Source organism: Furipterus horrens, unplaced genomic scaffold, assembly GCF_987537825.1.
Source record: "Furipterus horrens unplaced genomic scaffold, mFurHor1.1.pri manual_scaffold_2, whole genome shotgun sequence".
Classification (NCBI taxonomy): Eukaryota; Metazoa; Chordata; class Mammalia; order Chiroptera; family Furipteridae; genus Furipterus; species Furipterus horrens.
The window spans coordinates 90628088-90772266 of NW_028327172.1; the positions used below are offsets into that span (position 1 = coordinate 90628088).

A 144179-nucleotide genomic window follows, 5' to 3' on the forward strand; every position below is an offset into this window, starting at 1 on the left:
TTGTTTATCATTGCTTGAAATATTTTTGACCATTCCCTTCTGGCTTGTAATGTTTCTGTTGAGAAATTGGTTGATAGGCTTATTGGAGCTCCCTTGTAAGTTATTTGCTGTTTTTCTCTTGCTGCTTTTAGCATTCTCTCTTTGTCTTGGAATGTTGCCATTTTAACTATGATGTGCCTTGGAGTGGGTTTTGGGGGGTTCCTTTTTATTGGAACTTTCAGTGCTTCTTGGACTTGCATAACTTTTTCTCTCATCAGGTTCGGAAAATTTTCTGTCACTATTTCTCCTATCAGTTTTTCAATTCCATGGTCCTTTTCTTCTCCCTCTTGTATTCCGATGATCCTTAAATTATTTTTGCTAATGCTATCCTGTAATTCCCTTACATCTTGTTCATATTTTTTCAATCTTTTTTCATTTTGCTGTATCATTTGAGAATTATTACCTACATTATCCTCTAACTCACTAATCCGATCCTCTGCTTCATTTAGTCTGCTTTTGACTGATTCTACTGTGTTTTTCAGTTCAGAGATTGCATTCTTCATTTCTTCCTGGTCTTGTTGATAGTTTCTATGTTTCTTTTTATGCTGGTGTAGTTCTCTGCAAGTTCCCTGTAATTTTCTTGGAGCTGTTGGTAACTTCCTTGGAGGTTGTCATAGTTGTTTTTGAGGTTTTCGAGCATATTGAGCTTCTTCACCACCATAGTTTTGAATTCCATGTCTGACATTTGGGCTATGTCTATTCCATCGACCTCTCTTTCTGGGGATTCCTCTTTTCTTTTCATTGAGAGGTTGTTTCTGTGTCTTACCATGTTGGATTCTTCTTGTTTGTTTTTGTTATTTGGATTTGTCTGTTTTGCCTTCCCACCTTTGTGGTATGAGATTTTTTATGGTAGATCTGGGGGATTCAGTGGTGCAGTCTCTTTGATCTCCTGAGCCTGATGTTCTTGGGGTACCTTTTATATCGTTTGTTTATGCTGTCTGGTTATATTTCAGATTTTTTTTTTTTTTTTTTTTTTTTGGTTAGGATATTCCTTCTGGCTTGTTGATTGGGAGTCACTCTATCCACTTTATCTCGAATTCTTTTGTGGAGATGTCAGTTCAGCCTTCTTGTGTCGTCTTCTTTTTCTGCGTCCACAGCTGGTCTAATGTGATGGGTCAGAGATTCCTATTCCTTGCAGCAGTGGTGTGCGTGAGGTGGCCAGCAAGGCGCAATGCAAGGCAGCCAAGAGCCCACCTCAGGTCTGCCACGCTGTACTCCAGGAAAGCAGGCCACGCCGCACTTTGGGGAAGCTGGCAAGGTGTTTTTTTTTTTTTTTTCCAGTCAAGCATCAGTGCGAGCCCAAGGTGTCTGGGGAACTAAGCTCAGGCCTGCCGCCGCGCTCCCAGAAGGCAGGCCTCGCCAAGCTCCAGGAAAGCCCTCCCGGTGTTTTTTTGGCTCGAGCACCAGTGTGCGCCCAAGGTGTCTGGGGAACTAAGCTCCGGCCTGCCTCGCTGTGTTCTGGGCGTTGGTCTCTCGCCTCTTAGGTCAGGGCTGCAGACACTTGTGCTCAGTAGAAGTGAGTGTCTGTGAGTCCTGCTGCCCACCCTTCCTGCACCTCCTGAGTGGGCACGCGAAGAGCCTGGGCAAGTGCTCTGCACTCCGGATTCTGGCCTGGTACTTCGGCCTGGCGCCCACTGGGCTGGCCAGGGGCGACTGCGCACAGTCTTCTGCGTGTCCACTGGGCCCTCCCTGTGCCCATTGGGTCACTAATTTTATGTCTGTTGGCGTGTGTCCGAGGGGCACCTGGACGCACAGCCCTGCGCACCTGGGCCAGTGAATGAGGGCACTTCCCTATGCACGCCCCCGCGACCCAAGGGGAGGGTTGGGGAGTGGATGAGCGCACCACTGCGCCTGCGATCCTCAAGAATGGCCTACCACCCCCAAACTTTCCTCCCCTCTCCACCATCCACTAGAGAAAAATATAAAGGAGAATTATGTTCTCACTTGCCCGGCAGCACACTGTCTCCTGTCCTTCAGTGCAATGCCACTTGGTCGAGTCCCGTCTCTGTCAGCGGGCAGAGATCCGCTCTCCTCCCAACTCCTCTCCCGGGGCAGCCTGTGGTCCCCAAAAATCCTTTGTGTCCTTCCAGCCGCAGCTCCGGCAGCCGCCCCAGTCAGGAATTCCGTTTCGTCTCCTTTTTCTCTGCTATCCTCACTAAACAGGTTGTTCCCAGATGGATTTTCTCTAATCCAGCAGTGCCTTGGCTCGACTCCTGCCAGTGTCCAGCTGCTCACTGAGATGTTCTGTCTGCAGTTAGCCCAAACTTCAGAAGGGTCTCGGGAGCCTGAAACCTCAGCCTCTCCTCACTCCTCCGCCATCTTCCCTCTCCCCCACGGTTGCTTTGTAGTATTGTTTGATGTCTGGTATCGTGATTCCTCCTGCTGTGTTCTTCTGTTTCAAGATTGCTTTTGCTATTCGGGGTCTTTTTCGGTTCCATATGAATTTTTGGAGGATTTGTTCTAGGTCAGTGAAATATGTCATTGGTATTTTAATAGGGATTGCATTGAATTTGTAAATTGCTTTGGGTAGTATGGCCATTTTGATGATGTTGATTTTTCCCATCCAAGAACATGGTATTTGCTTCCATTTATTTGTATCTTCCTTAATTTCTTTCTTCAATGCTGCATAATTTTCAGTGTACAGGTCTTTTATCTCTTTGGTTAAGTTTATTCCTAGGTACTTTTTTTCTCTTGTTGTTATAGCAAATGGTATTTGCTTTTTTGTCTCTGTCTCTGATAATTTATTGTTGGTGTACGGAAATGCCTTAGATTTCTGTATATTTATTTTGTACCCTGCTATTTTGACAAATTCACTTATTATATAGAGTAGTCTTTTAGTGGATTTTATAGGGTTTTCTAGGTATACTATCATGTCGTCTGCAAATAGTGATAGTTTTACTCCTTCTTCCCCAATTTGGATGCCTTTTATTTCTTTGTCTTCTCTGATTGCTGTGGCTAGGACTTCCAACACTATGTTGAATAGAAGTGGGGAGAGTGGACAGCCTTGTCTAGTTCCTGATTTCAGGGGGAATGCTTTCAGTTTTTGTCCATTGAGTATGATGTTTGCTTCAGGCTTCTCATATATAGCCTTAATGATGTTAAGGTATGCTCCCTCTATTCCCATTTTGCTGAGTGTTTTCAACATAAATGGGTGTTGTACTTTATCAAATGCTTTTTCTGCATCTATTGATATGATCATGTAATTTTTGCCTTTCATTTTGTTTAAGTGGTGTATTATAGTTACTGATTTGCAAATATTAAACCATCCTTGCATCCCTGGGATGAATCCCACTTGATCGTGGTGTATGATCTTTTTGATGTATTGCTGGGTCCTGTTTGCCAATATGTTGTTGAGGATTTTAGCATCTATGTCATCAGTGTTATTGGCCTGTAGTTTTCTTTCTTTGTTGTGTCTTGACCTGGTTTTGGAATTAGGGTAATACTGGCTTCATGGAAAGAGTTTGGGATTTTTCCCTCTTCTTGGATGTTTTGGAATAGTTTGTGGAGGATAAGAGTTTGTTCTTCCCTAAATGTTTTGTAAAATTCGCATGTGAAGCCATCTGGTCCAGGGCTTTTGTGTGCAGGGAGATTTTGGATTACTGTTTCAATTTCCTTCTTTGTTATTTGTCTGTTGAGACTTTCTACTTCTTCTTGATTCAGTTTTGGAAGGTTATATGTTTTTAAAAATTTGTCCATTTCTTCTAGGTTGTCAATTTTCTTGCCATATAGTTGTTTGTAGTAATTGCTTACAATTGTTTGTATTTCTGTGGTATCAGTCATGATTTCTTCTTTTTCTTTTCGGATTTTGTTTATTTGGGTCTTCTCTCTTTTCTCTTGATGAGCCTGGCTAGAGGCTTGTCGGTTTCGTTTATTTTTTTCAGAGAACCAACTCCTAGTTTTGTTGATCTTTTGAATTGTTTGTTTGGTCTCTATGTCATTTAATTCTGCTCTGATCTTGATGATTTCCTTTCTTCTTCCTGCCCTAGGTTTGGTTTGTTGTTGTTGTTCTAGTTCTTGTAGCTTTAGGGTTAGATTTTTTATTTGAGATTCTTCTATTCTTTTCAGATATGCCTGTATTGCTGTGAACTTCCCTCTTAGAACTGCTATTGCTGTGTCCCATAGGTTTGGGGCTGTTGTGTGTTCATTATCATTAGTTTCCAGAAATTTCTTGATTTCTTCTTTGATGTCATTGTTAACCCATTCATTATTTAATAGCATGTTATTCATTCTCCATGAGTTTGGGTGTCTTTGATTTTTTTCTCTGAGGTGATTTTTAGTTTCAAGTCATTGTGGTCTGAAAAGATGCTTGATAGGATTTCAATTTTCTTGAATTTGTTGAGGCTTGCTTTGTGTCCTATCATGTGGTTTATCTTTGAAAATGTCCCATGTGCACTTGAAAAGAATGTATATTTTGCTTCTTTGGGGTGAAAAGTTCTATATATATCAGTTAAGTCCATGTGGTTTATTGTGTTGTTCAATGCCTGTATATCGTTGTTGTTTCTTTGCTTTGATGATCTGTCTATTGTTGATAATGGAGTGTTGAAGTCCCCTACTATGAGTGTGTTGGGGTAGTCCTCTTTATAGGGAGGAGTGACAACTTGCCTAGATCTGTAGGAGCCTGGCTGTCTGGGAAGCATTCCTGGACAGCAGGGGTTAAAAATGGAGCACAGGAAGAGCCCCATTTTGAAAAGGTATTTATATTTTCATTTGTTCAGATGAAGGACTGAGCTTTAGAGAGGTCGAGCACCTTTCAGAGGTCCTGCAGTTAAGAAGAGCCATAAGATTCATGAGTGTAGCTGAACTGGAGGCATAGAGGACCAGTGGTCTCAACAGGATTCTTTCCCTCAAGCCAGTGTGTCTTATAAGTTCAATTCCACAGTTACTTGTGACACAGTTTTTCTTGAGCCAAGCCTGCCCCCCTGGGCCTCTGTGTGGCTGGGTAGGGGGGTACTTATGACCAGGCTGGGGCCAGAGGGAGAGGGAAGCAGCCTAGCTTAAAGCTTGAATATGGGTCAGCCAGAGATTTCCAGCCCCCAAGTGCAGCTTGACAACTGGGCACAGAGCTAGGGTCTCCACTTGCCCCAGTGGCAGCCTCACCCAGTGTTAGCTAGGCACTGGGAATCCATATGGCCCATTTTCCCTCCCATTACCATTCTAGCACCTAGCACAGTGCTGGGCTAGAAAGGGAAGAGGACCCAGAACACTTGGACTTGGTGTAGAGTTGGCAGGACTTGACTAAATGTTCTAGGCTAGGCTTCCCTTCCCTGGCTCTTGGGTGCCACCGCCCCTGCCAGCCTCTTCACTGGGAGCTGGGAGAAATGCAAACATGTCTCCAAGCCAGAGGAATGGAGGTCATTGGTCTGTCCTTTGTTCCCATACCCACCTCAAACTACACTTTATAAACCAAATAAAAATAAATTTCTATATTACCTGCTGTTTTAGCTCTCCTGTTCCACATTGAGCTCCAAACTAGCTCTGGAGGAGAGAGGAGGAACAAGAGCCAAAGGCTAGCCCAGAGGCAGGGGCTGGGACTGAGTCTGGGCTCCCACTCACCCTCCCTAGGACCCTGAAAACTCGTTTCACAACAGATCAATTTGCAATCATAGCTGCTTTCAGCCCTAGCACCAACATCCGTGTTAACTCCAGGGATGGTGTAGAGATGGCTGCTACCTGCTTTTCTGCCTGTCTTTCACTACCACCAGAGCAGAAGGTGGGAAGAGGTGGAGTTGGGTGCAGATGTGGGGCTGGGACTCTCTGGTCAAATACCCTCTATTCAGGGCCTTCTCAGGGACAGGAGGCCAGTCTGGAGGTAGAGGGAACCTCAAGGGTTGGGGGCTGCCAGGAAACAAACAAAGGGCTCTTATAAAGAGTACCTGAAAGGCACAGTTAAATACCAGGGTTCTACATGGCAGGGACCCTGGAAGCCATTAAGCCTGGAGGTTCTCAACCACTGCAGTGCACAAAGGATACTCCTCACACAGCCACTTCTTTCCACCTCAGACCTGCCTTCTCTAAAACTGGAAACACAGTAGGACAACAGAGTGGTGCTACATTGGTACATAGAGCTTCAGCTCAACCCTCCACCCCCCAACACTACCACCAAGGCCACCCAGAGAGCATTGAGGCTTGGGTTTAAACACACGCAGTCTGGCTCAAGTGTTCACACTGGTCTTCCAGTAATAGATGTCCAATAAATATTTGTTAAATGAAAACCTGGGTGCTTTTAAAAATGCTGGTGCCTGGGCCCCACTCCAGATCTGCTGAATCAGAACTGTAGGAGTGGGGCTCTAGCACTTGAAGTGATTACAAAACTCTGGGTGGTTATCATGAGGGGCCCAGATAAGGAAATCAGAAGTAGAAGTATGATGCAATAAGGGCAGTGTGGCTTCAAAGATGGTTGAAGATCTCTTGAAAGTGATCCACATTCTGGAAGGCCAGGAACAAGCAGAACACCTGAGAATGTTGAAAGTGCACAGGCTGCAGTCAACAAAGATCGGCGACTGACGGTGCAAGAACTAGAAGCTGATCTAGGGATTCCAAAAAACTACTTTGCCTGAGATTTTGATGCAGAATCTGGCATGAAACGTGACATGGCAAAATTTGTTCCGTGGCTTCTGCTACCATAGCAGAAGGAACATTGTGCTGCAGTTGCTAATGACTTGATTCAAACCTCTACCAATGAGCCAGATTTCCTCAAGAAGGTCATAACCAAAGATGAATTGTGGGTCTATGGCTATGATCTGGAAACAAAGGCCCAGTTTCCCTATGAAACTCTCCTGGTTCTCCATGCCCAAAGTTTCAATGAGATCAAGACCATGTTAACTGTGTTTTTTGATTGGGAAGGTGTTGTTCATTATAAGTACACCCTACCTGGCCAAACAATTAAGGAGTATTATCTCAATGTTCTTCATTCGTTGAGAGATTCAATATGATGAAAACAGTTGCAGCTATGGGCAACCAGTGATCGACAGCTTCATCATGACAACATGCCTGCTCATGCATCACGTCTTCTGCAGAGTTTTTTGGTAAAACATCAAATTATCCAGGGGACTCAGCCCCCCTACAGCCAGATTTGATACCCTGTGACTTCTGGCTTTTTCCAAAACTAAAATCATCTTTGAAAGGGAAGAGATTACAGACTGTCAATAAGATTCAGTAAAACACCGCGGGGCAGCTGATGTGATTCCAACAAAGGATTTTACAGTGTTTTGAACAGTGGAAGAGATGCTGGGAGAACTGTGTGAGGTCCCAAGGTGCCTACTTTGAAGGGGAATGAGGTGTCATTGTCCTATGTACAATGTTTTTTGTATCTTGTATCTCCTTCAATAAATGTCTCTTTTTCATAATACATGGCTGGATACTTTCTGAATGGACCCATGTTTCATTCATGTCTGGAGAGGAACTGAACCCGTGGAGAGAGAGATGCCCCAGTCCTTGGATGGTGTGCTAGAGAGGAGCAACGAGGCCAAGGGAAGCTGCTACCCTATGGCAAGTCCAGGAAGATTTTCTTAAAGAGGAGAATGTGTTTCAGGGGCTTGTTTAATTGAGAGCATTATGTCAAGAAGTGGGCAGAGGCAAGGCATCAGGCCAGCCTGGGGAGAAGCCATGTGGGCTTGGGTTTGACACAAGAGCATCAGGAGTCAGCAGACTCAGGGTGGACTCAGTTCTGCCATCTCCAGTCACTTAACCTAAACACCATGCTTTAGCTTCCCCATTTATAAAATGGGATAAAAAACCACTTGTCTTTCAGAGTGAGTATGAAGAGAAAAGGATTAAGGGTCTGTGAAACTGCTTTTAAACTGAAAGTTGTCATGCAAATATAAGGAGCTTGGGTATGGAGTTCCACAGATGAGAGTTTGAATCTCCACTCTGCTACTTCCTAGCTGTGCAACGCAGAGACAAGTTACTTAAGTATCATCATCTGTAAAATGAGGAAAATGAACCTCTACATCACAAGATCACATTGCTGTCAGCCCTGGCACACATAATGTCACTGCTTTTTTGCTGGGTGAGTGGTGTGGCTTGGTGGAAAAGTGACATTCATATCTGGCTTTCCCTCTGCTCAGCATCTGACCTTAACTTACTTCTCCAAGCCTCAGTTTCTGTATATAGATAGGAAAGTGGGATGCTAATGCAAACCCCATTGGATTGCCATGAGAATGAAAACCTGGGTAGAGGACTAGCATATGGAAGGTATACTGTAAGACTGCTATCATCCAGAATGACCAGATAAAAAACGTCTATGAATCAATGGGCCACAGGGCAATGAGAAGAGAGTTCTGAGGAACAGGAGGCAGGAAGAAGAGTGAGTCATTCACGATTAAAAATAGCAACAACGCTGGCCCCCATCAAACTGCCGAGTACATCCCTGACCCCAGAGGCTGATCCTACCCTGCCATTACTCACTCCTGGAGAGCAGCTCCAGCACGCCCTGGTCTGGACCCAGCGCAAAGGCCAGTCTCCAGCCAGCTCTAACTGGGAGTGATGGATACTCAGGAGGCAACTTCAAGGGCCACAGCTAGGATCAACACTCTAATCCAGTGGTCCCCAACCTTTTTGACACCAGGGAAAGGTTTCATGGAAGACAATTTTTCCATGGACCGGGGACTGGGATGAGGAGATAGGAGGCAGAGCTCAGGCAGTAATGCGAGTGAAGCTTGGTTTGTTTGCCCGCTGTTCACCTCCTGCTGTGGTTCCTAACAGGCTACCGACTGGACCAGTACCAGTCCAAGACCTGGGGCTTGGGGAGTCCTGCTCTAATCAACACCACATGGAACCGACCACCCCAAACTTGGCAGGGTGGGAGGGTTGGGAGTTGCTGAGAGGACAGAGATTAACTCCAACACTGAGAACTTCCCTTGATGAGTAATTGAATCAGTGGGAGAGGAGGAGAAATGGGCAGGGGAGACTACATAACCAGGGATGTGGAGGAGACTTTCCAGCTGTGGGTGGGGCCTGCTGGGCTACCCAGGGCAAAGGAAGAGATCTGGGACAAGGGTGCGGGCTCAGATGGGCAATGTCATTGTCATTTCCTGCTTTGCAGATCTTCTGATATAACAGCTCATTATTGTTACCCTTTCCACTCCTTCTTCCTAGTCTCACCCTGACCCTAGAATCTTGGCTGCCACATGGACTCCAGAGCTGCCTTCCTTCCACATATCCCTGGAGTGTGAGGTCACATGGACATGCCCAGGCTGTGGCTGGGGTTTCTGTCTGAGTTCCTTTCTGTGTGGGACCCCAGTTCTTTCTCTAATTCAGTGGCTGGAGCTTTTTTGTTGTCTGGGAGCCAGCACTCTATTCCTTGCTCTGAGTGAGGTATCTGTCTGATTGCTGGTTCACCTGCAGTAATCAATGGCTTTTGTCCACCTGCTGGCCTGCTTAATAGGTGCCAACCCTTGCTCTCCTGAGTGGCCAGAATGGTGCTGAGTGCTTGGGGATAGGTTGAGGCCTTTGCTGCCCCTGGTACCCTGCCTTACTGCCTCTTTGGAGCCAGCCTCTATTGCCAACCTAGGGCCTGTGTACCTACCATACTCCAGGAAGAGGGTCTGGGCATCTCTCACCTGCCCTCAGTGTTGAGAGCCCTGAAGGCTCAGCATCTGAGCCCATGGGAGGTACACAGGGAAGAGAACTGGTCCTAGTTATGGCTCTGCATGGCCTTGGGTGAGTCAGTTTATCTTACTGAGTCCCACTCTTCTCAGCTTCATAAGGCAGGGTGATTATTTCTGCCTTCCTGGTCCCATGAGGTTTTTGAGGGAAGAAAAGATAATAATGCTTCCTAAAGGCCCAGGAAGCCTCAGTCAGGAAGTGGAAAGTAGGCTTGAGCCCAGGCTGCTGATTTCAGACCTTGTTATAATAACCTACCAAACTTCTCAGAGTGGAAAGAACACAGGAATGGAAAGACTAGATACATGTGGGGATCCTTTGAAAGAAGTCAGGGAATCAAGGGTACCCTTGGACTGGACACCACCATACCTCACCTTTTGTCATTTCCCAGTAGTTTTTGGGCACCAGTCCCAGGTGTCCATGGAGGTCTGTACTTGCGCTCAGGATTAGGGGTCAGGGAGAAGAGAAGTGTGACCACAAAGCCTGGCTGAACCAGGCTGTATTCATGGCCCTCCCTCAGCAGTAAAGACTATCCCTGACCATCCCCCTTTATTTCTCTCCCTAGACCACCTAGTATGTCACAGCTAGGAGAGATCTTAGATTCTAGGTAATATCACCTGACTTTTCTCCAGGACCACCGCTCCTTCCATCAAGACTGGTCGCTGTCACACTGGGTTCCCATGAAGCCCTGTGGATGCCCTGTGGAATCCCTGTGCTATGATGACCCATTATAGGTAATGGAGGGTCAAGTGATCAGGGTTTTTCCCCTCTTCCCCATCTCCATTTTAGTTAGAAACATTTCCTCCTCTTTGATCTGTATTTCAGTTATCAGGAAAATCTATGAAAAACAGGATTCTGCTGGGAAAAAAAAAAAGCCAACAATGTGAAAACTGTTGCTTGGCACTCTACTACATTCCTTCAGCTGTGTCCCAGCACCTGTCTCCTGACTATGCCCACTTGGCCCCTCCCCCGCCGCTGTTCTTACCTGTCCCTGGATGGTCCCGAGCTCTTCTTTTAGACCCACCTCTGTAGGCCTGCCCATCTTAGTTATTCAACACTCTATAAATAACCAACCCTAATGACTAATCTCTGCTAAAGAGATAATTGGGACAGCCTTCTCAGTTATTAACATGTATTTTAACGGGGCCCATCTACAAATGGTACCTTAAGTGGCTTTAAAGTTCTCAGAAGGGAAACCAGCTGGGGAAATGTTTCTATACAAGAGGTCTTTGAGGGCTTCTTCCCCCCTACATTGTGAGCTTAAATGCCTGCCCTGCTCCTTGGAGTGAGAAGAGTGCTGTGCCCTCTCTCTGGCATTGCACTGAGTCCTGAAACTGTGAAGAGGGAGAGTAAGAGGAAAGGGCAGTCAGTGGGTGGGATAGTGGGAACAGCAATGGCTTTGGAGCCCTTAAGACCTGGCTGTGCCCTGACTTCAAGAAAATGCTGTGCTTCAGTCCCCTGCTCTGAAATGGGACTGCTGATCAGAGCACTGCTTCCTAGGGTGAGCATGAAGTCATTCCTGGTAAGCTGTAGAGAGAGCTGGCACTGGCACCCTTAGCCAGCATTGGCTGTTATATATAAGGTGGGCACAGACAGGTATAACCACCCTACAGAAGAGTCTTACCTCCAAAGCCCTTAAATACCTACACTTCATTTCATGTAATCGCGATGAGCACCCTGCAAGTATGAACTTGCATCATCTCCATTTTACAGATGGAGAGACAGAGGCTCAGGGCATCTCTGTAAAACTTCCTCAGGACCCACATTGTTCAGGGGCTCTCAGCCCCTCCCACTTCCCTGAGCTGTCCCTGAGCCTGGTCTGTGTGTTGGATTCACACCCCGGGTTCCCTGCAGGGAGAGCCTACTGCCTCCCTGTTGCCCTCTCTCCCTTGTCTTCTATGTCCTCTTCACCTAGGATTTGTTTCATTGAACCACCACACCCTTCCATCTTCTCTGTTCATCCTCACTTTGACTGGGGGGCCTGACCTAGTTTAGGGGTAGCTGGTTAGGGAAGACTCTACATGTGTGTGCATGTGTGAACTGGTATGCATTTCCAGGGATGTGTGAAAGAGGTGTAGCATGTAGTAGGGTATAGAGAATGCCAGACTAGTGACCAAGTCGGCAAACTTCATTGGGGCTGTGCAGATGACTGACCATGTGTTCTCAAATGAGCACAGTAAATGCCCAAGAATGTGGCGCACATGTTCCTAGTGCAGACTCCAGAGAATTGTATCTAAAGGAGGGCCAGGGTGGGCTTTTCTCCTCCCAGTGCAAGGTGTTCTTGTTGACCTGGCTGTCTGGCAGGGGCTGCCTTCTGTGGACTGCATGTGTGGCAAGGGACTTCAAGCTTCTCTGGCCAATGTCCATTAATAGACCCTACCCTGGCAGTAGAAGCCCCATCCCCATGCCTCTGAACCTTCTGTGGGAGCCACAGTAGAAAAAGCTCAGGCCTTGGGCTGGTACAGGCCTGGGACGAGTCCTGCCCTGATCTGCAGTCATTAGTGTTGAAGGAGCTTGGGCAAGTTGCCTGATCTCTCTGAGCCCCACCTTCCCCTTCAGTGAAAGGAGAGTCGTCCTTTCTGACATGAGGGTTAAGAGGGTGCAATGAGATTATATGGGCTTTCACAAGTGGGGACTGTTCTCTCCTCTGTAAAATAGGGATATTTGCCTCTAAGTTGTAGGGCCGCTGTGCAGCTGCTACGAGATGGTGCATGTGATGCTCAGGGCACAGTGCATGGCACACCATAGGAGCTTGACAAGAGAGCAACTACTTCTGGTAATTAAGTGACCAGCTCTTCACATGCATGTGTCAACCATCTGCTGCACTGCTGGACTTGGCATGGTACTCTGCAGTCCATTAGCCAAGCTCAGGGGCTCTATAGGTATTCCATTGACCAGAGTCCCTTTGTCTAAGGCAAAAAAGTCACTGATGAACTTCCCTCAGGAGTGATGTTAGCCTTGCTCTGAGACAAAGTGGTCCCCAGGAGTATGTCTGGGGGTCCTGGTAGGGCTATGTGCCTGAGCATGGAGAAGGGTTATGTGACATTTGGATTTGGGGGAATTTAAAGTGAGCCCTGCTTTCCACTTGCCCAGGAGGCTTGTTGGGGAGCCTGAGCCCCAGTTGGCTGCTGGTCTGGAAAGCAGGGGAAGCTGGGAGAGTGGCAGCTTGAACTGAGTCAGGTACTGAAGCCTGGTGTAGGGTAGCGCTATGAGTAAGGACACCCAAATTCTGTCCCTGACCTGCATGAAGTCAGTTGGGGCATAATTTTCCTACCTGTGAACTGGGGTGACCCCCAGCACTCACAGGATCGTCAAAGGGCTGACAAGACATTGAAGACAGCAGACCCGTTTCTAAACAGTGACCTTGCTTGTCCTCTGGACAAGCTTCCAGCCTCTTGCCCAGATACCCTTTTGCCTGTGATGCCTGCTACCCTCTCTCCTTTGTCCTGTCCTGACAAAGGGAAAGACCAAGAGGACCAGGCCGGCCTGAGCCACCAGATCACTGCAAGTGGCAGGTAGCTGAGACCCTCCCAGTGTCACCATGGGCTGCCTGGTGCAGGCATCACTGGAGAGCACATGTTTGCTCCATTGGGCCAGCCTGTGAACTGTGTGTGAAAGTTCCTGATGAGCGCCAAAGCCCCTGCTGTGTAAAACATGCAGAAAACGAAACACATGTGTTCCAACTAGGTCTGGTAAAGGCTGTTATATTCTGTATTATCAGTCATCAGCATACGGAGCTGAAATGGAGCAAGATTCTGGGCCCCATTGCCATTCTTGGAGAAACAACCTGGCTGTGGCAAGTTGAAATACAGTTGCAGTTTTGTTCAGGTTGGATATTAATAGCTTCAGATATAGGCTAAGAAAGAAAGAGGACAGGGGAAGCTAAAGGAAAAGAGGGGACTCTAAACACTATTAGCATCCAATTTCCTCAGAGAACCAGGAATTGTCTGAGGCTCTGGTCTCTGGAGCTGGGGAGGAAGGGTAGGGAATGAGGTACTATTGCCAGAGGCTACTGAAGCAGCTCCAGCTGATGGGGTGGGTGGGGCTGAGGACAGGGCCCAGACACTCACTGGGCACTACTCTGGACTAGAGGCCTGGCACTGTGGGGCACACAGTTTCAGGCCTGGCATCTCACTGGGCCTGTGTCTCCAGCTGAGGCAATGTTTCCCCTTCTCCATGCAATTGTGGGCACTGCTTTTTGGTCAGCCACAAATACTCCCAGCTGCTGTCTCTCTCTCTTCCTGTAGGACAAGACCATGGCCACACCTGTGTAGATGCTACGGTGCCTTGCCCGTTTCCAGCTGCATGAGTGTGGGCTGCTGACCACTTACAGCTGCCCCTGTTTCAGAGAACTTCCCTCTGCCCCAGTGGGTTACCTACAGCCACTCCCCTGGGCAGCCATCAGCCAACCAATGACAGGCCAACACAAGGTACAAAGAGCTGAGTCCCTTGACAGAAGTGGGGGCAGCTTTCTTGGCTGATCCCTTGCTTAGGCCAAGGGTGGACTTGTTCCAAGGCCTCACCCTTCCTCATGCACTTCCCATTGCTGCTTCCCTCCCTCCTCTATGTGTTTTGCCTAAAGAGTACTCTCTCAAGAAATCAAGAACTCTAAATCTGCTTCTAAGGAACCCAGACCCAAGAGAAGCTGTGTGGCCTGGGGAAAGTCATTTAACTTTCTGAGCCTCAGTGCCCTCATCCATGAAAGTGAAATGACATCTGCTCATGGAAGCACTGAGACACCAATAGCGGCATTGTAGGTGAACTTTTTGCCCTTTGTTAGGTACTTGGATTAGTGTCCTCTTGCTGGTGTCACAAATTGCCACAAATTTAGTGGCGTAAAACAATATATCTTATAGTTCTGGAGGTCAGAAGTTGAACATGGGTCTCACTGGGCTAAAATCAAGGCAGCAGTGCTGCATTCTTTCTGGAGGCCCAGGAGAGGATTTACTTTATTACCTTTTCCAGCGTGTGGAGGCTGACGTATTCCTTGGCTTTGTAGCTTCTTCTCCCTGTCTTCAAAGTAAGTGATGGCCAGTGAAGTCTTCTTCATGTTACACCACTCAGAGTCTGACCCTCCTGCTTCCCTATTTTATTTACCAGGACCTTTGTGATTACAATGGGCCCCCTGGGTAATCCAGGATCACCTCCTCATTTTAAGATCCTTAACATAATCACATTTGCAAAGTCCCTTTTGCCGTGTAAGGGAACACGCTCATGGGTTCTGGGGATGAAGACATGGATGCGTGGGGGGCACTGTTCTGTCTCCTGAAGTACCAGTGGCGCTCACTCATATGCAAATATATTTGTTTTGTTACTTTAAGCATGTTCTCTCACCCCTTTGAGATTCTTCCTACCTTTTTAAATTTAAAGATTCTTGTGAAGATATAATCATATCATGGGTGTGAGGGGGATTTGCTGTGTAAGCCTCTTAATCTCTAGATATGGTATCCCCTCCAGGTGCAGCATCTGCTATGTTTTCCTCTTCTGAAGTCCTTTTCCCTGTATTCCTGTATGCAAAGCTTTCCGGAAATGTCTCTGTAGAAGAAAAACCTTGACCTGATCTTGGAAATGGGGTAAAGAGGTCAGGGTTCCTAAGCCTATTGTGGAGAGGGGTGAGGGGTCTAGACCAATTTCTTAAGCCACTGTTTGCCCCCTGCATGTCTGCCTGGCATGAATTTTCAGGAAGGAATGGGCAGCAAGTGGCAGAAGAAGGAATGGTTGCAAATGAATTGGATTACGTGGGACAAGATGGCATGTGTGATTGAGTTGCTGGTCATTTCAGTGTCAGAAATTTGTTCTGTGGCAGCCAGATTTCTGGTTTTTTTTGTTTGTTTGTTTGTTTGTTTGTTTTTTAATCCTCCTTAACTTTCAGTGAAGTTGGAAAAGGCAGCCTGTGTTAACTGCTGAGGAGGAAAAAAAAATAGTGTTTGGGTTTGGGGAATATTTGGACTAGGGTGGTGGTGGCAAGAGAAAGGATGAAGACACTGAGACAGCATAAGTGAAAGTGGGGGCCTTCAAGGGGGAGGCAAAGCAAGGCATGGGTATCACCTTATTGAAGAAGTCATCCCCAATCTGGGTTGAGCACCCCCTATTTGTCTTATTACTCCATCTCGATGACCTGGTTAGGAGTCCCTACACCCGCTCCTGGAGGACAGTGCTGTCCTATTACTGTGTCTCAGCATCTAGCATGGTGCCTGGCACACAGGTACTCAGTCACCATTCACTGAGAGAAGCCAAGGAGGGAGCCAGTGGCTACCCACATCCCCATCACATTTACCCCATTGGCGAGTCTGTGCTGATGAAGCTGAGTCAAGACTAGTGCCAAATCTTCTTAACTCTTTGGGGACAAATCCCAGTCTTCCCTATGGCTAATTATGTACAAAAAATAAAAGCTCTTTGAAACTTGCCACTTGGCTTGAAAACCATGGTGTTAGCTCTGGCCAGGGAAACAGGAGATTTGAGATCAAGACCCCATCCTGTCAGAATTTTCTGACAGAACTTGGACACGTCACTCACCCTTTCTGGACATTCTTTTCTTTTTTCTCCCTCTCCCCAGCTTTATTGAGGTAGAACTGATAAGTGAAATTGTAAGATGTTTAAAATGTACATAGTGAAAATTTGATATCCATATACATTGTGAAAGGATTCCCCCATTTAGTTATCTCATCCATCACTTCACATAGCTGTGTTTTTATGTGTGTATGAGAACATTAAATTTCAATTATACAATACAGTGTTATCAATTATAGTGACTAAGTTTACAGTAAATCCTCAGGATTTGTATCATCTTATACTTAAAGTTTGTACTCTTTTACCAAGCTCTCCCCATTTCCTCACTCCCAGCCCCTGACAACCAATTTTCTACTCTCTGTTTCTATCAGCTCATTAAAAGAAAAAAGAACTTATTGGGGTATATTGGTTAATAAAATTATATAGATTGAAGGTGTACAATTCTATAATACATCATCTGTATTGTGTCTTCACCACCCCTAATCAAGTCTCCTTCTATCACCATTTATCCCCTCATACCCTCTCCCACCAACTTCCTCTCCAACAGTCACCACGCTGTTGTCTGTGTCTATTAGGCTTTTTAAATTAATCCCTTCACATTTTTCACCCACAACTTCCTCCCCTCTTACAGGTGACAGTCTGTTCTCATTCTATTAATCTGTTTCTATTTTGTCTGTTAGTCCACTTCGTTCATTAGATTCCACGTATGAGTGAAATCATATGGTATTTGTCTTTCTCTGACTGGCTTATTCACTTAACATATGCTCTCCAGGTCCATTTATGTTCTTGCAAAAGGTAAGATTTCTGGTTTTTATTTTATTTTATTTTATTTACTGCATAGAGGTATTCCATTAGGTAAATGTACAACAGTTTTTTAAATTGTTCTATGCATTTATTAGCAAATATTAATGCTGCAGAGGGAACAGAGGCTCACAAACACTCTACACAGTTTCACGAGACACAGTGCAGGCAAAGGGTGACTAAGGACCAACAGCATCCCAAGGTCTTGGTGGATGCATTCCTGGGGGATGTGGACCTCTGATTCCTGGTGAAGGGGGTCTCATCCCTGGAGGAGGCATGCCTATCGGGGTCCCCTGAGTAGGGGGAAGCCCAATTTGTGGGCCCATGGGTGTTCTCATACCAGGGAGAGGAGCCATAATGCCTGGAGGGGGGTTTGCCCAGCCCACAGGTGTGATTGGAGTTCCCCGACCTGGTGGGTACAGAGTAGGGGCTCCAGCAATGCTGGCAATGGCTGCCACAGTGGCATCTGTGAGAGTACCTCATCCGTGTGGAGTCATTACCTGCTGGGAGGGTTCCCCTACCCCTCAGATTAGACCTGCTAGTCCCCCAGGAGCGTATGGAATTGGAACACCAGCTGGGACTCCTCTGCCTGTGGTCCTGCCACCCCAGGGCCTCCTTCGGTTCTTGCCAGTGGTATGCAAGCAATGCCAGTAACTTTGGGGGGAGGTCCCTCCACCGTCATGGAAACCAAGTTCTCCCCATGCAGCAGCACCAGACCAAAGACCTGCTTCTCTTCACAATCTGGCTGTTTTGCTTTCTTTGGCTTGATCTTCCTGAAGTCATCACAATTTCAGAGGATCAAGTTCATATGCTTGTCAAAAGCCTTAAAGGTGTTGATGGAGATACAGCCATCTTGCAGGATGCACCTCATCCTGTAATCTAAATGTTGCAGCATCTTGCTGCTCTTTCCCACAGTCATGATTGCTGTTCCACCAAATCCAGTGTCCACAGTACAATTTTAGGATCCTTAAGACCTAAGGGAAGACTATACAGATACAGGTATGACGCAGGTTCTGCTACAAACAATGCAAGCTGGGGCAGAAGCTTCAAACAGTAGGTAGAGTCTGTTTTCTTGCTTGCAATCAGCTACCTGGGACTGGGATGTCTCAAGACTGCTTTAACCACCCATGGGTGTCTCAGTTAGGAAAGTGTGCCTCAGTTCCACCTGGAAGTTCACCACAGGTGCTTGCTGCTGCTGCTGGGATCACCTTGGGTACAGCTGGCACTCTCGGTTGCTCAGGGAGGCTGTCCTCCTGCATTTGACCCTCACTTCCACCTTGGATGCGTGATGTTTGATGGTCCTTCTCAAGTGTAAGCGGTCCCAGGGATGGAGGTTGCTTCAGTCACACAGCCGGGCTGATCCTGGCATGGCCTCCACGTGCACATACTTGAGGCACCCCATGTAAAGTCCAGGCTTGCTGCCTCCTGTAACCCTCTGAGGCCCACAGTGACGAAGGAGCTGCATGTCATTTCTTGGGACCAACAAGCCCCTTCGCCTTCCTCCCACAATTACAACAGCTTTTTTTATCTACTCATCTATTGATGCAGGGGTCCAGAACCCTTGGGCTGTGGACTGATACCCATCCAAGGCTAACTAGGAACCAGGCCTCAAAGCAGAAATTGAGTGGCTGGAGAGGGAGCCAACCCTTAGTTTGAATTACTGTCTGAGCTCTGCCTCCTGTGCCCCACCCTCCACAACCCTCTGTCTGTGGAAAAATTGTCTTCCATGAAACCGGTCCCTGGTGTCAAAAAGGTTGGGGGGCACTGTATTGATGGACATTTGGGCTGCTTCCAAATCTTGGCTATTATAAATAACACTGCTATGAACATAGGGGTGCATATATTCTTTTGAATCAGTGTTTTCGATATCTTTGGATATATTCCCAGAAGTGGAATTGCTGGTACATAAGTCAGTTCCATATTTAACTGTTAGAGGTAACTCCATGCTGTTTTCCACAGTGGCTGTACCAGTCTGCATTCCCACCAACAGTGTTCTTTTCTCCACATCCTCGCCAGCACTTGTTATTTGTTGATTTGTTAATGATGGTCATTCTGACCACTGTGAGTGGTATCTCCTTGTGGTTTTAATTTGTATCTCTCTGATGGCTAGCGATGTTGACTGAGCGTTCTTTCATATGCCTATGGGCCCTCTGTATGTCCACCTTGGAGAATTGTTTGTTCAGATCCTTTGCCCATTTTTAAATTGGATTGTTTGTCTTCCTGGAGTTGAGTCATATGTATTCTTTATATATTCTGGAGATCACACTGTGGTCTGAGGTAACATTAGCAAATATGTTTTCCCATATGGTTGGTTCCATTTTTATTTTGTTGATGTTTTCTTTAGACGAGCAGAAGTGTTTTAGTTTGATGTAGTCTCATTTGTTTATTCTTTTCTTTATTTCCCCGGCCCTAGAGAATATATTGGTGAAAATATTGCTGCATGGTTTATCTAAAATTTTACTGCCTATGTTTTACTTTAAGACTTTTATGGTGTCACAGCATACATTTCGATCTTTTATCCATCTTAAGTTTATTCTGGTGTGTGGTGTAAGTTGGTGGTCTAGTTTCATGTTTTTCATGTACCTGTCCAGATTTCCCAACACCATTTGTGGAAGAGGCTATTTTTACTCAATTTATTGCTCCTGCCCCCTTTGTCAAGTATTAATTGACCACAGAGACCTGGGTTTATTTCTGGGTTTTCTATTCTGTTCCATTGATCTATATGTCTGTTCTTATGCTAGTACCAGAATGTTTTGATTACAGTGGCCTTGTAGTATACTTTGATATCGGGTATTGCAATCCCTCCTACTTTGTTCTTTTTTCTCGAGATTGCTGAGGGTATTTGAGGTTATTATTGATTCCATATAAATTTTTGAAATGTTTTTTCTAATTCTGTGAAATATGTCATTGGTATTTTAATAGGGATTGCATTGAATCTATAAATCGCTTTGGGTAGTATGGACATTTTAATGATGTTGATTCTTCCCATCCATGAACACAGTGTATGCTTCCATTTATTTCTATCTTCCTTAATATCTTTCTTCAGTATTCTGTAGTTTTCTGAGTACAGTTCTTTTACCTAGTACTTTATTTTTATTGTTGCTTTAGTAAGTGGTGCTTTTTTCATAATTTCTGTTTCGATGTGTCATTGTTGATGTACAGATTAATTCAGTTTCTGAGTATTAACTTTGTATTTAGCTATTTTGCCTAATTAACTTATTAAGTAAAGTAGCTTTTTGGTAGAGTCTATAGGGTTTTCTGTGTACACTATCATGTCATCTGCAAAAAATGACTTTTATTTCCTTCCTTCAAATTTGTATGCCTTTTATTTCTTTTTCTTCTCTAATCATTGTGGCTAGAATACCCAATACTATGTTGAATAAAAGTGGTGAAAGTGGACACCCTGTCTTATTCCTGAACTTACAGGGAAAGCTTTTAGTTTTGTCTGTTGAGTATGATGTTGGCTGTAGGTTTCTTGTATATGACCTTTAGTATGTTGAGGTATGTTTTCTTTACTCCCACTTTGCTTAATGTTTGATCATAAATGGGTTCTGTACTTTATCAAATGCTTTTTTCTACATCTATTGATATGATCCTGTGATTTTTGTCTTTCATTTTGTTTATATGGTGTATTACGTTTATTCGTCGGCAGCCGTCCGTCTCGAGAGACGATGGCGTAGCTTCTTGAGAGTCTATCTGCACCGCCGAGAATGGCTGTGCAGTCCGATTCGGGAGTGACAATCCCTGCCGCACTTGGTACAGGTGAAGGCAGATGGCTGTTGTTGCTGCTGCTGACGCTGCTTCCGCCTCGATCTTTTCTGGACCGCCTCCTCGCTGCGCGCAGCCTCCGCGCGTGACGTACCTTGCCTGACCGCGAGCCTCCAGGCTAGGCGGTCGTCTGCTTGAACTTCCCATGTGTTGAGATTGATGGAGCATTGTGTCATGTCCTTTTTGCAGATGTCTTTGAACTGCAGTTTTGGGCGCCCTGTCATCCTCTTGCCTTCTGCTAGCTCGCCGTAGAGGAGGTCTTTGGGGATACGGCCTGCATCCATTCTTTTGACATGGCCGAGCCACCTGAGGCGTCTCTCGCTAAGAACTGCATGCAAACTGCTCATATTGGCTCGCTTCAGCACCTCGGTGTTGGGGACCTTATCCTGCCAGGCGACATGCAGGACGCGTCGCAGGCACCTCATGTGGAAGCTGTTGAGTTTCCTTTCGTGCCTTGCGTAGGTGGTCCACGTCTCGCTGCCATAGAGGAGAGTGCTGAGTACGCAGGCTTGGTAGATGCGCAGTCTGGTTTTCTCAGTGAGGCTGGGATTGTTCCACGCTCGCCGGTTCAGTCTGGCCATAACTGTGGCTGCCCTGGCGATTCTCCGGTTGACCTCCAAGTCGACTGACAGAGAGCTCGAGATGGTGGACCCGAGGTAAGTGAAGTCGTTGACAACCTCCAGGGTGTATCCGTCGATGGTGATGCATGGGGGAGTCCCCGTGCCTTGAGCCATAACATTCGTCTTCGTCAGGCTGATGGCTAGTCCGAACTCCTTGCATGCGTGGGAAAGGCAAGTGACTAGCTGCTGGAGTCCCTCTTCGCAGTGTGATGTCAAAGCTGTGTCGTCGGCGAAGAGCATCTCACGGATGAGCACCTCTTTGACTTTGGTCTTGGCTCGTAGACGGGCCAGGTTGTAGAGCTTGCCATCGGATCTGGTGTGAATGAAGACACCCTCGCTGCAGTCCTTAAAGGCATATTGGAGAAGCATGGAGAAGAAGATTCCGAACAGCGTAGGCGCGAGGACGCAGCCCTGCTTTACTCCGCTGCTGACTGGGAAGGCCTCAGAGGTTGCGCCGTTGTAGGACACCGTGCTGTGCATGTTGTCGTGAAAGGACATGACCACAGCAAGCAGATGTGGTGGACAGCCAATCTTCCGTAGCAAGCTGAAGAGTCCGCTTCGACTGACCAGATCAAACGCCTTCGTGAGGTCAATAAAGGCGAGGTAGAGTGGTTTATGCTGCTTGTGACACTTCTCCTGCAGCTGGCGTAGGGAGAAGATCATGTCCACTGTTGATCGGCCAGCTCTGAAGCCACACTGGGACTCTGGGTAGACGCGGGAAGCAAGGGTCTGCAGGCGGGCAAGAGCGACCCGGGCGAATACTTTGCCGACGACGCTGAGGAGAGAGATGCCCCAGTAGTTGTTGCAGTCGCTGCGGTCTCCTTTGTTCTTGTACATGGTGATAATGTTGGCGTCTCTCATATCCTGGGGGATGTAACCCTCCTTCCAGCAGAGACAGAGTAGATGGTGGAGCGGCTGTAGCAGGACTGGTTTCCCGCTCTTTAGGATTTCTGGAGGGATTCCGTCGCTTCCTGGTGCTTTCCCGCAAGTGAGGCGGTCGATGGCTTTGCCAAGCTCTGCCGCAGTAGGTGGGGTGTCTAGCTCCTCCATGACTGGTAGGTCTGGGATGGTGTTAAGAGCAGTGTCTGTTACGGTGTTCTTCGTTGCGTACAGCTCGAGGTAGTGCTCGGTCCACCGCCGCATTTGCTGTTCCTGGTCAGTGATGACCTCACCTGTCTTGGACTTAAGGGGGGCGATCTTGGAGGGGATTGGGCCTGTTGCCTTCTTGATACCCTCATACATTCCTCGTGCGTTGCCTATATCGGCGGCTTCCTGAATGCTTCTGCACAGGTTTAGCCAATAGGTGTTGGCACAGTGGCGGGCGGTCTTCTGGACTTTGTTCCTGGCAGCCCGTAGAGCTTGAAGTGTACTGGGAGTGGGCGTGACCTTGTAAGCCAGTAGGGCCTTCCTCTTAGCCTCGATCACGGGTTCCATTTCTTCCCAGTGAGCCTCGTACCAGTCAGCGTTCTTCCGCTCTTTCTTCCCGTAAGCAATAATGGCGGAGTTGTATATGGCGTCGCGGAGACGTGGCCAATTGGATTCGATAATGTCATCTGCCGCCACTCCCTCGCCGAGTGCATCTTCCATCTTGTTGATGAATTGCTGGGTCTTAACTGGGTTGCTGGCACAACTGGTGTTGATGCGTGGGCGACCCTTCATCTTGGAGTGGTGCAACCTCTTCGGCATTATGCGCACCTTACTTACCACGAGGGCATGGTCCGTGTCGCAGTCTGCACTGTGGTAGCTGCGGGTGAGGAGGGTGCTGCCAATATCCGTTCTTCTGGTGATGACGAGGTCAAGCTGGTGCCAATGGCGGGAGCGGGGGTGCCTCCATGACACCTGGTGGATCTCTTTGCACTTGAAGAATGTGTTTGTCACGCACAGGCCGTGGTGCTCAAGCAGTCGCTGACCATTCTCATTGATCTTTCCTCTCCCAAAGTTTCCAAGGCAGGTGGGCCAGGCCATGTGGTCGGCTCCTACTCTTGCGTTGAAGTCTCCAAGGAGATAGAGAGCGTTACTTCTGGGAATCTTGGATAACGCTTCGTCCAGTGCATGGTAGAACTGTTCTTTCTCTTCGGTGGTGGCGCAGAGGGTTGGGGCATACGCGCTAAGAATGCTGACTGGGCCGAAAGTTGTTGACAATCGGAGGGTAAGTAATCTCTCTGTGCCTCCTGTGGGTGGCTCTATGGAGTTAACAAGCGTGTTCTTCACAGCGAACCCAACACCGTGCTGTCTTGGTTGGTCCGGAGACTTCCCTTGCCAGTAGAAGGTGTAGTTGGTTTCTCTGATAGTTCCGTTGTCGGCCAACCGGGTCTCCTGTAGAGCCGCAATGTCGATGTTTAGTCGTGCCAGTTCCCTATCGATGACAGCGGTTTTCCTGGCACCCTTGATCCACGGAAGGTCTGCAGTAAGTCCGGGGCACATGGTCCTGATGTTCCAGCTAGCGAGGCGAAGAGCCGGAGGCTTCTTTCTTGTTGTTTGCTTGGAATTAACTGGTGCGGGTGTTTTGTGGCCCACTTTTCGAGAGGCGCCTCTCTGATCCCCACGCACCCAGTGGGGCAGGCGAGCCATGGCGAGACGGTAGCTGTCCAGTGAGGTGCGATGACCTCTCCCACCGTCAGAGGAGACCCCTGGCGCTCGTTTCCTTCGCCAATCGAATGAGCTTATAACCGGTATCTGTCTCCTCCCATGTTGAGTCGACATCTTGCGATGACGCTGGAGTGTCCTCTCAAGTGAAACTGAAGCTACAGAGCCTGGGCAGGGTGATATGGAGGGTCTGCTGTTGCCCATGCAGCAGACCCCCCCTCTCTTCGCAGCTGAAGGGTCCAAGGGAAAGACAAAGTCAATACAGCTTGGCTTCAGGTGCGCCGCAGGAGTTGCCGGTGTTGACTACAATGTCAAACCGCCTTAGGGACTCCGGCTCCGGATTTTCTGTCAGGGTTTACTCCCTTAGCCTTTCCCCTGAAGAGGTATGCCGCAAGGCAGCGGAGGTTTTTTGGGGTCAGAGTTTTCCTTCTCTGATTTTAGAGATGTCCTTCCTCTTTCCTCCTTTACAGTCTTGAGGGCAGCATTTACAGGCTAAAATAGAAAACTGGCAGTGTAACCTTCTAAGCAGATACTACCAATACCCTGCTTGGCTATACTCACCCAACAATAAACATCTCTTAAATGTCCTCCAAGTGCCATGCCTCGAATTAGTAAATGGCAGTGCAATGGCAGCCAAACATTTGGATCAGTTTCACTAAGTAAACCACCAACACAAGTAGGTTTTTAAAACAATAGAATAGTGTCTCATTTTATTAAAAATAATAACTATTTTTAAGCAACTTACCAGCAACACTGAATAAAAACCTGGCTGTGTTTCCCACTGTTTCAACTGCTCCTCAGCTGGCTTTAACACAGCAGTATCCTGACTGGTGGCCTGAGTTAAGACTTGAAGAACAACAGTGCTGGCACTATTGAGATCCATGGAAACCAATTGGCTCAGTCCGAATAGCCCGGCTCTCCAGCTTCCACTGTCCAACACGAAGTGGCGTCGGTTGGTCCCGCGCCCCACGCTTGCAAGTCCACGCGCCGCCGCCCACTGATGCCGAAAGCGGCTTCTAGGAACGCGCCATGTTCTGAGTCGCAGCTCTAAACGATGCGGACGCTAGAATATTCTACCATTATAATATTATAATATTATCAAAACAATAAACCCAACTCACCCCCTCTCCCGCAATCACATCCCTCCCCGTTGTCCATGTCCATGAGTCATTTATACGGGTTCCTTGACTAAACCCTTCCCTTACTTATAACCCTTCTCTCCCTCTCCTCTCCCCCCTATTGACTGCTATTCTGTTCTTTGTTCCATTTAGTTCCTTTGTTTGTGTTGTTCTTTAGTTTCCTATATTAGGTGATATCATATGGTATTTTTCTTTCTTGGCCTGGCTTATTTCACTAAGCATAATTCTCTCTAGTTCCATTCATGTTGTTGCAAATGGCAGGAGTTCCTTCTTTCTCTCTGCTGCATATTATTCCATTGTGTAAATGTACCACAGTTTTTTGATCCACTCACCTACAGATGGGCACTTAGGTTGTTTCCAGCACTTAACTATTGTAAACAGTGCTGCTATGAACATAGGGGTGCATAAGTTCTCTTGAATTGGTGTTTCAAGATTCTTTGGGTATAATCCTAGTAGTGGAGTCGCTGGTTCAAAAGGCAGTTCCATTTTTCATCTTTTGAGGTAATTCCATACTGTTCTCCATAGTGGCTGCACCAGTCTGCATTCCCTCCAACAGTGCAGTAGGGTTCCCGTTTCTCCACATCCTCGCCAGCACTTGTTGCTTGTTGATTTGTTGATGATGGCCATTCTGACTGGTGTAAAATGGTATCTCATTGTGGTTTTTATTTGCATCTCCCTGATGGCTAATGATGTTGAGCATTTTTTCATGTGTCTATGGACCTTCTGTATGTCCTCTTCAGAGAAGTGTTTGTTCAGGTCCTTTGCCCATTTTTTAATTGGGTTGTTTGTTTTCTTGATGTTGAGTCGTATAAGCTCTTTATATATTTTGGAAATCAGTCCCCTGTCTGTGATGTCATTGGCAAATATGTTTTCCCATATGGTTGGTTTCCTTTTCATCTTGCTGCTGTTTTCTTTTGCTGAGCAGAAACTCTTTATTTGATATAATCCCATTTATTTATTTTTTTCTTTATTTCTCTTGCTTTAGGAGATGTATCCGTGAAGAAATTGTTACATGAGATATCTGATATTTTCTTGCCTATGTTTTCCTCTAGAAACTTTATGGTGTCACGGCTTACATTTAAGTCTTTCACCCATCTTGAGTTTATTCTCGTGTGTGGTGTAAGTTGGTGGTCTAGTTTCATTTTTTTGCAGGTCCCTATCCAGTTCACCCAGCACCATTTGTTAAAGAGGCTCTTATCAGTCCATTTTATGTTCCTTCCTCCTTTATCAAATATTAGCTGGCCATAGAGGCCTGGGTTTATTTCTGGACACTCTATTCTGTTCCACTGATCTATATGTCTGTTCTTATGCCAGTACCAAATTGTTCTGATTACAGTGGCTTTGTAGGATTGTTTGATATCTGGTGTTGTGATTCCTCCTACTGTGTTCTTCTGTCTCAAGATTGCTTTTGCTATTCGGGGTCTTTTTTGGTTCCATATGAATTTATGGAGTATTTGTTCTAGGTCTGTGAAATATGTAATTGGTATTTTAATAGGGATTGCATTGAATCTGTAAATTGCTTTGGGTAGTATGGCTATTTTGATGATGTTGATTCTTCCCATCCAAGAACATGGTATTTGCTTCCATTTATTTGTATCTTCCTTAATTTCTTTCTTCAATGTTATGTAATTTTCAGAGTACAGGTCTTTTATCTCTTTGGTTAAGTTTACTCCTAGGTACTTTATTTTTCTTGTTGCTATAGTAAATGGTATTTTCTTTTTTGTCTCTGTCTCTGATATTTTATTCTTGGTGTACAGAAATGTCTTAGATTTCTGTATATTTATTTTGTACCCTGCGATTTTGCCAAATTCACTTATTATATCGAGTAGTCTTTTAGTGGAGTTTATAGGATTTTCTAGGTATACTATCATGTCATCTGCCTATAATGAAAGTTTTACTTCCTCTTTCACAATTTGGATGCCTTTTATTTGTTTTTCTTGTCTGATTGCTGTGGCTAGGACTTCCAACACTATGTTGAAAAGGAGTGGACAGAGTGGACAACCTTGTCTAGTTCCTGAGTTCAGGGGGAATGCTTTCAGTTTTTGTCCATTGGGTATGATGTTGGCTTCAAGCTTCTCATATATAGCCTTAATTATGTTAAGGTATGCTCCCTCTATTCCCATTTTGCTGAGTGTTTTCATCATAAATGGATGTTGTACTTTATCAAATGCTTTTTCTGCATCTATAGATATGATCATGTGATTTTTGTCTTTCATTCTGTTTAGGTGATGTATTATATTCATTGATTTGCGAATATTAAACCATCCTTGCATCCCTGGAATGAAGCCCACTTGATCATGATGTATGATCTTTTTGACTTATTGCTGGATCTTGTTTGCCAATATTTTATTGAGGATTTGAGCATCTATGTTCATCAGTGATATTGGCCTGTAGTTTTCTTTCTTTGTTGTGTCTTGACCTGGTTTGGGGATTAGGATAATACTGGCTTCATAAAAAGAGTTTGGGATCTTCCCCTCTTCTTGGATTTTTTGGAACAGTTTGAGGAGTATAGGAGTTAGTTCTTCCCTGAATGTTTCTAGAATTCGCCTGTGAAGCCATCCGGTCCGGGGCTTTTGTGTGCAGGGAGATTTTTGATTACTGTTTCAATTTCCTTCTTTGTTATTGGTCTGTTGAGACTTTCTACTTCTTCTTGATTCAGTTTTGGAAGGTTGTATGTTTCTAGAAATTTGTTCATTTCTTCTAGATTGTCAAATTTCTTGTCATAAAGTTGTCTGTAGTAATTTCTAACTATCATTTGTATTTCTGAGGTATCAGTCGTGATTTCTCCTCTTTCATTTCTGATTTTGTTTATTTGGCTCTTCTCTCTTTTTTTCTTGATTAGACTGGCTAGAGGCTTGTCGATTTTGTTTATTTTTTCGAAGAACCAGCTCCTAGTTTTGTTGATCTTTTGGATTGTTTGTTTAGTCTCTATGTCATTTAGTTCTACTCTGATCTTGATGATTTTGTTCCTTCTTCTTGCCCTAGGCTTTGTTTGTTGTTGTTGTTCTAGTTCTTGTAGCTTTATGGTTAGGTTTTTTATTTGATATTCTTTTATCCTTTTCAGATATGCCTGTATTGCTATGAACTTCCCTCTCAGGACTGCTTTTGCTGTGTCCCACAGGTTTTGGGCTGTTTTGTGCTCATTATCATTAGTTTCTAGAAATTTCTTGATTTCTTCTTTGATGTCATTGTTAACCCATTTGTTATTTAATAGCTTGTTATATAATCTCCATGAGTTTGGGTGTCTCTCATTTTTTCTCTGAGGTTGATTTCTAGTTTCAAAGCATTGTGACCTGAAAAGATACTTGATATGATTTCAATTTTTTGAATTTGTTGAGGCTTGTTTTGTGACCTATCATGTGGTCTATCTTTGAAAATGTCCCATGTGCCTTTGAAAAGAATGTATATTTTGCTTCTTTGGGGTGAAAAGTTCTATATATATCAGTTAGATCCATGTGGTTTAGTGTGTTGTTCAATGCCTGTATATCCTTGGTGTTTCTTTGCTTTGATGATCTGTCTATTGTTGATAATGGAGTGTTGAAGTCCCCTACTATGAGTGTGTTGTTGTTGATATCCTTTTAGTGGTCTTCTAGTATTTGCTTTAGGCATTTGGGTGCTCCTATGTTGGGTGCATATATGTTTATCAAAGTCATATCTTCTTGATGGATTGTTCCTTTAAGTATTATGAAATGTCCTTCTTTGTCTCTTTTTATTGCCCTTGCTTTGAAATCCATTTTGTCTGATATGAGGACTGCTACCCCGGCTTTTTTTTCCTGTCCATTTGCTTGGAATATTTTTTATATCCCTTTACTTTCAGTCTATGTAAATCTTTTGTTTTCAGGTGTGTTTCTTGTAGACAGCAAATATGTGGGTCCTGTTTTCTTATCCATTCCGTTACCCTATGTCTTTTAATGGGAGCATTTAATCCATTTACATTTAAGGTTATTATTGATGTGTATTTATTCATTGCCCTTTGTACCTCTGTTCCTCTCTTCTCTTGTTCTTTTCTTCTTTTTTCTTAGAACACTCCCTTTAGCACCTCTTGCAATGCTGGTTTGGTGGAGATGTATTCTTTCAGTCTTCCTTTGTCTGAGAAACTCCTTATTTCACCTTCTATTTTGAATGAGAGCCTTGCTGGGTAGAGTATTTTTGGTTGTAGGCCTTTGTTTTTCATTGCTTGAAATATTTTTGACCATTCCCTTCTGACTTGTAATGTTTCTGTTGAGAAATCAGTTGATAGCCTTATCGGAGCTCCCTTGTATGTTATTTGCTGTTTTTCTCTTCCTGCTTTTAGGATTCTCTTTGTCTTGGAATGTTGCCATTTTAACTATGATGTACCTTGGAGTGGGTTTTGGGGGGTTCCTCTTCATTGGAACTCTCTGTGCTTCCTGAACTTGTATAACTTTTTCTCTCATCAGGTTCGGAAATTTTTCTGTCACTATTTCTCCTATCAGTTTTTCAATTTCATGGTCCTTTTCTTCTCCCTCTCTAATTCCTATGATCCTGATATTATTTCTTATCATGCTATCCTGTAATTCCCTTACATCTTGTTCATATTTTTTCAATCTTTTTTCATTTTGCTCTATTATCTGGGAGTTTTTCTCTACATTGTCTTCTAACTCACTAATCCGATCCTCTTCTTCGTTTAGTCTGCTTTTGACTGATTCTACTGTGTTTTTCAGTTCAGAGATTGCATTCTTAAGTTCTTCCTGGTTCTTGTTAACAGTTTCTATGTCTTTTTTTATGCTGTTGTAGTTCTCTGCAAGTTCCCTGTAATTTTCTTGGAGCTGTTGGTAACTTCCTTGGAGGTTGTCATAGTTGATTTTAAGGATGTCGAGTATACTGAGCTTATTTACCACCATTGTTTTGAATTCCATGTCTGACATTTGGGCTATGTCTATTTCATCTATCTCTCTTTCTGACGATTCCTCTTTTCTCTTCATTGAGGAGTTATTTTTGCATCTTACCATGTTGGATTCTTTTTGTTTTTATTTATTTATTTATTTATTTGTTTGTTTTTTTGTGGGGGTAGTCTGCTTTGACTTCCCTTCTTTGTGGTGTGAGATTCTTTATCAGAGATCTGGAGGTTTCAGTGGTGCAGTCTCTTTGATATCCTGAGCCTGATGTTCTTGAGTTATCCTTTATGTCGTTTGTTTATGCTGTTTGGTTATATTTCAGATGTTCTTTGGTAGGATCTTCCTTCTGGCTAGTTGGTTGAGAGTCACTCTATCCGCTTTGTCTTGAGTTCTTTTGTGGATATGCTGTTAAAAACATAAACACACAGCCCAGGCAGGAGATCCACATCCTCAAAAAGTATCCCCCACTCTCTATCCCGTTATCGTCAGCCAACGAGCCCGTATTAATATAAATGTAAAGAAATTAGAGCTTTTATACTATAAGAAGAATAGACAAGAGTTGTTTTGGGGGAGGAAAAATATAATTTTTGATAGAGGGGGTGATAGATTAATAATAGTTGAGACTGTGCAAGCCAGTAGGGAATATTTACATTGTATGTTAATAAAAATAGAAGAAAAGAATGGAAAGATGCATAATATAGTAAGAAAGTGGGATTGTATTGTATTGGGTTTATATAGTAATTATATTTTATTATTTAGAGTTATAGGGGGGCTAAACTAGACAAACGAACAAACAACGATTAAAGAGAAAGGATGAGAAGGAGAGCTTATATGCAACACGTTAGAGATAAAGTTTGTTATTCTTTTTGGAAGGGGAGAAAAAAGAAACACCCCCCAAAAATAACCCAAAAAAAGAGAAGAAAGAAAAGAAGAAAGAAAGAAAGGAAGAAAATAAAGAATATAGAAGAAAGAAACAAAGAAGAAAGAGAGAAAAAAATTGAAAAAAATATCCCCCAACCCCCCAAAAAACCCAAGGAAAGAGAAGAAAGAAAACAATAGAGAAAGAAAGAAAGAAAAGAAAGAATAAAGAATAAAGAAAGAAAGAAGAGAGAAAAAAATTTAAAAAAAAAAGGGATGTTTTTACTCAGTTTAGCCTTGGTCTGTCGCCTTCTTTTTCTGCGTCCGCAGCTGGTCTAGTGTGGCGGTTCAGAGGTTCTTGTTTCTTGAAGCACTGGTGTGCGCCCGCGGTTGCCGCAATGGTGCGCACCCGCCGTTGCTGGCACGGCGCGCTCCCTTGCTGCCCGCTGGAGCCAGTTGAGGTGTCCTTGCGCTTGAGCCCCTGCACGGGCAGGGCGGCCCCAGAGCTTGCCCTGCGATTGGCACCTATTGTTGCAGGGCTGGGGTGTTTTCGCGTTCGTGCTGAGGTGTCCCTGCATGCATCCCTGCACGCGCGGGTGGCCCGAGAGCTTCCCCGCGATTGGCGCCTATTGTTGCCGGGCAGAGGTGTTTTTGCGCGCGCCGGTGCCCTTAGTCCCGCTGAGCCGAGCTCCAGGAGTTGGTCTCTCACCTCTTAGGGCGGGGCCCCTGGACACTTGTGCACAGTGGAAGTGAGCATCTGTGAGTCGCTGCCGCCCGCTGTTCCCGTGCTGCAGCCGCCCGCTTTCCCTCACCCGTCTGGGCGGGCATGAACAGAGCTTGTGCTAGTGGTCTGCGTTCCGGTCTGGGGTCTGGCGCCCACAGGAGCTGTCTAGGGGTGTCTGCGCATGGTCCTCTGCATGTTCAGTGGGCCCTCCCTGTGCCCGTTGGGGCACTGATCTTATGTCTGTTGGGGAGTGTCCGAGGGACACCTGGACTCACGGCCCTGCCCACCTGAGCCAGTGAGTGAGAACACTTCCCTATGCGTGCCCCCGCGACCCAAGGGTAGGGTTGTGGGTGGATGAGCGCGCCTCTGCGCCTGCGCTCCTCAAGAATGGCCTACCACCCCCAAACTTTCCTCCCCTCTCCACCATCCACTAGAGAAAAATATAAAGGAGAATTATGTTCTCACTTGCCCAGCAGCATGCTGTCTCCTGTCCTTTGGCACCAATGCCACTTGGCCGAGTCCCGTCTCTGCCAGCGGGCAGAGATCCGCTCTCCTCCCGACTCCTCTCCGGGGCAGCCTGTGGTTGCCAAAAAGCCTTTGTGTGCTTCCCGCCGCAGCTCGGGCAGCCACCCCAGTCAGGAATCCCGTTTCATCCCCTTTTCCTCCACTATCCTCACTAAACAGGTTGTTCCCAGGTGGATTTTCTCCAATCTAGCAGTGCCTTGGCTCAACTCCTGCCAGTGTCCAGCTGCTCACTGAGATGTTCTGTCTGCAATTAGCCCAAACTGCAGACGGGTCTTGGGAGCCTGAAACCGCAGCCTCTCCTCACTCCTCCGCCATCTTACTTCAAGCCCTTTTCTTAAAGTTTTTGGAATAGTTTGAGAAGGATAGGAGTTAGCTCTTCCTTAAATATTTTTTAAAATTTGCCTGTGAAGCTGTCCAGTCCAGGGCTTTTGTGTGCTTGGAGTGTTTTGATTACTGCTTCAATTTCACTAGTTGTTATCAATCTATTCAGGCTTTCTGCTTCTTGATGCAGTTTGGGAGAGTATATGTTTCCAGAAATTTTTCCATTTCCCCCAGGTTGTCAAATTCTTTGGCATACAGTTGTTCATAGTAATTTCTTACAATCCTTTTTATTTCTATGGTATTGGTTGTAACTTCTCCTCTTCTGTTTCTTATATTACTTATTTGGGTCCTCTATCATTTTTTCTTGATGAGTCTGGTTAAATGCTTGTTGGTTTTGTTAATATTTTCAAAGAACCAACTCCTGGATTTATTGATCCTTTGAATTGTTCTTTTAGTCTCTATGTCATTTAGTTCTGCTCTGATCTTGATTATTTCCTTCCTTGTACTTGCTTGGGCTTTGTTTGTTGTTGTTACTGTAGCTCTTGTAGATGTAGGATTAGGTTGTTTGTTTGAAAATTTTCTATCTTTCTTAGGTAGATCTGTATTGCTATGATCTTCCTTCTCAGTACTGCCTCCGCTTTGTTCCAAAGATTTTGGAGTGTGTTGTGTTCATTTTTGTTGTTGTTGTTTGTTATCAGGCACTTTTTGATCTTACTTCATCTCATTCTTAACCCATTCATTAGGCAAAATAGCTAAATACGAAGTTAATACTCAGAAATTGAATTAATGTGAATGTTTTTGAGTGTTTTCCTTGATGTTGATTTCTAGTTTAAGCTAGATCTAAGAAGATGCTTGATATAATTTCCATTTTCTTGAATTTATTAAGGCTTGTTTTGTGTCCTACCATGTGGTCTCTTTGAAAATATTCCATATGCATTTGAAATAAATGTATATTTTACCTCTCTGGGATGAAAGGGTTTGTATATATCAATGAAGTCCATTTGATCTAGAGTGTTGTTCAATGCCACACTATTCTTGTTGTTTCTTTGCTTTGATGTCTATCCATTGTTGACAATGGGGTGTTAAAATCCCCTATTATAAGTGAGTTAATGTGAATGTCTTTCTTGAGTCCTCTAAGATTTTTCTTGTATATTTGGGTGCTCCTATTTTGGGTACATATATGTTTACAAGGGTTATATCTTCTGAGTGGTTGATCCCTTAAATATTATGAATTGTCCTTCTCTGTCTCTTTATGGCCTTTGTTTTAAAATCTATTTTGTCTGATATAAGTATTAGTACTTTGGCTTTTTTAATGTCATTTTTCTTGTAATAATTTTTTCCTCCTTCCACTTTCAGTCTATGTAGATCTTTTGTTCTGAGGTGGGTCCCTTGTAGACAGCCCATCTGTAGGTCATGTTTTCTTATCCATACAACTACTCTGTGTCCTTTGATTGGAGCATTTAATCCATTTACATTTAAGGTTATTACTGATAGGTGCTTGTTCATTGCCATTTTCCCCTTTGTACCTATGTTCCTCTCTGTCCTGCTCTGTTTCTTCATCCTCTTACTGCAGTCCCTTCAGCATTTCTTGCAATGCTGGTTTGGTGGAGATGTATTATTTTAGCCTTATTTTATCTAAGAGACTCCTTATTTTACCTTTCATTTTAAATGAGAGCTTTGCTGGGTAGAGTAGTCTTGATTTCAGTCCTTTGCTTTTCATTACTTGGAATATTTCTTGCCATTCCCTTCTGGCTGGTAATGTTTCTGTTTAATAATCAGCTGATAGCCTTATTGGAGCTCCATTTTATATTGTTTGCTTTTTCTCTCTTGCTGCCTTTAAAATTCTCTCTTTGTCTTTTCATTTTGTCATTTTAATTGTGATGTGTCTTGTCGGGGTCTCTTAGGGTTCATCTTAATTGGGTCTTTTGTTCTTCCTAGACTTGCGTGACTTTTCTCTTATCAAGTTAGGGAATTTTTCTTTCATTACTTTTTCAAAAAGGCTTTCTATCTTTGCTCCTATCCTTCTTCCTTTGGCATTCCTATGATATTGATATTATTGCAGTTCATGTTGTTCTGCAGCTCCCTTAAAATCTCTTTGTTCTTTTTGGGTATTTTTTTGTTTTGTTGCTCAGTCTGGTAATTTTTTTTCTGCCTTGTCCTCCAGCTCCCTGATACGATCCTCTGCTTCATCAAGTTTGCCTTTAATTTCCTCTACTGTGTTCTTCATTTCAGTAATTGTATTCTTCATTTTCTCCTAGCCCTTGTTGATATTTTTCCATTACCTTTTAATGCTGTTGTAGTTTTCAGTAAGTTCTTGTAGCTTCCCTGGAGTTTTTTTTAGTTTTACTGAGTTCATTGAGCTTCCCTTATGACCATTATTTTGACTCAATCTCTGATAGTTCACTTACCTCTTTTTCATTTTGCACTCTTTCTGGGGATTCTTCCTTTCCTTTTGATTGAGGGTTGTTTCTTTGTCTCCCCATTTTAGGCGACTGTTATTGTTTGTTTCTGCTTCTTAGATTGATCTGCTTTGACTCCCTGTCTTCGTGGTGTGACCTTCTGTGTTAAGAGATCTGTGGGACTCAGTGATGCAGTCTCCTTGATCTCCTAAGCTGGATGCTCTTGGGATGCCCTTTATGCCATTTATGTGGGTTCTCTGGTTGTAACTGGGTTTTGTTTTGTTTTTGTTGGGTCATTCTTTGGTGGGTCCTTCCCTCTGGACAGCTGACTGAAAGTCACTCGACCCACCACATCTTATATGCTGTTTACAGGTGCTGCCAAAACAAAGAAACACACACACCCCAAAATAATCCCCACCCACAATCACAGTTTCAACAGCAAATAACCAGTATTAAACAGGTATAAATAGATTAAGACTATTATAAGAAAAGAAAAATTAATATGTAATGAGTAACTGAAAGAAAAATAATTTTTGAAAGTGTAGTAGGAGGAGCAAAAATAAGAGTAGGGAATGACAGAAAGAAAGCAAAATTTACATTATAAATGAAAAATGGAGGGAAGAAGGCAGAATGAAGTAAGAGAAGGTAAGCATATAGTATTAGGTTAAATAGAAATTAAATATATATATATATATATATATTGTGAGATAGAGAACAAAAAAATAAAGAAAAAGAAAAAAGAAAGAAGAAACAGGAACCAAATTGGAGAAAAAAATTTACCACAACACTATCGACAACCAACGAGCAAAGATTAATATAGATAGGCTGGGAATGAGAAGGTAAAAAGAAAGAAAAAAGGGGCTTAAGAAATGTCTAGAGGAAAAGGAAGTGATTTTGAGATGATAGAGAAGGAATGCTAAGAGTGAGGAATGAAAACCAGGTTAACACAAGGAAGAAGCAAAATTTAAAACAAAAAAAGAGAAAGGACAGGAAGAAGTCACTGTGGAGTAGGAGAAGAGAATGGTAAAATTTGAGATTTGAATACAAAAATAGTGAAAATCTGGAATAGAATTGAAGAAATGCAGCAACAGCCACCATATCCACAGCCAATAAACAAAGATTGATCAAGATGGAAATAGTATAAAGGTATTTTCATAATGGAAATAGGAATGTGAGATAACTGATTACAAGAAAAATGGTTTTGAGCAGCTGGAGAGGGGAGAAATATTAAAGAGTGTGGAATGGAAACTGGTCAGAGCAAGAAAGAAAGAATTTAAAACAAAAATAAGAAGAGAAAATAGGAAGGTAAAATGGGGTTAGAGAAGAGAAGAGTGAAATATAAGGTTTGAAATAAACTGTAATATAAAAACTAGTGATTTAATATGCACAAACTTGGACAAGTAATGAATGTTATAAGATATGCAGGAGAGAAAATAACACAGATCATGAAGATTGAGGTGGAATTCGTCTCAGTACTATTTAGTGTTTACCACTTTCTTCTTTTTCTGGATCTGTCCATGGTGATGTCAGATCATGTCTGAGTCTGGCTGTAGGCAGGCAGCCTGTTTGAGACTACCCATGATCCACAGTCTGCAGCTGCCTCTTTCAGTTTTTAATCTAGTCAGTCTGTAATCAGCAGTCAGGCTTGAGAACCACAGTGTGTGGCAGAGTAATTCCTGTGGGTGGGGCTATTGCTTCCCTTCAAGCTGATGCCACTTGGAGGCAAGTGGTCTGCCCAAGCAATATGGCTTCTGCAGTATGGGGAATGACTCAGCATGAGGATCCCATTGGCTGCTTCCTCAGTTCTCTCCACACAGTCACCTTCCCCCAAACTTCCAAGTGTGTCTAGTCCACTCTTCCCCCTTTAGCTGGAGCCCAGGGTAAGTGGGTGTGAATTAAATTTTATGCATTGACCTTTTAAGAAGCTGTCTGTGACTCTAGCCATCTCTCCCTGGCAGGCAGATACCCTGCAGGTTTTTGCTGCTGAATGCTATCTGGGCTCCCCTCTGGGTCTGATGCTGTAGGCTGGGGATCCCAGCTTGGGGTTTAGACCCCACACTTCTCAGGGAGAACCCCTTGGCCACTGAAATTTCTCTCTAGCACTTCAGCTGCCACCCTGGGGGCCCAGTCATCCCTCTTGTGTCTCCTCCACACTCTGTACCAATCTCACTGAGATGAAGTTGCTTCTTCTGTTCAACTGTGGTTATAAGATGTCTCTTCAGCTATTGTTCAGTTAGTTATTATGGATTACTTCTCCACAATTTAGTTGTAACTACAGAGTGGTCCCAGGAGGAGGTCAGTGCAGCTACCACTAACTCCTCTGCCATCTTGTATCTCCTAAAGTTATGGTTTTATTTCTGGGCTCTCTGTTCTGGTTTACTGATTTATATGTCTGTTTTTATGCCACTACAATGACCTTGTAGTATACTTTGATATCAGGTAGCATGATTCCTCCAACTTTGTTCTTCTTTCTTAAGATTGCTGTGACTATTTGAGGTCTTTAGTGGTTTCATAGAATTTTTTGGAATATTTATTCTAGTTCTGTGAAATATGCCATTGGTATCTTGATAGGAATTGTATTGAATCTATAGATGGCTTTAGGTAGCATGTACATTTTAATGATGTTAACTCTTACAGTCCATGAACACAATATATGCTTCCATTTATTTGTGTTTTCTTCAGTTTCTTTCTTTATTGTCTTATAATTTTACATCCTTGGTTAAATTTATTCCTAGATATTTTATTTTATTTTTATGGAGCAATTGTGAATGGTATTATTTTCTTGGTCTCCCTTTCTCATTGTTCATTACTTGTGTGTAAAAATGTAACTGACTTCTGGATATTTAATTTGTTTCCTGCTACTTTCCTGAATTTATTTATCAGTTCTAGTAGTTTTTTGGTGCAATATTTAGGGTTCTCTATCTACAATATCATTTCATTGGCAAATAATGGCAGTTTTACATCTTCCTTTCTAATCTGGATGCCTTTTGTTTTTTCTTCTTGTTTGATTGCTGTGACTAGGATTTCCAGTACTACATTGACTAAGACTGGTAAATGCGAATATCCCTGTCTTATTCCTGATATTAAGGGAAACACTTGTAGTTTTTGCCCAATGAGTATGTTTGCTGTGAGTTTGCCATGTATGACCTTTATTATGTTGAAATATGTTACCTCTATTCCCACTTTGCTGATAGTTGGTTTTTTTTTTTTTTTTTTGCTGGATTTTATCAAATGCTTTTTCTGCATCTATCATATGACCATGTGGCTTTTATCTTTATTTTGTTTATGTGGTGTATCACGTTTGTTGATTTGTGGATATTGCACCAAACTTCCCCCCCCCCAGGATAAATACCACTTGATCATGGAACTTAATATATTGCTGGATCCAGTTTGCTAATATTTTCTTGAGGAATTTTGCATCTATGTCCATTAGGGATATTGGCTTATAATTTTCTTCCTTTGTAGTGTCTTTAACTCATTTGTAATTAAGATAATTTTAGCCTCATAAAATGAGCTAGGAAGTCTTCTCTCCTCTTGAAATTTTGATGTTAGTTCTTCTTCAAATGTTTGGTAAAATTTACCTGTGAAGCCATCCTGTCCAGAACTTTTGTTTGTTGGAAGCTTGTTTTATTACTTCTTCAATTTTACCAGTTGTAACCTGTTTACAGTAGTCCCTCTCTATATTGCAGTTTACTTATCATGGCCTCACTGTATCATGGGATTTTAAAAAATTATTATATTTAATTATTTATTGTGGATTTTTTGCTATATCGTGGGATTTTGCAGTAATGTATACATATGTTGTTAAAGTTACGTATGTTGTTATAAAGTTATGTAGGTTTAAGAGTGTAGAATATGTTTAAGAACATAACCAGTGTTTATAAAAGTGTGGAAAAGGTTAATAAGGGAGTGGAAAAGGTTAATAAGGGACTGGGAATAGTTTATAAGTGTGTGGGAAGGATTAATAAAGCCTTAAAATATATATAAATACTAAAATAAATTTAAAATCCTACTTCATGGATTTTCACCGATCACAGGGCAGTCTAGAAGGTAATACCCACGATAAGTGAGGGAATACTGTATTCAGATTTTCTGATTTTTCCTGATTCAGTTTTGAAAGGTTGTATGTCTCTAGAAATTTATTTATTTCATCCAGACTCTCTAATATGTTGGCAAATAGTTGTTTGTAATATTTTTTTACAATCCTTTGTATTTGGTGTCAGCTGTTACTTCTTCTCTTTTATTTCTGATTTTATTTATTTGGGTTCTTTTTCTTTCTTGATGAGTCTAGTTAAAAGTTTGTCACTTTTGTTTACCTTTTCAAAGACCAGTACTTGGTTTCGCTGGTTTTTGTAATTTGTTTAGTCTCTACTTTGTTGCATTCTGCTTTGCAACTTATTTTATTCTATTCACTTTATCCTTTGTTTATTGTTTTTCAAGTTCCTTGTATTGTAAAGTTAGATTTTTTTATTTGAGTTTTTCTTGTTTTTTTGAGATAGGCTTGTAATGTTATGAATTTCCCTCTTAGAACTGCTTTCACTATGTCCCATAGATTTGGGGTCATTGTATTCTCATTTTCATTTGTTTCAAGATATCTTTATATTTATTCCTTGATCTCATTATTAACCCATTCATTGTTTAGTAACAGGTTTAGCTTTCATGTCTTTGTGTGTTTTTCAGTTTTTTTCTTGTGACTGATTTCTAGTTTCGTATTATTATGGTCAGAAAAAATTCTTGATATTTAAATTCAGCTGATTTAGTGTGTCATTTAAGGCTGCTGTTTCCTTGTAGATTTTCTCTCTGGAAGATCTATCCATTGATGTCAATGGCATGTTAAAATCTACTACCACTGTATTACTCTTCCTTTATGTCCATAAAGATTTGCTTTATATTCTTAGATGCTCCTATGTTGGGTATGTAAATGTTTACCAGAGTAATATTCTCTTGTTGGATTCCTTCTTTTATCATTATGTAATTTTCTTCTTTGTCTCTTATATAGCCTTTATTTAAAGTCGATTTTGTCAAATATAAGTATTGGTACCCCTGGTTTTTTATTTTTTTATTTTCATGTGCATAAAATATCTTTTCCCATCCCTTTACTTTTATTCTGTGTATATCTTTCACTCTGAGGTGGATCTTAAGATAATATCTATATGGGTTTTTAAAAATTATTTATTCTGCTGCCCTTTTTTGTTGTTTTGTTGGGGCAATATAAGCCATTTACATTTAGAGTGATTATGATAGGTACGTATTTGCTGCTATTTTATTCTTTTAACTATGATCCTCCTCCTCTTCCTCCTTCTCCCTCTTGTTGTTGTTTGTTGGTGTTGCTCTTCATCCTCTCCTCCTCCTCCTCCTCCTTCTTGTTCTTGTTCTTGTTCTTGTTCTTCAAGCAGGTCCTTTAATACTTCTCTTGATACTGCTTTGCTGGTAACAAACTCACTTAACTTTTTCTTGTCTGTGAAGCTCTTTTTTGTTCTTCAATTCTAAATGATAGCTTGGTTGGGTAGAGTAATCTTAGTTGTAGGTCCTTGATTTTCATCACTTTGGATATTTCTTGCCAGTTCCTTCTGGCCTGCAAATTTTCTGTTGAGAAATAAGCTGACACTCTTATGGGAGCACCTTTGTATTTAACTAACGTTTTTCTCTTGCTGCTTTTAAAATTCTCTACTTGTCTTTAATCTTTGCCTTTGAAATTTTAATGTATCTTAGTGTGGGCCTGTTTGGGTTCATCTTGTTTGGGACTCTCTGTGCTACCTGGACTTGTGTGTCTTCTTCATTCACCATATTAGGGTAATTTTCACTCACTATTTCTTCAATTAAGTTTTTAATCCCTTGCTCTCTCTTCTCTTTCTGGTACCTCTATGATGCAGATGTACCTCTATGCTTCATGTTCTCCCAAAGATCCCTTAAATTATCCTCATTTTCTCACAATTATTTTTTCTTTTTGCTACTCTGATTGGGTGTTTTATTCTACTTTGTCTTCCAGATTGCTGATTCAGTCCTCTGCTTCATCTAACCTACTGTTTATTCCTTATAACCTACTGTGTATTCTCCACTTCAGATATTGTGTTCTTCATTTATGAATGGTTGTTTTCTGTGGTTTCAATTCCATTTTACATGCTGTTGTAGTTCTCGTAAGTTCCCTGAACATTTTTATAACCATTTTTCTTAAGGCTTTATCTGATAAGTTGGTTGCCTCCATTTCATTTATCTTATTTATTTATTTATTTATTTATTTATTTTCTTGAGGTTCTTTCTATCTTTTAATTTGGGGCATTTTTTGACTCCCCATTTTGTATTTGTCTCCTTCTTTGTGTTTTTTTCTATGTATTTGGTAGATCTGCTACACTTCCCAGTCTTGGTAGGGGACCTTATGTAATAAGTGTCCTCTGGATCCAGTGGTACACTCTCCTTGACCACCTGAGCTGGGTTCTCCAGGAATATCCCTTGTGTGGGTTATGTGGGCCCTCCTGTTATAACTGAGTCTTGGTTGCTATTGGCCCATTTATTAATGGGATTGACCCTCAGGCTGGCTGACTGAGGCTCAACCCTGATCATGGCACATGAGCTACTCTGCAGGTGCTGACCACGTGATGCAAAATTTGCCTCAGCAGGGTGACTGCCAAGATCTTCTTTTGAATATGCTGCTTGTGAACCTCATTGGATTTTTCTCTGATGTCTGAATCTGGCCAGTGAGTGTCTTTGTTCTGTGCCTCTGTTAGGGACTCTGGTGCAGAACAGTGTCATATTCTGTCTGTACCTTGCCATTGGCAAGCTGTTTGGAGCTACAAAGTGATCTACGGCTACTTCCATTGGCTACTTCTGCTAGGCCTGGGTATGTGTGTGGGAAGAATATGAGTTTCACTTTTATTTTTATTTTTTATATTCCACATATAAATGATACTATGTAGTATTTTTCTTTCTCTTTCTGGCTATTTTGCTTAACATATGTCCTCAAGATCTATGCATGTTGTCACAAATGATAGAGTTTCCTTTTCTCTCATGGCTGAATGATATTTCATTGTGTATATATATCTCACATCTTCTTTATCCACTCATCAGATGATAGGCACTTAAGTTGTGTCCATATCTTGGCTATTGTGGATAATGCTGTAGTGAACATGGAATGCAGTTGTCTCTTTGATATCCTTTCTTCATTTCTTTCAGATAAACAGCCAGAAGTGAGATTGCTGGATCATATGGTATGTTCATTTTTAACTTCTTGAGACACTTCCATACTTTCTTCATAGTGGTTGCACTATTTACATTCCTGCCAACAGTGCAGAAGAGTTCCCGTTTCTCTGTATCCTCAACAGCACTTGTTATTACTTGTCTTTTTGATGATAGCCATTCTGACAGGAATCAGGTGATATTGCTTTTTTTTAAATTGCATTTCCTCAATGATTAGTAATGTTGAGCACATTTTTAATGTATTTGTTGGCTATTTGCATGTGTTCTTTGGAAAAAATGTCTATTCAATTTCTTTTCCAATTTTTAAATCAGATTTTTGTTTTTATTGAGTTGTATGAGTTCTTCATATATTTGGGATATTAACTCTTATCAGGTATATGACTTGAAAATATTTTTGCCATTTCTTAGGTTGTACTTTTATTTTACTCTGTTTTCTTCTGTGCAGAACTTTTTATTTTTCTAATTTTAATTTTCATTCACTTTAATGTTTCTATAAAGTATATTTTATTATGTTGTTACAGTAGTTCCAATTTTTTACCCCTTTGCTCCACTCTGTCTAGTAACTCCCACCCCCTCTTTGTTCATGTCCATGGGTTGTGCCTATAACATCTTTGGCTTCACGCTTTCCTATATTATTCTTAACTTCCCCCTGTCTATTTTGTACCAACTGATTATGCCTCTTAATCCCTGCACCATTTCCCCGTTTCTCCCTCTTCCCCCTCCCAGCTGATAACCCTCCAAATGATCCCCATACCTATGATTCTGTTCCTATTCTGGTTTGCCTAGTTGGATTTTGTTTTTATTTTTTAGATTCAGTTGTTGACAGTTGTGTTTGTTGTCATTTTAGCACTCATAGTTTTGATCTTCTTTTTCTTAAGTAAGTCCCTTTGACATTTTATATAAAAATGGCTTGGTGATGATGAACTCCTATAGCTTTAATTTGTCTGGGAAGCATTTCATCTACCCTGCTGGATAGAGTAATCTTGGTTGTAGGTCCTTGCTTTTCATCACATTGAATACTGCTTGCCAATCCCTTCTTGCCTGCAAAGTGTCTTTTGAGAAATCAGCTGAGAGTCTTATAGGCATCCCTTTGAAGCCAACTCTCTGCTTCTTGTTGCTTTTAGGATTCTCTCTTTATCTTTTACCTTTGTCATTTTAATCATGATGTGTCTTGGTGTGGTCCCCTCTGGGTCCAGCTCGCCCGGGACTCTCCATGCTTCCTGGACTTGTATGTCTATTTCCTTCACCAAATTTGGGAAGTTTTCTTCAATTATGTTTTCACATAAGCTTTCAATTTCTTACTCTTACTCTTCTCCTTCCGGCACCCCCATGATTCGGATGTTGGCATGTTTAAGTTGTCCCAGAGGTTCTCAAGCCTCTCCTCATTTTTTTCAATTCTTGTTTCCTCATTCTGTACTGGTTGACTGTTTTTTTCTTCCTTATGTTCCAAATCATTGATTTGAAGCCTGATTTCCTTCCCTTCACCATTGGTTTTGTGTGGATTCTCCTTCATTTTATTTAGCATAGCCTTCACTTCTTCCCTTATGTGTTTGCTGTACTCAAGCATATCAGTCAAGCCTGTGAGCATCTTTATCACCAGTGTTTTGAATTCTGCTTCTGTTAGGTTGGCTATCTCCTCGTTGCTTAGTTCTCCCACTAGAACCTTGATCTATTCCCCCTTTTGGGCCATACTTCTCTGTCTCCTCATCTCGACAGGCTCCTGTGTTTATTTGCCTCTGTGTCTTAGGTAGAGCTGTCGCACCTGTGATGTTGTAAGGGGCAGAGCCTCAAGGATTCATCAGTACAGGGGGACCTGTTTCACCATGTTGTGGTGCTGTATCTGGGGGAGGGATCTGAGAGGGAACAATGCCACTTGCCCAGCATTCACCCCTTTTTCAGGCACTTCTCTCACTTCCTTATGGGACTGGCACCTCTCTGGCTGTTGCTCTGGCTGCCTTTCCTAGAGTGGATGGGTCTGCAGATATTCTAGAACTGTGGGGACAGTTTAAGAAGTGGACTCTTCTGAGAGACCAGCAGTTTCTGCCTCAGCCTCAATCCCCACTGGTTTGCAGTCAGAAGCAATGAGGTTTGATTTTCCTCAGCTCTGGGACAGTGAGCTGCACAGTCTGGTGAGGAGCTGGGAACGCTCCCCAGGTGTCCCTTCTGACCTTTTGAAACTGCTTTCTGCCAGCCTGCTGTTGCCACTACTGCTGCCATCACCACACCATGTCCTCGCTGCCCCGGCTTCGCCCCTCCTACCTGTCTGGATGAATAGTTCTTTTTGATATCTTTTTTTTGTTGGACTTCCATGCAGTTTGATTTTCTAGAACTTCTGGTTGTTTCTAGTTTTGAGGTAGTTGTATTCCTTCTTAGCTGTGTAGGGAGATGCAGCATGTCTGTCTACGCCTCCATCTTGGCCAGAAGTCCTATTTTTTTAAAGTATATTTTATTAATTATGTTGTTACAATAGTTCCACTTTTTCCCCTTTGCTCCCCTCTGCCCAGTACCCTCATTTCCTAGAGCAATTCCACCCCCCTTAGTTCATGTCCATGGGCCATGCGTATAAGTTCTTTGGCTTCACCCTTTCCTATATTATTCTTTTTTAAAAAAATTTAATTATGCAGTTACAGTTGTCCTAATTTCTTTTTCCTCTTCTCCCCTCTACCTAGTGACACCACTCCCTCCAGTTGCCCACCCCCTTAGTCTATGCCCATTGGTTGTATATATAGTTCTTCTCGACATCTTCCCATCTACTCCACTCCCTCTTATTATGCTTCTTGATTCCTGCACCATCTCCCTCTCTTTCCCCCTTCCCACTCCCCACTGGCCTTCCCCCAATATGTTCCACATACCTATGATTCTTTTTCCACTCTCGTTGTCTACTTAGTTTGCCTTTGTGTCAATTCCCTAGCTTCTGTTGTTGATTGTTGTGATACAGTTTTCATTTTAATGTTCATAGTTTTGATCCTCCTTCTCCTAAACAAGTCTCTTTAACATCTCATATAACAGTGGTTCGGAGCTAATGAATTCCTTCAGTTTTACTTTGTCTCCTGGAAGCACTTTCTCTGCCCTTCTATTCTGAATGACAGCTTCTCTGGATGGAGTAATCGTGGTTGTAGGGTTTTGCTTTTCGTTACTTTGAATATTTCTTGCCAGTTCCTTCTTGCCTGCAGAGTTCTTTGAGAAATCAGCTGATGGTCTAATTGGGACTCCTTTGTACATAATTCTCTTCTCTCTTGCTGCTTTTAAGATTCTCTCTTTATCCTTAATTTTTGACATTTTGATTATAATGTGTCTTGTTGTGGTTCTCCCTGGGTCCAGTTTATTTGGAACTCTGTGCTTCCTTGCCCTGTAAGTCTATTTTCTTCCCCAAGTTAGGGAAGTTCTGCTTCATTATTTCTTCACATAATTTGTCAATTTCTAGTTCTGTTTCTTCACCTTCTGGCAACCCTATAATTCAGATGTTGGCTCACTTATAGCTGTCCCAGAGGTTCTGAGCCTCACCTCATTTTCCTTACTTTTCATTTCCTCTTTCTGCACTGGTTGACTGTTCCTTCCCTATGTTCCGATTTGTTGATTTGATCCTTGGTTTTCCTTCCCTCACCACTTGTTTCATATGTGTTTTTGTTTATTTCAGCAGGACTAGCCTTCATTCCTTCCCCATCTTGATGAAGATCCACTGTTAGTTATGTAAGCTGTCTTATAACTATAGGTCCGAACTGAGCCTTGGAAAGATTATCTGCTGGTTCGATAAATCATGTATTTGCTCTTTGGTCATCTGCATGATTGGGATCTCTATCATGATCCCTGCCATCCTGACAGTTTTAATTTACCTTTCCTTTTTGGGTGGGGCTGTCACACCTCCTATGCTAGTGGGGGCAGAGCCCTGTGCACTCGTCACTACCAGGCAACCCTTCTCACCACACTGTGGCACTTTGTGTGAGAGCGGGGGTCCAAGATGGATTCCTGCTGTTCATTCTCCGTTGAGAGATCGGGAGCCTCCTCTCTGTCCCCACGCCCTCTGGGCCTCACAGTCCAAGGCAATGAGGGTCTGCCTTCCCAGCATTGGAATTACGAACTGACAGGTTTGGTTTGCAGCTAGGGGTGCTCCCAGGCGCTTCTCACCTCCACTTAAATATGGGTGTCTGTGCTTACTGCAGTCCTGCTGCCTGTTGCTGCAGCTGCCGCCACCAGCACAGCTTGACCTCTCTGCCCTGGCTTCACCCCTCCTACCGGTCTGGATGAGCACCACTTGTTTATAACTTCATAAGTTGGACTTCCATGTAGCTTTATTTTCTGAAACTTCTGATTATTTCTAGTTTTGTGGTAGTTAAAGTCCTTCTTAGTTGTGAAGAGAGACAGAGCATGCCAGTCTAGGCCTCCGTCTTGGCCAGAAGTCTATATTATTCTTAACTTCCCCCTGTCTATTTTGTACCAACTGATTATGCTTCTTAATCCCTGCACCATTTCCCCATTTCTCCCCCTTCCCCCTCCCAGCTGATAACTCTCCAAATGATCCCCATACCTACAATTCTGTTCTTCTTCTGGTTTGCTTAATTGGATTTTGTTTTTATTTTTTAGATTCAGTTGTTAATAGTTGTGAGTATGCAGAACTTTTTAGTGAGATGTAGTCCCGCTTGATTTTTGTTTCTCTTGCCTTTGCTTTTAGTGTTAAAACAAAAATTTCATTGCCAAGATGTCAAGGAGCTTAACCCCAATGTTTTCTTCTTGGAATTTTATGGTTTCACATCTTAAATTTAAGTCTTTAATTCATTTTGAATTGATTTTTGTGTATGGTGTAAGATAGTGGTCCAGTTCCATTCTTGTCCTGTCTAGTTTGCCCAACACTTTTTATTGAAGAAATAATTTTTCTCCATTGTATAATATATTATTACCTTGTTTATCATAGATAAATTGACCATATATGTGTGGATTTATTTTGGGGTCTTTATCTGTTCCATTGTTCTACATGTACAGCATTCCCTCACTTATCGTGGGTATTACATTCTAGACCCTCCGTGATAGGTGAAAATCCATGAAGTAAGAATGTTACATTTATTTTAGTATATATATATATATATATTTTAAGGCTTTATAAACCCTTCCTACACACTTATAAACTGTTCCCAGACCCTTATTAACCTTTTCCACACTTTTATAAACACTACTTATGTTTTTAAACATATTCTACACTCTTAAACCTACATAACTTTAACAACATATGTACACAGTACCGCAAAATCCTGCAATATAGCAAAAAATCCACAATAAATGATTAAATATAATAATTTCTAAAACCCTGCAATACAGAGAGGTCGCCATAAGCGAATCGTGATATAGAGAGGGACTACTGTATTTTTATGCCAATGCCATACTGTTTTGATACCTATAGCTTTGTAATATATTGTTGTTTACAACCAGAAAATGTGATTCCTCTAGCTTTTTATTCCTCAAAATTGCTTTGGGTATTCAGGGTCTTTTGCAATTATATATAATTTTTGAATTATTCTTTTCTATTTTTGTGGGGGAAAAAACCATTAATTTTTATCAGGATTTCATTGAACCTAGAGATTGTTTGGAACAGTACAGATATTTTAACAATATTCATTCTTCTAATCAATAAATATGAAATATTTTTCTATTTATATACTTTTCTATTTATCTCATCAATGTCTTATAGTTTTCTGTGTACAGCTCTTTCATCTCCTTTTTAAAAATGTATTCCTAATTTTTTTTTCTGTTTGACACAATTGTAAATAAGATTGTTTTCTTAACTTGACCTTTGGATAGTCTGTTGTGTATATAAATATAACTTATTTTTGTATTTATTTTATATTCTGCAAATTTCCTGAATTCATTTATTTCTCCTCTCTTTCTTCTTCAGTTTTACTGAGGTATAACTTACATAAGTAAACTGCATGTATTTAATGTGTTCACTTGGGTCAGTTTTGACCTGTGTGTACAGTTGTGAACCATTACCACAATTAAGATACTGAGTATTAAAGGGTTTCAGAACATTGCACCCCCAAATATGCTCCTTTGTCATATTAATTATTTTGAGCTGAAGGCCCTTGAAAAAAGCACGTGCAGGAAGGGCTCTCTGACCTTCCTTTTCTTTCTAAAAATGAGTCATAACATTTTCCATGAGAAAAGTGTCTCCCTGTACAAGAAAGAGAAGGACATTCTTATCACTGGAGTCTTGTAGTCAATGGCAAAAGGAATTTGTACAAAGTTAATAAAATAACCCTTACCTTCCATTAGTATTGCTCATATATTTCTTAGTCACCATTCCATAATTTACTGCCCCTTGCTTAATTTTTTTGTTTTGCTACATACCCATAACTTATTGTTCTTTGTTTAAGAAGACATATGAGCCTTGGGGCCTAATGGCTTCTTTGAGTCTTCATTTTCATTTGGAAGACTCCATGTACTGGAAAAAATATTAAATAAATAATTTAATAACAATATTAAATAAACTGTTATTCTTTCTTATGTCAATTTAACTCTTAGGCTCAGCCACAGAACCTAGGAGAGTAGGAGAAAGTTTTCCCTCATCTATACCATATCCATCACTCCCCGAAATTTTCTGTTGTTCCTGGGAACACTTCCTGCCTGTTCCTCCCTCTGCAAAGTTTTTAACTACCTGTGGTTCTAAAGAGAATTGATGGCTTTAATTTGCTGGCAGGAATGAGAGTTTACAAATTGAAAGAATTCCCTCCGCAGACTTGGGAGAGGAGGTGTGCAAGGCAGGTAGCATCTCTTTAGGGATAGGATAGTTATGGGCTTTGAGGACTGGAAAAGCTGGGGTTTATTGGATAATGTTATGGGTGAAGTAAAGATTAAAATTATCTCATGCATAAGAACCACCTGGCATAAAAACAGACACATAGATCAATGGAACAGAATAGAAAGCCCCAAAATAAACCCAAGTCTCTATGGTCATTCAATATTTGACAAAGGGAACAGGAGCACAAAATGGAGTAGAAATATCCACTTCAATAAATGTTATTCGGAGGTCTGGACAGGTACATGCAAGAAAAAGGAAACTAGATCACTAACTTACACCATACACCAGAATAAACTCAAGATGGATAAAAGACTTATATATAAGTCATGATACCATCAAAATCCCAAAGGAAAACATAAGCAGGAAAATTTCAGATATCCCATGAAGCAATAGAGCAAGGGATATAAAGGAAAGAATAAACAAATGGGACTAAGTCAAATTAAAAAGCTTCTGCATTGCTAAAGAAAACAGCAAAATAAAAAGGGAACAAACCATATGGGAAAAACATACTTGCCATGATACCTCAGACAAGGGTTTGATCTCCAAAATATATAAAGAACACATGTGACTCAACTCCAGGAAGACAAACAATCCAATTAAAAAATGGCAAAGGATCTGAACAGACAATTCTCCAAGGAGGACATACAGAGGGTGCATGGGCATATGAAAGGATGCTCAACATCACTAGCCATCAGAGAGATACAAATTAAAACCACAATGAGATACCAACTCACACTGGTCAGAACGGCCATCATTAACAAATCAACGAACAAGTGTTGGTGAGGATGTGGAGAAAAGGGAACCCTAGTGCACTGTTGGTGGGAATGCTGACTGGTGCAGCCACTATGGAAAACAGTATGGAATTTCTTCAAAAAACTAAAAATGGAGATGTCTTTTGATCCAGCGATCCCACTGCTGAAATTATACCCTAAGGATCCCGAAACACCAATTCAAAAGGACCTATGCACTCCTATGTTCATAGCAGTGTTATTTACAATAGCGAAATGCTGGAAACAGCCTAAGTGCCCATCGGTAGATGAGTGGATCAAAGAACTATGGCACATTTCACAATGGAATACTATGCAGCAGAATGAAAGAAGGAATTCTTACCCTTTGTGATAGCATGGATGGAACTGGAGAGTATTATGCTAAGTGAAATAAGCCTGTATGATCTCACCTATAAGCGGTACATAGTGAACAAAAACAAACAAACGAGCAAAATAAACCAGTGACATGGAAATAAACAAACTGACAGCAACCAGAGGGGGAGGGGGAGGGGAATAGCAGGGGAAAGAAGAGGAAGGGTTTAATCAAGAAACAAGTATAAATGACCGTTGGACATTAACAACAGGGCAAGGACTGGCTTTGGGAGCGGGGCAGGGGAGAGCAATGGGGTAAAACTTGGGACAATTGTACTTCAAAAACAATGAAAACAAAAGAAACTCCCCTCTCCACCTTCACCCAGGTGCATGTAGCTGGAGAAAAAGGAATGGAGGAGAAAAGGAGGGAATGGTGGTGAACCTCAGTGGAATCAAGAAAAAGACTTGAGAAGGTGAAGAGAGGTCTAGCTACGAGAGCAAGTTGGTGGGAGCAAGGCAAGGACAGGCCTGTGCAGACTAGGGAGTATGATTCTCCTGGCAAGGGCTGGGGTCTCAACTTTGGTTCCTTCTATGCAGTCAGTTTTTAAAAAACATATTAAGCACCTACTATGTGCCAAAGATTGTGCTGAACACTGGGAAATACAGTCTCAATTAAGAGACTATATATATATATATATATATATATATATATATATATATATATATATGCTTTTTTTAATAGAATTTTTATTTTGTTTTTAATTACAGTTGTCCCATTTTTCCCATATTGCTCCCCCACCCACTAGATGCTTTCAATAAATGTTATAATTGCTGTGATAGATTTCTATTCACAGAAAAGCTGGACACATTGAGGGGTTATCAGCAACAGCCTGGAGGTTCTGTGAAGACTTCCTTGTTGTGAGTCCTGTGCCTGATGAAGATCAAAACAGAAGACAGCTGAGAAGCAGCTCCTTGATGAAACTCATCACTGCCTGAGAAGCTCATGATCAGGAGAAGGAAACCTGAAGTCTTGGGAATTGAGAATAAAGCCATGGTACCTGGGGGAGGCAGTAAGATCACAAATACTCAGTGGAGGCAGAAACATTTGAGTTTCATTATAAAACCAGGGAGGAAACAGAGAAAGACTCCTGAAAAGATGGACACCCTGACTAGATCCTTCTGTCATGCCCTTTATGCATGGGATCTGGCTACACATGCATGCTCAATGGAAAGCCTCTCTCTCTATCTCTTTCTCATCTTGAGGGTTTGTTTAGTCTTTCACTCATTCATTTATTCATTCAATGAGTCAAATAAGTTCCTTATCAATTATGAGCTAGGAAGTCTGCTGGGTGGGGAGACACATGGCAGGCAAACTTCCTTACCCATGGAGTGGATATTCTAGTAGAAATTTGATTCATAGAATTTCTTTAAAGATCTAAAGAAAGGAGTCTCGTAAAGGGAGTTCAGGCACCGCATTACATACCCTTGGGGGTAAGTAGGGCAAGGGGACATTTTGAAGAGCTAACTGTAATAAAATATTTCTGCTCTTCCCTGCTTTCACTCTATGGAGATGGGTTGTGCTATTATTAAGATGCAAATGGTTATCAGTGTTTTCCCAAGCATAGCCCCAGAACCAATGGAACTTATTTGGCAACCTGTTCAAAAGTCAGTTCACCCCCCACTTACTATGCTTCTTAGTTATGGATTTTGAATTTTGAGAGGGACCATGAATGATTCTAGAATATGAACTTAATAAGCCTGCAGATATCCTTTTTTAAATGTAAACTTTTAATTTAAAAGTAAATATATAAACATGCAAATTCATGAATTCAACTTGATGAGTTCTTGCAAGGTGACAACACCTGCAAAATCAGCATTCATGTCTAGAAAAAGAACATTACTGGCCCTCAGAGTGCTTTTTGCCTTTGTTTTGCCTCCTTCCTCCCTCCACCAAGGTTAAATACCTTTCTGACTTCTAACCCCATACATTAATTTTACTCTTATTTTTGAACTTTGTACAAATGAAATCATAAATGTATACTCATCTGTTTCTGGCAAAATTTCCCTCTGCAGTAGATAAATCTGGGTAAATTTTCTTCCCTCAACATTATTTTAGAGATTTATCTTTATTGTATGTGGCTGTACTTTGTTCATTCGCATTGATGCATAATATTCCTTTATATGACTATATGCTATTCATTTTTCTGTTGATGGATATTTGGATTGTTTCCGATTGTACTATTAAGAATAGTGCTGTTATGACTATTCTTGGTGCACATATGCACCCATTTCTGTTGGAGTAGAATTGCTTGGTCAGGGTGTGTGCTTGTGTTCAGCTTTTGGAGATACTGGCTCTGGCAGCAGCTCGTAAAACAGCCCCAATTATCCCTGCCCTTGGTTTTCACACTTGTTATGAACTGAAAGGTTATGTACTGCCAAAATCCATGTTGAAGCCCTGACTCCTGGTATAGCTGTATTTGTAAATAGGGTCTTTATGATGTAATTAAGGTTAAATGAGGTCAATGGAGAACTAGCCTGAATGTTCTTTCTCTCCCTCTCTCTCCCTCTCTTCCTCTCTTCCTTCTCCTGCCATGCATGTACAAAGAAGTCATGTGAGAACACAGCAAGAAGGTAGTCATCTGTAACCCATGGGGAGAGCCCTCACCAAACACCAACTCTGCTGGCACCTTGATCTGGGACTCCCAGTCCCCAGAATTGTGAAAAATAAACAGCTTTATTTTGTTATGGCAGCCCGAGCAGCCTAATACAATACACCATGTAATCCCCTTCTTTTAAGTGGGGGCTGGACTCACTGACTCACCCCTAACAGTAGAAAATGGCAGAAGTAATAGAATGTCACTTCTGAGATTAGGTTATGAAAAGACTACAGCTTCTGTCTTGTGTTCTATCTCTTGCTCTATTGATCACATGCTCTGAAGAAAGCCAATTGCCATCTTGCAAGCTACCCCATGAAGAAACATACATAACAAGGAACTGAGGGAAGCCTCCTGCCTTGTTATCAGCTTAAGAAAAACCAAATTGTGCCAAATCATGTGAGCAAACACAGAAGCAGACCCTTTCCAAGTCAAGCCTTCAGATGAGACCACAGCTCTGGCTGACAGCTTGACTGTAGTCTCATGAGAAACCTGGAGCCAGAGATTCGTACTCTGGTTGGGCTGTATTTTTGACCAACAGAAACTGTGGAATAATAAAGAGGTTGTTGTTTTGAGTCACTAAGTTTTAAGATAATTTGCTACATAGCAATAGATAACTTATACATTGCCAAGCTTTTTTTCTAAAGGGGTTGTGCTAATTTATATTCCCACCAGCAATGACAGGAATTTCAGTTACTCTATTGTCTGTCTTTAAAAAAAAAAGTTATTTTGGCCATGCTGGTGGGTATGTGGAAATATTGCATTATGGTTTTAATTTTCAATTTTCCAATGACTAATGAAATTGAGCACCTTAAATTAATTGGCCATTTGAATATTCTCTTCAGTGAAGTGCTTTGTTTAGGTCTTCGCCCATTTTTCTAGTAGATAATTTATCTTTTTCTTATTGGTTTATGGAATTTTAAAAATATTTTGACATCTATATTACATCTGGACACTTATATTACAAATATCTTCTTCCATCTTGTGGCTTGCTTTTTCAACTCTATTTTTAAAGTGGCTTTTTTTTTTTTTTTAAATTTACAGAAAAGTTACAAGAATAATGTTAGTACAAAGAATTGTATTACAGTCCTTACCCACACTCATCTTTTGGTAGTGTTTTACCTCATTTGTTTTATAATTTATACTCTCTTCCCATAGTTCCTCCTCTCTCTAGACACACACACATGCACACACACCATTTTTCTGAACCATTTAAGAGTAAGTTGCACACATGATGACTCTTCACTCCCAGTTTACAGTAAAAGTCTATATTTCTTAGAAAGAGTCCCTTATATGACCACACTACAGTTATCAACTTCACTTAATTTAACATTTATACAATATTTTTATCTACTTTCTGTAGGCCCTTTTTTTTTTCCAGTCAATCTAATGATGCTCTCTATAGCATTTTCCCTCTTCCAATCCAGAATCCTGTCCTGGATCAGGTTTTCTTTTTAGTTGCCATGTCACTTTAGTCTCCTTTAATCAGGACTATTACCATAGCATTTCTTTGTCTTCTGTGACATTGTGTTTTCAGGAATACAGTACCTCCCCCTCTACCCTTTTAAATAGAATGTTCCTCATTTTGTTTGTCTATTTTCTTATAATTAGAGGAAATGTTGCATCACTGGCTGGAATAGTATATGAATAATGTGTCCTCTGGTCTCACAATTTCCCTCTTCTCACCATTAATGATGTTAATTTGATTATCTGGTCAAGGTGGCATCCAGTTTCTTCACTGTATAGTTATGATATTATTCTTTGAAACTAATAAACAACCTGTGGGAATATACTTTAAGAACATGCAAATAATTTGCTTCTCATCAAAATTTCCCCAGATTTAGCATCCATGGGTGATTCTTGCCTGAACCAATCTTTGCTATAATGGCTACAAAAGAATGATTTTCTACCTCCAACTCTCTCCTCCACCTTTACCAGCCAGCCATCAGCATTATATTGTGAGCAAGAACCCTTCCTTTGAAGGTCCCTGAATTTAATGTGATCTAACTTATTGGTTTTTTTCTTTATAGTGAATGCCTTTTGTGTCCAGTTAAAAGGTTTGTGTGTGTGTGTGCTGATTTCAACCTCTTGAAGATATTCTCCTATGCTTTCTTCTAAAACCCTTCTTATTAGATTTTTGACATTTAGATCTGAGATCCATCTGAGGTTGAGTTCTTTTTTGTGTGTGTAATGTGAACTGGGGGTAAAAATTAACTTTTTTCAATTTGGGAATCTAGTTAATCACATGTTCTTACTTAATATTTATTTACCCAAGGAATGCATGAATATTGTCACCCCTTTAAAATTTCTAAGACATTATAGATAATGCTGAAGTCCTCTTTGGCCCTCCCTGCCTGTCCTAATCACTTCCCACTCTCTGGAGAGGGGGTACATCCTGGAAGTAACCATTGTTATCAGTTTACTGCATCCTTCTGGACTTTTTCCCCTAAACGTTTGCATACATGCATGTACTATTTTCTGTTTTCTTCATTCCTCCCAGTGTCACCTTGTATGGACCATTCTGCAACTTTCTTTTTTGATCCAGCAACATGTCTTGGATGTCTTTCTTTGTTGGTACATACAAATCTCCATGGTCCTTTTAAATTGTTGTCCTGAATTACACATTATATTTCACAAAATATCAAAGTACAGCTTGTTTAGTCATTTGTAGATTTTTAAGTTGTTTCTAATTTTTGGTTTTGCTACCCCAATGATTTTTATGTGTACTGTTTGAATCACTTCCTCAAAGTACTCCCAAAAGGACCTGCTGTAGATGGGAATGAAAATTAAGTCTGGAAAGCACTGGGCTCTTCCTAGATTTAGGACAAGCAAAACAGTGACTTGCTCTGACTCACACAGCTAGTGATTGACAGATAGGGAGGGACACCATGGCTTGGGACGTGGACCCCAGGGCACAGTAAACCTCCTAGGCTGCCCAGCTCCCTATGGTGCCCTATCCTCTTGCTGTTTCACCAACCTCCAGAGCTGAACTCTAATACGGAGTATCATGAGATATCAGTGGTAGCTTGTTCATTGCCTCTTCTCTCACTTGCCCCCAACCCCAATGTCTGCAGTCTCCCCTGGATGAGCCAGGCTTATACCTCAATTCTAGAGCCGCCTCCTCTCATCTTTCATATGTTTAAAACTCCTCTGCCTTCAAGGACTCCCCTGTGGGACAGGCAAGAACAAATTTTGAAATGAGAGGAGCTTTAGTCCTTAAATCATATGTTGAAAAAAATAACCAAAGAATGTTCCCAAAATTTGTGAATGGAGGTGCTGGTCCTGGCTGCTCAGTAATGACTCACACTTGATGACACATCTTGAGAAAATGCATTTTGGAAGCAATCAGTATATGCTGAATAAGATTCTATTCTACAAGCATTTTAGCCACTCTTCATATTGATTAGACCATTACATATCTGAAGAAGAAATTTTTAGTCTGAGATGAGTGCACCTCACCAGCACAACTTCCCTGTGGGGAGGGCTGTGCATGCAAGTTTTGTTTCTTCAGGCTGTGCAGAGGAGGCAGGAGAGGGTCTCTGGTGAAAAGACTGAGAACATTTACATGCTTTCTTGCCAATCCCACAGAGACCCACCGAAGGAAGACAAAAAAAAAAGTTAACAGCAGCAAGAGGGATTGAGGTTAGACTTTAGAAATAACTACTTATCTAGAAGAGTCCTGAGACCAGGATACCTTATTTTCTGGAATAACTTTAAGAATGAAGAAAATAATAAAAATTTATGAATAGGCTGTTTTACTATTGATTAGAAAAGAAAACTGATAAACATGAAAAAATGCTCTGGGGGATGAAGAAGGCAGATGTTTTTGCTCCATCCCACAGATTCCTGTCCTGAGACATCACACCCTCTGCCCCCGGCCATTCTCAGTCTTCTCTGCTCCCCTGAGTTGAGGCCCTGAGTATCTTTTAGGAGCGTAAACTCTGGAACCAGACTGCCTAAGGTGGAATCTTGCTCTAGCACTTCCATGCTTGATCTCAGTGACTGTAAATGGGGATTATAACAGTGCCTACTTCACAAATGCTGAAGAGATTGAATGAGTGGAAATTCATATAATCTTTAGAACAGTGCCTGTCATACAGTTGGTACTATACGAGTGGTAGTTGATATCATTCTTCCAGTTATTCAGACAATAAGTGCAAGTCATCCTGGATTCTTCCTTCCCCTCATTCCAGCATCCAAGACACCAGCAAATGTAGAATTTGTCTGTTCTGAAACCCCTGCTCTGCTGCCCCAGCCCAAGTGTTCATCATATCCTACTGGGACAGCTGCAGTAACCTCTGTGTGGTCTCCTTGCCTCCACTCTTGTCTCCCTCCAGTCCACACAACCAGAGGGACTTCTTCATTTGAAAATCTGATTATATGACTCCTCTCTTGGAGTTTAGAATAAAAATCAAACTCTTTTCCATGGCCTATAAGGTCCTATGGAATCCTCCAATAGAAAAGAAATGGGTCCTGGCTGGTGTTGCTCAGTGGATTGAGCACTGGCCTGCAAACCAAATAGTCAACAGTTCGATTTCCAAACAGGGAACATTCCTGGGTTGCAGGCCAGGTCCCCAGTTGGGGGTGCATGAGAGGCAGCCACACATTGATGTTTCTCTCCTTCTCTTTTTCCCTTCCTTCTCCTTTCTCTAAAAATAAATAAACAAAATCTTTTTTAAAAAAGAAAAGAAATTTTGAAGTATGAAACATTATTTTTGTCATCAGATTAGCAAAGATTTTAAAATAAAAACAATACCTAGTGCAGGTGAGGATGGAGTGAAACTGCACTATTCCCTGAGAACCTCCTGCTTTCCCAGTACTTTGAAGATGGGGAGGGACATGGACAAGGAAATTAAACAGTCCTCAGAGAGAAGAGGACAAGGTCAGCATGGGTATGAGAAGGCCAGAGGAGGGACTGTTTCAAGAAGGAAGGTGGTTTCTTGGGCCAAAGGCCATTGAGAGGTCAAATAAGATAAGGACAGAGAACTGATATGGCTTTAGCCAGAGTGGTTCTAATGGAGTGGTGGGAAGGGGAGGCATCTTGTAAAAAAAAAAATACGAGAGAGAACCCCATAAGTGATGATAGCAGAGTGTATGTGTGTGTGAGTGTCTGGATATTGTGAGGAGAGACCAACCTAAGGACAACTCTGGAATATTGAAAGAGCTCTGTGGTAGGAGGGGAAGGTGTTAGCTGATAGAAAGAATTCTAAAGCCCAGCTGAAGAGCCTGTAGGTAGGAGAAATTGGGGAGAGAAGAAACAGAAGTCTAATATAGTTGCTAAATGTCTCAAGGGTGATGTGGCTCAGTTTAAAACTCATTAGAAAAAAGCACCTGAGCTTGAGGTTTTGTTCTAGGTGGCAATTCCCACTGGAGCCTTCTTAATTTCCTTGGTAAGTCAGATTGCTTTGATCACAGCTTTAGAGCAAATGTAACTCTGATAAAAGATGCCTGATTATGAATATGTTTAGAAATTCTCCACAGGAGAAATTAGCTGATGACATAAGGAACCTACAGAGGAGAAGACAAATAAACATTTATGTGTGCGTATGTCTTTTCCTAGTCCCAGTTAAGAGGGCAGGAAGGGAAACCGGGGCTCCTGTTTTTGAGCCAGTTTGTTGGATAAGGTAGCTGGGTGGGGATAGAATTGAGATAATTGTTTAGGGCTCAAAGGCTATAAAAATACTTTAAGGTTTTTTGTTTTGAAGTGTGGGTATATGAGGAGCAATATATAAGAAAACCCCTCTTTCTGCTCATCTGTGTTTTTCTTTTACTTCCTAATCATGCTTATAGCCTCCTGCCCTTGAGAAACCTTCCCTCTTCTCATCTCCAGCTCCTGGTATGCCCAGTCCCTTCTTTAAGCCTAAATTGGCTTGGGCAGATTTGTGTCTTTGGACCAAGGGTGGGTGTTCACACTCAAGCATCTACAGAAACCTCACCTCTTTGGGCCTTGATTTCAACATCGGTATATCAAACAGGATTAGGACAAGTCTAAATCTTGGAGTTCCCTGGTTCAAAGTGTCCACAGGATGCATTAGAGTGGGCAAGGCAAAAGCACAGATGCCTCTGATATACTGGGAACCTTTGATATCATCAGGATGTTATAATATAATAGGCCATTTATATGTATTGCCTCATTTAATTTCACAACAGTCCTATCCCTACTTTATAGATGAAGAAATAGAGGCTTAGAGATGGATGTTAAATGAGTTGCTCAACATTGGTCTGGTAAGCAATGTTTGAGCTGTATTTGACACAATTGCCTAGCCTCGGCAGGAAGCTTGACCAGGAATCTGGAGAGAACTGAGCAGAATCATGGCTCATTCTCTCAGCACCAGTGGGGCCTCTGAGAGACCCCTTTATCTCACTGGTCTCTTGCTCTGTTACCTCTGTTTTCTCCATCTCTCCCAGTCTTGGAAACTCCCAGGGGTCAGAATTATTGGGTTAGCCAAATGTCCATATGTTTTTTTTTTCTGTAAAATAGAAGACACATTTTTCATCTTTACCAATAACTTTATTGATTTGCATATTTTGAGTATGTAGGTTATCTCCCATGTGGTAGAACATTGATGGTCCTCAATTAATGTCTCGATTTGATCACTATCAACTTCAACTGATCTACCAGACCATGAAACAGAGTCCAGTAAGAAATCTCCAGCACAAAACTTTGCAACAACTTTAAAATTTTTTTTTAATTTATTTATTGTTTTTCTATAGCAGTGGTCCCATTTTTTCCCCATTGCTCCCCTCCACACTGACAACTCTTCTCCCACAGTCAATCCCAACCCCGTTGTCCATGTTGATGGGTCATTTATACTAGTTCCTGAACCAGAACCTTCCCCTTCTTACCACCATTTTCCCCCTGCCTCTCCCCTCGGGACGCTGTTAGTCTGCTCCTTGTTTACATGCCTCTTGTTCAGTTTTGCTTGTTTGTTTCTGTTGTCCATTAGTTTCCTGTATTAGGTGATATCATATGGTATTTGTCTTTCATTGCCTGGCTTATTTCACTAAGCATAATTCTCTCTAGTTCCATCTATGTTGTTGCAAATGGCAGGAGTTCCTTCTTTCTCTCTGCTGCATAGTATTCCATTGTGTAAATGTACCACAGTTTGTTTTTTTTTTTTTTAATTTTTTAATTTTGGTTTTTCAATTACAGTTGTCCCCTTTCCCCCCAATTTCTCTCCCCCACCCAACCCACCCCCTCTCCCACAATCATATCCCTCCCCGTTGTCCATGTCCATGAGTCTTTCATACAGGCTCTTTAACTAATCCCTTCCCTTACTTATCCCCCTTCTCTCCCTCTCCCCTCCCCCCTATTGACTGCTACTCTGCTCTTTGTTCTATTTAGTTCCTTTGTTTGTGTTGTTCTTTAGTTTCCTGTATTAGGTGATATCATATGGTATTTTTCTTTCTTTGCCTGGCTTATTTCACTAAGCATAATTCTCTCTAATTCCATCCATGTTGTTGCAAATGGCAGGAGTTCCTTCTTCCTTTCTGCTACATAGTATCCCATTGTGTAAATGTACCACAGTTTTTTGATCCACTCATCTACAGATGGGCACTTAGGTTGTTTCCAGCACTTAGCTATTGTAAACAGTGCTGCAATGAACATAGAGGTGCATAAGTTCTTTTGAATTGGGATTTCAAGATTCTTCGGGTATAATCCTAGTAGTGGAGTCATTGGTTCAAAATGCAGTTCCATTTTTAATCTTTTGAGGTAATTCCATACTGTTCTCCATAGTGGCTGCACCAGTCTGCATTCCCACCAACAGTGCAGTAGGATTCCCGTTTCTCCACATCCTCGCCAGCACTTGTTGCTTGTTGATTTGTTGATGATGGCCATTCTGACTGGTGTAAAATGGTATCTCATTGTGGTTTTTATTTCCATCTCCCTGATGGCTAATGATGTTGAGCATTTTTTCATGTGTCTATGGACCTTCTGTATGTCCTCTTCGGAGAAGTGTTTGTTCAGGTCCCTTGCCCATTTTTTAATTGGGTTGTTTGTTTTCTTGATGTTGAGTCGTATAAGCTCTTTATATATTTTGGAAATCAGTCCCCTGTCTGTGATGTCATTGGCAAATATGTTTTCCCATATGGTTGGTTTCCTTTTCATCTTGCTGATGTTTTCTTTTGCTGAGCAGAAACTCTTCAGTTTGATGTAATCCCATTTATTTATTTTTTCCTTTATTTCTCTTGCTTTAGGAGATGTATCCATGAAGAGATTGTTACGTGAGATATCTGATATTTTCTTGCCTATGTTTTCCTCTAGGACTTTTATGGTGTCACGGCTTACATTTAAGTCTTTGATCCATCTTGAGTTTATTCTCATGTGTGGTGTAAGTTGGTGGTCTAGTTTCATTTTTTTGCAGGTCCCTATCCAGTTCTCCCAGCACCATTTGTTAAAGAGGCTCTTCTCACTCCATTTTATGTTCCTTCCTCCTTTATCAAAGATTAGTTGACCATAGAGGCCTGGGTTTATTTCTGGACTCTCTATTCTGTTCCACTGATCTATATGTCTGTTCTTATGCCAGTACCATACTGTTTTGATTACAGTGGCTTTGTAGTATTGTTTGATATCTGGTGTTGTGATTCCTCCTGCTGTGTTCTTCTGTCTCAAGATTGCTTTTGCTATTCAGGGTCTTTTTTGGTTCCATATGAATTTATGGAGTATTTGTTCTAGGTCTGTGAAATATGTCATTGGTATTTTAATAGGGATTGCATTGAATCTGTAAATTGCTTTGGGTAGTATGGCCATTTTGATGATGTTGATTCTTCCCATCCAAGAACATGGTATTTGCTTCCATTTATTTGTTTCTTCCTTAATTTCTTTCTTCAATGTTATGTAATTTTCAGAGTACAGGTCTTTTATCTCTTTGGTTAAGTTTACTCCTAGGTACTTTATTTTTCTTGTTGCTATAGTAAATGGTATTTTCTTTTTTGTCTCTGTCTCTGCTATTTTATTGTTGGTGTACAGAAATGCCTTAGATTTCTGTATATTTATTTTGTACCCTGCGATTTTGCCATATTCACTTATTATATTGAGTAGTCTTTTAGTGGAGTTTATAGGATTTTCCAGGTATACTATCATGTCATCTGCATATAATGAAAGTTTCACTTCCTCTTTCCCAATTTGAAAGCCTTTATTTCTTTTTCTTGTCTGATTGCTGTGGCTAGGACTTCCAACACTATGTTGAAAAGGAGTGGAGAGAGTGGACAACCTTGTCTAGTTCCTGAGTTCAGGGGGAATGCTTTCAGTTTTTGTCCATTGAGTATGATGTTGGCCTCAGGCTTCTCATATATAGCCTTAATTATGTTAAGATATGCTCCCTTTATTCCCATTTTGCTGAGTGTTTTCATCATAAATGGGTGTTGTACTTTATCAAATGCTTTTTCTGCATCTATTGATATGATCATGTGATTTTTGTCTTTCATTCTGTTTAGGTGATGTATTATATTTATTGATTTGCGAATATTAAACCATCCTTGCATCCCTGGAATGAAGCCCACTTGATCATGATGTATGATCTTTTTGATGTATTGCTGGATCCTGTTTGCCAAAATTTTATTGAGGATTTTAGCATCGATGTTCATCAGTGATATTGGCCTGTAGTTTTCTTTCTTTGTTGTGTCTTGATCTGGTTTGGGGATTAGGATAATACTGGCTTCATAGAAAGAGTTTGGGATTTTCCCCTCTTCTTGGATTTTTTGGAACAGTTTGAGGAGGATAGGAGTTAGTTCTTCCCTGAATGTTTTGTAGAATTCGCCTGTGAAGCCATCCGGTTCAGGGCTTTTGTGTGCCGGGAGATTTTGGATTACTGTTTCAATTTCCTTTTTTGTTATTGGTTTGTGGAGACTTTCCACTTCTTCTTGATTTAGTTTTGGAAGGTTGTATGTTTCTAGAAATTTGTCCATTTCTTCTAGATTGTCAAATTTCTTGTCATACAGTTGTCTGAAGTAATTTCTAACTATCATTTGTATTTCTGAGGTATCAGTCGTTGATTTCTCCTCTTTCATTTCTGATTTTGTTTATTTGTGTCTTCTCTCTTTTTTTCTTGATTAGACTGGCTAGAGGCTTGTCGATTTTGTTGATTTTTTCGAAGAACCAGCTCCTAGTTTTGTTGATCTTTTGGATTGTTTGTTTAGTCTCTATGTCATTTAGTTCTGCTCTGATCTTGATGGTTTCATTCCTTCTTCTTGCCCTAGGCTTTGTTTGTTGTTGTTGTTCTAGTTCTTGTAGCATTGTGGTTAGGTTTTTTATTTGAGATTCTTCTAGCCTTTTCAGATATGCCTGTATTGCTATAAACTTCCCTCTCAGGACTGCTTTTGCTGTGTCCCACAGGTTTTGGGTTGTTGTGTGCTCATTATCATTAGTTTCTAGAAATTTCTTGATTTCTTCTTTGATGTCATTGTTAACCCATTCATTATTTAATAGCATGTTATTCAATCTCCATGAGTTTGGGTGTCTTTGATTTTTTTCTCTGAGGTTGATTTCTAGTTTCAGGGCATTGTGATCTGAAAAGATGCTTGATATGATTTCAATTTTCTTGAATTTGTTGAGGCTTGTTTTGTGACCTATCATGTGGTCTATCTTTGAAAATGTCCCATGTGCACTTGAAAAGAATGTATATTTTGCTTCTTTGGGGTGAAAAGTTCTATATATATCAGTTAGATCCATGTGGTTTAGTGTGTTGTTCAATGCCTGTATATCCTCTCTCTTTCTGAGGATTCCTCTTTTCTTTTCATTGAGGGGTTATTTTTGCGTCTTACCATGTTGGATTCTTTTTGTTTTTATTTATTTATTTATTTATTTATTTATTTATTTATTTATTTATTTATTTATTTATTTGCTTTGATGATCTGTCTATTGTTGATAATGGAGTGTTGAAGTCCCCTACTATGAGTGTGTTGTTGTTGATATCCTTTTTGTGGTCTTCTAGTATTTGCTTTATGTATTTGGGTGCTCCTATGTTGGGTGCATATATGTTTATCAAAGTCATATCTTCTTGATGGATTGTTCCTTTAAGTATTATGAAGTGTCCTTCTTTGTCTCTTTTTATTGTCCTTGCTTTGAAATCCATTTTGCCTGATATGAGAACTGCTACCCCGGGTTTTTTTTTCCGGTCTGTTTGCTTGGAATATTTTTTTATATCCCTTTACTTTCAGTCTGTGTAAATCTTTGTTTTGAGGTGTGTTTCTTGTAGACAGCAAATATGTGGGTCCTGTTTTCTTATCCATTCCGTTACCCTATGTCTTTTAATTGGAGCATTTAATCCATTTATATTTAAGGTTATTATTGACGTGTATTTATTCATTTCCCTTTGTACCTCTGTTCCTCTCCTCTCTTGTTTTTTTCTTCTTTTTTTTCTTAGAACAGTCCCTTTAGCATCTCTTGCAATGCTGGTTTGGTGGAGGTGTATTCTTTCAGTCTTCCTTTGTCTGAGAAACTCCTTATTTCACCTTCTATTTTGAATGAGAGTCTTGCTGGGTAGAGTATTCTTGGTTGTAGGCCTTTGTTTTTCATTGCTTGAAATATTTTTGACCATTCCCTTCTGGCTTGTAATGTTTCTGTTGAGAAATCAGTTGATAGCCTTATCGGAGCTCCCTTGTATGTTATTTGCTGCTTTTCTCTTGCTGCTTTTAGGATTCTCTCTTTGTCTTGGAATGTTGCCATTTTAACTATGATGTGCCTTGGAGTGGGTTTTTGGGGGTTCCTCTTGATTGGAACTCTCAGTGCTTCTTGGACTTGCATAGCTTTTCCTCTCATCAGGTTCGGAAAATTTTCTGTCACTATTTCTCCTATCAGATTTTCAATTCCATGTTCCTTTTCTTCTCCCTCTCGTATTCCGATGATCCTTAAATTATTTTTCCTAATGCTATCCTGTAATTCCCTTACATCTTGTTCATATTTTTTCAATCGTTTTTCATTTTGCTGTATTGTCTGGGAGTTTTTCTCTACATTATCTTGTAACTCACTAATCCGATCCTCTGCTTCGTTAAGTCTGCTTTTGACTGATTCTACTGTGTTTTTCAGTTCAGAGATTGTATTCTTAAGTTCTTCCTGGTTCCTGTTAACAATTTCTATGTCTTTTTTTATGCTGGTGTAGTTCTCTGCCAGTTCCCTGTAATTTTCTTGGAGCTGTTGGTAACTTCCTTGAAGGTTGTCATAGTTGATTTTAAGGATGTCGAGTATATTGAGCTTCTTTACCACCATTGTTTTGAATTCCATGTCTGACATTTGGGCTATGTCTATTTCGTCTATCTCTCTTTCTGAGGATTCCTCTTTTCTTTTCATTGAGGGGTTATTTTTGCGTCTTACCATGTTGGATTCTTTTTGTTTTTATTTATTTATTTATTTATTTATTTATTTATTTATTTATATATTTTGGGGGGGGTAGTCTGCTTTGACTTCCCTCCTTTGTGGTGTAATATTCTTTATCGAAGGTCTGGGAGTTTCAGTGGTGCAGTCTCTTTGATATCCTGAGCCTGATGGTCTTGAGTTACCCTTTATGTCGTTTGTTTATGCTGTTCGGTTATATTTCAGATGTTCTTTGATAGGATCTTCCTTCTGGCTACTTGGTTGAGAGTCACTCTATCTGCTTTGTCTTGAGTTCTTTTGTGGATATGCTGTTAAAGACATAAACACACAGCCCAGGCAGGAGACCCACACCCTCAGAAAGTATCCCCCACTCTATCCTGCTATCGTTAGCCAACTAGCCCGTATTAATATAAATGTAAAGAGATTTGAGCTTTTATACTATAAGAAGAATAGATAAGGGTTGTTTTGGGGGAGGAAAAATATAATTTTTGATAGAGGGGTTGATAGATTAATAATAGTTGAGACTGTGCAAGCCAGTTAGTAATATTTACATTGTATGTTAATAAAAATAGAAGAAAAGGATAGAAAAATACATAGTATAGTAAGAAAGTGGGATTGTATTGTATTTGGGTTTATATAGTAATTATATTATATTATTTAGAGTGATAGGCGGGCTAAGCTAGACACACAAACGAATAAACCACGATTAAAGAGAAAGGATGAGAAGGAGAGGTTATATGCAACACGTTAGAGATAAAGTTTGTTATTGGAAGAGGTGAAGGAAAAACACCCCCCCAAAAAATCCCCAAGAAAATAGAAGAAAGAAAAGAAGAGAGAAAGAGAAGAAAATAAAAAATTTACCACAAAACCCCCCTAAAAAAAACCCCAAAAGGGAAGAAAGAAAGGAACAAAGAAAGATAGAAAAGAAAGAAGAAAGAAGAAAGAAAGAAAGAAAACAGAGAGAAAAAAAATTAAAAAAATATATATATATACCCCCCAAAAAAACCCCAAAAAAACCCCAGGAAAAGAATAAAGAAAGAAGGAAAGAAAAGAAATAATTAAGAAGAAAGAAAGAACAAGGGAGAAAAAATTTGGGAGAAAAAATTTGGAAAAAAAAAAATCGATGTTTTTACTCCGTTTTAGCCTTGGTGTGTTGCCTTCTTTTTCTGGGTCCGCAGCTGGTCTAGTGTGGCAGGTCAGAGGTTCTTGTTTTTTGCAGGACTGGTGTGCGCCCCCAGTTGCCGCTATGGTGCGCGCCCGCGGTTGCCGGCAAGGCTCGCTCCCTTGCTGCTTGCTGGAGCCAGTTGAGGTGCCCTTGCGCGCAAGCCCCTGCGCTCTCGGGCAGCCAGAGAGTATGCCCTGAGGTTGGAGCCCACTGCTGCCAGGCCTCGGCGGTTCCCAGTTCGCGCCGAGGCGTCCCTGCCCGCGCGGGCGGCCCGAGCGCTTTCCCCGCGATTGGCTCCTGCTTTCGCTGGGCCGCGGCGGTTCCCCGTTCGCGCCGAGGCGTCCCTGCCGGCGCGGGCGGCCCGAGCGCTTTCCCCGGGATTGGCTCCTGCTTTCGCTGGGCCGCGGCGGTTCCCCGTTCGCGCCGAGGTGTCCCTGCCCTCGCGGGCGGCCCGAGCGCTTTCCCCGGGATTGGCTCCTGCTTTCGCTGGGCCGCGGCGGTTCCCCGTTCGCGCCGAGGTGTCCCTGCCCTCGCGGGCGGCCCGAGCGCTTTCCCCGGGATTGGCTCCTGCTTTCTCTGGGCCGCGGCGGTTCCCCGTTCCCGCCGAGGTGTCCCTGCCCGCTCGGGCGGCCCGAGCTCTTTCCCCGGGATTGGCTCCTGCTTTCGCTGGGCCGCGGCGGTTCCCCGTTCGCGCCGAGGTGTCCCTGCCCGCGCGGGCGGCCCGAGCGCTTTCCCCGGGATTGGCTCCTGCCTTTGCTGGGCCGCGGCGGTTCCGCGTTCGTGCCGAGGTGTCCCTGCCCGCGCGGGCAGCCCGAGAGCTTTCCCCGGGATTGGTGCCCACTGACCCCTGGCTGAGGTGCTTTTGCGCTCGCGCGCCACCCCGTGCCCTCAGTCCCGCTGAGCCGAGCTCCGGGAGTTGGTCTCTCGCCTCTTAGGGCAGGGCCAGGGACACTTGTGCTCAGTGGAATCAAGTGTCCGTGGGGCGCCGCCTCCCGCTGTTCCCGTGCTGCAGCCGCCCGCCTCCCCTCACCCGTCTGGGTGGGCACAAAAAGAGCCTGCGCTAGTGGTCTGCTTTCCGGCCTGGGGCCCTGCGCCCACGGGAGCTGTCTAGGGGTGTCTGTGCACAGTCCTCTGCGTGTTCAGTGGGCCCTCCCTGTGCCCCTTGGGGCACTGATCTTATGTCCGTTGGGGAGTGTCCGAGGGACGCCTGGACTCACGGCCCCGCGCACCTGGGCCAGTGAATGAGAGCACTTCCCAATGTGCGCCCCCGCGACCCAATGGTAGGGTTGAGGAGTGGATGAGCGGGCCTCTGCACCTGGGCTCCTCCAGAATGGCCTACCACCCCCAAACTTTCCTCCCCTCTCCACCATCCACTAGAGAAAAATATAAAGGAGAATTATGTTCTCACTTGCCCGGCAGCACGCTGTCTCCTGTCCTTCAGCGCCAATGCCACTTGGTCGAGTCCCGTCTCTGCCAGCGGGCAGAGATCCGCTCTCCACCTGACTCCTCTCTGGGGTAGCCTGTGGTCGCCAAAAATCCTTTGTGTGCTTCCCGCCACAGCTCGGGCAGCCGCCCCAGTCAGGAATCCCGTTTCGTCCCCTTTTTCTCCGCTATCCTCACTAAACAGGTTGTACCCAGATGGATTTTCTCTAATCCAGCAGTGCCTTGGCTCAACTCCCGCCAATGTCCAGCTGCTCACTGAGATGTTCTGTCTGCAATTAGACCAAACTGCAGACGGGTCTCCGGAGCCTAAAACCGCAACCTCTCCTCACTCCTCCGCCATCTTACCTCATACCACAGTTTTTTGATCCACTCATCTACAGATGGGCGCTTAGGCTGTTTCCAGCACTTAGCTATTGTAAACAGTACTGCTATGAACATAGGGGTACATAAGTTCTTTTGAATCAGGGTTTTAGGATTTTTTGGGGGGTATAATCCTTGTAGTGGAATCGCTGGTTCAAAAGGAAGTTCCATTTTTAATTTTTTGAGGTAATTCCATACTGTTTTCTATAGCGACTGCACCAGTCTGTATGCCCAACAACAAGTGCAGTAGAGTTCCTGTTTCTCCACATCCTCGCCAGCACTTGTTGTTTGTTGATTTGTTGATGATGGCCATTCTGACTGGTGTAAAATGGTATCTCATTGTGGTTTTTATTTGCATCTCTCTGATGGCCAGTGATGTTGAGCATTTTTTCATCTGTTTATGGACCTTCTGTATGTCCTCTTCGGAGAAGTGTTTATTCAGTTCCTTTGCCCATTTTTTAATTGGGTTGCCTGTTTTCTTGATGTTGAGTCGTATAAGCTCTTTATATATTTTCGAGATCAGTCCCCTGTCTGAGATATCATTGGCAAATATGTTTTCTGTTATGATTGGTTCCCTTTTCATCTTGCTGATGTTTTCTTTTGCTGAGCAGAAACTCCTTAGTTTGATTTAGTCCCATTTGTTTATTTTTTCCCTTATTTCTCTTGCTTTAGGAGATGTATCCATGAAAATATTGTTACGTAAAATATCTGAAAAATTCCTGCCTATGTTTTCCCCTAAGACTTCTATGGTATCATGGCTTACATTTAAGTCTTTGATCCCTTTTGAGGTTATTCTAGTGTGTGGTGTAAGTTGGTGGTCTAGTTTCATATTTTTGCACATCCCTGTCCAGTTCTCCCAGCACCATTTGTTGAAGAGACTCTTCTCACTCCATTTTATGTTCTTTCCTTCTTTATCAAATATTAGTTGCCTGTATAGTCCTGAAGTTCTTTCTGGGCTCTCTATTCTGTTCCACTGATCTATATGTCTGTTCTTATGCCAGTACCAGACTGTTTTGATCACAGTCGCTTTGTAGTATTATTTGATATATGGTATTGTGGTTCCTCCTGTTGTGTTCTTCTTCTTCAAGATTGCTTTGGCTATTCGGGGTCTTTTTTGGTTCCTTATGAATTTTTGGAGTATTTATTCTAGGTCAGTGAAATATGTCACTGGTATTTTAATAGGGATTGTATTGAATTTGTAAATTGCTTTGGGTAGTATGGCCATTTTGATGATGTTGATTCTTCCCATCCAAGAACATAGTATTTGCTTCCATTTATTTGTATCTTCCTTAATTTCTTTCTTCAATATTACGTAATTTTCATAGTACAAGTCTTTTTATCTCTTTGGTTAAGTTTATTCCTAGGTACTTTATTTTTCTTGTTGCTATAGTAAATGGTATTTTCTTTTTTGTCTCTGTCTCTGATATTTTATTGTTGGTATACAGAAATGGTTTAGATTTCTGTATATTTATTTTGTACCCTGCTATTTTGCCAAATTTGTTTATTATATCTAGTAGTCTTTTAGTGGAGTTTATAGGGTTTTCTATGTATACTATCATGTCATCTGCATATAATGATAGTTTTACTTCTTCTTTCCTAATTTGGATTCCTTTATTTCTTTTTCTTGTCTGATTGCTGTGGCTAGGACTTCCAACACTATGTTGAATAGGAGTGAAGAGGGTGGACAGTCTTGTCTTGTGCCTGATTTCAGGGGGAATGCTTTCAGTTTTTGTCCCTTAAGTATGATGTTGGTTTCAGGCTTCTCATATATAACCTTAATTATATTAAGGTATGCTCCCTCTATTCCCATTTTGCTGAGTGTTTTCATCATAAATGGGTGTTGTACTTTATGAAATGCTTTTTCTGTATCTATTGATATGATCGCATGACTTTTATATTTCATTTTGTTTACATGATGTATTATATTTATTGATTTGCAAATATTAAACCATCCTTGCATCCCTGGAATGAATCCCACTTGATCGTGGTGTATAGTCTTTTTAATGTGTTGCTGGATCCTGTTTGCCAATATTTTGTTGAGGATTTGAGCATCTATGTTCATCAGTGATATTGGCCTGTAGCTTTCTTTCTTTGTTGTGTCTTGATCTGGTTCTAAATTAGGGTAATACTGGCTTCATAGAAAGAGTTTGGGATTTTTTCTTCTTGGATTTTTTTGGAATAGTTTGAGGAGAGTAGGAGTTAGTTCTTTCCTAAATGTTTTGTAAAATTCACCTCTGAAGCCGTCCGGTCTAGGGCTTTTGTGTGCAGGGAGATTTTTTATTACTGTTTCAATTTCCTTCTTTGTTATTGGTCTGTTGAGACTTTCTACTTCTTCTTGATTCAGTTTTGGAAGGTTATATGTTTGTAGAAATTTGTTCATTTCTCCTAGGTTGTCAAATTTCTTGCCATACAGTTGTTTGTAGTAATTTCTTACAATCCTTTGTATTTCTGTGGTATCAGTTGTGATTTCTCCTTTTTTTGTTTCTGATTTTGTTTATTTGTGTCTTCTCCCTTGTTTTCTTGATGAGCCTAGATAAAGGCCTGTTGATTTAGTTTATTTTTTCAAAGAACCAGTTCCTGCTTTTATTGATCTTTTGAAATATTTGTTTAAGTCTCTATGTCATTCAATTCTGCTCTGATATTGATGTTTTCCTTCTTTTACTCGCTCTGGGCTTTGCTTGTTGTTGTTTCTCTGGTTCTCATAGCTGTAGGGTTAGACTTTTTTTTGAGATTCTTCTATCCTTTTTAGTTAGGCTTGTATTGTTATGAACTTTCCTCTCAGAACTGCTTTCACTGTGTCCCATAGGTTTTGGACTGTTGTGTGCTCATTATCACTTGTTTCCAGAACCTTCTTAAGTTCTTCCTTGTTGTCATTGTTAGCCCATTCATTATTTAATATCACATCATTAATTTTCCATGAGTTTGAATTCTTTTCAGTTTCTTTCTTTCTTTTTAAGTATATTTTATTGATTATGTTGTTACAGTAGTTCCAATTTCTTTCCCCTTTGCTCCTCTCTGCCCTGTTTTCCCCTTTCCCCCAGCAATTCCACCGACCTTAATTCATGTCCATGGGTCATACATATAAGTTCTTTGGCTTCAGCCTTTTCTATATTATTCTTAACTTCCCCCTATTTTGTACCAACCAATTATGCTTCTTAATCCCTGCACCATTTCCCCGTTTCTCCCCATTCCCACGCCCAGCTAATAATCCTCCAAATGATCCACATACCTATGATTCTGTTCCTATTCTGGTTTGCTTTTGGATTTTGTTTTTATTTTTTAGCTTCACTTGTTGATAGTTGTGAGTTTGTTGTCATTTTAGTGTTCATAGTTTTGATCTTTTTCTTAAGTAAGTCTCTTTGACATTTCATGTAATAATAACTTGGTGATGATAAACTCCTTTAGCTTTACCTTGCCTGGGAAGCACTTCATCTGCCCTTCCATTCCAAATAATAGCCTTGCTGGATAGAGTAGTCCTGGTTGCAGGTTGCCTTTCCTCACATTGAATACTGCTTGCCAGTCCCTTCCTGCCTGCAAAGTGGCCTCTGAGAAATCTGCTGATAGTATTATAGGCAACCCCCCCATAGGCAACTCTTGGCCTCTCTCTTGCTGTCCCCAGGACTCTCTCTATCATTCACCTTTGGCATCTCAATTATGGTGCATCCTGGGGTGGTCCCCTCTGGGTCCAGCTTGCCCAGGACCCTCCATGCTTCCCAGACCTGTATGTCCATCTCCTTCACAAAACTTGGGAAGTTTTTCTCGTTTTTTTCAATTCTTGCTTCCTAATTCTGCACTGGTTGACTGTTTTTTGTCTTTCTTATGTTCCAAGTCATTGATCTGAATGCCGGTTTCCTTCCCTTCACCATTGGTTTTGTATGGGTTATCCTTTGTTTCACTTAGCATAGCCTTCACTTCTTCTCTTATGCGTTTTCCATACTCAAGCATATCTGTTAAGAATGTGAGCATCTTTATCACCAGTGTTTTGAATTCTGCATGTTAGATTGTCTATCTCCTCATATGTTATGTTGGCTATCTCCTCCTCGCTTAGTTCTCCCACTGGAACCTTGATTCATTCCCCCTTTTGGACCATACTTCTCTGTCTCCTCATCTGATAGGCTCCTGTGTTTGTTTGCCTCTGTGTCCCAGGTAGAGCTGTTGCTCCTGTTACATTGTAAGGGGCGGAGCCTTAGGAATCCTGTTTCACCATGTTGTGGCGCTGTATGTGGGCAGGGGTCTAAGAGGGAACAATGCCGCCTGCCCAGCACTCACCCCTTTTCCAGGCACCTCTCCCACTTCCGCACCAGACTGATACCCCTCTATATGCTGCCCTGGCTGTCATTCCCAGAGTAGGTGGGTCTGCGGATGTTCTGGGACCGTGGGGGGCCCTTCAAACAAGTGAACTCTGCTGAGACCAGCAGTTTCTACCTCCACCCCAACCCCCACTGGTCTGCACAGTCAGAAGCAATGAGGCTTGATTTTCCCCAGTGCTGGGACTGTGAGCTGCTAGGTCCGGTGAGGAGCTGGGAATGCTCCCCAGGTGTCACTCCTGACATAAATTGTGTGACTCGCTTTCTGCCAGCCTGCCACTGCCGCCACCACTGCTGCCACCATACCACATCCTCTTCACCCTGGTTCTGTCCCTCCTATCTGTCTGGATGAGTATTTCTTCTTTATATCTTTGTTTGCTGGACGTCCATGTTTAGATTTTTTGGAACTTCTGGTTGTTTCTAGTTTTGAGGTAGTTGGATTCCTTCTTAGTTGTGGAGGGAGATGCAGTGTGTCTGTCTATGCCTCCATCTTGGCCAGAAGCGACTTTCTTTCTTGAGGTTGGTTTCCAGTTTCAAGCCATTGTGATCTGAGAAGATGCTTGATATATGTAATTTCAATTTTCTTGAATTTGTTGATGCTTGTTCAGTGTCCTATCATATGGTCCATCCTTGAAGATGTTCCCTGTGCACTTGAAAAGAATGTATATTTTGCTTCTTTGGGGTGAAAAGTTATATATATATCAATTAAGTCTATTTGATCTAGAGTGTTGTTCAATGCCTCAGTATTTTTGGTGTTTCTTTGCTTTGAAGATCTGTTCATTGTTGACAATAGGGTGTTAAAATTTCCTGCTATGGGTGTGTTGCTGCTGAATCTTTTCTTGTAGTCTTCCAAGATTTTTCTTATATATTTGGTTGCTCCTTTGTTGGGTGCATATGTTTACCAGGATTATATCTTCTTGGCAGATTGCTCCCTTAAGTATTATGAAATGTCCTTCTTTGTCTCTTTTAATGGCCTTGCTGGGAAATCTATTTTGCCTGATATAAGTATTGCTACCCTCGCTCTTTTTTTCATGTCCATTTGCTTGTAATACTTTTTTCATCTCTTCATTTCCTGTCTGTGTAGATCTTTTGTTTTGAGGTGAGTCTCTTATAGACAACATGTATGTGATCATGTTTTCATATCCATTCCACTACCCTATATCTTTTAATTGGAGCATTTAGTCCATTTACATTGAAGATTATTTGATAGGTATTTATTCATTGTGACTTTTTCCCTTTATATTTGTATTTCTCTCCCTGTCTCTTTTTTTTCTTCTTAAAGCATTCCCTTTAGCATCTTTTGCAATGGAATTTACAGTGGAATTTGTCTCCATAGACTCTGTATTTTTTCCACTTTCTTCTCTTTCTGAAACTGCCCCATTGACTTCAGCTTGTGTCCAAGTGTGAATCTAGGCAGCCTAATATCAATTATTGGTGCTTTTCTACCAGGGTCTCTCTCTTTCACTGTTTAGTCACTCTGAAATCTGTAGTCAGGCTTAAGCACCATGGGGCTGGGCTGAGTACTTTCTTCAGGCGGGGTTACTGTTTCCCCTCTGGCTGTTGCCAATAGGAGGGGAGTGATCACCCCAAATGGTTTCTCCCACAGTGCTCAAGGTCTCCAGTCCGCCTCTTGCCCCTGCCAGAGCCCAGGGCAAGTGTGCATGTGAGCTCCCCCTAAGAGTCTTGCCAGGCCTCCAGCTGTTCATACCAGGTTGGTGAAATGAACAAACAAAAAAATTGCTTTATGTCTCTTAGATCCACCGGGTCTGCAGTCCACCTCTCACCCCTGCCAGAGCCTGGGGCAAATGTGTTTGGGAGCTATCCCAAAGAATCTTGCCATACCTCCAGCTGTTCCTCCCCGGTTGGCAAAATCAAACTAACAAATACACATAAAGGAATGTTGCCTTGCTCTGGCTGCTGTGGCTCAGTGAATTGAGCGTTGGCCTGCGAGCCAAGTGTCGCTGGATTGATTCACAGTCAGGGCACATGACTAGGTTGCATGTCAAGTCCCCAGTTGGGGGCGCAAGTGAGAAGCAACCACACAATGATGTTTCTCTCCCTCTCTTTCTCCTTTCCCCTCGCTCTAAAAATAAAATAAATAAGCAAACAAACAAATTATTTTTTTTTAAGGAAAAGAAATGTTGCTTTATGCCTCTCAGAGCCAGGCAGACCCCTCCTGGCTTACTCTCAGTTCTGCTAGCGGGCCCAACCTGAGTTTCAGCCCCCAAACCTCTCCAAGATGACCTTCTGGGCACTGTAAAATTTCTCTGCACTTGGAGCTGCTGTCTGTGGGCGCCAAACTGGCAACAGGATCTGAAGCCAACAGGTCGCTAGGAAGCAGCCTCCTGGGTCCACCCACTGTCACAAAACTCAGCTCCTGGCAGTGTCCAGTGGTCGTACATGTGATTTCTCAACAATTTAACCAAAGATCCAGACCCAGGGGAAGGCTAGCTCACTTTTTCATTGAGTCCCTTCCAAATATCACTGGATAGGACACACATGTCACAAGCACAGCCTCCAGGCCTCTGCACTTCCCTGGCCTTTACTCGTTACCCCTGTTGGATCCCTGCTACTGAGTTGATCTGCCAGCATCCCTTGCCAGTGCAGCCCAAGATGCTGGGTTGGGGTGGGGGCCCCCGGCTACTTGCCTTAGAAAATGCAGGCCAGGGTTTCTTCTCTCTCCAATGCTGTTCCCATGATTCTGTCCCAGTTGGCCCTATCTGAAAGCCACTCTCACCCAGTCTCTGCTCTCTCCCTGTCCTCCCAGTCTCCTCTACAATAGGAACACACCCAACAGGCTACTGACCACCCTGTTGCCATTTTTCCACCACAAACCACCTGTGACATGTTTGATCAGTCACAGCACCTTCTCCATACACTGCATAAATCTTTTTTTTCTTTGCATTTCAGTTACATTTTTACCTTTCTTGAAATAATAAAGCATGATGTACCAAAAATGTGTATTTTCTTCCACCTTCACTATTAAAATGGCTACACAAAAATTTATCAATTTTGATAAGTTTTTAAAAATATGCACACTGATATGACAGCTGTCACAATACAATCTAACAAAATTGTTTTCAAATGAAGTTAAAGACAACTAAATGCTACTAGAGACATCCTATGAAAAAAATCAAACAAAGTTTTTGGCCAATCCAATATATGCCATCTTTTCTCTAGGTCAAGGATCAAAAAAATTAAATTCCTATAGGTCCAGGCAATAATGAAGTGGGGATCCAGAGTAAAATGCAAATGAGTGTTGTCTGAGCAGTGGCTGTGGCTCCTGAAGAGCATACACTTCTGGAGGGGCAGCTGCTACTCAGCTCCAACCAACTGTCACCTCCTGGAATTAGGGTGCAGTGTTGTTAGAATTTCTGATTTTTCAAGAGAAGCTAAAATCTCATAAATTTTAAAAGTTGGTCCAAATATGTTCAAAGCAATATTTAAAAATGATAAGTAGTAAATAAACAAACAAAATACATTTACAAGTTGAATATAGCTCTGTCAAGTGTCACATTTTAACTTCTGAAGTCTAACCTCAATCCTTGCCTTGATCCAGGCAAGCTCAGTTGAAAGCTCCTTCTGTAGCGGTTGCTAAAGAAATGGTGCTGTAGTTCCATTTGTTTATCTTTTATTTATTTCCCTTGCCCTAGGGGACATATTGGAGAAAAATATTGCTATATGGGGTATCTGAAATTTAATCGCCTATGTTTTCCTCTATGATTTTTATGTTGTCATGGCTTACATTTAAGTCTTTTATCCACCTTGAGTTTATTCTGATATATGGTATAAGTTGGTGCTTTAGTCTCTTTCTCTCTTTATTTTTAATTCTTGCATTTTCTTGTCGAGTCTCCCAACACAATTTGTTGAAAAAGCTATTTTCACTCAATTTTATATTTCTTCCCTGTTGTCAAATATTAATTGACCATAGAGACCTGGGTTTATTTCTGGGCTCTCTATTCTGTTCCATTGATGTATATGTCTGTTCTTATGCCAGTATCAGGCTGTTTTGATTACCATGACCTTTTACTATAGTTTGATATCAGGTATGGTAATTCCTTCTACTTTGTTCCTCTTTCTCAAGCTGCTGAGGCTATTTGGGGTCTTTTTTGGTTCAATATACATTTTTGTAATATTTTTTCTAGGTCTGTGAAATATGCCAATGGTATTTTAATAGGGATTGTGTTGAACCTCTAGATTGCTTTGGGCAGTATGGATATTTTCATGATGTTGATTCTTCCCATCTATGAATATGGTATATGCTTCCCTTTATTTGTATCTTCCTTATATGCTTCCTTCAGTGTTCTGTAGTTTTCCAAGTATGTGTCTTTTACCTCCTACATTAAGTTTATCCCTAGGTACTTTATTTTTCTTGTTGCTATAGTAAATGGATTTTTTTCTAGTTTCTATCTCTGATATTTTATTGTTCGTGTACAGAAATGCCTTTGATTCCTGAATATTGATTTTGTACCCAGCTATTTTGACAGAGTCATTCATTATGTCAAGTAGTTTTTTGTGTGGAGTCTATAGGGCTTTCTATTTACACTATCATGTTGTCTGCAAATAATGAGTTTTACTTCCTCTTTTCCAATTTAGATGCCTTTTATTTCTTTTTCTTGTCTGATTGCTGTGGCTAGAACTTCCACGACTATGTTGCCTAATAGTGGAGAGTGGGGATATCCTTGTCTTGTTCCTGATCTTAGTTTCTGTTCAGCAAAAGAAAACATCAGCAAGATGAAAAAGGAACAAACTGTATGGGAAAACATATTTGCCAATGATACCTCAGACAAGGGTTTGATCTCCAAAACATATAAAGAAATTATATGACTCAACACAAGAAGACAGACAATCCAGTTAAAAAATAGGCAAAGGACCTGAACAGACAATTCTCCAAGGAGGACATACAGAGGGCCCATGGCTAGTCTTCAGATAGATGCGAGCTATAACCATAATTGGATATCACTTCACAGTGCTCAGAATGGCCATCATCAACAAATCAACAAACAAGTGCGGGCAAGGATGTGGAGAAAATGGAACCTTAGTGCACTGCTGGTGGAAATGCAGACTGGTGTTGCCACTATAAAAAACAGTTTTCTCAGAAAAACTAAAAAATGAAACTGCCATTTGACCAAGCCATTGATAGGATTATACCCAAAGAATCCTGAAACACCAGTTCAAAAGAACCAATGCACCACATCCTATGTTCATAGCAGCACTATTTTCAATGGCCAAGTGCTGGAAACAGCCTAAGTGCTCATCAGTTGATTAGTGGGTAAAAAAACTGTGGTAGACTTCCGGCCAAGATGGAGGCCTAAACAGACATGCTGGGTCTCCCTCCACAACTAACAGACCTCAAAACTAGAGACATCCAGAAGTTCCAGAAAATCAAGCTGCATGGAAATCCAACAAACAAAGATATAAAGAAGAAATACTCATCCAGACAGGTAGGAAGGGTGGATGTGATGGTGGCAGCGGCAGCAGTGGCAGGCCAGCAGAAAGTAAAGTAAGACATTTAAAAAAGTCGGGAGAGACACCTGGAAAGTTCTCCCAGCTCCTGACCAGACCAGGCAGCTCACAGTCCCAGTGCCAGGGAAAAATCAAGCCTCGTTGCTTCTGACTGTACAGACCAGTGGGGGTTGGGGTGGAGGAAGAAACTGCCAGCCTCTCAGCAGAGTCCGCTTGATTAAAGGGCCCACACAGTCCTAGAACATCCGCAGACCCAGTCACTCTGGGAGTGAAAGTCAGGGCAACAGCTAAAGAGGTGCCAGTCCCATATCGAAGTGGGAAAAGTGCCTGGAAAAGGGGTGAGTGCTGAGCAAGTGGCATTGTTCTTCTCAAACCCTTCCCCCACATACAATGCCACAATGAAATGAGTCACTCTGTACTGATGAATACCTAAGGCTCCACCCCTTACAGCCTAACAGGAGTGACAGCTCTACCGAAGACATAGAGACAAACAAACACAGGAGCCTGTCAAGATGAGGAGACAGAGAAGTATGGCCCAAAACAGGAAATGAATCAAGATTCCAGTGGGAGAACTAAGTGACAAGGAGGTAGCCAACCTAGCAGATGCAGAATTCAAAACAGTGGTGATAAAGATGTTCACAGGCTTGACAGATATGCTTAAGTATGGCAAATGCATAAGAGTAGAAGTGAAAGCTATGCTAAGTGAAACAAAGGATAACCCAAACAAAAACAATGGTGAAGAGAAGGAAATCGGGGTTGAAATCAATGATTTGGTATATAAGGAAGAAAAAAACAGTCAACCAGTATAGAATGAAGAAGCAAGAAATGAAAAAAATAAGGAAAACTTCCCAAATTTTGTGAAGGGGATGGACATACAGGTCTGGGAAGCACAGAGGGTCCTGGGCAAGCTGGACCCAGAGGGGGAAACACCAGGACACATCATGATTAAGATGCCAAAGATGAAAGATAAAGAGAAAGTCCTGGGGGCAGCAAGAGAGAGGCCAAGAGTTGCCTACATGGGGGTTCCTATAGGACTATCAGCAGATTTCTCAGAGACCACTTTGCAGGCAGGAAGGGATTGGCAAGCAGTATTCAATATGATGAAAGAAAATCTGCAACCAGAACTACTCTATCCAACAAGGCTATCATTTGGAATGGAAGGGCACATGAAGTGCTTCCCAGGCAAGGTAAAGCTAAAGGAGTTCATCATCACCAAGCCATTATTATATGAAATGTCAAAGGGACCAACTTAAAAAAAAGACCAAAAATATGAACATTAAAATGACAACAAACTCACAACTATCAATAACTGAATCTAAAAAATAGAAAGAAATCCAACTAACCAAACCAGAATAGAAACAGAATCACAGGTATAGGGATCGTTTGGAGGCTTATGAGCTGGGAGGGGGAAGGGGGAGAAATGGGGAAATGTGCAGGGATTAAGAAGTATAATTGATTGGTACAAATAGACAGGGGGAAGTTAAGAATAATATAGGAAAGGGTGAAGCCAAAGAACTTATATGAATATCCCATGGACATGAACTAAGGGAGGTGGGATTGCTGGAGGGAAGGAGGTACTGGGCAGAGGTGAGCATAGGGGAAAAAATTGGGACTACATAATCAACAATCTAATCAATAAAATATACTTTAAAAAAAAACCTGTGGTACATTTATACAATGGAATACTATGAAATAGAAAGAAAGAACTCCTACTTTTTGTGACAACATAGATGAAAGTGGCCAGTATTATGCTTAGTGAAATAAGACAGTCAACGAAAGACAAATACCATATGATCTCACCTAATACAGGAAACATGAACAATGAAAACAAATGAGCAAAATAGAACCAGAGGCATGTAAACAAGGAATAGCCTGACAGTGATGAGGGTGAGCGGGGAAGGGGAAAAGGGGAAAAGAAGAGGAAGGTTCTAGCAAACAACCAGTATATATGACCCATGGACATGAACAACAGTATGGGGATCGAACATGGTGTGGGTGGGTGAGATAAGGAGGAGCAGTGGGTGAAGAAATGGGACAACTGTAGAAGAAGATGGCGGAGGAGTGAGGGGAGGCTGCACTCTCAGGATCCCGAGACTCGTCTGTAGTGTGGACTAATTGCAGACAGAACATCTCAGTTAGCAGCTGGACACTGGCAAGAGTCGAGCCTTGGCACTACTGGATTAGAGAAAAACCATCTGGGAATAACCTGTTTAGTGAGGATAGCGAAAGAAAAAGGGATGAAACGGGATTCCTGACTGGGGTGGCTGCCTGAGCTGCAGCTGGAAGGACAAAAAGGCTTTTTGGCGACCAGAGGCTTCCCCAGAGGGGAGTCAGGAGGAAAACGGATCTCTGCCTGCTGGCAGAGACAAGACTCAACCAGGAGGCTTTGGCGCTGGAAGACGGGAGACAGCGTGCTGCTGAGCAAGTTAAATCGTAATTTTTCCTTTATATTTTTCTCCTGTGAACTGCAGAGGGGGGGGGAAAGTTTGGGGGTGATAGGAAATTCTTGAGGAGCGCAGGTGCAGAAGTGCACTCGCCCACTCCCCAACTCTCCCCTTGAGTCTCGGGGGTACGCATAGGGAAGTGCCCTCATTCACTGGCCCAGGTGTGCAGGGCCGCACGTCCAGGTGCCCCTCGGCCACACCCTAACAGACATAAGATCATTGCCCTAACGGGCGCAGGGAGGGCCCACTGGACACACAGAAGACTGTGCAGTCGCCCCTGGCCATTTCCAGTGGGCGCCAGGCTGGAGCGCCAGGCTGGAGAGCAAAGCACTTGCTCAGGCTATTTTCATGCTTGCCCAGGCAGGTGCGGGAAAGGTGGGCGGCTGCGGCGCAGGAACGGGTAGCAGCAGCTACTCACAGACACTCACTTCTACTGAGCACAAGTGTCTGGGGCCCCGCCCTAAGAGACAAGAAACCAACTTCTGGAGCGCTGTGCAGCAGGCCTAAGGCTAGCTCCCTGGCTGCCTTGGGTATGCACCGGGGCACGAGTGCCAAAGCACCTCCCCGGCTTTCCCGGAGCTTGGGGCAGCAGGCCTGAGGCAAGCTCTCTGGCCACCTTAAGCACTCACAGGCGTGCGTGCAAGGGCACCTTAGCTAGCTCAAACAGGCACCAAAGGAACCTGCCACGAGGGGGCACACCACTGCTGCAAGGAACAGGAACCTCTGACCAGCCTCGCTAGATCAGCTGTGGACACAGAAAAACAAGACAACACACAAAGACTGAACTGACATCTCCACAAAAGAATTCAAAACAAAGTGGATAGAGTGACTCTCAATCAACTAGCCAGAAGGAAGATCCTAACAAAGAGCATCTGAAATACAACCAGACAGCATAAACAAACAACATAAAGGGTACCCCAAGAACATCGGGCTCAGGACATCAAAGAGACTACATCACTGAAACCTCCAGATCTCCCATAAAGAATCTCATACCACAAAGGTGGAAAGTCAAAGCAGACAAACCAAAAAACCAAAAATGAGAAGAATCCAACATGGTAAGACACAGAAATAACCTCTCAATGAAAAGAAAACAGGAATCCCCAGAAAGAGAGGTAGATGGAATAGACATAGCCCAAATGTCAGACATGGAATTCAAAACATTGGTGGTGAAGAAGCTCAATATACTTGACAACCTTAAAAACAACTATGACAACCTCCAAGGAAGTTACCAACAGCTCCAAGAAAATTACAGGGAACTTGCAGAGAACTACACCAACACAAAAAAAGACATAGAGACTATCAAAAAGAACCAGGAAAAAATAAAGAATGTAATCTCTGAACTGAAAAACACAGCAGAATCAGTCAAAAGCAGACTAACCGAAGCAGAGGATCGGATTAGTGAGTTAGAAGATAACATAGAAAAAAATTCCCAGATGATACAGCAAAATGAAAAAAGATTGAAAAAGTATGAAGAAGAGGTAAGGGAATTACAGGATAACATAAGGAAGAACAATATAAGAGTAATTGGAATCAAAGAGGGATCAGAAGAACAAGGAATAGATAAAGTAATAGGAGAAAGAGTGACAGAAAAATTTTCCAACCCGATGAAAGAAAAAGTTATACAAGTCCAGGAAGCACAGAGAGTTCCAATAAAGAGGAACCCCCCAAAACCCACTCCAAGGCACATCATAGTTAAAATGGCAACATTCCAAGACAGAGAGAGTCCTAAAAGCAGCAAGAGAAAAACAGCAAATAACTTACAAGGGAGCTCCAATAAGGCTATTGACTGATTTCTCAACAGAAACACTACAAGCCAGGAGGGAATGGTCAAAAATATTTCAAGCAATGAAAAACAAAGGCCTACAACCAAAAATACTTTACCCGGCAAGGCTTTCATTCAAACTGGAAGGTGAAATAAGGAGTCTCCCAGACAAAGGAAGACTAAAAGAATACATCTCCACCAAGCCAGCATTGAAAGAGATGCTAAAGGGAATACTCTAAAAAAAGGAAGAGAAAAAAACAAAAAAAGAGTAGAGGAACAGAGGTACAAAGAGAAATGAATAAATATATGTCAATAATAACCTTAAATGTAAATGGACTAAATGCTCCAATTAAAAGACATAGAGTAATGGAATGGATAATAAAACAGGACCCACATATTTGCTGTCTACAAGAAACACACCTCAAAACAAAAGGTTTACATCGTCGTCGTCGTCGTCGGCAGCCGTCCGTCTCGAGAGACGATGGTGTAGCTTCTTAAGAGTCTAGCTGCACCGCCGAGAATGGTTTACATAGACTGAAAGTAAAGGGATATAAAAAAATATTCCAAGCAAACAGACCTGAAAAAAAGCTGGGGTAGCAGTCCTCATATCAGACAAAATGGATTTCAAAGCAAGGGCAATACAAAGAGACAAAGAAGGACATTTCATAATACTTAAAGGAACAATCCATCGAGAAGATATAATACTGATAAACATATATACACCCAATGTAGGAGCACCCAAATACATAAAGCAAATACTAGAAGACCACAAGAAGGATATCAACAACTACACACTCATAGTAGGGGACTTAAACACTACATTAGCAACAATAGACAGATCATCGAAGCAAAGAAACACCAAGGATATACGGGCATTGAACAACGCACTAAACCACATGGACTTAACTGATATATATAGAACTTTTCACACCAAAGAAGCAAAATATATATTCTTTTCAAGTGCACATGGGACATTTTCAAAGATAGACCACATAATAGGACACAAAACAAGCCTCAAGAAATTCAAGGAAATAGAAATCATATCAAGCATCTTTTCAGACCACAATGACTTGAAACTAAAAATCAACCTCAGAGAAAAAAAATCAAAGACACCAAAACTCATGGAGAATGAATAATATGCTATCAAATAATGAATGGTTAACAATGACATCAAAGAGGAAATCAATAAATTTCTAGAAACTAATGACAATGAACACACAACAGCCCAAAACCTATGGGACACAGCAAAAGCAGTCCTAAGAAGGAAGTTCATAGCAGTACAAACATATCTGAAAAGGATAGAAGAATCTCAAATAAAAAATCTAATTATAAAGCTACAAGAACTAGAACAACAACAAACCAAGTCTAGGGCAAAATAAGGAAGGAAATCATCAAGATCAAAGCAGAATTAAACGACATAGAGTCTAAATAAACAATCCAAAAAATCAACAAAACTAGGAGCTGGTTCTTTGAAAAAATAAACAAAATCGACAAGCCTCTAGACAGGCTCATCAAGAAAAAAAGAGAGAAGACCCAAATAAACAAAATCAGAAATGAAAGAGGAGAAATCATGGCTGATACCTCAGAAATACAAACAATTGTAAAAAATTACTACAAAGTGTATGGCAAGAAATTTGACAACCTAGAAGAAATGGACAAATTTTTAGAAACATATAACCTTTCAAAACTGAATCAGAAAGAAGTAGAAAGTCTCAACAGACCAATAACAAAGAAGGAAACTGACACAGTAATCAAAAATCTCCCAGCACACAAAAGCCCTGGACCGGATGGCTTTACAGGTGAATTTTACAAAACATTTAGGGAAGAACTAACTCCTACCCTCCTCAAACTATTCCAAAAAATCCAAGAAGAGGGAAAAATCCCAAACTCTTTCTATGAAGCCAGTATTACCCTAATCCCAAAACCAGGTCAAGACACAACAAAGAAAGAAAACTACAGGCCAATATCACTGATGAACATAGATGCTAAAATCCTCAATAAAATACTGGCAAACAGTATCCGGCAATACATCAAAAAGATCATACACCACGATCAAGTGGGATTCATCCCAGGGATGCAAGGATGGTTTAATATTCACAAATCATTAAATATAATACATCACCTAAAGAAAATAAAAGACAAAAATCACATGATCATATGAATAGATGCGGAAAAGCATTTGATAAAGTACAACTCCCATTTATGATGAAAACACTCAGCAAAATGGGACTAGAGGGAGCATACCTTAACATAATTAAGGCTATATATGAGAAGCCCGAAGCCAACATCATACTTAAGGGACAAAAACTGAAAGCATTCCCCCTGAAATCAGGCACAAGACAAGGCTGTTCACCCTCTTTACTCCTTTTCAACATAGTGTTGGAAGTTCTAGCCACAGCAATCAGACAAGAAAAAGAAATAAAAGGCATCCAAACTGGGAAAAAAGAAGTTCAAGTATCATTATATGCAGATGACATGATAGTATACATAGAAAACCCTATAGACTCCACTAAAAGACTACTCGATATAATAAGCAAATTTGGCAAAATAGCAGGGTACAAAATAAATATACAGAAATCTAAGGCATTCTGTACACCAACAATAAAATATCAGAGACAGAGACAAAAAAGGAAATATCATTTACTATAGCAACAAGAAAAATAAAGTACCTAGGAATAAACTTAACCAAAGAGATAAAAGACCTGTACTCTGAAAATTACCTGACATTGAAGAAAGTAATTGAGGAAGATACAAATAAATGGAAGCAAATGCTATGTTCTTGGATGGGAAGAATCAACATCATCAAAATGGCCATACTACCCAAAGCAATTTACAGATTCAATGCAATCCCTATTAAAATACCAATGACATATTTCACTGACCTAGAACAAATACCACAAAAATTCATATGGAACCAAAAAAGACCCCGAATAACCAAAGCAATCTTGAAGAAGAAGAACACAGCAGGAGGAATCACAATACCAGACATCAAACAATACTACAGAGCCACTGTGGAATAAGAACAGACATATAGATCAATGGAACAGAACAGAGAGTCCAGAAAGAAATCCAGGACTATGGGCAAAGGAACTGAACAAACACTTCCCCGAAGAGGACATACAGAAAATCCATAGACACATGAAAAAATGCTCAACATCACTAGGCATCAGAGAGATACAAATAAAAACCACAATGAGATACCACTTTACACCAGTCAGAATGGCCATCATCAACAAATCAACAAACAACAAGTGCTGGCGAGGGTGTGGAGAAATGGGAACCCTACTGCACTGTTGGTGGGAATGCAGACTGGTGCAGCCTCTATGAAAAACAGTATGGAATTACCTCAAAGAACTAAAAATGGCACTTCCTTTTGAACCAGCGATTCCACTGCTAGGATTATACCCAAAAAATCCTAAAACCCTAATTTAAAGGAACTTTGTACCCCTATGTTCATAACAGCACTGTTTACAATAGCTAAGTGCTGGAAACAGCCTAAGTGCCCATCTGTAGATGAGTGGATCAAAAAACTGAGGTACATTTACACAATGGAATACTATGCAGCAGAGAGAAAGAAGGAACTCCTGCCATTTGCAACAACATGGATGGAACTAGAGAGAATTATGCTTAGTGAAATAAGCCAGGCAAAAAAAGAAAAGTATCATATGATATCACCTAATACAGGAAACTAAAGAACAACATAAACAAATGAACTAAATAGGACAAGGAGCAGAATAACAGTCAATAGGGGGCAGGGGGGAGGGAGAGAAGGGGGATAAGTAAGGGAAGGGTTTAGTCAAGGAGCTTGTATAAATGACTCATGGACATGGACATTGGGGAGGGATATGATTGTGAGAGAAGGGGTGGGCTGGCAGGGGGAGCAATGGGGGAAAAATGGGACTAATGTAATTGAAAAACCAAAAAATAAAATTAAAATGATTTAAAAAAAGAACTCAATGGATAGATTTAATAACATTAAATAGAGCTAATAGTATATTATTATAGTATTAATTGATGCCTTTTTGGAAAACATGTTACAGTATGTGATTGAATCATGATATTTTTGACTAAACTTTTAGGAAAAATAGCAAGTCATTTAGCTTTGCTAAGCCTTGTCTTATTCTTACTAGTGCAGTTGGTTTTTCGGACCAGATAAAAATTACTAAGTTGGAACATAAGTCAGAAGAAACTAGAGAGTAACACTGTAAGACAAAAAAATGGAAAATCCAGGAAGGAATATAAAAGAAAAAGGAGGACAAATAAGAGGGTCTAATACATATATGATTAGTTGGAGTTTCAGAAGAAAATGAGAAAGAAGAGAGGAAGAACAAAGCAGAAAAAATATTTGATTTTTCTACTACTGAGGAAAGACATCAACCTGTAGATTGAAGGAGGCTCCAGGGGTGGGTTGATCTTTGTTAAACATAGGAGGACTTAGTCATTCACTGCCTCATATGTGTCAAAAACCAGTACTTTTGAAATCACTGGGCCTAGGTTGGAACAGAGCCAGAGGCCCCCAACTTAGTTGGAGTGGGAGTTGAGGAAAAGAAAGTTAAGTTTTTATGAATTTCTTTTATAAATTTATTCATTCATTTATTTTTTAATTTACTTATTCATCAACTTAACATTGATTTGTTGAACACCAATCTGGCTTGAGTCACTTGGTCAGAAAATTAGAAAATTTTAGTTTTAAAAGAGATGAAGATTATTATGCTAAGTGAAATAAACCAGAGAGAGATGCATGCCATATGATCTCACTTATATGTGGAATCTAATTAATAAAATAAACTGATGAGAAAATTAAAAATAGAGGCATGGATACATGAAACATACTGACAACTGTCAGGAAGGTAAGGAAGGAGGGACTGCATGGAAGTAGTTGAAGGACACGGACAACAGTGTGGTGAGGCCTGAGAGAAGTGGGTGGAGGCTGGCTGGAGGTGGACAAAGGGTGACAGGGAATGTGGACATAGTGTCAACAATAAAAGTTCAAAAATAATTTAACCCATTTTGTAAGAACACATTTTTATTTCTAACAGTGATGAGAAATCAAAAATAAAAGAACTAGATATGAAACAAGATTAACAAAATATAATGAAAATACTCACAGATATGTATTACATTGCTAGTGTACAATATTTGTATCTATAATAAACTGTAATATTTTATTATATTAAAATAATAATTTAAAATTTAATAATAATAAAAGGGATGTCCTTGAATGAAGCAAGATGGTTAGGGAGTTTAACGTCTGGTTGCCCAGAAGCAAGATGGTCTCTGATAAGTGGCATTAGAGGCTAATTTGGGAAGAAAGACAGGTCCAAATAAAGTTTTTGGTCCCTCTGATGGGATTGGATGGGAAGAAAGCCTAATTGTTAATATATGAAAGGCAATGTGATTCCTAAGACTTTCTTGGATAAGACTGTCTTGCTAATATGCCTTCCTGCTGTGTCTTACTTCGTACAGAGTTTTCTATGTGCACTATCATGTCAAGCCTCAGGTTCAATTTTGCTCATTTGTTTGTGCTGTGTATTAGTTTCCTGGTTTAGGTGATACCATATGGTATTGGCCTTTTGTTGCCTGACTTATTTCACTAAGCATAATTTGCTCTAATTCCATCCTTCTGATGCATAGTATTCCATTGGGTAAATATACCACCATTTTTTGATCTACTCATCTACAGATGGGCACTTTAGGCTGTTTCTAGCACTTAGATATTGTGAATAGAACTGTTAGAACCATAAGGGTGCATAGTTGCTTTTGAATTGGTTCAGGATTCTTTGAGTATAACCTTAGTAATGAAATTGCTGGATCAAAAAGCAGTTCCATTTTTAGTTTTTAGAGGAACGTCCATACAGTTTTCCATAATGGCTACACTAGTCTGCATTCCCACCAACAGTGCACTGGGGTTTGGCTTCCTCCACGTCCTTGCTAGCACTTGTTTGTTGATTTGTAGATGATGGCCACTCTGACCAGTGGGAGGTGGTATCTCATTGTGGTTTTTATTTGCATCTCTCTGATGTTTAGTGATGTTGAGCATTCTTTCATATGCCTATAAACCCTCTGTATGACCTCTTTGGAGAGGTGTTTGTTCAGGTCCTTTGTCTGTTCTTTAATTGGGTTGTCTGTCTTCTTGGTCTTGAGTGGTATAATTTCTTTATATTTTAGATCAATCTCTTGTCTGAGACGTCATTGATAAATATGTTTTTTCATATGTTGGTCCCTTTTTATCTTGCTAATGCTTTCTTTTGCTGAGCAGAAACTCTTTAGTTTGATGTATTCCCCACCAGTTTATTCTTCCCTTTATTTTGTTTGCCTTAGGAGATATATCAGTGAAAATATTGCTACATAGGATATCTGAAAATTTCCTGCCTATGTTTTCTCTAGGACTTTTATAGTGTCATGGCTTACATTTAAGTCTCTTATCCATCTTGAATTTATTCTGATGCAAGGTGCAAGTTGGTGATCTAGTGTCATTTTTTTTTTTTTGCATGTCCTTATACAATTCTTCCAGCACCATTTGTTACAGAGCTCTTTTCACTCCATTTTATGCTCCTTCCCCTTGTCAAAAATTAGTTGACCATATAGACCTGGGCTTATTTTTGGGTTCTTGATTCTGTTCAATTAACCTATATGTCTTTTCTTATGCCTGTATCAGACTGTTTTGATTACAGGGGCCTTGTAGTATAGTATGATATCAGGCATTGTGAGTCCTCCTACTGTGTTCTTCTGTCTCAAGATTGGTGTGGCCATTAGTGGTCTTTTTTGGTACCATATAAATTTTTGAAATATTTGTTCTAGGTCTGTGAAATATTTCATTGGTATTTTCATAGAGATTGCATTGCTTTGGGTACTATGGACACTTTAATGATTTTGATTCCTCCTATCTATGAACATGGTATATGCTTTCATTTATTAGTATCTTTCTCAATTTCTCTCTTCAGTGTCTGTAGTTTTCCAAGTACAGGTCTTTTACCTCATTGGTTAAGATTATTTATAGATATTTTATTTTTCTTGTTGCTATAGTAAATGGGATTTTTTTTCTAGTTTCTATCTTTGATATTTTACTGTTGGTGCACAGAAATACCTTGAATTTCTGAATATTGACTCTGTACCCTGTTATTTTGCCAAATTCACTTATTAGGTTGAGTAGTTTTTTAGTGGAGTTTATAAGGTTTTCTAAGTACACTATCATGTCATCTGCAAGTAATGACAGTTTTACTTCCTCGTTTCCAACTTGGATGCTTTTTATTTCTCTTACTTGTATGATTGCTGTGGCTAGAACTTCGAAGACAATGTTGAATAGCAGTGGAGTAAGTGGACATTCTTGTCTTCTTGATGATCTCAGGGGGAATGCTTTTAATTTTTCCCATTGAGTATAATGTTTGCTTCAGGTTTACATGTATAGCCTTATTATGTTGAAGTATGCTCACTTTATTTTAATTTTGCTGAGTGTTTTCCTCATAAATGGAGGTTGTACTTTATCAAATGCTTTTTCTGTATCTATTGATATGATCATGTGATCTTTGTCTTTCATATTATTATGTTTACTGATTTGTGAAAATTATACCATCCTTGAATCCCTGGGATGTATCACACTTGATAGTGTTTTTTTTCCCCCAGCTTTTCTTTATTGATTACATTGTTACAATAGTTCCAGTTTTTACCCCTTTACTCCCCTCCACCCAGCATCTCCCCCCCCAAGTCCATACCCATGGTTCGTAAAATATAACTATCCCTCCCTCTCAGATATTAAGACCCTTTGTAATCTTGTAAAGGACAATGGGCGAAGGTCTCAAGCTCCTCTAGCTGCTTCAAGCTGGACATGGTCATCATCCTACCTACCCTTGGGTCCAGAAATCCCTAATAATAGTGGGGGTGTGGAGGGGAGGGTGGCCTTCCCACATGGGGAAGGATCGTGCAGACTCCAGGTCAGTTGGCTGTCTCCGGTCAACGGCGTGCTTGGTTTAACAAGGCTGGCATCCTTGTTGTGTTCTGGGGCCAACAGATTTGGCAAAAATGGTTAAAAGACATCATTCAATCCATAACTACTAGATGACAAAAGGCAGGGATTAATTTTTCAATGTTCCACATTAGGGAAAAAAAAAAAAAAGGCTTCTTTTGAGGAAGGTGTACTAGGCACATCTCATCTGTTCAAAACCCTTTTGCCCATTATATTTAGTTTGGGCTGAGGGAAATAGTTTATGTTTCCCCCACCTCAGACCTCTAGGCCATTTCTGTCCAAGCCATTAAGATAAAAAAGAGAAACCAGTTTTAAAGTGAAGCCCACAAACCACCTCAATCTTCACCAACCCAGCCATTTACTCCAGCCAAACCATTGAGTCTCAGGAGGCAGCGCTGCAGAGAGGATTAAGTCAGGCTTATGCGTACAATCACTCAGGTAATGTAGTCATAGGCTTATGTCCTTTGAAAACAGAAAACACATGTTAATTTATGTAACATAACCAACAAACAAGTCTCTAAATTTGTAAGATTGTCTTATTGGGAAGACATCCCGTTGCAAGGCACTTGACATTCTACTTGCCTGCAACTTGAATCTCTTTGGTGATATCACAGACATGGTTTAATTTTCAAGTGAAGCCATATTATAAATGAGAAGAAACTTTTAAGACGGTTAGCTGCCCTACTTTACAGTCTACTACTGATCATTGTGATTTTCCTTGAATAGTGATTTTTCTCCCTAAGATTACCCTCCTTGTCTTTAAAAGGACTACATTAAGTCCATTTTTAATTTATCCATTCATTTGCATAAACATAACAAGAGTAGCAAATGATCACTTATGATCTTTAGTTCTGCTTTGCTGGAACTTACCCAAGGAACATTTAGGGTGACCCTCAGTCTGCTCTTCAGGGCACAGAAGCTGGGCCACATACCTGGCATTCATCCTTGCCTGTACACACCTGTCCTTTCCAAGTCTTTCTGGTTTTCCATTGTGCCTTAAGGTCCCTTCTAGCCATCTTTCAGGAAAACAACCTTCGTTCCTTCCCTGGGGAGATTGCTGTGGACCGCACAACCAACCACGGTAGCAGGCCTTTTATCTCGTGGGCTTTTATTACCTTTGAAAGTCATTCCCAGTTCCTCAGGGCTTTTTGGTAACAACTTGAGCCCAAGTATGTTTCCTTTAGGCTTGACATTCCAGTCAAAGACTTGGTAAAAAAAAGGAACCTCTATTAACAACTGGTCTTATTAGGTCTATGCAAAGAAACTTAAGTCATTACTTGTTTAGAATGCCAAACTCTGGAGAGATCAAATAGGGAGAAAAATATACAACGTGAAGGAAAATCTTTGACCTAATATTCACTGAACTGGCATTTCCATTCTTCATATTTTCATTTTTCCCCCACTAAAAAAAATTTTTTTGTTTGTTTTTCCATTACAGTTTTCTCACTTTTTTACCCCTCTTGCTTCCCTGCACCCTGCCCCTCCCTTCCCCCACATTCAGTCCCCACTCAGTTGCCCATGTCCGTGGGTCATTTATACATGTTCTTTAACTTGACACTTCCCCTTCTTACCCCCTTCTCTCCCTCCCACCTCCCCCCTTGTTACTGTTAGTCTGCTTCTTGTTTACATAGCTCTGGTTCAATTTTGCTCATTTGTTTGTGTTGTTCATTAGTTTCCTGTAATAGGTGACAGCATAAGGTATTTTTCTTTCATTGCCTGGCTTATTTCACTAAGCATTATTCTCTCTAGTTCCATCCATGTTGTTGCAAATGGTAGAAGTTCCTTCTTTCTTTCTGCTACATAGAACTCCATTGTGTAAATGTACCACAGTTTTTTGATCCACTCATCTACAGATGGGCATTTAGGTTGTTTCCAGCACTTGGCTATTGTAAATAGTGCTGCTATGAACATTGGAGTGCATAGGTTCTTTTGAATTGGTGTTTCAGGATTTTTTGGATATAATCCTAGCAATGGAATTGCTGGTTCAAAAGGCAGTTCCATTTTTAGTTTCTTGAGGAAATTCCAAAATGTTTTCCATAGTGGCTGCACCAATCTGCATTCCCACCAGCAATGCACCAGGGTTCCTGTTTCTCCACACCCTCTCCAGCACAAGTTGTTTGTTAATTTGTTGATGATGGCCATTCTGACTGGTGTGAGGTGGTATCTCATTGTGGTTTTTATTTGCATCTCTCTGATGGCTAGTGATGTTGAGCATACTTTCATATATCTATGGGCCCTCTGTATGTCTTCTTTGGAGAAGTGTCTGTTCAGGTCCTTTGCCCATTTTTTAATTGGGTTGTCTGTCTTCTTGGTGTTGAGTCATATGAGTTCTTTATATATTTTGGAGATCAATCCCTTGTCTGAGATGTCATTGGCGAATATATTTTCCCATATGGTTGGTTTTCTTTTCATCTTGCTGATGTTTTCTTTAGCTGAGCAGAAACTTTTTAGTTTGATGTAGTCCCATTTGTTTATTCTTTCTTTTATTTCCCTTGTCTTAGGGGATATATCAGTGAAAAAGTTGCTACGTGGGATATCTGAAATTTTCCTGCCTATTTTTTCCTCTAGGACTTTTATGGTATCACGGCTTACATTTAAGTCTTTTATCCATTTTGAGTTTATTCTGGTGTATGGTGTAAGTTGGTGGTCTAATTTCATTTTTTTGCATGTCCCTGTTCAATTCTCCCAACACCGTTTGTTGAAGAGGCTCTTTTCAATCCATTTGATGTTCTTTCCCCTTTTGTCAAATATTAGTTGACCATATGAACCTGGGTTTATTTCTGGGTTCTCTATTCTGTTCCACTGATCTATATGTGTGTTCTTATGCCAGTACCAGACTGTTTTGATTACCGTGGCCTTGTAGTATAGTTTGATATCAGGTATTGTGATTCCTCCTACTCTGTTCTTCCTCAAAATTTCTGTGGCTATTCTGGCTCTTTTTTGATTCCATATAAATTTTTGAAATATTTGTTCTAGGTCTGTGAAATATGTTGCTGGTATTTTAATAGTGATTGCATTGAATCTATAAATTGCTTTGGGTAATATGGACATTTTAATGATGTTGATTCCTCCCATCCATGAGCATGGTATATGCTTCCATTTATTTGTATCTGCTTTAATTTCTTTCTTCAGTGTTATGTAGTTTTCTGAGTACAGGTCTTTTACTTCCTTGGTTAAGTTTATTCCTAGGTATTTTATTTTTCTTGTTGCTATGGTAAATTGAATTTTCTTTCAGTTTCTATCTCTGAGTTTTTATTGTTGGTGTATAAAAATGCCTTTGATTTCTTAATATTGACTTTGTATCCTGCTATTTTACCGAATTCACTTATTAGGTTGAGTAGTTTTTTTGTGGAGTCTATAGGGTTTTCTATGTACACTATCATGTCATCTGCAAATAATGACAGTTTTACTTCCTCTTTTCCAATTTGGATGCCTTTTATTTCTTTTTCTTGTCTGATTGCGGTGGCTAGAACTTCCAAGACTATGTTGAAAAGAAGTGGAGAGAGCGGACATCCTTGTCTTGTTCCTGATCTCAGGGGGAATGCTCTCAGTTTTTGCCCATTGAGTATGATGTTGGCTTCAGGTTTCTCATATATGGCCTTTATTATGTTGAGGTATGCTCCCTCTATTCCCATTTTGCTGAGAGTTTTTATCATAAATAGGTGTTTTACTTTATCAAATGCTTTTTCTGCATCTATTGATATGATCATGTGGTTTTTGTCTTTCATTTTGTTTATGTGGTGTATTACGTTTATTGATTTGCAAATATTAAACCATCCTTGCATCCCTGGGATGAATCCTACTTGATTGTGGTGTATGATCTTTCTAATGTGTTGTTGGATCGGGTTTGCCAATATTTTGTTGAGGATTTTAACATCTATGTTTATCAGCGATATTGGCCTGTAGTTTTCTTTCTTTGTTGTGTCTTGACCTGGTTTTGGAATTAGGGTTATACTGGCTTCATAGAATGAGTTTGGCAGTCTTCCCTCTTCTTGTATCTTTTGGAATAGTCTGAGGAGGATAGGAGTTAGTTCTTTCCTAAATGTTTTGTATAATTCACTTGTGAAGCCATTCGGTCCAGGGCTTTTGTGTGCTGGGAGTTTTTTGATTACTGCTTCAATTTCACTAGCTGTTATTGGTCTATTCAGACTTTCTGCTTCTTCTTGATTCAGTTTGGGAAGACTATAGGTTTCCAGGAATTTGTCCATTTCCTCTAGGTTGTCAAATTTCTTGCCATACAGTTGCTTGTAATAATTTCTTATAATCCTTTGTATTTCTGTAGTATCATTTGTGATTTCTCCTCTTTCGTTTCTAATTTTATTTATTTGGGTCCTCTCTCTTTTTTTCTTGATGAGCCTGGTTAAAGGGTTGTCAATTTTGTTTATCTTTTCAAAGAACCAGCTCCTACTTTTGTTGATCTTTTGAATTGTTAGTTTAGACTCTATGTCATTTAATTCTGCCCTGATCTTGATGATTTCCTTTCTTCTATTTGATCTGGGCTTTGCTTGTTGTTCTTCCTCTAGTTCTTGTAGCTGTGGGGTTAAATTTTTTATTAGAGATTCTTCTAGCTTTTTTAGGTAGGCCTGTATTGCTATGAACTTTCCTCTTAGGACTGCTTTCGCTGTATCCCATAGGTTTTGGGTTGTTGTGTGTTCATTATCATTAGTTTCTAGAAACTTTTTGATTTCTTCCTTGATGTCATTGTTAACTCATTCATTGTTTAATAGCATGTTATTCATTCTCCATGAGTTTGAATGTTTTTGAGTTTTTTCTTTGAGGTTGATTTCCAATTTTAAGCCATTGTGATCTGAGAAGATGCTTGATATAATTTCAATGTTCTTGAATTTGTTAAGGTTTGTTTTGTGTCCTACCATGTGGTCTATCTTTGAAAATGTTGCATGTGCACTTGAGAAGTATGTATATTTTGCTTCTTTGGGATGAAAACTTCTATATATATCGACTAAGTCCATTTGATCTAGAGTGTTGTTTAGTGCCTCAATATCTTTGGTGTTTCTTTGATTCGAAGATCTTTCCATTGTTGACAATGGGGTGTTAAAGTCCCCTACTATGAGTGTGTTATTGTCTATATCTTTCTTGGAGTCTTTCAAAATTTTCCTTATATATTTGGGTGCTCCTATGTTAGGTGCATATATATTTATAAGGGTTATATCTTCTTGATGGATTTTTCCCTTAAGTATTATGAAATGCCCTTCTTTGTCTCTTTTTATGGACTTTGCTGTGAAATCTGTTTTGTCTGATATAAGTATTGCTACCCCGACTTTTTTTTCATGTCCATTTGCTTGAAATACTTTTTTCCATCCCTTTACTTTCAGTCTGTGTAGATCTTTTGTTCTAAGGTGGTCTCTTGTAGACAGCATATATGTGGGTCATCCTTCTAATCCACTCAGCTACCCTATGTCTTTTAATTGGAGCGTTTAATCCATTTACATTTAAGGTTATTACTGATAAGTACTTATTCATCGTCATTTTTCCCCTTTGTACTCGTGTTCTTCTCTGTCTCTCTCTGTTTCTTTATCTTCTTAGAGCAGACCCTTTAGCATCTCTTGCATTGCTGGTTTGGTGGAGATGTATTCTTTTAGCCTTCTTTTGTCTTGGAAGCTCTTATTTCACCCTCCATTTTGAATGAGAGCTTTACTGGGTATAGTATCCTAGGTTGCAGACCTTTGTTTTTCATTGCTTGGAATATTTTTTTGCCATTCCCTTCTGGCTTGTAGTGTTTCTGCTGAGAAATCTGATGATAGCCTTATTGGAGCTCCCTTGTATGTTATTAGTTGTTTCTCTCTTGCTGCTTTTAGGATCCTCTCTTTGTCTTTGAATGTTGCCGTTTTAATTATGATGTGTCTTGAGGTGGGCCTGTTGGGGTTCATCTTCATTGGGACCCTCTGTGCTTCCAGGACTTGTGTGACTCTTTCTCTCCTCATGTGAGGGAAGTTTTCTGTCATTAGTTTTTCAAAGAGGTTTTCTCTCCCTTGCTCTTCTTCTTCTCCTTCTGGAATTTCTATGATACGGATATTATTACGTTTCATGTTGTCCTGCAGCTTTATTAGAACCTCTTCAGTCTTGTTCAGTCTTTTTTCATTTTGTTGCATTGTCTGGGAGTTTTTGTGTACGTTGTCCTCCAGCTCGCTGATCCGATCTTCTGCTTCCTCTAACCTGCTTTTAATTCCTTCTACTGTGTTCTTCAATTCAGAGATCGTATTCTTCATTTCCTCCTGGCTCTTATTGATAACTTCTATGTCCTTTTTGATGCTGGTATAATTCTCAGTAAGTTCCTTATGGTTCTTCTGGAGTTCACTGTAGTTTTTCTGGAGTTCTTTGTAGTTTCCGCTGAGCTCATTGAGCTTCTCCATAATCCATGTTTTGAATTCCATATCTGATAATTCGCTCTCCTCTATTTCATTTAGCACTCTTTCTGGGGATTCTACCTTTCCTTTTGATGGGAGGTTGTTTCTCTGTCTCCCCATTTTTGTGACTCCTATTGTTTGTTGGTGCTTCTTAGAATGATCTGCACTTCCTGGATCTGCCTCTGGTGGCATCAGATCATGTACCAGTCTGGCCCTAGGCAGCTTGTTGGAGACTTCCAGGGATCTACTGCTATTGTCTGTCTTCTTTAATTGTTAATCTATTCAATCTGTGATTAGCTGTCAGGCTTAAGACTGTGGGTGTAGCAGCTTAATTCCTGTAGGCAGGGCTTTTGCTTCCCCTCAGGCTGACGCCACTTGGAAGGGAATGGTCTGCCTGCAGTACTGGGGATGAGTCAGCACTGGGACCCAGTCGGCTGCTCCTGCAGTTCTCCCCTCAAAGCCACCGTGCCAAACTCTCCCCAAGTGTCTCCAGTCCTCTCTGCCTTCCCTCTGCTTGAGCCCAGGGTAAGTGGTGGCTGAAATATTTTCGTATGTGATCCACTTAACAGTTCTTTTTCTCCTGCTGTTTCTCTCCGGCTAGCAAGAAATCCTGTGGCTTTTCGCTTTTCACAGCTGATACTATTTTACTTTCCACTCTGTTGCTGTAGGCTGGGAAGCCCAGCTGGGGGTTTAGACCCTGCCCTTCTCAGGGGGAATCCTCTGCTGCTGAGCTGCTTCTCAGTCCCTTCAGCAGCCACCCGTGTGAGCCCAGCCAGCCCTTCCATGTCTCCGCACTCCCTACCGGTCAAGTTGTGATGTAGCGGCCTTTTCTGTCTCTCCGTGGTTATAAGACTTCTTTCCAGCTAGCGTTTGGTTGGTTATTCCAGATGATTTCTCCAAAATTAAGTTGTAAATCCAGACTGGACCTGGGAGGAGGTTAGTGTAGCTTCCACTTACTCCTCCGCCATCTTGGATCCCCCCCACACTTGATAGTTTTGTATGATCTTTTTAATGTGTTGCTAGGTCTGGTTTGCCAATATATTTTTTTTAATGTGTTTTGTTGATTACAGTGTTACATTTGTTCCAATTTCCCTTCCCTCTGCTCCCCTCCACCCGGTGGCCCCCCTCCCTCCCCTTTGTCCCCCCTTTTTAGTCCATTTCCATTGGTTGTACATATAGTTCTTCTCAACCTCTCTCTGTCTATTCCATTCCCTCCTACAATGTTTCTTAATTCTTATACCATCTCCCTCCCTCTCCCCCTTCCCCTTCCTTGCTGACCTCCCCCCAATATGCTCCCCATACCTATAGTTCTTTTTCCACTCTCATTGCCTATTTAGTTTGCCTTTGCTTCAATTCCCTAGCTTCTGTTGTTGTTCCTTGTGATGCAGTTTTCATTTTAGTGTTCATAGTTTTGATCCTCCTTTTTCTAAACCAGTCCTTTTAACATCTCATATAACAGTGGTTTGGATCTAATGAACTCTTTCAGTTTTATTTTGTCCTGGAGACACTTTCTCTGCCCTTCTATTTTGAATGACAACTTCGCTGGATAAAGTATTCGTGGTTGTAGGTTTTGGATTTTCATTGCTTTGAATATTTCTTGCCAGTCCCTTCTTGCCTGCAGGGTCTCCCTTGAGAAGTCAGCTGATAGTCTAATTGGGACCCTTTGCCAATATTTTTTTGAGAATTTTAGCATCTATGTTCATCAGTGATATTGACCTGTAGTTTTCTTCCTCTATCTTGTCTTGACCAGGTTTTAAACTTAAGATAATACTGACCTCATAGAAAGAGTTTGGGAGTTTCCCTCTTCTTGGATTTTTTGGAATAGTTTGAGAATCATAGGAGTTATTTCTTTTCTAAATGTTTTGTAAAATTCACCTGTGAAACCATTAGGTCCAGGGCTTTTGCTTGATAGGAGGTTTTTCATTAATGTTTCATTTTCACCAGTTGTTATCCGTCTATTCCTACTGTGTTCTTCTTCCGCAAGACTGCTGTGACTGTTTGGAGTCTTTCTTAATTCCATATAAATTTTTCAAATATTCGTTGTAATCTGTGAAATATGTCATCAGATTTTAATAGGGATTACGTTGAATCTATAAATTGCTTTGGGAAATATGGGCATTTTAGTGATGTTGACTCTTCCCATCCATGAATATGGTATATGCTTCCATTTATTGCATCGTTCTTAATTTCTTCAGCCTACTGTAATTTTCCGAGTACAGGTCATTTACCTCCTTGGTTAAGTTTATTCCTAAGTAATTTATTTTTCTTGTTGCTATACCAAATGGATATTTTTTCTAGTTTCTATCTCTGATATTTTATTGTTGGTGTACAAAAATGCTTCAATTTCTGAATATTGCCATTGTACCCTGCTATTTTGCCAGATTCACTTATTAGTTCGAGTAGTTTTTTTGTGAAGTCTATAGAATTTTCTATGTACATTATCATGTCATCTGCAAATAATGAAAGTTTTACATCCTCTTTTCCTATTTAAGTGCTTTTTATTTCCTTTGCTTGTGTGATTGTTATGGCTAGAACTTCCAACAGTATGTTGAATAGGAGTGGAGAGAGTGGACATCCTTGTCTTGCTCCTGATCTCAGGGAGAATGGTTTCAGTTTATGCCCATTGAGTATGATGTTGGCTTCAGGTTTCTCATATATGGTCTTTATTATGTTATTATATCATATTATATTATATCACATTATATTTATTATGTTTATTATATCAATAGGCTTCCTCTATTCCCATTTTGCTGACTGTTTTCACCATAAATGGGTGTTGTTTTTATCAAATGCCTTTTCAGCATCTATTGATATGAGCAGGTGATTTTTTTCTTTCATTCTGTCCATGTGGTATATTACATTTATTGATTTTTGAATATTAAATCATTCTTGTATCCCTGAGATAAATCCCACTGGATCATGGTGTATGATATCTTTAATGGGTTACTGGATCCTGTTTGCCAATATTTCATTTAAGATTTTAGCATCTACGTTCACCAGTGATATTGGCTTGTGGTTTTCTTTCTTTGTTGTATCTTGACCTGGTCTTGGAATTAGGAAAACACTGGCTTCATAGAAAAATTTTTGAGTCTTTCCTCTTCTGGACTTTTTGGAATAGTTTTGCAAGGGTAGGCATTAGTTCTTCCCTAAATGTTTTGTAAAATTTGCCTGTGAAGCCATCTGGTCCAGGGCTTATGAGTGCCAGGAGTTTTTTGATTAGTTTCAACTTCACTCTTTGTTATCTGTCTGTTCAGCCTTTCTGCTTCTTGATTTAGTTTTGGAAGATTATATATTTCTAGAAATTTGTCCATTTCATCTAGATTGTCAAGTTCCTTGCCATATGGTTGTTTTTGTAACTTCTTACATCCTTTGTATTTTCTGATATTGGTTGGGATTTCTCCTCTTTCATTTCTGATTTTGTTTTTTGGGGTCCTCTTGCTTTTTTATTGATGAGCTTGGGTAAAGGCTTGTCGAGTTTGTTTATCTTTTCAAAGAACCAGCTCCTAATCTTTAAAATCTTTTGAATTGTTTGTTTAGTCTCTATGTCATTTAATTCTCTGATCTTGCTGATTTCTTTCCTTCTACTTGCTCTGGACTTTATTTGTTGTTGTTCCTCTAGTTCTTGTAGCTGTAGGGTTACATATTTTATTTGAGATTCTACTATCCTTTATAGACAGGCCTGTATTGCTATGAACTTTCCTCTCAGGACTGCTTTTGCTGTGTCCAATAGGTTTTTTGTTGTGTGTGCTCATTATCATTTGTTTCCAGAAACATTGATTTCTTCCTTGATGTCCTTGTTAACCCATTTATTATTTAATGGCATGTTATTCATTTTCCATGAGTTTGAATGTCTTTGATTTTTTTCCTTGACATTGATTTCTAGTTTCAAGGCATTTGATCTGAGAAGATGCTTGATATAATTTCAATTCTCTTGAATTTGTTGTTACTTGTTTTGCGTCCTACCATTTGGTCTATCTTTGAAAATGTCCCACGTGCTCTCGAAAAGAATGTATATTTTGCTTCTTTGGGGTGAAAAGTTTTATATGTATCAATTAAGTCAATTAATCTTGTTTTTCAAAGCCTCAATATCCTTGGTGCTTCTTTGCTTCTAAAACCTGTCCATTGTTGACAATGAGGTGTTAAAGTCTCCTACTATGAATGTGTTGCTGTTGATATCTTTTTTGTAGTCTTCCAATATATTCCTTATATATTTCGGTGCACCTATGTTGGGTTCATATTTGTTTATCAGGATTATATCTTTTTGATGGATTGTTCCCTTAAGTATAATAAAATGTCCTTCTTTGTCTCTTTTTATGGCCTTTGCTGTGAAATTTGTTTCATCTGATATAAGTATTGCTACCCTATTTTTTTTTTCATGTCCATTTGCTTTGAATAGGTTTTTCCTTCTCTTCACTTACAGTCTTGGTATAACTTTTGTTTCGAGGTGTGTCTCTTGTAGATAGCCTATATGTTTCCATATCCATTTTGCTACCCTATGTCTTCTGATTGGAGCATTACTCCATTTACATTTAAGGTTATTATTGACAAGTATTTATTCATTTATTTTTGTACGTGTGTTTCTCTCCCTCTTTCTTTTTCTTCTTTTTCTTACAGTATTCCCTTTAGCATCTCTTACAATGCTGGTTTGGTGGAGATGCATTCTTTTAGTCTTCCTTTGTCTCAGAAACTCCTTTTTTGACCTTCTAATTTGAAAGAGAGCCTTGCTGGGTAGAGTAGTCTTGGTTGTAGACCATTGTTTTTCATTGTTTGAAATATTTTTTGCCATTTTCTTCCGGTTTGTAGTGTTTCTGTTGAGAAATCAGTTGATAGTCTTATTGGAGCTCCCTTGTATGTTATTTGCTGTTACTCTCTTGCTGTGTTTAGGATTCTCTCTTTGTCTTTGAATGTTACCATTTTAATGATGATGTGCCTTGGAGTAGGCCTTTTTGGGTTCATCTTCATTGTTACCCTCTGTGCTTCCTGGAATTGCATGACTTTTTTTCTCATCAAGTTAGGAAACTTTTCTGTCATTATTTTTTCAATCAGGTTTTGTGTCCTTCTTTTATCCCTATGATATGGATATTTTTTCATTTCATTTTGTCCTGCAGTTCTCTTAAACCCTCTTTATTCTTTTTCAGTATTTTTTTCATTTTGTTGCATTGTTTGGGAATTTTTTTCTATGTTGCCCTCTAACTCACTGATCTGATTCTCTGCTTCATTTAGCCTACTTTTAATGGGTTCCATCGTGTTCTTCAGTTCAGAAATTGTGTTCTCCATTTCTTCCTGGTTCTTATGGATAGCTTCTGTGTCATTTTTTATGATGGTATAGCTTTCAGTAATTTTCTTGTAGCTTCCCTGGAGTTCTTTGTAGTTTCCTTGGATTTTTTTTGTAGTTTCCCTGGAGTTCATTGTTCATTGAGCTTCCGCATTACTATTGTTTTGAAATCCATTTCTGATAGCTTGCTTGTTTCTATTTCATCTATCCTTCCTTCTGAAAATTCCTCCTTTTTTTTTTTTTTGGTGGAATGTTGTTTCTGTTTGGTGGAGTGTTATCCCACATCCCCATTTGAGGCACTGGTCTAGTTTCTGTTTCTTATATTGATCTGCAGTTATTTTCTGCCTTTATGGTGTGACCTTCTTGTATAAAGTTGTTGAGCTTCTGCCTTCAAGTGACTCCACCTGGAGGGGAGCAGTCTGCTTAAGTGATTTCTCCTATAGCACTTATGATAATTCTGTACTGGGACCTAGACCACTGCTCTCCCAGCTCTTTCTTGAGAGCCAACACTCAAAACTTATTACAAAGTGTCTCTAGTTCATTTCACTGTCCTTTGGCCTCAGACAGAGGTCACTGCATTCCCTTGCACAGTTCAGGAGTAGGTTAACCAGTTGCACACTGGGGCAGGTGGGTCCAAGGCAGACTGGTTGCTCTCCTGTTCTGGAGGAGGCGGAGGCCTCTGCGTGCCAATAGATGGATTACTTATGGGCATATTGGGGCAGCCAGCATGTTGGATTTAGGCCTGTTTGGGCGGGGCCATGGGCACCTGTGCATGACAAAGTTGGGTGCCTGTAACAGGTGGCCAGTGCTTTGGTCTTGTGCCCATTGGGGTTGGCTCTGGGGGGCTCCTGGGCACAGCAGCTGGAAAATTGTTTGTGCTCATGGGTGGGCAGAGTGGGGCACTTCCATGTGCACACTCGCAAGACCCAGGGGAGGGTTGGGGAGTGGGTGAGTGCGCTTCTGCGCCTGTGCTCCTCAAGAATCTTGTTTCATCACTAGCTTCTCCTTCCTTCTCTGCAAAAAACAAAAGAGAACAAGAAAGAGGAAAAACACATTCATACACACACGGCAGCATGCTGTTTCTTGCTTCTCAGGACCAGATGCCCACTTCTGGCTCTGCCAGCAGGCAGAGCTCTGCTCTCCTCAGATTCTTGTCTGGAGACACCTGGGGTCACTAAAAAATCTTTGCATACTTCCAGCTGCAGCTTAGGGAGCCAACCCAGTCAGAAATCCCATCTCATTCCTTTTTCCTATGCTATCCTCAGCAGACAGGTTGCTCCCAGACAGTCTTCTCTGATCCAGCAGCACCAAGGCTCAACTCCTGCCAGTATTGAGATGTTAACTGAGATGTTCTGTCCACAATTAGTCCAAACTACAGACAGGTCTCAGGAGCAAGCATGCGCAGCCTCCTCTCACTCCTCTGACATCTTTATTAATTCTCTGGTGTTATTTTAATGTACATAGTTTTGATTTTCTTTTTCTTAAATAAGTCCCTTTAACATTTCATATAATAATGGTTTGGTGATGATGAACTCTTTTAGCTTTATCTTGTCTGGGAAGCACTTTATCTGCCCTTCCATCCTAAGTGATAGCTTTGCTGGAGAGAGTAATCTTCAAATTGAATACTTCTTGCCAGTCTATTCTTGCCTGAAAATTTTCTTCTGAGAAATCAGCTGAAAGTTGTATAGGCACCCCATTATAGGTAACGCTCTGCTTTTCTCTTTCTGCTTTAAAGATTCTCTCTTTATCTTGAACTTTTGTCATTTCAGTTATGATGTGTCTTGTTGTCATCTTCTGTGGGTCTAGCTTGTTTGGGACTCTCTGCTTCCTGGACTTGCATGTCTATTTCCTTCACCTTCATTATTTTTTCACATAAATTTTCAATTTCTTGTTCTTCCTCTTCTCCTCTGGAACCCCTTGATTCAGATATTGGCACTTTTAAAGTTGTCCCACAGGTTCCTAAGCCTCTCCTCATTTTTCTCAATTCTTGTTTCCTCATTCTGTACTGGTTGATTTTTTTTCTTCTTTATTTTCAAAATCATTAATTTGAATCCTGGCATCCTTCCATTCACCATCGGATTTGTGTATATTTTCCTTTGTTTCATATAGCATAGCTTTCACTTCTTCCCTTATGCTTTTGCTATACTTAAGAATATCTGTTGTGAGCATCTTTAACATCAGTGTTTTGAATTATACATCTGTTAGGTTGACTATCTCCTCATTGCTCACTTCTCCACAGGGACCTTGATCCGTTTTCTATTTGTGTCATACTTCTCTGTCTCTTCATCTTGGTAGGCTCCTGTGTTTGTTTGCTTTGTGTCTTAGGTGGAAGTGTTGCATCAGTTATGATGTAAGGAGTGGAGCCTTAGGTACATGGTTTGTACTGTTCAACAAAATGTTTCTTTACTAAAATATACTTTACATGCTTGGCATCCTTGACGACACTGTTTATTCTTAGTTTGCAAAGGAATTACAAAAGAAACAAAATAGAGGACAAAAATTAATGGTGATATGACATATGTATTTCATTTATTGTGTGTATTTCTAATAGAATACACAAAACACACTAGCATATCTGAAACCAATGTCTGTATTTTTATATATACTATAAATTTGAATGTTGACTAAAGCACACAATGAAGCATAGAACAACGGGACAGCAAGGGGACAATTCTATATGTTGAAATCATTTTATAAAATGTACGTGTTCATTAGAATGTTAACTTTACCTTTCTTAACTGTACTTGAGAGATCTTGCTTGCCTCTTTGAGGAACACTGTCTTTCTGAGTTTAGCAAGTAATTGCAAGAGAAACGACATGCAAGACATACATCAACAATGGGATAACATCAAATATCCCCATTTCTAAAAGCTTCATATGCATTTCCATTAGAATATGTGTTAAACTTCACAGAAAACATGTTTTTCCTAAAAGCTCTATCTGTGCTTCTGCCTTCTCTCACAATGCCACTGGTAACTATCACACACAATGAACCCTATCAACATCATGACAGAGAGAAGACACCTCTAACTGTTGTTAGAAGAAATGTTCAAGTTTTGTACTCTGTAGCAGGATGTTTCCATACTAAAATTGACTTTACATGCTAGGCCTGTTTGAGGACACTCTATTTTCTTAGTTGGACAATGAATTACAAAAGGAACAAAACACAAGACAAAAAATGAATGTGAAATAGCACATATTTCCGTTAACTTAACTTCTATTTTGTGCAATACTAATAGAATACCCAAAATGCTGTAGCGTTCCTGAAACCAATGTCTGTCTTTTTATATATCCTATGATTTTAATCTTGACTAAAGCACACAATGAATCATGACAACAACTGGACAGCAAGGGGACAATGTTATATGTTGAAATTACTTGATAATATGTACATGTTGATGAGAGGGTTCCATTTACTTTTCATAAATGTACTTGAGAGCAGATGCTTGCCTTTTGAAAAAACAGAGTTTTTCTGAGTTTATCAAATAATTGCAAGAGAAACGACATGGAAGACATACATAAACAATAGGATAAAATCAAATATCAACATTTCTAAAAGCTTCATCTGCATTTCCAGTACAATACGTGTTAAACTTCACATAAAACATGATTTATCCTGAAAGCTCTATCTGTGCTTCTGCTTTCTCTGCAAATGCCACTCGTAACTATCTCATACAATGAACCCTATCAAGATCATGTCAGAGAGGAGAAACCTCTCTTTGTATTATTATTATTTTTGTTTTGTTTTTTTAATTACAGATATCCTTGTTTTCTTTTTAATTTTATTTTTTGGTTATTCAATTACAGTTGTCCCATTTTCCCCCCATTGCTCCCCCCTCCCAGCCTATCCCTTCTCCCACAATTATATCCCTCCCTGTTGTCCATGTCCATGAGTCATTCATATTCGTTTCTTGACTAGACCCTTCCCTTACTTATCCCCCTTCTCTGCCTCCCCCCTCCCCACTACTGACTACTATTCTAGTCTTTGCCTATTTAGTTCGTTTGTTTCTGTTGCTCTTTAGTTTCCTGTATTGGGTGATATCATATGGTATTTTGCTTTCTTTGCCTGGCTTATTTCACTAAGCATAATTCTCTCTAGTTCCATCCATGTTGTCGCAAATGGCAGGAGTTCCTTCTTTCTTTCTGCTACATAGTATTCCATTGTGTAGATGTACCACAGCTTTTTGATCCACTCATCTACAGATGGGCACTTAGGCTGTTTCCAGCACTTAGCTATTGTAAACAGGGCTGCTATGAACATAGGGGTGCATAAGTTTTTTGAATTAGGGTTTTAGGATTTTTCGGGTATAATCCTAACAGTGGAATCACTGGTTCAAATGGCAGTTCCATTTTTAGTATTTTGAGGTAATTCCATACTGTTTTCTATAGTGGCTGCACCAGTCTGCATTCCCACCAACAGTGCAGTAGGGTTCCAGTTTCTCCACATCCTCGCCAGCATTTGTTGTTTGTTGATTTGTTGATGATGGCCATTCTGACAGGTGTAAGGTGGTATCTCATTGTGGTTTTTACTTGCATCTGTCTGATGGCCAATGATGTTGAGCATTTTTTCATGTGCCTATGGACCTTCTGTATGTCCTCTTTGGAGAAGTGTTAGTTAAGGTCTTTTGCCCATTTTTTAATTGGGTTGTTTGTTTTCTTGATGTTGAGTCATATAAGCTCTTTATGTATTTTGGAGATCAGTCCCCTGTCTGTGATATCATTGGCAAATATGTTTTCTGTTATGATTGGTTTCCTTTTCATCTTGCTGATGTTTTCTTTTGATGAGCAGAAACTTTTTAGTTTGATGTAGTCCCATTTGTTTATTTTTTTGTTTATTTCTCTTGCCTTGGGAGATGTATCCGTGAAGATATTGTTACGTGTGATATCTGAAAATTTCCTGCCTATGTTTTCCTCTAGGACTTTTATGCTGTCATGGCTTATATTTAAGTCTTTGATCCATCTTGAGTTTGTTCTCGTGTGTGGTGTAAGTTGGTGGTCTAGTTTCATTTTTTTGAACGTCCCTGTCCAGTTCTCCCAGCACCATATGTTAAAGAGGCTCTTCTCACTCCATTTTATGTTCCTTCCTCCTTTATCAAAGATTAGTTGACCATAGAGGCCTGGGTTTATTTCTGAGCTTTCAATTCTGTTCCACTGATCTATATGTCTGTTCTTATGCCAGTACCAGACTGTTTTGATCACAGTGGCTTTGTAGTATTGTTTGATGTCTGGTATCGTGATTCCTCCTGCTGTGTTCTTCTGTTTCAAGATTGCTTTTGCTATTCGGGGTCTTTTTCGGTTCCATATGAATTTTTGGAGGATTTGTTCTAGGTCAGTGAAATATGTCAATGGTATTTTAATAGGGATTGCATTGAATTTGTAAATTGCTTTGGGTAGTATGGCCATTTTGATGATGTTGATTCTTCCCATCCAAGAACATGGTATTTGCCTCCATTTATTTGTATCTTCCTTAATTTCTTTCTTCAATGCTGCATAATTTTCAGTGTACAGGTCTTTTATCTCTTTGGTTAAGTTTATTCCTAGGTACTTTATTTTTCTTGTTGCTATAGTAAATGGTATTTGCTTTTTTGTCTCTGTCTCTGATAATTTATTGTTGGTGTACAGAAATGCCTTAGATTTCTGTATATTTATTTTGTACCCTGCTATTTTGCCAAATTCACTTATTATATCAAGTAGTCTTTTAGTGGATTTTATAGGGTTTTCTAGGTATACTATCATGTCGTCTGCAAATAGTGATAGTTTTACTTCTTCTTCCCCAATTTGGATGCCTTTTATTTCTTTGTCTTGTCTGATTGCTGTGGCTAGGACTTCCAACACTATGTTGAATAGAAGTGGGGAGAGTGGACAGCCTTGTCTAGTTCCTGATTTCAGGAAGAATGCTTTCAGTTTTTGTCCATTGAGTATGATGTTTGCTTCAGGCTTCTCATATATAGCCCTAATTATGTTAAGGTATGCTTTCTCTATTCCCATTTTGCTGAGTGTTTTCAACATAAATGGGTGTTGTACTTTATCAAATGCTTTTTCTGCATCTATAGATATGATCATGTGATTTTTGTCTTTCATTTTGTTTAGGTGATGTATTATATTTATTGATTTGCAAATATAAAACCATCCTTGCATCCCTGAGATGAATCCCACTTGATCGTGGTGTATGATCTTTTTGATGTATTGCCGGATCCTGTTTGCCAATATTTTATTGAGGATTTGAGCATCTATGTTCATCAGTGATATTGGCCTGTAGTTTTCTTTCTTTGTTGTGTCTTGACCTGGTTTTGGGATGAGGGCAATACTGGCTTCATAGAAAGAGTTTGGGATTTTTCCTTCTTCTTGGATTTTTTGGAATAGTTTGAGGAGGGTAGGAGTTAGTTCTTCCCTAAATGTTTTGTAAAATTCACCTGTGAAGCCATCCGGTCCAGGGCTTTTGTGTGCAGGGAGATTTTTAATTATTCTTTCAATTTCCTTCTTTGTTATTGGTCTGTTGAGACTTTCTACTTCTTCTTGATTCAGTTTGGGAAGGTTATATGTTTCTAGAAATCTGTCCATTTCTACTAGGTTGTCAAATTTCTTGCCATATACTTGTTTGCAGTAGTTTCTTATAATTGTTTGTATTTCCGAGGTATCAGTCGTGATTTCTCCTCTTTCATTTCTGATTTTGTTTATTTGGGTCTTCCCTCTTTTTTTTTTTAATGAGCCTGGCTAGAGGCTTGTCAATTTTGTTTATTTTTTCAAAGAACCAGCTCCTAGTTTTGTTGATTTTTTGGATTGTTCGTTTAGTTTCTATGTCATTTAATTCTGCTTTGATCTTGATGATTTCCTTTCTTCTTTTTGCCCTAGGCTTTGTTTGTTGTTGCTGTTCTAGTTCTTCTAGCTTTATGGTTAGGTTTTTTATTTGAGATTCTTCTATCCTTCTCAGATATGCCGGTATTGCTATGAACTTCCCTCTTAGGACTGCTTTTGCTGTGTCCCATAGGTTTTGGGCTGTTGTGTGTTCATTGTCATTAGTTTCTAGAAATTTATTGATTTCCTCTTTGATGTCATTGTTAACCCATTCGTTATTTAAGAGCGTGTTATTCATTCTCCATGAGTTTGGGTGTCTTTGATTTTTTTCCCTGGGGTTGATTTTTAGTTTCAAGGCATTGTGGTCTGAAAAGATGCTTGATAGGATTTCAATTTTCTTGAATTTGTTGAGGCTTGTTTTGTGTCCAATTTTGTGATCTATCTTTAAAATGTCCCATGTGCCTTTGAAAAGAATGTATATTTTGCTTCTTTGGGGTGAAATGTTCTATATATATCAGTTAAGTCCATGTGGTTTAGTGTGTTTTTCAATGCCTGTATATACTTGGTGTTTCTTTGCTTGGATGATCTGTCTATTGTTGATAATGGAGTGTTGAAGTTCCCTACTATGAGTGTGTTGTTGTTAATATCCTTCTTGTGGTCTTCTAGTATTTGCTTTATGTATTTGGGTGCTCCTATGTTGGGTGCACATGTGTTTATCAGTGTTATATCTTCTTGATGAATCCTTCCTTTAAGTATTCTTAAATGTCCTTCTTTGTCTCTTTTTATTGCCCTTGCTTTGAAATCCGTTTTGTCTGATATGAGGACTGCTACCCCAGCTCTTTTTTCAGGTCCATTTGCTTGAAATATTTTTTTATATCCCTTTACTTTCAGTCTATGTAAACCTTTTGTTTTGAGGTGTGTTTCTTGTAGACAGCAAATATGTGGGTCCTGTTTTCTTATCCATTCTGTTACCTTATGTCTTTTAATGGGAGTATTTAATCCATTTACATTTAAGGTTATTATTGACATGTATTTATTCATTTCCCTTTTCTATCCCTGTTCCTCTACTCTTTTTTTTGTTTTTTCTTCTCCTTTTTCTTAGAATATTCCCTTTAGCATCTCTTGCAATGCTGGTTTTGTGGAGAAACTCCTTATTTCACCTTCTGTTTTGAATGAGAGCCTTGCTGGGTAGAGTATTCTTGGTTGTAGGCCTTTGTTTTTCATTGCTTGAAATATTTTTGACCATTCCCTTCTGCTTGTAATGTTTCTGTTGAGAAATCGGTCGATAGCCTTATTGGAGCTCCCTTGTAAGTTATTTGCTGTTTTTCTCTTGCTGCTTTTAGCATTCTCTCTTTGTCTTGGAATGTTGCCATTTTAACTATGATGTGCCTTGGAGTGGGTTTTGGGGGGTTCCTCTTTATTGGAACTCTCTGTGCTTCTTGGACTTGCATAACTTTTTCTCTCATCAGGTTCGGAAAATTTTCTGTCACTATTTCTCCTATCAGTTTTTCAATTCCATGTTCCTTTTCTTCTCCCTCTCTTATTCCTACGATCCTGATATTATTTTTTTTAATCCTATCCTGTAATTCCCTTACATCTTGTTCATATTTTTTCAATCTTTTTTCATTTTGCTGTATCATTTGAGAATTATTACCTACATTATCCTCTAACTCACTAATCTGATCCTCTGCTTCGTTTAGTCTGCTTTTGACTGATTCTACTGTGTTTTTCAGTTCAGAGATTGCATTATTCATTTCTTCATAGTTCTTGTTGATAGTTTCTATGTCTTTTTTTATACTGTTGTAGTTCTCTGCAAGTTCCCTGTAATTTTCTTGGAGCTGTTGGTAACTTCCTTGGAGGTTGTCATAGTTGTTTTTGAGGTTTTCGAGCATATTGAGCTTCTTCACCACCATAGTTTTGAATTCATTATCTGACATTTGGGCTGTGTCTGTTCCATCTACCTCTCTTTCTGGGGATTCCTCTTTTCTTTTCATTGGGAGGTTGTTTCTGCATTTTACCATGTTGGATTCTTCCTGTTTGTTTTTGTTATTTGGATTTGTCTGCTTTGCCTTCCCACCTTTGTGGTATGAGATTTTTTATGGTAGATCTGGGGGTTTCAGTGGCGCAGTCTCTTTGATCTCCTGAGCCTGATGTTCCTGGGGTACCTTTTATATCGTTTGTTTATGCTGTCTGGTTATATTTCAGTTTTTTTTTTTAGGATATTCCTTCTGGCTTGTTGATTGAGAGTCACTCTATTCACTTTATCTCCAATTCTTTTGTGGAGATGTCCGTTTTAGCCTTGGTGTGTCGCCTTCTTTTTCTGCATCCAGAGCTGGTCTAGTGTGGCGGTTCAGAGGTTCTTGTTTCTTGCATCACTGGCGTGCACCCGTGGTTGCCGCAATGGTGTGCGCCTGCGGTTGCCGGCACTGCATGCTACCTTGCTGCCTGCCGGAGCCAGCTGAGGTGTCCTTGCGCGGGAGCCCCTGCACAAGCAGGGCGGCAGAGAGCTTTCCCCGTGATTGGCGCCTATTGTTGCCGGGCAGAGGTGGTTCTGTGTTTGCGTTTGCACCGAGGTGTCCCTGCACGCGTCCCTGCGTGTGCCAGCGGCCGGAGAACTTGCCCCGCGATTGGCGCCTATTGTCCCCGGGCTGAGGTGTTTTCGCGCTCGCGTGCCCGTGCCCTTAGTCCCGCTGAGCCGAGCTCCAGGAGTTGGTCTCTCGCCTCTTAGGGTGGGGCCGTGGACACTTGTGCTCAGTGGAAGTGAGCCTCTGTGAGTCGCTGCCACCCCCTATTCTGGCACCGCAGCCGACTGCCTTCCCTCACTCATCTGGGCCGGCACAAACAGAGCCTGCACTAGTGGTCTGCTTTCCAGCCTGGGGCCCGGCGCCAACAGGAGCTGTATAGGGGCGACTGCGCACGGTCCTCTACATGTTCAGTGGGCCCTCCCTGTGCCCATTGGGGCACTGGTCTTATGTCCGTTGGGGAGTGTCCAAGGGACACCTGGACTCACGGCTCCGCGCACCTGGGCCAGTGAATGAGAGCACTTCCCTATGCGTGTCCCTGCGACCCAAGGGTATGGTTGGGGAGTGGATGAGCGCGCCTCTGCACTTGCGCTCCTCAAGAATGGCCTACCACACCCAAACTTTCCTCCCCACTCCACCGTCCACTAGAGAAAAATATAAAGGAGAATTATGTTCTCACTTGCCCGGCAGCACGCTGTCTCCTGTCCTTCAGCGCCAATGCCACTTGGTTGAGTCCCGTCTCTGCCAGCGGGCAGAGATCCGCTCTCCTCCCAACTCCTCTCCCGGATAGCCTTTGGTCACCAACAATCCTTTATGTACTTCCATCTGCAGCTCGGGCAGCCGCCCCAGTCAGGAATCCCGTTTCATCCCCTTTTCCTCCGCTATCCTCACTAAACAGGTTGTTCCCAGATGGATTTTCTCTAATCCAGCAGTGCCTTGGCTCGACTCCTGCTAGTGTCCAGCTGCTCACTGAGATGTTCTGTCTGCAATTAGCCTAAACTGCAGACGGGTCTGGGAGCCTGAAAGCGCAGCCTCCCCTCACTCCTCCGCCATCTTCCCAAGCCTGTGTTCTCCCATTTTTTAACCATTGCTCCCCCCTACCCATCTCACCCCTTCTCCCACAATCATATCTCTCTCCGTTGTTCATGTCCATAAGTCATTTATACTCGTTCCTTGACTAAACCCTTTCCTTACTAATCCCCCTTCTCTCCCTCCCCATCCCCCCTATTGACTGTTATTCTGCTCCTTGTCCTATTTGTTCATTTGCTTATGTTATTCTTTAGTTTCCTATATTAGGTGATATCATATGATACTTTTCTTTCCTTGCCTGGCTTATTTCATTAAGCATAATTGTCTCTAGTTCCATCTATGTTCTTGCAAATGACAGAAGTTCCTTCTTTCTCTCTGCTGCATTGTATTCCACTGTGTAAATATACCATAGTTTTTTGATCCACTCATCTACAAAGGACACTTAGGCTGTTTTCAGCACTTAGCTATTGTAAACAGTGCTGCTATGAACATAGGGGTGCATAAATTCTTTTGAATTAGGGTTTTAGGATTTTCCAGGTATAATCCTAGCAGTGGAATAGCTGGTTCAAAAGGCAGTTCCATTTTTAGTGTTTTTGAGGTAATTTCATACTGTTTTCCATAGCAGCTGGAATAGTCTGCATTCCCACCAACAGTACAGTAGGGTTCCTGTTTCTCCACATCCTCGCCAGCACTTGTTGTTTGTTCATTTGTTGATGATGACCATTCTGACTAGTGTCAGGTGGCATCTCACTGTGGTTTTTATTTGCATCTCTCTGATGGCTAATGATGTTGAGCATTTTTTCATGTGTCTATGGACCTTTTGTATGTCCTCTTCGGAGAAGTGTTTGTTCAGGTCCTTTGCCCATTTTTTAATTGGGTTGCCTGTTTTCTTGATTTTGAGTTGTATAAGCTCTTTATGTATTTTGGAGATCAGTCCCCTGTGTGTGATATTATTGGCAAATATGTTTTCTGTTATGGTTGGTTTCCTTTTCATCTTGCTGATGTTTTCTTTTGCTGAGCAGAAACTCTTTAGTTTGATGTAGTCCCATTTGTTTATTTTTTCCTTTATTACTCTGCCTTAGGAGATGTATCTGTGAAAATATTGTTACATGAGATATCTCAAATTTTCCTGTTTTCCTCTTGGACTTTAATGGTGTCATGGCTTACATTTAAGTCTTTGATCCATCGTGAGTTTATTCTCATGTGTGTTGTAAGTTGGTGGTCTAGTTTCATTTTTTTGCATGTCCCTGTCCAGTTCTCCCAGCACCATTTGTTAAAGAGGCTCTTCTCACTCTATTTTATGTTCCTTCCTCCATTATCAAATATTAGTTGACCATAGAGGTCTGGGATTATTTCTGGGCTCTCTAGTCTGTTCCACTGACCTATATGTCTGTTCTTATGCCAGTACCAGACTGTTTTGATCACAGTGGCTTTGTAGTATTGTTTGATGTCTGGTATTGTGATTCCTCCTACTGTGTTCTTCTGTCTCAATATTGTTTTTGCTATATGGCGTTTTTTTTGGTTCCATATAATTTTTTTTAGTATTTGTTCTAGGTCTGTGAAATATATCATTTGTATTTTAATAGGGTGTATTGAATCTGTAAATTGCTTTGGGTAGTGTGGTCATTTTGATGATATTGATTCTTCCCATCCAAGAACATGGTATTTGCTTCCATTTATTTGTATCTTCCTTAATTTCTTTCTTTAATATTACGTAATTTTCATAGTGCAAGTCTTTTATCTCATTGGTTAAGTTTATTCCTAGGTACTTTATTTTGCTTATTGCTATAGTAAGTGGGTTTTTTTTTGTTTCTGTCTCTGATAATTTATTGTTGGTGTACAGAAATGCCTTAGATTTATGTATATTTATATTGTACCCTGCTATTTTGCCTAATTCACTTATTATATCGAATAGTCTTTTAGTCGATTTTATAGGGTTTTCTAGGTATACTTTCATGTCATCTGCATATAATGACAGTTTTACTTCTTTCCCAATTTGGATGCCTTTCTTATTTCTTGTCTGATTGCTGTGGCTCGGACTTCCAACACTATGTTGAATAGGAGTGAAGAGAGTGGACAGTCTTGTCTTTTCCTGATTTCAGGGGTAATGCTTTCAGTTTTTGTACATTAAGTATGATGTTTGCTTCATGTTTTTCACATATAGCCTTAATTATGTTAAGGTATGCTCCCTCTATTCCCATTTTGCTGAGTGTTTTCATCATAAATGGGTGTTGTACTTTATTAAATGCTTTTCTGCATCTATTGATATGATCATGTGATTTTTGTTTTTTATTTTGTTTACGTGGTGTATTATATTTATTGATTTGCAAATATTAAATCATCCTTGCATCTCTGGGATTAATCCCACTTGATCGTTGCGTCTGATCTTTTTGATGTATTGCTGGATCTTGTTTGCCAATATTTTGTTGAGGATTTCAGCATTTATGTTCTTCAGTGATATTGGCCTGCAGTTTTCTTTCGTTGTTGTGTCTGACCTGGTTTTAGAATTAGGGTAATACTGGCTTCATAGAAAGAGTTTGGGATTTTCCCCTCTTCTTGGATTTTTTGGAATAGTTTGAGGAGGGTAGGTGTTAGTTCTTCCCTAAATGTCTTGTAAAATGTGCATGTGAAGCCATCCGGTCCAGGGCTTTTGTGTGCAGGGAGATTTTTGATTACTGTTTCAATTTCACTCTTTGTTATTGGTCTGTTGAGACTTTCTACTTCTTCTTGATTCACTTTTGGAAGGTTAGATGTTTCTAAAAATTTGTCCATTTCTTATAGTTTGTGAAATTTCTTGCCATATAGTTGTTTGTAGTGATTTCTTACAATCCTTTGTATTTCTGTGGTATCAGTCATGATTTCTCCTCATTAATTTCTTTTTTTGTTTATTTGAGTCTTCTCTCTTTTTCTCTTTTTCTTTTTTAATATGTTTTTTGATTATACTGTTGCAGTTGTTGCAATTTCTTTTCCCTCCACTCCCCTTCACCCGGTGGCCCCCCTCCCTCCCCTTTTAGTCCATGTCCATTGGTTGTGCATATAGTTCTACTCAACCTCTTCCAGTCTACTCCATTTCCTCCTACTATGCTTCTTAATTCCTGTACCACCTTCCTCCCTTACCCCTTCACCCTCCCTTCTGACCTCCCCCCAAGATATTCCCCATACCTGAAGTTCTTTTTCCACTCTCATTGCCTATTTAGTTTGTCTTTGTTTCAATTCCCTAGCTTTTGTTTTGGTTCTTGTGTTGCACTTTTCATTTTAGTGTTCATAGTTTTAATCCTCCTTTTTCTAAACCAGTCTCTTTAGCATCTCATATAGTAGTGGTTTGGATCTAATGAACCTTTTCAGTTTTATTTTGTCATGGAAGCACTTTCTCTGCCCTTCTATTCTGAATGACAATTTCACTGGATAGAGTATTTGTGGTTGTAGGTTTTGGATTTCCATTACTTTGAATATTTCTTGCCAGTCCCTTCTTGCCTGCAGGGTCTCCCTTGAGAAGTCAGCTGATAGTCTAATTGGGACCCCTTTGTACATAATTCTCTTCTTCTCTCTTGCCGCTTTTAAGATTCTCTCTTTATCTTTAACTTTTGACAATTTGATTATAATGAGCCTTGGAGTGGTTCTCCCTCAGTCCAGTTTTCTGGAACTCTCTGTGCTTTTTGGACCTGTAAGTCTATTTCCTTCCCCAAGTTTGGGAAATTCTGCTTTATTGTATTTTCACTTAATTTTTCAAGTCCTAGTTCTTCTTCTTTACCTTCTGGCAATCCTATAATTCTTATGTTTGATCTCCTATAGGTGTCCCAGAGGTTTCTGATCCTCTTCACACTTTCCTTGCTTTCTGTTTCCCCTCTCTGCACTGGTTGACTCTTTGTTCCTTCTCTATGTTCTGGTTTGTTGATTTGAACTCTGGATTTTATTTCCTCACCATTTGTCTCATATGTGTTTTTGTTCTTTTCAGTATGTGTGGTTTTCAATCCTTTCTCATCTTTTTCAAATCTTTTGTTAATTCTGTAAGCCACCTTATAATAATGGCTCTGAACTGAGTCTCTGACCGATTTCTTATTTGTTCATATGTCAGATTCTTCATCTGTTGCCTTGTGAGCTGCGCCACCGGGATTTCTATAGTTGTCTGCCTCATTTTTACAGATGCGTTTTGTTTTCTTGGGCCGGCTATAGGGGGCGGTGCCTGTGTACTCGTCACAACTTAGCGACCAGCGGCGATCTGCAACCTTTTTCGCCGCGCTGTGGCCCTTTGTCATCACTACCCAGCGACTGGTGGTGATCTGCAACCTATTTTGCGGCGCTGTGGTGCTTTGTGTGGGGGCAGAGGTTCAAGAAGAATTCCTGCCATTATTCTCTGCTGGGAGGCCCTGATCCGTCCTCCCGCTGTCTGGGCCTCTTCATCAGAGGCAATGCGGTGGCTTCTTTTCCCAGTGTTGGGGTCGGGAGCTGCTGTGGCTTGACTGCAGCTAGCATTGCTCTCCCTGCTGCTGTCCCTGGTGCTACCGCAGGCAGCACCTCCCACTTTTGCTCTTTTTACCTGCCCAACAAGCGCTGCTGGTTTTTAACTTTGTACGTTGGACTTCCGTGTAGTTTTATTTTCTGAAATTTCTAGTTATCTTTTCTTTTGAGGTAGTTGTATTGGAGACCAAGAGTATCAGTCTAAGTCTCCATCTTGGCTGGAAGTCCACTCTCTCTTTTTTTCTTGATGAGCCTGGCTAGAGGCTTGTCAATTTTGTTTATTTTTTCAAAGAACCAGCTCCTAGTTTCATTGATCTTTTGAATTGTTTGTTTGACCTCTACATCATTTAATTCTACTCTGATCTTGATGATTTCCTTCCTTCTTTTTGCCCTAAGCTTTGTTTGTTGTTGTTGTTTTAGTTCTTGCAGCTTTGGGGTTAGATTTTTTATTTGAGATTCTTCTATCCTTTTCAGATATTCCTTTATTGCTATGAACTTCCCTCTTAGGACTGCTTTTGCTGTGTCCCATAGGTTTTGGGCTGTTGTGTGTTCATTATTATTAGTTTCCAGGAATTTCTTGATCTCTTCTTTGATGTCATTGTTAACCCATTTATTATTTAATAGCATGCTATTCATTCTCCATGAGTTTGGGTGTCTGATTTTTTTCTCTGAGGTTGGTTTTCAGTTTCAAGGCATTGTGGTCAGAAAAGATGCTTGATATGATTTCGATTTTCTTGAATTTGTTGAGGCTTGTTTTGTGTCCTATCACGTGCTCTATCTTTGAAAATATCCCACGTGCTTTCAAAAAGAAAGTATATTTTGCTTCTTTCTGGTGAAAAGTTCTATATATATCAGTTAAGTCCATGTGGTTTAGTGCGTTGTTCAATGCCTGTATATCCTTGGTGTTCCTTTGCTTGGATGATCTGTCTATTGTTGATAATGGAGTGTTAAAGTCCCCTACTATGAGTGTGTTGCTGTTAATATCCTTCTTGTGGTCTTGCTGTATTTTCTTTATGTATTTAGGTGCTCCTATGTTGGGTACATATATGTTTATCAGTGTTATATCTTCTTGATGGGTTGTTCCCTTAAGTATTATGAAATGTCCTTCTTTGTCTCTTTTTATTTTTTTTGCTTTGAAATTTGTTTTGTCTCATATGAGGAGTGCTACCCCGGCTTTTTTTCATGTCTGTTTGCTTAGAATACTTTTTTATATCCCTTTACTTTCAGTCTATGTAAATCTTTTGTTTTGAGGTGTGTTTCTTGTAGACAGCAAATATGTGGGTCCTGTTTTCTTATCCATTCCGTTACCCTATGTCTTTTAATGGGAGCATTTAATCCATTTACATTTAAGGTTATTATTGACATGTATTTATTTATTTCCCTTCGTACCTGTGTTTCTCTTCTGTTTTTTTCTTCTTTTTTTCTTAGAACATTTCCTTTAGCATCTCTTGCAATGCTGGTTTGGTGGAGATGTCTTCCTTTGTCTGGGAAACTCCTTATTTCACCTTCCCGTTTGAATGAGAGCCTTGCTGAGTAGAGTATTCTTGGTTGTAGGTTTTTGATTTTCATTGCTTGAAATATTTTTTACCATTCCCTTCTGGCTTATAGTGTTTCTGTTGAGAAATCTGTCCATAGCCTTATCGGTGCTTCCTTGTATGTTATTTGCTGTTTTTGTCTTGCAGCTTTTAGGATTCTCTCGTCTTTAAATGTTGCCATTTTATTATGATGTGTTTTGAGGTGGGTTTTTGGGGGTTTCTCTTCATTGGAATTCTCTGTTCTTCTTGAACTTGCATACCTTTCTGCCTCATCAGGTTGGGAAAATATTCTGTCAATACTTGTCCTATCAGCTTTTTTATTCCATGCTCCTCTTCTCCCTCTCTTATTCCAATGATCTGATATTGTTCCTTCTCAACCTATCCTGTAATTCCCTTACATCGTGTTCATATTTTTTTCAATATTTTTTCATTTTGTTGCATTGTCTGGGAATTTATTTCTACACTGTCCTCTAACTTACTGATCTGATCCTCTGCTTCTTTTAGTGTGCTTTTGATTGATTCTACTGTGTTTTTCAACTCAGAGATTGTATTTTTCATTTCTTCCTGGTTCTTAATAGTTTCTATGTTCTTTTTTATGCTGGTGTAGTTCTCTGCAAGTTCCCTGTAATTTTCTTCGAGCTGTTGGTAACTTTCTTGGAAGTTGTGATAGTTATTTTTGAGGTTGTTGAGTATATTGAGCTTCTTCATCACCAATGTTTTGAATTCCATGTGTAACATTTGGGTTATGTCTATTGCATCTAACTCTCTTTCTGCGGATTCCTTTTTTCTTTTCATTGAGAGGTTGTTTCTGCATCTTACCATGTTGGATTCTTCTTGTTTGTTTTTGTTTTTTGGATTTGTCTGCTTTGACTTTCCACCTTTGTGGTATGAGATTCTTTATAGGAGATATGGGTGTTTCAGTGGTGCAGTCTTTTTGATCTACTTAGCCTGATGTTCTTGGGGTACCCTTTAGGTCCTTTATTTATGCTGTCTGGTTATATTTAGGATGCTCTTTGTTAGGATCTTCCCTCTGAGTAGTTGATTGAGAGTCACACTATCCACTTTGTCTTGAGTTCTTTTGTGGAGATGCTGTTAAAAACATGAACACACAGCCCAGGCAGGAAACCCACACCCTCAAAAATATGCCCCACCCTCTATCCCACTATCATCAGCCAATGAGCCAGTATTAATATAAATGTAGAGAGATTAGAGCTTTTATACTACAAGAAGAATGGATAAAATTTGTTTTTAAGGAGGAAAAATATGATTTTTGAGAGAGGCGGTGATAGATTAATAATAGTAGCAAGTAGTGTTGAGACTAATTAAGACAGTAGGTAATATTTACATTGTATGTTAATAATAATAAAAGAAAGGTGGGAAGAATGCAGAATATAGTAAGGAAGTGGGATTGTATAATATTAGATTGATATAGTAGTTATATTCTATTTATTTAGTGTGAAACGGAGGCTAAACTAGACAAACAAATAAATAAAAGTTAAAGAGGAAGGATGAGAAGGAGAGATGGTATGAAACAAATTAAAGATATCGTTTTTTAAGGAAAAAAATTTTTAAGTAAAAATTAAAATTAAATTTAATGTTAAAAATAAGAAATTAAAAAAATTAAAATAAAATACAAATAATAGAACTAAAATAGAAATAAAAATTAATAAATATATAATTGGAAATTTTTTACTTCGTTAAACCTTTGTGTGTAGTCTTCTTTTTCTTGATCCACAGCTGGGCTGAGGTGCACCAGAGGTTCCTATTCATTGCAGCAATGGTGTGCACTAGTGGAATTCTGCGCATCCTTTGGTGCCTGTTGGAGCTGGCTGGAGTGCTTTTGCGCGCATGCCTGTGAGAGAGCAATGTGCCTGAATGCTAGCCTCAGGCCTGCCACTTCAGGAGTTGGTCTCTGGCCTGTTGGGGCAGGGCCCCTGATACTTGTGTACAGTGGAAGGGAGCATCTATAAGTCACCGCTGTCTGCTGTTCCATGCCACAGCCGCCCGTCATTCCCGCACTCGCCTGGACGGGCACAAGCAGAGCTCAAGCAAGTGGTCTGTACTCTGGCCTGGTGCCCACTGAAGTTGGCCAGGGGTGTCTGCACACAGTCTTCTGCATGGCCAGTGGGCCCTCCTTGTGCCCATTGGGGCACTGATCTTATGTCTGTTGGGGTTTGTCCGAGGGACACCTGGACGCGGGGCCCCACACACCTGGGCCAGTGAATGAGGGCACTTTCCTGTGTGTGCCCATGCAACACAAGGGGAGGGTTGGAGAGTGGGCGAGTGCACTTCTGCGCCTGCACTCCTAAAGAATGTCCTATCACCCCAAAACTTTCCTTCCCTCTCCGTAGTTCACAAGAGAAAAATATTTTAAAAAATCATGTTCTCACATGCACAACAGTACGCTGTTTCTTGTCCTTCAGCGCCAACATCACCTGCTCCAGTACTGTCTCTGCAAGCGGGCAGAGGTCCGCTCTCCTCCCAATTCTACTCTGGGGAAGCTCGTGGTCACTAAAAAGCCTTTATATACTTCCAGCCGCAGCTCGGGTAACCACCCCAGTCAGAAATTTCATCTCATCTACTTTTCCTCCACTATCCTCACCAAACAGGTCATTCCCAGATGGTTTACTCTAATCCAGCAGTGCCAAGGCTCAACTCCTGCCAGTGACCAACTGCTCACTGAGATGTTCTGTCTGCAATTAGTCCAAACTACAAATGAGTCTCGGGAGCCAGAAAGAGAATCCTCCCCTCACTCCTCTGCCATCTTCTCCCCCCATCTAATGTAGATATAATTAGAAAAATGATCATATTTTGTACTATTAAACAGGTTTTTTCTTTACTAATATAGACTTTACAGACTTGGCCAACTTGAATATATTGTTCTTTCTTAATATGACAAGTAATTACAAAAGAAACAAAATACAGGACAAAAATGACCTGTGAGATGAAATACATTTCTCTTTTTGTGTGCATTTCTAATAGAACGACAGAAAATTCCTTGTGTACCTGAAATACGTGTTTGTCTTTTTATATATTGTATGAATTCAAATGTTGACTAAAGCCCACAATGAAGCATAAGAATAATATGATAGCAAGGGGACAATTCTATCTGTTGAAATCATTTTATAAAATATACTTGTTCATTCGAATGTGAACTTTATCTTTCTTAAATGTACTTAAGAACTGTTGCTTGCCTTTTTGAGTACAACAATTTTTCTCACTTTATAAAGTAATTGCAAGAGAAACAACATGGAACAAATACAAGAACAGTGGGATAACATCAAATATGCCCATTTCTGAAAGCTTCATCTGCATTTCCAGTAGAATATGTGTTAAACTTCACAAAAAACATATTTTTTTCTGAAAGCGCTATCTGTGCTTCTTCCTTCTCTCGAAAAGACACTGGTAACTATCACTCACAATGAACCCTATCTGCATCATGACAGAGAGGAGAAACCATGAATTGTTGTTATAATTAGAAGAAATGTTCATATTTGATACTGTTAATCAGGTTATGTCTTTACTAATATGGACTTTACATGCTTGGCATCCTTGAATACATTGTTCTTTCTTAATATGACATGTAATTACAAAAGAAACAAAATAGAAAACAAAAATGACCTATTATATGAAATATATTTCCTTTCTTGTGTGCATTTCTAATAAAGTAACATAAACGCCCTAGCGTACCTGAAACCAATGTCTGTCTTTTTATATATCCTATGAATTTGAATGTTGACTAAAGCACACAATGAAGCATAAGAACAACAGGACAGCAAGGGAACAATTCTATCTGTTGAAATAACTTGATAATATGTACATGTTGATGAGAATGTTCCATTTACCTTTTATAAATGTACCGGAGAGCTGATGCTTGCTCTTCGAGGAAAGAATCTTTCTGAGTTTATCAAGTAATTGCAAGAGAGACGATATGGACGACATATGGAAATAATAGAATAACAACAAATATGCTCATTTCTAGAACCTTCATCTGCATCTCCAGTAGAATACATCTTACACTTCACAGAAAACATGATTTATCCTGAAAGCCCTATCTGTGCTTCTGCCTTCTCTCACAAAGACAACGTAATGCTCACTCACAATGAACCGTATCCACATCATGACAGAGAGACCACTAACTCTTGTTATAATTGGAGGAAATGTTCATGTTTTGTACTGTTTCACAAAATGTTTCTGTACTAATGGAGACTTTACATGCTTGGCCTCCTTGAGTCCATAGATTTTTCTGAATATGACAAGGAATGACATGAGGAAAAAAAAAAAGAGGACAAAGATGAACTGAGATACCATTTATGTTTCCTTTCTTGGGTGCATTTCTACTAGAATAACCGAAAGGCACTAGCATACCTACAACCAATGATTGTCTTCTTATATCTCCTATGAATTTGAATGTTGACTAAAGGGCACAGTGAACCATAAGGACGACGGGACAGCAAGGGGACAACTATATCTGTCAAAATCATTTTTAAAAATGTACTTGTTCATTGGAATGTGAACTTTACCTTTCTTAACTGTACTTGATAACTGTTGCTTGCCTCTCCGAGGACCACAATTTTTCTGCATTCATCAAGTAATTGCAAGAGAAGTGGCATGAAAGACATACAAGAACAATGGGATGACATCCAATATCCCCAGTTCAAGAAGCTTCATCTGCACTTCCAGTTAAATATGAATTAAACTTCACATAAAAATGATTTTTTCCTGAAGCCGCTATTTGTGCTTCTATCTTCTATCGCAATGCCACTGCTAACTATCACACACAATGAACCTTACCAACATCACAACAGAGAGGAGAATCCTCTAACTGTTGTTACAATAGGAAGAAATGTCCATGTTGTTTACTGAAAAAAAGATGTTTCTTTACTAATAAAGACCTCACATGCTTGGGCTCCTGGAGCACATAACACTTTCTGAATAGGAAAAGGAATTACAAAGAAACAAAATAGAGGAAAAATGTACTGAGAGATAATGTATATTTTATTTGGTGTGCACTTTTCATAGGAAAACCGAAAAGCATTAGCATACCTGAAACCAATGTCTGTCTTCTTATATCTCCTATGAATTCGAAGGTTGACTAAAGCGCACAATGAAGCATAAGGACCACGGGACAGCAAGGGGACAACTCTATCAGTCAAAATCACTTTTAAAAATGTACTTGTTCATTAGAATGTGAACTTTACCTTTCTTAACTGTACTTGATAACTGTTGCTTGCCTCTCCAAGGACCACAATTTTTCTACATTCATCAAGTAATTGCAAGAGGAATGGCACGGAAGATCTACAAGAACAATGGGATAACATCCATTATCCCCAGTTCAAAAAGCTTCATCTGCATTTCCAGTTAAATAGGGGTTAAACTTCACATAGACATGATTTTTTCCTGAGGCCTCTATCTGTGCTTCTATCTTCTATTGCAATGCCACTGGTAACTATCACACACAATGAACCTTACCAACATCACAACAGAGAGGAGAATCCTCTAACTGTTGTTACAATAGTAAGAAATGTCCATGTTGTTTACTAAAAAAAGGATGTTTCTTTACTAATAAAGACCTCACATGCTTGGCCTCCTGGAGTACATAACACTTTCTGAATATGAAAACGAATTACAAAGAAACAAAATAGAGGAAAAATGTACTGAGAGATGACGTATATTTTATTTGGTGTGCACTTTTCATAGGAAAACCGAAAAGCATTAGCATACCTGACACCAATGTCTGTCTTTTTATATAGTCTATGAATTTGAATGTTGACCAAAGCACAAAATGAAGCATAAGAACCATGAGACAGCAAGCGGAAAGTTCTGTCTTTTGAAATCATTTTATACAATGCAAGTGTTCAAGAGATATTAAGTTTCCCTTTCTGAACTGTACTTGAGAGCTCCTGCTCGCCTCTTTGAGGAACACAGTTTTTCTGAGTTTCGCAAGAAATGGCAAGAGAAATGGCATGGAAGAAATACATAAACAGTGGGATAACATCAAATATCCCCATTTCTAAAAGCTTCATCTGCATCTCCAGTAGAATACATCTTACACTTTACAGAAAACATGATTTATCCTGAAAGCCCTATCTGTGCTTCTGCCTTCTCTCCCAAAGACAACGTAACTCTCACTCACAACGAACCCTATCCACATCATGACAGAAAGGAGAAACTGCTAACTCCTGTTATAATTGGAGGAAATGTTCATGTTTTGTACTGTTTCACAAGATGTTTCTGTACTAATGGAGACTTTACATGCTTGGCCTCCTTGAGTACATAGATTTTTCTGAATATGACAAGGAATGACAGGAGAAAAAAAAAAGGACAAAAATGAACTGAGATACCATTTATGTTTCCTTTATTGGGTGCATGTGTACTAGAATAACCAAAAGGCACTAGCGTACCTAAACCCAGTGTCTGTCTTCTTATATCTCCTATGAATTCGAATGTTGACTAAAGGGCACAATGAAGCATAAGGACAACGGGACTGCAAGGGGACGACTTTATCTGTTGAAATCATTTAAAAAAATGTACTTGTTCATTAGAATGTGAACTGTACTTGATAACTGTTGCTTGCCTCTCCGAGGACCACAATTTTTCTGCGTTCATCAATTAATCACAACTGATATCACAGAAATGCAAATAATTTTAAGAAATTACTACAAACAACTATATGGCAAGAAACTTGACAACCTAGATGAAATGGACAAATTTTTAAAAACATATAATCTTTTAAAACTGAATCAAGAAGAAGCAGAAAGTCTGAACAGACCAATAACAGAGAGTGAAATTGAAAGAGTAATCAAAAAACTCCCGGCACACAAAAGCCCTGGACTGGATGGCTTCACAGGTGAATTTTACAAAATATTTAGGAAATAACTAATGCCTACCCTTCTGAAACAATTCCAAGAAATCCAAGAAGAGGGAAACTCCCGAACTCTTTCTATGAAAACAGTATTACCCTAATACCAAAACCAGGTCAAGACACAACAAAGAAAGATAACTACAGGCCAATATCACTGATGAGCCCCTCCCAGGAAGCGAAAGTAAACACAAAACAGTCAGGATGGCACAGATCATGATAGAGATCACAGTGATGCAGCTGACCAGACCGCAAATATCTAATCTAATGAAGCAGCAGATAGAAAATCTTTCTGAGGCACAGTTCAGAGCTTTCATTATAAAAATGTTTACAGACCTAACATCAGATCATAAACAGACGAGGAAGGAATGAAGGCTAGTCCTGCTGAAATGAACAAAAACACATATGAAAGTAGTGGTGAGGGAAAGAAAACCAGGGATCAAATGAACAAATTGGAACACAAAGAAGGAACAGTCAACCTGTGCAGAAAGAGGAAACGAAAAGTGAGGTAAATGAGGAAAGGCACAGAAACCTACGGGACAGTGTAGGAAACCGCTCCTTGTGTTTTAGGGAATTGTAGCCCCAGCCTGGGCATGACTGCTGCTGGCGTTCCAGCTGTGCTTGTTTTTAAGTCTCAACATAAGGCTGCATGTGAAATATAACCAAAAGCCACTCACAGGGTTTCTGTGGGAATTAGATTTAAAGAATGCTTATTATGCTTTAGAACTTGCTCTGCTTTCTTTATCTATAATATAACATAGACAATCTCTAGCAAGAAATGTATAAAACCTTTCACCTAGTGCCAGGGTGGCATCAAGATGTTTGATAGACCCTAACACAGACTGATCACTGTACCCTCTGTACTAGTACATGTAATCTGTTACTGTCAACTGTAATTCTAATGCTTCCAAGCTATTGATGATTCATGAATCTTGACCTTGTATCTCTCATGTGTATCCTCCTCAATAAAAGGCATGAAGGAAGAAGGTCTAATTGCTGTTCTCCACTAGAGGGAGCAGTCACCTTCCTTCCCCCGATGCAGTGAAATGTTCTGGGTAAAAGTTTGTTCATCGGACATAATAAAGTGTCCTGGGTAAAAGTTTGTTACACCGTGGTCACAAAGACTCTGCTGGACAGAGCAGCTTCCAACCAAGCCTAGGGTGTGTGAGGCACATCTACCTCAGGACAGCTATAGGTAAGCCAACATCAGAATCATAGGGTTGCTAGAAGATGAAGAAGAAGAACTAGAAATTGAAAAAGTATGTAAAAAAATAATGAAGCAGAACTTCCCTAACTTGGGGAAGGAAATAGAATTACAGGTCCAAGAAGCACAGAGTTCCAAAAAAACTGGACCCAGGGAGAACCACACCAAGATATGTTATAATCAAAATATCAGAAATTAAGGATAAAGAGGGAATCTTAAAAGCAGCAAGAGAGAAGAAGAGAATTATGTAAAAAGGGATCCCAATAAGACTATCAGCTGATTTCTCAAAAGAAACTCTGCAGGCAAGAAGGTACTGGCAAGAAATATTCAAAGGAATGAAAATCAAAAACCTACAACCACGATTACTCTATCCAGTGAAGCTGTCATTCAGAATAGAAGGGCAGAGAAAGTGCTTCCAGGACAAAGTAAAACTGAAGTTGTTCATCAGATCCACTGTTATATGAAATGTTAAAGGGATTTGTTTAAGGGAAAGAGGATCAAAACTATGAACATTAAAATGAAAACTGTATCACAGCAACCAACAACAGAAGCTGGGGAATCAAAACAAAGGCAAACTAAGTAGGCAACGAGAGTGGGAAAAGAACTATAGGTATGGGGAACATTATGGGGGGAGGTCAGCAACAAGGGGGGAGGGGAAAGGGAGGGAGATGGTACAGGAATTAAGAAGCATAGTAGGAGGGAGTGGAGTAGATAGAAAGATGTTGAGAAGAACTATATGCACAACCAATGGACATGGACTAAGGGTGGGGACAATTTGAGGGGGGGTCACTGGGTGGAGGGGAACAAAGGGAAACGAAATTGGGACAACTGTAACAGCATAATCAATAAAGCATGTTAAAAAAAAAGAAAGTCCTAATCAAAAAATTTTATTTTATTTTATTTTTTAATTTTATTTTTTGGTTTTTCAACAGCAGTTGTCCCATTTTCCCCCCATTGCTCCCCCCCAACCCACCCCTTCTCCCACAATCATATCCCTCCCAGTTGTCCATGTCCATAAGTCATTCATATACGTTCCTCGACTAAACCCTTCCTTCACTTATCCCCCTTCTTTCCCTCCCTCCTCCCCCCTATTGACTGTTATTCTGCTTCTTGTCCTATTTAGTTCGTTCATTTATATTGTTCTTTAGTTTCCTGTATTAGGTGATATCATATGGTATTTTTCTTTCTTTGTGTGGATTATTTCACTAAGCATAATTGTCTCTAGTTCCATCCATGCTATCGCAAATGGCAGGAGTTTCTTCTTTCTCTCTGCTGCATAGTATTCCATTGTGTAAATGTACCTCAGTTTTTTGATCCACTCACCTACAGATGGGCACTTAGGCTGTTTCCAACACTTAGCTATTGTAAACAGGGCTGCTATGAACATAGGGGTGCATAAGTTCTTTTGAGTTGGGGTTTCAAGATTCTTCGGGTATAATCCTAGCAGTGGAACCGCTGGTTCAAAAGGCAGTTCCATTTTTAGTTTTTTGAGGAAATTCCATACTGTTTTCCATAGTGGCTGCACCAGTCTGCATTCCCACCAACAAGTGCAGTAGGCTTCCCGTTTCCCCACATCCTCGCCAGCACTTGTTGTTTGTTGATTTGCTGATGATGGCCATTCTGACTGGTGTAAAGTGGTATCTCATTGTGGTTTTTATTTGCATCTCTCTGATGGCTAGTGATGTTGAGCATTTTTTCATGTGTCTATAGAACTTCTGTATGTCCTCTTCGGAGAAGTGTTTGTTCATTCCTTTGCCCATTTTTTAATTAGGTTGCCTGTTTTCTTGATGTTGAGTTGTATAAGCTCTTTATATTTTTTGGAGATCACTCCCTTTTCTGAGATATCATTGGCAAATATGTTTTCCCATATGGTTGGTTTCCTTTTCATCTTGCTGATGTTTTCTTCTGCTTAGCACAAACTCTTTAGTTTGATGTAGTCCCATTTGTTTATTTTTTTCTTTATTTCTCTTGCCTTAGGAGATGTATCCGTGAAAATATTGTTACGTGGGATATCTGAAATTTTCCTGCCCACGTTTTCCTCTAGGACTTTTATGGTTTCATGGCTTACATTTAAGTCTTTGATCCATCTTGAGTTTATTCTCGTGTGTGGTGTAAGTTGGTAGTTTCATTTTTTCACACATCCCTGTTCAGTTCTCCCAGCATCATTTGCTGAAGAGATTCTTCTCACTCCATTTTTTGTTCCTTCCTCTTTTATCAAAATTAGTTGACTGTACAGTTCTGGTTTTATTTCTGGGCTCTCTGTTCTGTTCCATTGATTTATATGTCTGTTCTTATGCCAGTGCCAGACTCTTTTGATCACAGTGGCTCTGTAGTATTGTTTGATGTCTGGTGTTGTGATTCCTCCTGCTGTGTTCTTCTGTCTCAAGATTGCTTTTGCTATTCAGAGTCTTTTTTGGTTCCATATAAATTTTTAATCAAAAAATTTATATGGAACCAAAAACAACCCATATAACCACAGCAATCTTAAGAAAGAAGGAAATAGTAGCAGGAACCCCAGTACAAGATACAAAACTATATTACGAGGCAATTGTAATAAAAGTCCTAGAGGAAATCATAAGCAGTAAAATTCCAGGTATAACTCGTAGCAACATTTTCACTGCTATATCTCCTAAGAAGGGAAATAAAGGGAAGAATAAACAAATGGGACTACATCAAACTAAAGTGTTTCTGTTCAGTGGAAGAAAACATCAGCAAGATGAAAAGGGAACCAACTGTATAGGAGAATATATTTGCCAATGATACCTCAGACAAGGGTTTGATTTCCAAAATTTATAGAGAACTTATAGGGCTGAACACCAAGAAGAGAGATAATCCTATTTAAAAATGGGCAAGGGACCTGAACAGACACTTTTCCGAAGAAGATATACAGAGGACCCATGAAAAAATGATCAATATTACTAACCATCAGAGAAATGCAAAGTAAAGCCACAATGAGATACCACCTGACACCCGTTAGAATGGTCATCATTAAAAAATCAACAAACAACAAGTGCTGACAGGGATGTGGAGAAAAGGGAACCCTAGTGCACTCTTGGTTGGAATGTATACAAATGCAGCCACTATGGAAGACAGTATGGAATTACCTCAAAAAACTAAAAATGGAACTGCCTTTTGAACCAGCAATTCCACTGCTAGGATTATCCCGAAAAATCCTAAAATCCTAATTCAAAAGAACTTATGCACCCCTATGTTCATAGCAGCACTGTTTACAATAGCTAAGTGTTGGAAACAGCCTAAGTGCCCATCTGTAGATGAGTAGATCCAAAAAATTGTGGTACATTTACACAATGGAATACTACACAGCAGAAAGAATGAAGGAACTTCCCCTTTTGCTACAGTATGAATGGAACTTGAGAGTATTATGCTAAGTGAAATAAGCCAGTCAGTGAAAGATAAATATCAGGTCTGGGGAAGGGGCGGCCACCATGTCTGGCCGAGAAGGTGGCAAGAAGAAGCCCCTGAAGCAACCCAAGAAGCAGGCCAAGGAGATGGACGAGGAAGAAAAGGCATTCAAGCAGAAGCAAAAAGAGGAGCAGAAGAAACTTGAGGAGCTAAAAGCAAAGGCCATGGGGAAGGGCCCCCTGGCCACAGGTGGAATTAAGAAATCTGGAAAAAAGTGAGCTGTTCCTTGTGCCTCAGGCAATGGTGATCCTGAATTCCATTCCTGGTTTAACATCTGGATTCCCTATCATAACATCTCTTGCCACCTATAGCTAGAATGAACTGTTTTGGAGCCTGTTGTATATTTAAGAATAAACTTTTGTAAAAAATAATAATAATGATAGTCATGCAGTGGCTCATCTCTTTAGTTCTTCTCACTCTGCCATTTCAACCTTAGCTGTGAGTTCAGAGTAAGCCCAGCCCAGAATCCTGTCGACGTGTGTTCTTCAGTCTTTTTTCCATCCAGAACTCTGTACCACCTGGAATTAAACCAATTCGTTTGAAAAAAAAAAAGAAAGAAAGATAAATATCATATGATCTCACCTAATACAGGAAACTAATGACAAAACAAATGGACAAAATTGAATCAGAGACTTGTAAACAGGGAACAGACTGACAGTGACCAAAGAGGAGGGGGGAGGAGAAAGAGGGTGTGTAGGAGGTGAAGTGTCTAGTCAAGGAACTAATATGAATGATCCATGGGCATGGACAACTAAATGGGGATGGACTGTGGGAGAGGGGGGAGGTGGGTGAAGCAGGGGAGAGCATAAGGGGAAAAATGGGACAATTGTAATAGAAAAAAAAACAAATTAATTAATTAACTATTTTATAAAAAGGAGATCAGAAAGGTAAAAAAATACCACACTTCAGATCAGTTGTATTTCATTCACCTAGAAATAAGGCATTTTTTAATTATATGAAGAAACACATAGCTAATGTCAAAACTTTAAGAAATGCAAAAGAATATAAAAAGAAAAATAAAACAACCCATTATGTAGTTGAAAAAAACAAAGAAGACATTCCTAACCTTTTCACTGTCTTACCACCAGAGGCAGTGCAGCCTGCAGTTCCCTGCAAGCCTATCCCTGTGCTGTAAAATCTATCTTCCCCTGTAGGAGGAGAGAGTAGGTGAGGGGTGCAGCAGTGGTGCAGGTCAGAGGAGGGGTGTCAGAGAGGTGACCTGGCAGCAGAAGGAATTTGTCTTCATTAAGCTGGTCTGAGGGGCAGAAACTGCAGGGTCTGAAACACCATTCCTCAGGCCAGTGGAGGGGTGACCCTCCCTCTAAATTCACTCTTCTTCTGGCAGTGTTTGATGTAGCAGCCTCCAACACCTATAACTTGAGAGCTCTGAAGCTCCTGGAAGGGCTTCTTGCACCTGAAGGAGTTGGGAAGTACTCCTAGTTGGAGCTGAAAACTCAACCAAGACAGGGAAGAGAGAGAAAGAAACTGGGGATGGGAGACTCCATGCCAGTCTCTGGTTCTGGCCTGGGGCAAGGAAAAACAGATGGATCAGAAGCCCAAAGCTTCAACCTTGGGACCAAGCACAGGGTGCTGGCCACTGCCTTTACCCTGAGGCAAAGTCCCAAGAAGTCAATTAGTGTCTTGGGCCCTAGATGTCCCATATCCTGTCACTGGCTTTTTGTCCTGTGTGGTATGCAGGATGAGCTGCATGCTCTGTTTTACAAATGAGGAGACTGAAGTACAAGCTGTGAAATGGCTTGCCCAAGGACACCCAGATATTTATGTCATTTCTATGTATTATTACTATTCCTCTTTAATATAATAAACAATTTGAGGAGGCTTATAATAAAGTACTATGAATCCTTATACAGATATTTGGTGTTCTTTCTATCTGGCATTGTTCTAGACTGAAAGGTGGACAAAAAATGACAGAATTTTGTTCCCATGTGCTTATGACCTGGTATATCATAATTGTATAATAGTGCTCAGAAAAAAATGAGGGTGACAGTGTGAGAGTGTGCATCAATTTTAGATAGGAAGGTCAGGGAAGTCTGCCCCAAGAAGGTGGCATTTAAGCAGGTGCAAAAGCCTTAGGCAAACTTGAGTTTGGTGTGTTCATGCTGCACAGAGAAGGCCAGCGTGGCTGGAGTGGCGAAAGCAATGAAAGATGAGAGAGAGGAAGTGCCCATGCCAGAGGCCTCTAAGTTGAAAAGTTCAAGTTTAAACTGAGTAGGATAAAAGCCACTAAGGGGTTGTGAGGTGGTGAGTGGCATGGGATCATGTACGGATTCTTCATGCTGCCTCGAGGAGAATGGATTGTTGGGAGGCATTAATAGAAGCAGTTTCCACTATAATGCAGACGAGAGATCATGGTGTTTGGACTAGAGAACAGCAGTGGAGCTGAAAGAGGAAATCAACTTGAGATCTGAGAGTATTGTTCTAACCAAGCCTGCCCAGAGAGTCGCAATACTTTGGAGAGAAGCAAGATGGTCTCAGGGGCCTGGGTTCCTACAGAGGAGGAATTGGAAAGAGAATGTAAAAAGAACTCTCTGAACAGTAGCTCTTGGACAAGTCAAGTGTTGGGACCAAAGGCAGAAATAAAATCCTGTTGTAGAGAAGCCATCATATAAGGCCAACTAATTTGGGACACCCTGTAAGTTCTCCTTCAGATATCAAGGCTTTGAATCACTTGTTGCTGACAAATAATAACTCGATTTTGCATGATAGGGAAGACTAAAGAAGCATGATATAAAGCAAGGATGACATGCAAACATGATCTCCACACCTGCACCCATGAAAGATATCACTGGTCAATTGTGCTAACCTCCCTGCTGAGCCCAGACTCAGCTGCATTGTCTTTTTCAACACAGCACTCGAAGCAGCCACTCCCAATCCACTCAGATGACATGGAGTGAACTTCTTCATCATGCCCAGTGCAGAGAAATGAGTACCAAGTTTGGTGTCCAAGAGGTTTGGGGCTTAGCTTTGCTTTTGTCTCTGGACAATTTATTTAGCCTTGGATTAATATAATTATATATGAATGCACTTACCCTACTGTCTGGTACAGGTAGGCATTAATAAATGTTTTTAAAAATAGCCACCCATACTTCTACTCCTAAATGTGCACACACACACTACATATATTCCACACTCTTTCACACAGTGCACATTCACACACACATACACATGAGCACACTGATGCACAAGGCATGAAAAAAAAAATAGAAAAATTTATCCTAACAGCTTACACTGAAATTGATCTCAGGGAGGGAACTCTCTTTTTTTTCATTTTTATTATTTATTATTTATTCTGTTGAGTTCTCCCAATTTTTTTTCCCTTTTGCCCCCCTCCACCCAGCCCACCGGGAACTCTCTTCTGTTCATGAAATTACCTTGATAAGTCTCTAAGGACACAGATTAACAGAAATCAAAAGGAAAAAAGACAGTAGTTCTGCATTAAAATTTCAGTGGATTGAGCACTGGCCTCTGAACCGAAGGGTTGCTGATTCCATTCCCAGTCAGGGCACATGCCTGGGTTGCAGGCCAGGTCCCTGGTTGGGGGCATGCGAGAGGCAACCAACTGATGTTTCCCCTCTCACATCAATGTTTTTCTCCCTCTCTTTGTTCCTCCCAAACCCTCTCTCTGAAAATAAATAAAATCTTAAAAAATAACTCTAGGGAATGCAAACCAACCCATAGTGACAAGGAGCAGCTGAGTCATTGCCCAGGGTGCTAGAGGAGGAACCCTTGCAGGAACTTGTTCACTGTCTTCGCTGCAGTGATGGTTTTAATGATCATATTGAACACTTTAAATGTATACATCTTCTTGTGTGTTTTTATACCTCAATAAGCCTTTAACATGTTTTTTAAAAGTCATTTATATAGATTTAATTAAACTTTTTGGTCTCTCCTGCTTGTAGAAGTGCTAACTTTCCCCCCACCTTATAACTTTCCCCTCAAAACAGTTTTCTCTGTCTCTGCACAACTTAGTCAAGACTGACACAGGTATAAATGCCTCCTATTAGTGATTTGTGAGGAGAATTTGAAAGAGGGATTGAATCCTGCATCCAAGTCAAAATTGCAGTACAGTAGTCCCTCTCTATAGCATGGTTCACTTAACGCGGCCTCACTGTATTGCGGGATTTTAAAAAATATTATATTTAATTATTTATCGCGGATTTTTCGCTATATTGCAGGATTTTGCAGCAATGTATATGTATGTTGTTAAAGTTACATAGGTTTAAGAGTATAGAATATGTTTAAGAACATAAGAAGTGTTTATAAAAGTGTGGAAAAGGTTAATAAGGGAGTGGGAAAGGTTAATAAGGGACTGGGAATGGTTTATAAGTGTGTGGGAAGGGTATATAAAACCTTAAAATATATATAAAACTAAAATAAATGTAAGGTTTCTACTTCGTGGATTTTCACCTATCGCAGGGGGGTCTAGAATGTAATACCTGTGATAAGTGAGGGAATACATGCACAGCACGGTGTCCTACAATGGCGCAACCTCTGAGGCCTTCCCAGTCAGCAGCGGAGTAAAGCAGGGCTGCGTCCTCGCGCCTACGCTGTTCGGAATCTTCTTCTCCATGCTCCTCCAATACGCCTTTAAGGACTGCAGCGAGGGTGTCTTCATTCACACCAGATCCGATGGCAAACTCTACAACCTGGCCCGTCTACGAGCCAAGACCAAAGTCAAAGAGGTGCTCATCCGTGAGATGCTCTTCGCCGACGATGCAGCCTTGACATCACACTCCGAAGAGGGACTCCAGCAGCTAGTCACTTGCCTTTCCCACGCATGCAAGGAGTTCGGACTAGCCATCAGCCTGACGAAGACGAACGTTATGGCTCAAGGCACGGGGACTCCCCATGCATCACCATCGACGGATACACCCTGGAGGTTGTCAATGACTTCACTTACCTCGGGTCCACCATCTCGAGCTCTCTGTCAGTCGACTTGGAGGTCAACCGGAGAATCGCCAGGGCAGCCACAGTTATGGCCAAACTGAACCGGCGAGCGTGGAACAATTCCAGCCTCACTGAGAAAACCAGACTGCGCATCTACCAAGCCTGTGTACTCAGCACTCTCCTCTATGGCAGCGAGACGTGGACCACCTACGCAAGGCACGAAAGGAAACTCAACAGCTTCCACATGAGGTGCCTGCGACGCGTCCTGCATGTCGCCTGGCAGGATAAGGTCCCCAACACCGAGGTGCTGAAGCGAGCCAATATGAGCAGTTTGCATGCAGTTCTTAGCGAGAGACGCCTCAGGTGGCTCGGCCATGTCAAAAGAATGGATGCAGGCCGTATCCCCAAAGACCTCCTCTACGGCGAGCTAGCAGAAGGCAAGAGGATGACAGGGCGCCCAAAACTGCAGTTCAAAGACATCTGCAAAAAGGACATGACACAATGCTCCATCAATCTCAACACATGGGAAGTTCAAGCAGACGACCGCCTAGCCTGGAGGCTCGCGGTCAGGCAAGGTACGTCACGCGCAGAGGCTGCGCGCAACGAGGAGGCGGTCCAGAAAAGATCGAGGCGGAAGCAGCGTCTACAGCAGCAACAACAGCCATCTGCCTTCACCTGTAACAAGTGTGGCAGGGATTGTCACTCCCGAGTCGGACTGCACAGCCATTCTCGGCGGTGCAGATAGACTCTCAAGAAGCTACGCCATCGTCTCTCAAGACGGACGGCTGCCGACGACTGTATTGGAACACCATGTGTAGGACAGGACACACAGCCGTGAACTGAGCAAATTCAGTAGAAGTGTGAGCACAGAGCCAAGGTCCTTATGAGAACTCACACTTACTCCTCTCTCTGGAAATTCTCAGAAGTCTTGGAAGAGAGACTGAACTTTCATAAGATGTGTTCCAGGGGTTCAGGCCAGTGTCATAGGTGTTAAGGCAGAGGGAGAGCCCAGTTGACACTTATAGTCAGAAGCACACACAGGCACCCGATGTGTGCCTCCCTCCGGCCACACTACTTTGCATTGCACTGTAAAGTGGAGCCTCCCTTTCAGGGCTCCGAGCTCTACACTGGGGAAAGAGGGGCTCCTGACGGAACTGCATTTTCCCTATAAAGAAATGTAACTGATGTGGGAAGGATCGGGGCAAAGAAAGGAGGCTGGCTGAGCCTCCCATCACTATTTCTTGGGGTCCTCCAGTCAGCCAATCCTAGTCAGCCTCATAACATACTCTCTGGCAATATCTAACCCCAGCTGCAATGACCATGGAAACATGTAATCAGTCTACTTCTGGCAGCACCCTCAGCGCTGGTAGGTGCTCTGCTCCAGACAGAAAAGAGCTTCTCCAGCCTTCGTTCTTCTTCCTTGTCTCACCCCCTCCCTCTTTACACCATTGATACCACTCCAGGAGCACCATTGCAGAAACCAAATCCATATTCCTTCCCAGGAGATTATGAAAATGTAGCATCTCTGGAGAGTGCCGGCTCCATGGAGCAAGTCTTTAATTTCAAGCTGACGAGGTTGGAAGCAGGTGCCATGGGCTCTCCAACAGGCAAGGTGGATGGATGTCCAGGAAGTCCAGCTGTGAGTGGAGCTCATGGAGGTACAGAGGGACCAAACTGGAGCAGGGGACAGGAAGCTCCTCAGGGGGACAATAGAGGCTTTCTGTGTTCTGGAGGTTTGCTCTCTGCAAACCCTAGCTGTGGGCATCTACTGCCACCACACAGTGAGGTATCTGCAGCAGCAAGTGCAGCCTTACCTGTCATCCCCTCACCAGACCTGGGAGCAGCAGGAAGAAGCCTTGAAGGGTAAGCCTCTTGCCCAAGTTCACAGTCATCTTTACCCCAAGAGCAGAGACTGGGTCCTAAGTATATCCAGTCCTAAATATAGACCTGGTGGAGCTTTAACACTCCCCAGATTCCTGAACACAAATGGCAAGGCTGCCCTGGAACAAGGTCTCACTGATATTACTAAACTGAGACTCTGCAGAAAACTTTCATGAGCTTGAAAGCAGGTGTCACTGGGGCTCTTGTCATCATCCTCTCATTAAGAAAAAAAGATACCCACAGAGGTTAGGAATCCTTCTCAAGGTCACAAAGCAAGCCCGCAATGAAACAAAGAATGTAATATAGCAGTCTGGCATTCAGGAAGAAGACATACCTCAATTTTTGGAAATTGAGACTTCAATTTCCAGAAAACAAACAAAAAGCCATGGTACTCACTGGACAACACCAGTGCTGCCCTGGGCTGTAGCAGCTAGACAGACAGCAAAGTATTGGCTACCTCAGCAACTCTGAGTGTCAAGTCCATGACTCAGCAAGATAGATTACTTCTGAACCAGGTCCTCGAAGAGGTGGAATCACAAATAGCACTCCAGAAAACCTGCAGTCTTCTTCACAGCTCTCTAGACTCCGGGACCAGTGCTGCAGCCATTGACTCCTGCCATGCTGCTTCTGCTGGGGACCAAACGGATATCTGTGGACAAGTGAACAAGACCGGAGCAGGAAAGCAGCTGCCTGTGAGGACAGCTTCAACTCTGAACCCAAAAATGTGCTGCCTCCCTTCCCTTCCTCTTGCCTCACCTGCCAATGCTATGCCTGAGCTTCCTGCACCAGAAACCAAGGACCTGCACCCTAGACCATTTGGGACGCTTTCCCCTTCTCCAGGCTCATTGGTGTACTGGGATCCTTATTCCACATTGTTTGAGCTTTTCAAAGTGGCATATCGCAGAAACCTTTTTCTTTCCCCTTCTGCTGTGTTTGGCCTTTTTCTGGTGATGAAATTCTGTACCTGCTCCTCAGAATAAGGGTTCAGGGAATGTTTTGGTTATGGGTGCCCCAATGACAATACTGCCTCCTGTCAAGGAAAAACACACAGGCAATGGTGCAGACCCCTCTAATGACCTTAGTCCTTGCTGGAAGTTGTGGTCGTAGCCAGTGGATGGGGTTAAGGGAAAAGGAATTGCAACAGGGAGGGGCTGACTCTGGTGGAGAGAGAGTAACAGAGCCATTAGTGCTTCTGCAGGAGGTTATTCTTGGTATTTCAGTCTTCCTCTTCCCTGGGCCACCCCATCCAGGCATCCTGACAAGACCCAAAGAGGCCCAGGGAAGAAGTCCTTTGCCAAATTTGAATCTGGAGGCTTAAGATTGGAGCTCACTTCCCAGTTGCTTCTCCTGTTTACTAGGAAAAAGCATTCACTTCCCCAGAATTCAATGGAGGAATCTAGTGCTTTTTAAGGGCCTTTGAATAGATTCCCCAACACTCCTCCCTGTCAACCTAAGAAGAGTTCCCTCCTCCTAAGAAGAGGGACGAAATGTGAGCAGAAGAACATGAGGATATGAACCCATGAGTCCCTCACTTGTGCAGTGTCAGGATTCAGCCTTGAGAATGGCTAAGACACAGGTGAGTTTTAGCAGGATCCTCCTGCATAAGGAGTAAGAGGCTGGCAAAGTCCCCCAGGCAGGGAGCTAAATAACACCTGGAGGTTCAGGTCTTCACAACATCCCAGCCTCAGCGCAGACTCTCACAGGGCCTCAATTACAATCTGCTGAGTGGACATAAATGAATGTGCATGTCTGATAGAAGGTAACAGAGGTGGAATCTGAAGAACCAGCTAATTTCTTTTCTACTTTGGGAGGAGGTCATTTTATCTTGTCCAAAGTTGCCAGTGAGTCATTCTCAAACAATGTCACAGCCAAAAGTGTAATAATTGGCAGCTGGTGGGCATGGATGACACCCTGCCCCACCACCTACTCCAGGTGGGCAGAGAGGACAGCATTTTCTTCCCATGTGGCCTCCCCATCAGTCCCCTGCTTCTCTTCTCACCTTGTCTATTGGCATCCTCTCTCCACTATTCCTAACCCACCTCTTCCAGCCTGGGTGCTCCATCCCACACTCCATTCAAATCCTCACCACTGCAGGGTCAGTTTTATGAGGGAGAATTGCCCCATCCAGGCTAGCTCATGCTCATCTTATCCCTGCTCTGACTGTTGGGCTGGCCAAGCCACTTAGTCAGTCTCTTAGCCCCTCACAGTCTGGACCCCACACTAAACTTCCTCGTGGGTATGATTCTTAACTCCCCAACTAGATTTTGACCTCCAGAGGCACAATTTTCATGCTCTAAATGCCTTTGGGAGCTCTCTGTGTGCTCTTAGAAGATGCAAATGCTTCATCTAGAGTGAATGTATATGTGCTTGAATGAATAAAAGTGAATGAGTGAATAAGGAAATTCACTCATTCAACAAACACTTATTAAGTACTGTGTGCCAGACACTGATGTGTGATGAGGAGACCTAAGGTATTAAAATAGACTGGTTCCCTCTCCCATGAGCCCTCAGTTTGGACAAACAAATGAATAAAGGAAGGGATAAGTGAACAAATGAAAATGAGAGCGTGAACAGGCAAATAGGTGACCAGACAGTGCACAAATATACAGTTCTTTTGAGGATCTCAACAGTGTTCCCCTGGATGGAGGGGCTCCTTATCTCTCTACCCTCCCCAGACTTATTTACACTTTCTGCCCTATCCCTTCCTCCACTACCACATCTATGTTGGTGTTTCTGCCACTTGCCTCTGCTCACAGCTGCTGCCCTTTTTATTTGGCCTTCAGAAGCCTTGAACCAAATGTAGCCTCACAGTGTTCCCCCCATCACCACCATCCTGGGCTCAGACCCAGCTAGCTCAAGCCTGTTTACAGAACCAGGGGGAACAAGGAGCCCTCATAAATGTCTAAATAAGGGCACCTGAGCTGGTTACCACCCCTGCTCACCTGGTGCAGCTGCCTCTCATGCTAGTACATGGATGGGGAGGAGTCCCTGAAGCAGAAGGAGGCAGGCGCTGTGCCCCTCAGTCAGATAGGAACAAAGGAACTGGTAACCTCCAGCAAGGTTTGAACACCCTTGGAGATGGCCTTTAACAATTATATCAATGTTAAAGCATGTTATTTTGAAAGAAAAATAAATAATACTTCTAGTGTGTGAATTAAGGCAAAAATGGTAAATACTTATTATCAGCATGCATGTAATACCAGAACAAAACTTTTGAGTTTCACAGACCTGAGTTTATCTTAATGTTCCTGCTTCAGCCTTATTTAATCTCTCCAGACAGTTACTCCTGGGACTTTCGACCCTCCTACCATCCCTATAATGTGATTTGTGTGGGTAAGTGCATGTTTGTGTGTCTGTGTGTATTTGGATGAGGGCCGAGGCTATAAAGTTAGGGTTCCAAATTTTATAAAAATGTAGATTTGAACCATGTGGAAAAAATATGTGATTTGGAGTTGACCTAGGATCCCATACTAATAATGTGGCCTTAGACAAGTCAACCTCTCATCTTTTGTTTTCATAAATGGATGTCACAGTAGCAAATCCTGGGGTGGACCACCCAGACCCTGTCTTCAGGAATCAGGCCTTCAGCTGCCTGGGCACTGCTTTCTGATGGGTCACAGTTAAGTCCCTCTCCAGGAATGCCCTGGGCAGAAGGAAGCTGGCATTGCTAAGGTTAGCTTGCAACTAAAGACTGGTCCATGTGGGCTACAGTAGCTTGACCTCCTTGCTTCCACTGGAGATAACTTTGAAGGACTATCTCAGTCTTAGCACTGGGCTTGGCCGAGGGCTTATTGTAACTACACCCCAGTTAGCTCTTTCTCTTCTCAACCCTGATTTCCTCATCCCCTCCGAGGTGCTGTTCTCTGAGAGTGCTCCCGAGAAAGCCTCCTGAGCACAAGTCCCTATCTTAGAGTCTGTTTCCTGGGGTTCTGGACATAAGAGAGTAGCTAAATTGCAGTCAGTTAAATGTGATAAGCACAGGGCTCAGCACAGAGCTTGCCATATCATGAGGACTCTGTTAATGATAGCTGTTATTCTCAATGGAGGTAATTGGTTCCCAGCCCTGGCTGAATATCAAAATCAGCTATGAAGCTCAGAAAAAAGTGTCCAGATGCCTAAGCCACTTGCCCAGAACTTTTGATTCAGTAGGGCTGAAACCAGCCCCAGATGTCTATATTTCTAGAAGTTCTACAAGTGTTTATGATGGACACCCAGAGCTGAGAAGCACTGACCTACCACTATCACCTTTTTAATTTACAGGCAAGAACCATAGACCAGGTAGAGTAAAGTGACTTGTCAAGGGTAGGCAGGTACTTAGCTGTTCAGAGAGGGCTCAATTCATTAATCCTGACTCAGGGTCATTTCCTCAGGGGAAAGGTGTGGGGTATAGGAGGTGTGGTTAAAGGCCCTCAATTACAACTCTTCAAAAAAAATCACAAGATAATTACATTTATAAAGCAGAATACCTGGACTGACAGGCAGGACAAAGGCAGTATATAATCAAGAATCCTGAGCACTCAGAGGAGGGAGTCCCTGTGCTTATCAGAGAGGTCTTCAAGGAGAAGCTGGGCACTGAACCAGACTTTAAAGAATGGTGAGGCTTTTGATAGGGAGCAGGCAGCAAAAATATCAACCCCCAGAACTGATCATCTCAATCTGTTTCTAAGGAAACTGGTCCTGATCTGTATTTTCATTGTCCTTCTTGGAAGACTGAGGGATCTCAGCGGCACTTACTCTCAGGGACCAGCAGGTAACAATCACTCAGTTTTTAGGAAAACGTATTTTGTTCTAAAGATTACAACTTACATGAGGATTTGTTTAAAATCTGGTTGATCTGCCCCTCCATTACTCCACTTCTCTAAGTGCTCAAGTCCCACAAGTCATGGAGCTATGTGGTGTAGCAGAGGCAAAGGCTTGAGCCTGAGTTCATGCTTATAAGCTGTGTGACCTAGCCAAGTCACTTAACCCATCTGAGCCTTTATTTATTCAACTTTTAAATGCAGAAAAATTACTGCCTTCCTCACTCTGTTGTTTATTAAGATGTTCAAATGGAATTACGATTGCAAAAACACGTCTATAGTCAACAAAGCAACTACAAGTGTAAGTGGCTACTGCTTTCCATATTGCTTTTTGTAACTTTAGGATTTAGTAGTCCAGTGAGGTTTCCGTCATTGTCTGTCACCCTACAGGGAGCCATATAGGGAGCAGAGGCAATACCAAAGTTCCCCAGATTGCACCTTAATGCTTTTTCCAATACAGCAACATATCTCTTCCTCAAATCTTTCTTCTCCCTAATCTCTTAGGCATTTGAGGATTATACAGTTTCACCTTGTCCTAAATTTGTAGTCTTTGATGGCTCATAATCTTTTGATCCCCTCTGCAGCAGCCTGCCATTCTGTGCCCTTTCTTCCTTCATGTCATCTCAAGGGTCCTTCTATCTACACTGTCTTCACTTTGGACATCCTAAACTCAGCTTGATATCAGCCCCACCCTTCAGATGATTTTAACACCCTCATCCATGGGATCTCCACTAACACTGGTAGAATGTCACCTGCTGATTAATTCATGGTGAGGTACCTAGCTAGGAAGTTGACATAGCGTACAGAAGTGATCCCTAAAAGACCCTTGAGGACTTGTCACCAGTCATGGCTGGGCAGCATGATGAGGTTACAATGGAAGGGATACAGCCTCTAATAGAGGCTAGGCTAGAGGGCTAGGCTCCAGGTTCCTGACTTCTGCCTGTTTCTCTACCCTGTTATCTTTGCTGAATCAAATCAGTCCTCTGCTGCAGAAACCTCCAACTGATCTGTGTCATCGTCCAGGTCCTCAGTGCCAAACCCTAGTGGCCTTTCTCTCCCACTCTTACCCCAGTCCTTTCACAAGCTCTGCTCCCTTCTCTCCACTGAGTCCCCCCACCACACCCCAAGTCCAAGGCCCAGCTCACACTCTAGCTTTCTAGGAGACAGATCATGTCCACCACCATCTGGGTTGTGGTTCAAGCCAAACTAATCAATGACAGAGCAGTAGATTAAGGGGTCCAGCCTGTCATTTACACAGGACTGTCAGTCTGCAAAAGGAAAGGAAGCCATGTGAAACAACCCACCTGCAGATTTTTATTGCTCTTTGTGAATTGCTGTGGTGAACAACTTGTCTGTATTCATCCCTTTTCAAATTGTCTCTGAACTACAGTCATCCATCTTCACTCTATATCCTAATAGCATATGCACTGCCAGTTGGGCAACCTCATTATTCCCCTGATGCTGCTCTCTGCAGGAAAAAGAAGTGGGGGAGGGGGAGAAGAAAGAGAGTAAGGTGGAATGGGAGTGTTGCTGGCAGAGGAAGAACTCTGACCAGTGGAACTGGCTTGGACAAAGATCCTTACTCCCAAAAGTCCCCACTTGCTGAACCCCCAGTAAGAGAAGATCCTGCCCCTCTTCCATGGAATTTGAGAGCAGGGACTGCCTTCTGCAGAGCAGACTCAGGACACCCCCAGGCTGCCTGACTAATGGCCAAAACTTCCAGTCCAAGGTCCCAGACCATGGCCACTCACCAACTCCACCCTCAAGAAGGAGAGTCCATCTGCCCGCCCAGTGTAAAACTTTATGACAAAAGTTCTTTTTTTTTTTCCCTCTATCCTCATCCCACATGGCAAGGCTCACCATTTTTGACTGTCTGCTGAGGCTCCTTCCTGCATTGAAGCATAACAACAATGGACAGCAAGGGGTCGATTCTATCTGTAGAAATTGTTTGATAAAATGTACATGTTGATTAGAATGTTCAACTTACCTTTCTTAACTGTACTTGAGAGTACTTGCTTGCCTCTTTGAAACACAGTTTTTCTGAGTTTAGCAATTGCAAGAGAACCGAAATGGAAGACATACGAGAACAATGGGATAACATCAAATATCCCCAGTTCAAAAAGCTTTATCTGTACTTCCAGTAAAATATGGGTTAAACTTCACAGAAAACATGATTTTTCCTGAAACCTCTATCTGTGCTTCTGCCTTCTATCACAATGCCACTGGTAACTCTCACACACAATGAACCCTATCAACATCATGACAGAGAGGAGCAACCTCTAACTGTTGTTATAATTAAAAGAAATGTACATGGTTTGTACTGTTAACAAGATGTTTGTTTACTAAAATAGACTTTATATGCTTGGCCTCCTTGAGGACACTGTTTTTTCTTAGTTTGACAAGAAATTTTAAAAGAAACAAAATAAAGGATAAAAATGAATGATGAAATGACACGTATTTCCCTTATTGTGTGTATTTCTAATAGAATACCCAAAACGCACTAGCATACGTGAAACCAATGTCTGTCTTTTTATATATCCTATGAATTTGAATGTTCACTAAAGCACATGATGAAACATAACAACAATGGACAGCAAGGGGACAATTCTATCTGTTGAAATCATTTGATAAAATGTACATGTTGATTAGAAATTTAAATTTACCTTTCTTAACTGTACTTGAGAGCTGCTGCTTGCCTCTTTGAGAAACAAAGTTTTTCTGAGTTTAGCAAGTTATTGCAAGAGAAATGACATGGAAGAAATACAAGAACAGTGGGATAACATCAAATATCCCAGTTCAAAAAGCTTCATCTGTATTTCCAGTGGAATATGGGGTAAACTTCACAGAAAACATGATTTTTCCTGAAACCTTTCTGTGTCCTTCTGCCTTCTATTGCAATGCCACTGGTAACTATCACAGACAATGAACCCTATCAACCTTACGACAGAGAGGAAAAACCAGATCCAGTAATACATTAAAAAGATCATATACAGGATCAAGTTGTATTCATTCCAGGGATTCAAGGATGGTACAATATCTGCAAACAATGATAGTTTTACTTCCTCCTTTCTAATTTGGATGCTTTTTATTTCCTTTTCTCATCTGATTGCTGTAGCTAGAACTTGAAAATTACATTAAATAGAAGTGGAGAAAGTGGACACCCTTGTCTTGTGTCTGATCTTAGGAGAAAAGCTTTTAGTTTTTGTCCATTGAGTATGATGTTGGCTTCAAATTTCTCGTATATGGAGGTATGCTTCCTCTATTGTCACTTTGCTGAGCGTTTTTTTTTTTTTTTTATCAGAAATCGGTGTTGTACTTTATCGAATGCCTTTTAAGCATCTATTGATAGAATCACATAATTTTTGTCTTCATTTTGTTTATGTGGTGTATTACATTTATTGATTTGCAGATATTGGACCACCCTTGCATCCCTGGGA

At 41.0% G+C, this 144179-nt stretch overlaps 3 pseudogenes; 1 reads left to right on the forward strand and 2 right to left on the reverse strand.

The window, feature by feature from the left end:
* Window positions 1–17047: 17047 nt before the first annotated feature.
* LOC150019079 (small nuclear ribonucleoprotein-associated protein B pseudogene) lies at window positions 17048–17934 on the reverse strand (annotated as a pseudogene).
* Window positions 17935–18070: 136 nt separating this feature from the next.
* Window positions 18071–97019, reverse strand: LOC150019080 (SNRPN upstream reading frame protein pseudogene; annotated as a pseudogene).
* Window positions 97020–129160: 32141 nt separating this feature from the next.
* On the forward strand, window positions 129161–129629 carry LOC150019081 (translation machinery-associated protein 7 pseudogene; annotated as a pseudogene).
* Window positions 129630–144179: the final 14550 nt, after the last annotated feature.